The sequence below is a fragment of the Strix aluco genome, chromosome 9 (assembly GCF_031877795.1).
Source record: "Strix aluco isolate bStrAlu1 chromosome 9, bStrAlu1.hap1, whole genome shotgun sequence".
In the NCBI taxonomy this organism is placed as follows: Eukaryota; Metazoa; Chordata; class Aves; order Strigiformes; family Strigidae; genus Strix; species Strix aluco.
The window spans coordinates 18,542,276-18,680,512 of record NC_133939.1 but is presented as its reverse complement, the minus strand read 5'-3'; the positions used below and the strand labels follow the sequence as shown (position 1 = coordinate 18,680,512).

The following is a 138,237-nucleotide window of genomic DNA, read 5'->3' as shown; positions in this document are numbered from 1 at the left end:
AGGGCGCATATTTTCACATTTATATTGGCCAAGGTAGTGACAAAACGTACACAAAACAAACCTAAACTGAGGAGCTCGGCTCAGCACAGTTCCTTTCAAGTTGGCTTGCTCTTTTTACCAGTAAGCCTGACTTTTTTTGGTTGGGGAAAGGTGAAAAGCAGCTTAAATGACTTTTCATCCTACCTTGCTACAACCAAATAATCTTGTTTCAATGCAGTGGCTGTTTTCTGGGCCCTGCCATGTGCCACATATTTCATTTAAGACTGATACTGTTAGCATCCTCCTCCGTCTATTGTGCCAGGTCTATGTTGCATTCAAAGACTGCCTTTCAGTACCTGTGCAAGCCTATTTTGGATAGCTCTGAATGGTAATGCAAGATGGTTACCCTGTAAAGTGTGTGTATATAAATATTTTTTTGTATGTGTAATTTTGTTTCCTACAGCATAACATGCCAATTTTTATTTCTTCTTGGGCTACTGGGTCTGACAGAACCACAATAAAATGTTGTTTGTTTTTCTGTTTTTTTTTAATTATTATTTTTATGCAGAACGCTTACAGTATACCTTGTAACAAATGACTCGTCACTGGACAAATATATTTGTATTTTTCATACTGAGATTCCTGTGTTACTTTGCAGTTGAGGGGGGAGGGGGCAGGTACTGAAAGCCTGTTTTGTCATTTTATTTTGTAACACTTCAAAGAGCAGTGTCCTAGATTTCAAAGTATTTAACATGCTCAGTGTGAAAATTTACTATGTCTTTTTTTTTTTTTCCTATATGCTACAAAAGAAGCAAGTCATCCTGCTCTTGACTTGATGCAAGAATTAATTCAGCGGGGCAGTGTTAGTGTGGGGAAAGTGTTAGTGCAGGTACTTTGCAAATTCCTGGAGGTGAATTAGGCTGTGCCCTTCTCACCTCCAAGGTTTTGCATCTCCATTGTATAATCCTTCTGAGCTGCTTCAGTATTGTACAAATATTGATGAAAAAATACCGTCATTTTAGGAACTAGGAAGCTTCTGACTATAAAGGTTAATGCAGTTAATGTTGTGCTCAGTCTGGGTGCAAGAACTTCAGTATCTGCTTTTCAACTCAGCAGTGAGATGGAGCTTTTCTGCTGCATCACTGATTAAAATATATGCTGTGAAAACCTTTCTACTGTATACCACTATGGAGCCCACTTCTGTATAACTGGAATCTTCAAGTGAGTTTGAACTGCTGTAGCTTTTACCCTCCCCTGTAGAGCTGTGATTTTTTTTTTTTTTTTTCGTTTTGTTTTGATACATCAAAGCGTATGGGTTAATTGAGCTGAGAATCTGCCAATGCTTGTAGCAATGACAGTGTTGCCTGCACCAAGACCTGTGTGTGTTTTGGAACACCTTGTTGTTGAAGTCAATGAAAATAAAAGCCAAACTGAAAATGACACTGAACAAACAACTTTTTGTCTTGCCTGTGCGCCTTCTTGGAAACGAGCAGGAGTCTTTGCTGCTGCTTTGTCATCTGAGGAGCTGGGGCTTCATGTCGCCTTTGCCCATGTGTGCAGTTTTCTCATCCTTGCATCATCTGTGTCACAAGGGTGTGTTATAAGGTGCTATCATACACCCACCTGCCTTCTTTCTGGCAGATTGAATGGGTCAGCCTCTGTAAGCCTCCTGCTGAACTGTGTGGTCTCCTGGCTTTTGCGTCGTTTGCATGGCTCTTTTGCCCTTTCATCAGGTTTCTTTATTCTCTTCCTGAGCAGGGCACTGGGAAGTGCCACGTGTTCAACATCCTGCTCAAACATCACGAAGCTGTGACTGCTCTGTACCTTGGCCAGGGGGAGGGAATGTGCACTTTGAGCATCAGGGTCAGTGCTGCCCTTTCCTACCTCCACACTTCTGAAATAAGCTTGCACAGCCATCTCCACCATCCCACTCAGAGCTTGGCGAGGTTTGTCCTTATTTAACTTACACCAAAGGCTTCACACATCACCCCGTGCATCCTCTCTCCTACCAAAGCCATTTCCTTTGCATCTTGGTTCTTCCAGGGATTTGAAAGAGCAGCACAGAGCCAGTGGGATGGCTGTCCCAAAAGTGATGGAGTGGCCTCCATCAGCTGGGGGCCTCAGTCTGTCCATGGACCACCACATTAACTGCCCAGTGGTTTCTGTATGGGGCCCTATGTCTGTTTCTTACAGTTTTCCTGGGTTATGACTGGGGGAGGATGCTCAGGAACAGGGAGTCCAAAAAAAACCCCACAAAGATCTCAGAAGAAGAAAAGGCATGGCTTCCCTTGGGAGTTAGTTTCATGTTTACCATTAGAGTAGAGAATGGCTGCCCGGTTGCTTTGGTTCTGATCACTGTTTCTTTTCCCTTTTGCTTGAAGGATTAGAGAGACAGTTGTCTCTGGATATCAATATCCAGAGGCATCGGTCCCCTGGTTGCACTCTGGCAGTCAGGGATTGCTTGAATGTGGTGTTAAAAACTAGTATGTTGCCCTCAAAGAGAGAATTGCTTCTACAACGGCTGCGAGAACTTGCTGTTTCAGCTGATGGGCTCTTTGCCTCTAGATGAGCAAATTGGATCAGGTAAAATAGGATTTCAGTTTCCATTAACTAGGTAGGTTTGAAATATGTTTGCTGATGGTTGCAATTGCTTTTGCTGTGATCCACTGCTGGAGTAGGGAACTTCTGCAATTGCTTATGTTACAGCAAGGGTTTCAGTGATGAGGAATCCCAAGCTGGTGCTCTCCCTTTTGCCCTCCACCCATACCCACTGGAATTTTGTCTTTGGATATTGGGATGCTTCATACGCAGGCATGAAGTTTTCAGGGCAGGGATCCCTCACAAGCTTCCAGCTGTGTTTTGCAAGCCTGGGTGGACCTCTGAAGACGTGCATACCCTTCTATGCTGTTAGTTCTAAGTGTGCTGAAGCTAGCAGTCCGCTGGAATGAAACTTATCCGGACACAACAAAACTTGGCAAACATCCGAGTGGAGCCTGTGAAGGATGTCTTGCTCATCACGTTCTTTCTGTCCTGTATAGCTTAGCAGAAACCCCTTCCTTCCTGACAGCAAAACGGCTGTCTGTGCTGTGGTGGGAGGATTGCAGGACCTGGTCTCCCACTCTGCCTCTTTGCAAGTTGTTTCTCAGTGGGAAAACCATGCGGGCAGCCCTAGCACCAAGTGGGAGCTTGGGCTGTTTGGCCTTCTGATTTACTGAGTGATAAAATGTGTAGCTTACATCAACTGCTGTGTGAAGGTTAGTGAGGAGCTATGCCAGGCCCTGCAGAGCATCCCTGCGTGGTCTGCTTTGTGGGGCGGCAGGACACAGTCCCTACCCGGGCACAGGCTGTGCCTGTGCCAAGCCTTCACCAGGCAGGTTTGGCAAACAGCCGCACCTGGCTGCCAGGCTCGAGCTGGTGGTTTCTAGGTCCTGAGATGTTTTGGCTCTCTACGACCCATGACAGCAGAGAGTTGTCTTCCTGACCATATAGCAAAGGGCAGAGGCTGGAGTTTTGGAGCCTTATTGTTGATATTTGGATACACTGTCCCTGAAGGTCAAATAAACTGAGAGCAAGCTAATCTTTATGCTCTGCTGGCTGCAGTTTTCTCCCAGCTTGCTTCCCTAACATTAAGGAGGCAAAATTTTACTCAGAGGTGTGTGGCAGTTGCCCTTTGTACAGCTTTGCTCTCCTCATCTGGGCCCCATGGACTGATCCCCTTTCCTTATATGCCCAGCCTCTCCCAACTGTATATACCATCCCTACAGCACAAGGCCTGAACATCAGTGCTGTGGAACCAGGTGTTTTTAGTTTTGTGTGTATGTGTGTTTTTATTAGTAGGTGCCTTTCAATCAGTGAGGAGTTGGAGCCCATCCACAGCTCCCTCGATCTGCCTGTGGATGTTGCAGGACTGCCCATCACAGCCATGCCCTGCTGCTAGGTAAGTGCTCTTTTGGGGCAGTGTGGGGATCAGCTGGTTTTGTTAAAATACTTTCACTTCCTTGTAAACACTCCTACAGTGTTTTGTTCTTAGGAAATGTCAGCTCTGCCTTCTTGAAGAGAGCCAGATGCCTGGGATCACTGGTGAGTGAAGGAAAGGCTATGTGGGACTCAGGGGGGCAGGCGATACAGGATTTGGGGCTGGACAAGGGGGCTGCAGCTGCAGCGCCAGGGCATGGGCAAGCACTGAGGGGCATCTCTGGGGATGGCGCACAGTGACTGTGTGCCTGCAGCACTCAAGCCAAGGGCTAAAGAGTCCCAACCACACCTAAGGACGTTGTTTGTACCCAGTGTGTTTCTGCCTTGGTGGCTGCAGTCACAGCAGTGCCACACCTTGCTCCACTCCCACAGCACCATCAGACACAGGGCCACGGGCAACTGGATTTCAACTTGATAGCTCTAAGATGAAGTGTTTGGTGAGGGTCTCCATGCACCATTCAGCTGATTTTCACTCCTGTTGCAGTGCACTGCCCTTTGCATGCAGCGATAATGAGAGCACAGCAGCCAGTGGCTTTTCTGGCTGTGCCACTTCACTGGATGATGGGGATACATGCTGCAACAGGAGGTGGGTGCCTTCTGGCATGCTCAGCAATTACTCACAGGCAGCTGGGCTGATACCAACCATTACAGCATGGAAGGGAGATGCTTACATTGTCTCTCCCAACTGCCTAGGGTAGGAGGTTAGGCTCCCTGCATCATCAGTGGCAAGAAAGTCCCTGGGGAGCCATTCAGAGCATATTAGCTTCCCACTCTGAATCATGCCCTGGAAGATGTGGTCTCATTAGTGCCTGCTTCAAGGCCCAGGGAAGGCTAAGCTTGTTTGTTAATATTAAGCAGGACAGCTCTGTCCATGCAATCGGCTTTGCTGAGTTCCTAAGGCTTTTGGCTGCACTGCAAGCAACACTCTCATGGCACAGCCATCATGTGCAATCCAGGGGCAAGTAACTGGCTGTAGGCCTCTACATGTGGCAAAGAAACTGGTGCAGGGTCTGAGGAGAAAAAGGGAAAAACTGAAACAAAATCAATGGGCAGACCCTGGGGAAGAGATGGTGCTTTTCCTCTTCTGTTTTAACTGCCAGCACTCTTGAAATGAGTGTCTAGCAGCAGACCTAAAAAAAAAAATATGTATATATATATATAAAAAAAGGAAAGAAGGAAAGGAAAGGAAAGGAAAGGAAAGGAAAGGAAAGGAAAGGAAAGGAAAGGAAAGGAAAGGAAAGGAAAGGAAAGGAAAGGAAAGGAAAGGAAAGGAAAGGAAAGGAAAGGAAAGGAAAGGAAAGGAAAGGAAGAAAAGGAAAGGAAGAAGGAAGGAAAGGAAAGGAAAGGAAAGGAAAGGAAAGGAAAGGAAAGGAAAGGAAAGGAAAGGAAAGGAAAGGAAAGGAAAGGAAAGGAAAGGAAAGGAAAGGAAAGGAAAGGAAAGGAAAGGAAAGGAAGAAGGAAGGAAAAGAGAGAGAGAGAGAGAGAAAGAAAGAAAGAAAGAAAGAAAGAAAGAAAGAAAGAAAGAAAGAAAGAAAGAAAGAAAGAAAGAAAGAAAGAAAGAAAGAAAGAAAGAAAGAAAGAAAGAAAGAAAGAAAGAAAGAAAGAAAGAAAGAAGTACAAATCCAATCTGGCATTAAAAAATAATTGAAAATTGAGACAACGGGAGATCTGGCTGCACTAAGCCAAGGCGTTTCCGAGTCCATCATCTGCCACCCGCGTTGGTTCCTCTGTCAAGGGGATTTATAACGCCGTCTTCATAAAAAAGAATTAAGTACAAAAATGAGGAGGGCGGCGGTGGTGCGCGGCGCTGCCCGGGGCGCCACTGCCCTCTAGCGGGACCCGCGCCGGGCCCGGCCCGGCCTCGCCGCCGGCGGCAGCTGGGCTGCGGGGCCTTGCTGCGGCGGTGGCGGTGGCGGTGGTGGTGGCGGTGGCTGGCCTGGCAGGGCCGCGGCGGGTGACGGCTGGCGGTGGCAGCTCTCCTCCTCCGCCGATGTGGTCCCGTGTTTCCCAGCACGGGTGTGTGCAACGCCAATCACTGAGCGTGCCCCCCCCCCCCCCCGGCCACTCAAACGGCTCCTCTGCTCTGGGTGTGAGTTTTGTAAAACTGCCTTTTTCAACACCTTTCTCCTCGATTCCACATGAAAAGGCTGCGATGTTGCATGGGTGGCATAACCAAGTGACCTATTGGTGTTTCAGAGCAACTACTACTGCAGAAAGCTGCTGCGCTCCTGCCCTTTGCTGTGCACCCATGTGCCCATGCCAACCAACACCAGCACAAATGAGACATTCAGAAGATGAAGACCAAAAACCATCACCTGCCAAACCAGGAGAGACAACTCTTCACACCCCAGGCAGCTCTGGGGTGCAAAAAGCCTGAAGCTGTGCTCTCCGTTGGTGAATGTCTCCAGAGCCAAAGCCTACCCGCCCCAGGAGGCTGGCTGGAGATGCAGGGAGGCAAACAGCCCTGCATGGCGACCCTGTGCTGCAACACCCTGCAGCCACGGCCAAGGTGCAAGCAGCAGCCGGGGCTCCCAGCACCATGCGTGCCCTGCCCGAGGGCATGAGAGGTGCTCCACCTTCCCTCCACGCACACACACAGCGCCTCGGCTGCAGAAGTCCTTCCTGCCAAAGCGATACACATCTCTTCTTCCAGCTGAGCACATACCACCAGGTATTTTGCAGGGAGCACACGCCGCAGCCGGGAACTCCCACAGCAGCACCTGGCTGCAGCACCGGCGGCCGGCTCCGGGCTCCCACGCCACGGCGGCAGCCAGCCCAGCCAGTCTGGGTGGGGAGCCCGGCACCCCGCCAGGGCCGACCCGCCTGCGGCACCCAGCACCCCACTGTGCACCTGCGTGGCTCCGCAGGGTGCTGCGCGGAGGGGGGGCTCTCCCCTGGGGCTCCCCGCGGGCTCTTGGCTCGGAGGCCGTGAGCTGGCTCCAGCTCAGTTTGCTGGTGCATGCTTTGAAAGCTCGCCCCGCTCCTTCGGCTCACATGCAGTTCTGCCCTGGGGGGGACAAACGTGAGAGTGGCCCCCAGCACAGGGCAGGCGCCCGCCGCAGTTCAGGGCTGTGCCATGGAGACAGGCTGCAGCTCCCGAGGAGAAGCTGGGGAGGATGGCACCCCCTTGGCTGGCAGGTGGGGAGGGGTGTGCCATGCTGGCAGCCCGGGGCAGCACTTGTGTGGGATTTGGACTCCAGGGCCATGCTTTGCCCACGCAGGCTCTCTGCTCGGCAGCAAGGTGCCCCGCACTGCTCACCCCTGCCCTGCCCTCCAGGTCCCAGCCCAGCTTTCCTGGCTGGGGCCACCGTTGTCTGTGGGGACCCCAGAGGGAAGAGTGCCCAAACCGCTCATTTGGGCACAAAGGTGTGAGCTGGGTGCTCGGCTCGCCGGTGTGGACAAGCATCTGTCAGGCATTTCTTTACAGTTAAGTAGCATTCAGCCCAAGCATTTCCAAGCACTCTCCTACCTGGCCATCTCCGGTCTTCACCTGCACTTTCCTTTCCCCCCCCCTCAGCAGCTGCAAGATGAAGCTGTGCAGGAGCAGGTCTGAAAGCAAAGCTGTTGGGGTGGCCCCTTGCTCCCTTGGAAGGGATTTTTCAGGTCTGTCCTAAAACAGTGAACTCTGGCAAGGTGTTTCCTAGTTTTCTAGGAGAGCCTCTGATTTTCTCCAGTTTTTCCTGAGCCTCCTAAATGGCACCCCCAGGGAACCTGCTGACTTCTTCCTGTTTTCTTCCTGAGGTTGTTTTTGTTTGTTGGCTGGTTCTTTTTCAGTTTTGTTTTGTTTTTCCAAATCCCTCTGTGAGCCTCTGATAAATTCAGCTTCTGATTCCTTGGAAATCGCCTCTGGAGACAATGCTGAAGATTTCTACACGTGATCCATCTTCTTCTTGGCTGCATAGCCCTCAGAGCTGGAATTGGGTAAGAAATGTTACAACAGATCCTAGTATTCTGTAGCAGGGATGTTAGGAAACAAAATATTGCACAGTGCCGCGTGAAAAACTCTTTGATTAATTAAAGGCGTGGATGGCTACACAATTGCATCAAATTATCCACGTGCCATGGCAAACTGTGAGATAAACGCATTGATTTCTTATTCCAAGGACACAGTCAAGCAGCCCATGCTGAACCCGGAGAGAGTTGCCAACCTGAAGGTGAACGTGAGTATCTGAACGGAGATGTTTTTCACAGAAACAGGAGGTAACAGGTCACCTCCAGCACAATGTGCCTAGAAGGTGCTTCAAATGGCCATGTGCTGGAAGCCTGGCCCCAGAGCAGTGTCCAGCACCCTTCCGCCAGGGCAGTATTTGGCCCTCTGAAGGCTGTGCAAATACCCAGCTCTGAGCATCGGCGAGTGTGAGCCGGTCTCCTCCCTTCTGGCATTTAGGCTCTGGCCTGAGCCTCAAACCCACCACATCTTTTGCAAGTCATGAGCAGGGCTTCCATTTTCTAGGGCAGCAGCCTGTGGTGGTGCCTGCCTGCCACTGAGGGTGGTAGCTGGAGAACACAGACCTCACTGTTTGCTCTCCCTATAGAAAAGTTTTCTTCCAGCTTTAAGTGCTACAGGTAGCAAGACAGTTATTTCTATTATAGTTTATATTCTAGCCTTTATTGCTGCTTAATTAGTGACTTGAACAGAAGGAAGTCAGTGTGTAGGAGCTATCAGGGATCCTGCTGTGCACTGAAGGTAAGGGCTCACGGTAAAAACATATGCACCAAAACTACACACAGGCTCGATTTGCACAACTCTAACAGCAGTGACTCAGCTTGCCCCAAAGAAGAGATGGCTGAACGTGTTCCACCTGGCCCTGAACCTTATAATTTCACCCAAGGGTAAAATATTAGCAAGTAACCATTAAGGCAAGTACATTACAGTCAGGCCATGGGCAGCAGCTGTCTCAGATTATTTCAGCCTTGCCTTGGAGGTGAGGAAATTGGACATGACTGAAGCCCTGCCAGGGATGCCAGCAGCCAGATGAAGATGAGCAGGTGAGGACGTGAAGGCAAAGGCACTCTGTGTCCGATGCAGGCTGTGGCTGGCTGCTGTCTGGAGAGTCTCAGGAGCAGAGCAAGCTGACTGAAATTTGATTTTTAATTTTTTTCTGTTGTTTTTGTAGTAGTGCCCCCATGGCTGAGAAGCAGCACAGTTACTGCGGCATTCCACGGGAGATGAAGCCCAGCAAGAGTCTGGGAAGACATGGAGCACAAACTGGAGCACTTGACCCTTTTCCCATCTTCAAGAGGAAGAGCTTCAGTAGAGCTTTCCTTTTGCTTCAATTGAGATGAAGTGATGCTGGGCCCAAGGAACACGCTGGTTAACCCTTGTATGCCTGGTTAGGCCAGGGCATGTGGAGTACCATTGAGAGGCCTCTCAGCTAGTTGAGACAGCCAAATCAGATCCAGTGAGGCTGCAGAAAAGGGCGCCCAAGACCGACATCTATACTGGTAGAAGCAAATTTCCTAAGCCTGATTTTCTTCCCATTCATGCTGCTTTAGCTGGTGGTGAGCATCCCCATTGCAAGTGAGAGAAGAGCAATGCTGACCAGAGAGGCCAGGCATGACAGGGAGGGAGAAGATCTGGGTGATACTCGCAGAGCTGGCCTGTGTTTCCAGGCAGCACTCTGTGCTTTTTCCCCTGCTTGGTTAGAACAGGAGGATCCCTCCGGTGCATTTATTCCTGTTTATACTGAGTATGTCTGCAAGGCAGAGCTGCCTTCAGACTACCATGGCCTGGCAGCATGGCAACTGATGACTTGCAGAGCTGCAAGGGAGGGGAAAGCAAAGAGTCCAGTTGGGTTTTCCTGAAAAAGGAGGAGTCGGCAACAGCCATGTCATCCCTTGAGAAGAGTGGAAGTGCTGGAAGTGAGATGCAGTTTGAAGGCAGAAGGGGAGAACCCACGGCAGTGCCTGGGCTGTGCAGCACTCGGGTCTCCCCTACATTTTGGTGCTACGCAGTGTTCATAGCTGGGGCAAAGGGGTGCTGAGGGATGGCAGCTCTTCCACATAGCCTGGAACATGGGCTACTCAGCAGGAGCTTCGGACTTGGAAATCTTTTACTGCTAGGCCCATCACGGGAGCAGGAGAGATGTTTGTTATCTTTTGCCTGGTGGCGCCAGCGGTTGAGCAAGAAGAGCGTGAAGCTGGCTGCTGGCATCTGTATTTGTGCCATCCAGAGCTTCCACCTAATCCCGCTGGCTGGAGGACTTGCAGGCTTGGTAATGTTCCTGGCATGGTATATCTCACCTTTTGTTTCAGTGTAATTAGTCTGAAAGGGGAGAAAGGATGTAGCATCTTCCACCTCAAGGAGAACTGCTAAGGGTTCCTTATGCTCCCAAAGCAAACACAATTTGTACATTTGGCCTGGTTCCCCCCAAGGGATAATGCTAGCAGCTCCAACCAGCACAATCAATCCCAGCAGCCGAGGAGCGGGCAGGCATGCCAGCAGCTCTTGGCCATGCAGACCCCATGGTCAGGCTGCTTTCAGGGCACTGGCAGGGTGCGGGCCACAGCTGCCGGGTCACTGCCACAGCTCCCAGTGCATTGTTCAAGCAAACAGGGAGGAACATGCATGGTGTCAGCTGAGCGGGGCAGGGTGTGTGCTCATCAGCCAGGCTTTCTCACTCCCTGCAGGGCCTGGGTTTGGTGTGAGTATGTTTACTTTCCCCACAGCCTCTCAGGTGGCTCCAGAGGGGTGGCCAAGCCCAAGCTGCCAGGAAATCCTGGTGGCAACCCCGTGGGCTTGTGGCTGGCAGGGTGGACCTGGCAGTTTGCTGGGCACAGGAGAGCATAGCACATCAGTTGCTTATGGCTGAGCTTTTGGAAGATGCATGTAAACATCCTTCTCTTCATACCCATGAGTGAGATGGGGGAAAAAAACCTCCAGGGCTGTTTTGCTTGCAGAGGTGCTTCGAGGGCTGGGTGAGTCACCTGGGGAAGCACAGGGCACAGCCAGGCTCAGGAGAAAGTCCGTATATACTTCATCCCATCCCTAAGAGTTACTGTCAGGGCCATGTTTTGATGTGGGGATGGTTATTCTGAAAGTGTTTGCTCAGAGCACCTCAGGGCGTCAACCGCACTCAGCTCAGGGCTTTCCCTGGGGACCTTTGGTGACAAACCTCTTCCCTGCAGCTGTGTGAAATGAGGCCAGGCTACGAGGCCAGGATTTTCAGAGATCGCCCCACTGCTGATGAGGAGCTCACAGCCTGCCCCACCCTCTCCCAGCGCCACAGGCTGCCCATATTAAAGGCCTTATTTTTCCCTTGACCTGTTGGGTAGAGCAAGGGAGGATGGGCTCACACAAAAGCTTTTTCCAGTGTGCTTGGGGAGAGAGAGGGAGTAAAAAACTGCTGTGTGGGGTGGCTGAGGGCCTTCCCCACCTGGCCAGCAAGTTTGTCCCCCCCCCGACACCCAGCTCCTCTGCTTGGAGGAGCCAGGCTGTGGCCCCAATGCTGTAGGCAGGTAACTGTCACAGAGAAGACAGAGGTGAAACTACTCAGCTCCTTCTGCCTCACCCAGGGCCAGAAGGGTTTTCTGAAAACAAAAATAAAGGGGAAAATTCAGTCTCCACCCATCCACCCAATTTGGCCAGCAAATCAAACAAAACAATCTCAGAGCTGGCACCACAGGAGTGGTGAATGCCAGCTCCCAGCCTCTCACACGAGGTGTCGAAACGAAAGGAGATGAACAAACAACCCCCAGGTGCCTGGGGCCAGCAAACTGGTTTTAAGATGCTGGTGGGTTGTTTTTTTCCTGTGTGGTGGTGGGAGCAGCACCCCACAATCCTCCCAACAGCAGGCAGCTGGTCCCCCGAGCACTTGGCCACCCCTGGGCCATGGGCACATGTTGATGGGGCTCCACAAGAAGGTCTTCATGCAGAAATGCATGTCACCACAGATGGTTTTTGTGGGCATCCTGGCAAAGGGTGATGTGACCAGTGACTGACAATGTGCTGAAGGGGATGTCAGGTTCAGGCATCACCTTGGCTGTGCCCAGCTGCTGCAGAGACCCCTGCAGAGATGAGCCTGGTGCCAATGTGCCCCACAGCAGCTGGGGCCCCTGCCCTGGATGGGCACACTTGGCCTATGTGTGTCCGGTTACTGTGACTAATATCAGGCTTTTAATATACAGGGCTTTTGTTTCAGTGGTTTTCCAGCCAAAACTCCTCTACTAGAGCTATGTACATTTAGAGGTGGCTCTAGGTTTGCCATTAACAGATCTTGTCACAGGCGCGATGAAGATCTTTGCAAAATTTGCCAGAGGGTCCACATTCTCATCTCTATGAGGGAGCGTCATGAGAGAGTTTCTTCTGCACCTTTGCTACAGTCCAGTTAAAGCACCATGAGCAGTTGGGAGGTGCCTTTCAGGGCATTCACACATCTTTCTAGCTTCTGCTTCATTGCAGTCAAACCAACTGGTTTCATTTCTTGCACTGGAGCTGCCCAAAGCACACTGGCAGCAAGCAGTGGCCTCATTTTTCACCAACAAAGCAGGGACCAGCCTTTAGCCTGGTGCTTTCATCTGACATCGGGTGCAGAAGCACTGCAAGGAGGGGCTGGTGATGCTGGGATGCGCTGGGAGGGCAGCCACACTCCTGGCGCTGCCCGGAGCAGCCAGGCCAGTCCAATGCAACGTGTTTCCCCCAAACTTGGGAGCAAAGCCACTCTAAGGCCATTGCAAAAAAGCCATGTGTGATAAAAGGGTGTTTTTTCCGTTGTTTTTGCCCGTGGGCCGGAGCTGTTGCGCTCGCATGCAAGGCAGCGCAGGAGCTGCTTATCAGCTCACCCCATCGCGGCAGCAGACTGATGGTGCCGCTGCCATCTCTGCTGTTAATCTCATTACAAATAAAGGAGGGGTAGAAGCTAAACTGAGCTCATACTAATTCCCCCTGCCCTGCCCTGCTCAACCTCAGGAAATACCTACTAGAACTGCCATTCTTGTTATCCAAACCACCCCTGGAAACGATCATTAGCTGACTTGCTCCTTTGCCAAGTGTGTCCACTCGCCAGCCCGGCTCCGTTTGCCCACGGGGCCCTCGCGTTGCCTGCTCCTGCCACGGCACGCACTGCGGTTGCCTGCACCAGTGCTCTCCTGCCGCGGCCGCGCACGCTGCACGCTGCCGCCCAGCTGGACCGAGGCTGAACCCCGCTTCCCTGAGGCTCACCAGCGCTCTGCCTTGCCCCAGAACAAGGTGAGGGTGGCCAGGCAGCATTTTGAGTTGCCTGTTTTGCTTTCTCAAGTTCCTGTAGTGTGCCAGGACTTATTTTTGGCAGGGTTGGATGGTGTCCAAGGGGTTGGGACATGTTGACATTTATATTTTTTTTTTTTTTTTGCATAACAATGTTTTGTTAAATGAGAAGGAAACAAACTTGGTGCCAGCTTTCACCATGTGTTTAAAACAAGATAAAAGTAATGCTAGGCTGGCCATGGCATCCACCAGACCTGTGGAGACAGCAGTTTGCTGGTGCAGTGTGTGCTCTGAGGGCAGATGAGTGACCCACGCACACTACGCCGTGCTCTGGGAGGACATGGCGGGGCCCTGTTGTTCTCGATGGCATCTACTGCACCTGTACATGTGGACCCCCCCAGGCCCAAAGTGAAGGCAGGACAGTGCCTGGGGTGAACAACAGTGCAGGATCTGGCCTCATGCACGGCTGCACACTGTTGGTTCTGGTGCTGTCACTGGCACCAAAGCACCTTAACTCTGGGCCTGGGTGCCTGCTGTGGAAATGGGGTGGCGGGAGGAAAAGCACATGTACACATGCACCCATCCACACCTGGGGAAGAGCACAACGTTGTGGGATCCAGCCAGGGTCATATCTCAATGCACAGACAAGCAGCAACATTTCCCCCAGGAAAAGGTGGCTCTTCTGTTGGAGTGTGGGCGTAGGAGCAGTTGCGGAAACAAGACATGCATGCTTCTTTCCTTTTTTAATATAGTTCTTCCCCAAAGCAGGACTAGCCCATTTTTATCTCACTGCCAGCACTGTTAGAGCCAGCTGTCTTGTTTTGGGTTTTTTCCCCAGGCTGGGCAAGGGTGTGGACAGGAGGAAACAACTTTTTTTTTTTTTAATGACAGTTTTCCATGGGAAGATGTTTGGCTGCCTGTGAGCTCTCAGGTTGGCTCTGCTCAGGTTTAACCAGAAGGGATGAGCAGTGCCTAGTGCAAACTCCATCTCCTTCCTCTGCTTACATCTTTCCCCTGGCCAAGTCACTGCAGCTCACAGGCAGCCAGCAGTGTAATGCAACGGTGACAAACCAGTCCAGGCTCTGCTCCCACCCACGACCACAGTACCTCCAAGGTGGAGAGACCCTTGCACAGGGACTGGCCAACCTTAGGTGAAGCAGCTGGCAGGGATGGTGTCACCCAAACTGTCCATCACCAAGGCAGAGATGAAGCAGCAGGGTGGGGAGACAGCAAGAGGGATGCAGCTGCAGGATGGGATGGAGTGGCAGCAGAAGAGGGTCTTCAGCCAGACTGGCCTCTTGCAGAGTTTATTGCTTGGTCTCCAAAGTCATAAGAGCTGCTGTATCTTAGGCTGTCAGTCTAACTCCTGGAAAATAAAGGGGACACACAAAAGGTCCAAATACACCATATTTTATAAGGTTATCATCTCCCAGCTTGGAATCAATGGGGATTAGTCATCACTCAGTGGAGCTGCTGGAGACTGACTTGTTGTCCACATGTCCCTAAGCCTCCACAGCAATATTGGTGAGGTTCAGTTGCTTAAAATTAACACCTCAAAAAGTATCACAGGCTAATGCCTATAGGTGTGCCCAGGTTTTATTAGACTCTGTAGCCACTGGACATAAGGAGCTTTAGGTATTTCAGCCTTGACTGTGGATTCAGGGATTTGTAAATACCCATAAGTCTTATTTGCCAGTGAGGTTTCAGGGGTGAGTTTTGGCTGGAGGGAAACTTTCATCAGCCACCTGCAGTAAGACATTTACAGCCCAAAGGGGCTTAAATTCAGACTTTTGGCTGGCCCCCATTGGTGGTTCTTTGCTTGTACAAGGTGTTTTCCATGCTCCTACCCTCTGCACAAGGCGTCAGGTGCCTTGGGCTACTATGGCCCCTGATAGCTGCTGCTCCAAATGCCTCGGTGCCCTCGCTGCCGCAGTCTCTGCTGCCACATCCCTGACTGTGAAGTGCAATGATTCATCTTCTCCCTGACAAAAGCATCTATTTCATCTGTACTTTTTCCTTAAAAATTAATGACTCCCTGTGCCTGTGGCACAGACTGGGGTCCTCCAGCCCCCCTGCAACTCCTAGCAGCAGCCTTGTGCAAGGGGCAACCTAACTTGGCTCTCAAAACAAATGCAAAGCTCCTTGCTAGTAAAGATTCTCTGGCATTGAGTAACACCGCACAGTTTTGCTTTCAGACCAACGGCTGCACCCATGCATACACAAACACACAGAGCTGATTCAGTTGTTGGTTTAAATAGTTTTTAATTCATGAGTTTCCTTCATGAGTTGTTTTCTTTTTTTTCTAGTTGACTGCCATAAATCAACCCTGCTAATCTCACCCTGCATATATTATTAGTATTAGGAGGGGCATGGCAGAGTTAACAAGGAACTAAGACACGGTTCAACCATCTCCATCTCCAAACGGCTCCTATTACCCATGATAGAACTGGGACATGTATAACAAATGGCCATCACATTAAGTATGTTGTGGCTCCCTTCCGTGGCCAAGCCTCGGCTAGAGGAGCTCAGAGCTGGCCCAGGAGCCTTGAGGCTTGCTCTGAAATGCACATCAGCTTTATCACAGTGGTGTGATCTCAGGCACTGCCTCCTTCAGGAGCTGCTTCATGGAGGGGGTTTGGGAAGCAGCAATTACCAGACTGGCAGGGCAAAAGAGGAATAACCAACGTGAGCCATTGTAGCAGGAAGCAAAAATGTTAATGCACCAGGTTGTCCCTGGGGTGTATTTGACCAAAGAGGAGTGTATACTTTTGGTATTGTTGTTAGCTTTCTTTTTCCAGGGATGCGAGTGCCCTGTGGGCAGTCTGGATGTGACCCTGAGAGCTCTGGCAGATGCCAGGCCCCTACATCATATCTGAGTTAGAATTAATTTCTCAGAGGCCAAGCCACCCTGGTGGCAACCCATCCCACTCAGATACAAAAGAGACCCAAAAGCCTACATTGTATTTTGGTGCATGTCCCAAAGAGCTCTGTAACTTGCTCCTGTGAGGCTACAGCATGCCAATAAATTTGGCAACCACCTCTGCTGTTGCAGCAGAAATACAAATCCACTTCTCAGCTAGACTTTGCCAGAGCAGAGAGCTGGAAAAACAAACAGGAAAGTGCCTTTGACTCACTGCATTCCTGTTTCCTGGCTTCACCCTGGCATGGACCAAAGGCAGGTCTCAGCAGCAGAGCAGCGTGGTGAACGGCATGGCCCGGGATTTGGGGTTCGTGTTTGTCCCAAAAAGTTACACCCTTCTGAGGCTGCTCCTCTGTTCTCCACCAAAGCTTCACTCCGAGCCTGCTGCACACCCCAGCAGTGCACAGGGGCTGTGACACCCTCCTGCTCTCCAAATTGCCTGAAGTGTGCCAATGGTGCACAAGTTATTAGGTGACTGGATGCAGAGCAAAGGAGATGGACAGGCAGGCAAATGCGCACACACAGCTTTGCTTAATCTTGTCCACATTGGTGCTTCTGTCTTTCCTCCAGGACGGGGATGCATGTGTGTGCTCTAGGGACTGGAGCAGGAAACCCCTAAGGAAGAGGCACCATCATGAGACAAACCACATAACCCCCCCCAGTCTCCCCTTCTAATATTTGTCTAAAGAAAGACAAAGACAGGCCCAGATGTTGTGTTTAGTTTATTTCCCCTGGATTTAGGCACAGCTCTGGCTAACCACCACAGCAGCAAACAAACCATGACCTGTGATGCCCCGCTGCCTCCCCGCAGGAGGGCCAGCTGGTGGGATCCCGGCAGCCCCCGGCAGCGCAGGGGCTGCACCGAGCTGCCTGGAGGGGGCAGCTCTGCAGGATGCGCTCAGGCAGATGTGGGTGTTGGGGGATGACAGCTCGAACTCATGCTGAAAGTTCAGCATGTAGGAGTCAAGCCTTGGATGTAATAGTGTGGTGCAGATGGGGGACAACACAACCACTGTTTCAGCTCTCCAGCTGCCCTCCCCTTCTTCTCTCCAGCTTTTCTTCTGGCTAGTTTAGAAAAGGCAGGCTAAGCATTTACAGGGGAAGCACTTAAGCAGGGAAGGGTCTCTGAAAGCAGAGACCTGTGGGCAGTTCTTTTGGGAGCCAACACAATGAATCTTTTCAACAGTCTATGAGGAAGGGAGATATAACCTCCAAGAAACAAGCTACACTGGTGGCTCAAAAACATTCAGCACTTTCCTCCCTGCAGATTCCACATTGGAGGAGGTGCAGCAAATGACCCATCATTTTCTAGGCAGTAATGGTGGCCTCTTCACAGCCTGGGCATTTGTTTTTCCAGATGCGCTGAGTTCCCCTTTATCTTGCCCAGGACCAGCTTTTGAGGTCTCTACAGAAGAACCATCCTTGTCTATGGCCTTTGCAGCCAGTGACTGGATGAGAAGAGGATACTGCTGAGCCTGAAAGATTTGGATAGGCACAAGCTGCATGAACAAAGAGAAAAGACAATTCCCTATTACAGATTTTAAGTCCTGGAAATGCCAAAGCTGGCAAAGGGGATCAGAAAAGGCCTGAGGAAGTGCCAATGCAGCAGGGAGCTGAGCAAACCTGCTCAGGGATGCAAACTCCAGCCAAGATGCCTGAAGTGATTTCTTGAGAGACAGCAGCCTTGCAGTAAATTCAACAGCAAAGATTACTGCAACCTGCCTTTTAGAAACTGCTTTCTAGCAGCAGAAGCAGCTGTTGGGTCAAAATAAAATCTCTCCTTATGTCTGGGGTGTGACTTCAGTGTTCGTTCTGACTGAGGTAGGGGCTGCTCTGATCCCACACACAGGACTTAATTTAATGGTGGGAGAGGGATGGTTTACTAGCTTAGCAGCAGTTACTCACATAGTAAATTCCTTGTGATAAGCAGCATGTGCTTTCACTGCAACACCCTCAGCCTGGGTCAGAAATACTCTGAGGAAATAGATGCTACCACACCATGATCACTGCTGCTCCTGCACTGTCAGGACAGGAGGATGCAGCCAGGACATCCGGAGCACAAAGGTGCACCATGATCACCCAACACCACGGCACGGTAACGTCCCTGAGCCTTTCAGCTACTTTCCAACATGGACCTGGAAATGATGACTTCTAACCTTGGGTTTTACCAGCAGCAGGGAATCCCAGAGGCAAAATCACAGCAGAAGATGCTTGCACAGAGTTGAGGGGTCCCAGCAAGAGCTGTGCTAAACACAGGAGAGGCACTCCTGAAACTCCAAAATCATATTAACTTGTTAATTTATACGGCACTCTGTACAAAAATAGAAGGGTTCTAATAAGATTAACAATATTAAATAAATATTTAATAGAAAAAGTCTTTGGCCTAGTTCATAGCTCATCCTTTGGGTTGATGTTCATTTCACTGGGTCCTAGATGCTCCTGGTCCAACATTGCGATCACTTCATCTGCCTGGATTCTCTCCTGCAAGAGGGAAAGGAAAAAACTGTAATAGCAGAGCTTCAGTGCCTGCTCTCAGCTTATTCAGCATGGCTCAGCCTGCTGGGAGGGCCCACAGAAAGCAGTTCATCCAGGAACCACCAGTATAGTTGAGAGGACAGGGGACAGCCTGGGACTTGAGCTGGGCATTTGCTGGGCAAAATTAATCAAATCATTTTGCACCTCAATGCCTAAACCCCTCCTCCTTCCAGGGGCTGCAATGGTTGATGCAGAGCTGATGTATTGCTGTTCCCTTATCACACTTCACTAGCAGTGACTGCCACAGTGTACCTGTCCTCTCTGCTTGATATGGACTTCCAGCTCCTGGGCAGGGCCGATCTCCTACCATACATGCACCAAGCATGGAGGAATTTCAGCTAGTGCCGAAAAGCAGAGACAGTAAAGTGTGTGTTTGGAAATAAGCTTCTTCCAAAACCTTGCAGCCCACTTGCTTCACAAGGCAAAGGCACAAGGGTTTTGTTCTTTCCCTGCATTTAGTTTTGCTTGGAGGTTACCTGTTAAAAGGCATCACAGCCCAGATTTCCCAAAGCATCCGGGTGCCCAGACCCATGGACTTCAGGCTACCAAACTGCTTTGGAGGACCTGGCAGCAGCCGCACATTGCTGGCCTCTGAGCTGTGGCTGGCTGTGCAGAACTTGCCCGTTCATCAGGTTATTGCCACTAGGTGTCAGAAATGGCCTGCCCAGCCCTGCACGGAGCCCTCCTGCACCCTGCTCAACACTCCAGCCCAGCCCTGCACCCCATGTGCCCGGGGTGATGGGTGTCCAGGAGCATGGCTGGCAGGGAAAACTGCTCGGTCCTGGGGCCACCGGCCCATGTCCCTGCGGTGCAGCAGATGGGAACACGGCTGCGGGGGGGTGTGATGGGGGAAAATAGATGTGCTGGTACTGGAGGTTGAAGACGGTCCAGGTTCCTCCAGTACCCCGCTAGCTCCCCTCACATCGTGACGGAGGGACTCACCAGCTCTCTGTAAAGCGGATCCAAGGTGAACCAGAGAGCCACAGCGCACCGCTGGCCTTTGGTAACCGCCTTCACCCCGTGGGGGTTCTCACCGCCTGACGAGAAGCTGATCATTCGTCCACACTTGGGCTTGATGGAGGCCTGTGGGAAAACAGGCAACACCAGGGTGGCAATGAGCAGCACAGCTAAATGCACTGGCCGTGTCTGGGCTCATTATGGTCCAGGGCCTGGGATCTTACTGGGCATCTCTTTGCATCACCCCAGCACCCAGTGAGCTGCTCTGGAGGTCATGCAGAGCTCTGGGCATGGCTGTAAACACCATCTATGGCAAAACAGGGACACGGCACAGCTCCAAGGAAATACAAGCTAAGCCTGGCACAGGCTGTCCAATGCCTTTCTTCTCTCTGCTGAGTCCACAACAGGTATCCCGCAGGACCTCTGGGGCAGAAGTGCCAACCAAATCAACCCTCTGGCACTGGTCTTAGGTAGATGCAATCTACCCTCCAGCATCTACTGAACTTCAGAGCCCCAGCATGGTCCCCAGATGCTCTGTCCAACCACGGATGGGGGTGCCCAGACTCCCCAATGGCCCCATGCAGAGGTGAGGGCTTCTGCCTGAGCCCCATCACTCTCAGGGACTGATGTCCACCACCGTGACCTGCTCTGGGCCAGACACTGCATATGTAGAGAGGCACTGCTTCGTGTTTCGCCACAAGATGGGGTGGGAGCTCAGCAGTCCTCCAGGCAGGGATGACTCTCAGCCATCCCGCTGATCTGCAGGTTTCCTGCTCAGTGCAGCCTCTGGGCAGGGCACAGAAGGTCTGTGCACCTCTGCCAGCAGGATTTTGTACGGGTTCTTTGCAAGGTAGGAGCCACAGACTGCCTGGGGAAGCCCAGAGCCCCAGCACAGGCTGCTGAGGAACAGTGTTTGGTTCACAGCACTGACTTACCGTCACAGTTTTGGCATCCATCTCAGTGAAAATGAACTCGCCTCCTTCGAAATCTGCGTTCATGTACAGGAGGGCACTGGGGGAGGAAGCGGGAGACCCCTGTGAGGGGAGCAGCAGGGAGAGGGCTTGGGGCTGACTGACCCTCGCCTCTGGGGCAGATCCTGCATCACTCCACTAAGATGGGGGGGGCTTCCAGGCACGGGAGATCTTGCTGTGGGCCAGTCAGAGCCACCCAAACTGCCCTCATTTTGGAGCCACAGCTGAGAACTGGCAGATCTCTCCTTGGCTAGGGAACAATTCTCAGAATGTCCCCTGGGTCCCACCAGCTCTCATCCTCCCGTTTTGAATCATGAACACCTGAGAGAGACACAGTCCTGTGGGCCACAGCTGGAATCTCCCAACCCTAAAACATCAGAGAGCAATCAGAGTTAAACTCTGGCTTGAAGCTTAGCCATGATGCTTGCTGCCACCAGAAACTACCTTCTGGATCTCACTTTTGCCATGGCTGGGATGTACCAGCTTTAGGGCTTACAGCCTGTGGAGGAGGATGCCCTGCCTTGAGGAGGGTCCTCAGTGGCATCCCCCTCTTCCTTCCTACCTGTAATCCCGAAAGGTGTAGGCAGGAGGCTCCTTCCAGCACTCATTGGCCTCAGGGTCCAAGAGGCAGTTGTCAGCATGGATGGGGTGGCTCAGGTCATTCCTCCTCTCCTGCTGGCCTAAGCAGGACCATGTGGAGGAAGGGGGAAGGAGAAGGGGTGGATGAAATGGAAATGCCATGCTCTGTGGGATCCATCACAGTGGGGAGCCTGCCTCAACCCCACTTTGGATGGTGTTCACAGGTGAGAGGAAAGGAAAGGTTGGGGAGAAAAGGCAACATCTGAAGACTCAGATCTGCACAGCTCTGCTTGTTCCCTACTGCAGTGAAGCGAGATGGAGAGCTGGGGGTTGGAAAGGAGAAGGGACAGTGAAAGGAGGCAAGAGAAGAGGGAGGAGAAAAGAGGAAGAGTTGGAGACATGAAAAAAAAGAGACATGCCAGAAATGAGCTTCTTCAGGACAGCAGTGCCCACCCTTTTCTACTGTGGGGACAGTGACTTTGCTCAGCTCTCAGCCACCAGCTTAAGCATCAAGCAAAAGAGAGCTACTCTCAGGCTTGGGTCACCCACTTGTAAACACCCCATGGGGGGCTGAACCCCTCCTGTCCTCCCAGCCCTGTCCTGCCGCCAGCCCCCCAAGCTCTCACCAGAGAGGGCGGTGCGGCACACCAGGTGGGTGTAGGAGAAGTAGAGCGTGGAGTTCAGCATGAAGTAGGACTCGACGATCCTGCGAGCCTTCTCACTGATGTCGTAGAAGAGCCGGGCACTCTTCAGCGGGACGCGGCCCTCATAGCCATACTGGGCAAGGTGCAGGGGTGAGAGAGGGTCAGTGCCGCATGCTGTCTGGGACAGAGGGCATGGGACAGGAGGATGAGGGAAGAAGATGTACCTTGAGGGCCTTGAGGACGGTGGCTCCTTCAAATCTCTCATTCGGGGTGTGGGGGGAGGTTTTACCCCTGTAACCGTCTCCAGCCAACATGATCCCCTGAAAGACATGAACATGAGTGAGGGATGAACTGGCTCCCCACGAGAGGAGGAGCTGCAATGGAAGCACCTGGCACCCTCTTCCCCAAATCCCCCAGGGCTGCATTCACCGGGACAGGTGAGTTGGGTGGGAAGGCACTGCAGCTCTCCATGATCATGGTCCATTCTGAGATGCTGGAAAACAGCCACCCACCTCCCATCTGGGGATGTTCAGGCACCCTCACTCCCTTCCCAGGCTCAGCTGATGATGAACGAGAAGGCTCAACCAGGCCTGTGGATAAACATCCTTTGGGGTTGTGTATAACATGGGGCAAAGAGCTATTTCTGCATGGGCTCTGTCTTGCAGCATGTTTCTAAGAATAGCCCAAGATGGGAAAGCAGCTCCTGTGTTGCAGTTATGGGTGTGTTATGGGGATAAGCATCTGACTGCTCTCCATGGGCATCCTGACATCAGCTGCAACACTCAAGAGTGAGGCATGAAGCCAGAACCTCTGCAGGGGCTAATCACACAGCCCTCACAAGCCAGATGCTGGGGAGAGCATCAGGCAACTCAGCCCAGGTGGCTGTCGTGTCCTCTCCAGGGGCATTGCCTACTCACACTGGCCACCCTGTGAAGCTCTCGACACTGTTCCTCTGAGATGACGTTATCCAGTAGTACTCGCTGGGTGCCGTTCAGCTGCTGTGAGTTGTAGACAAACTTCACGTCGCTGTAGAGAAGCGGACCCCCTGATGGAGAGACACAAAACGACCCTGCTGAACATGCCCTGGCCTCGTTGACATCTTGTACCATGGCTGAGGGCCAGCTGAAGTCACCCGGGTGCACTGCCAGGGGAAGAGCTTCGCAGCAGAGAGCAGAGTTTGGCCTCACAACAGCAACAAAAGAAACAGAAGCAAAGGAAACACCTGGAGATTAAACCAATTTGCTGCAAGAGCATCAGCATTTTCCACCTTCTCATTAGCTGCCTTACAAACGCAGGGACCACAGCCTGAAAATGCCAAAATCCTGTGGGACACAAAGAGAGACACCGGCTAACTTGGCCCTCCTGCCCAGCAGCCAGCATCAGCAGAGGCTATAAGTTTCCACTGCATTTGCACTACGTAGATCTTGCCGGCTTGGCATGCAAAGCCACTCTCTGCAATTGTCATCAGTGGAGTTTTTTGTCTTTTACACACATAGAAAACCTAATGTAGTGCTGAGCTTGCAGCAAGCATCGCTTGTTCTCCACCAAAAAGTGGGGCTGGGAGTGAGCAAGCTGAAGGACCTTGAGGACAATCTCCCTCCACAGAGGCAAAGGAGCTGCCATGGCTGTCCCTGCCATCCCTTGCTCCCCGGCTCCAAGATGCCTCCCTCCACCTGCCAGAAGCCAATGGCTTGGCTGCATTTTGAAGGTCCCAGGTAGCGTCCCTGGGATGGGAATACAACTGTGGCTGGGCTTGGCTTGCACACTGCTGGGCTCCTGCCTGGTATGGGGCAACTGAGCCTTGCCACATGCTAAGCGAACGGGCAAGGAAAAGAGAGAGTTTAGCTCTTTACAAGAAGTTTGGATACATCCCCATCAAATTTGCCTGATCAGAAAAACATGTCGAGGCCACTAAATCACAATCTTCTGAAGCCTCTTCCCCTCATCTCTTTGAAGAGAGAGAACGAAAGAAACGGCAACAATAAAAACTTAAATCAGATGTTTCTCCAGGAGGAAGGTGAAATGCATCTAAATTGTGGGAAAAATTATATTGTCACACAGCCACAATAAAACAGAAGAAACAAAGCCACAGAGCTCCTCTCACCATGTGGCACAAGGAAACTTCTCTGTTACGCTGCTTTTATAATTACTATTTTTCCTGTCTGTTGAGGCGTACTGTGTGTTTTTGGAAGGTCTCCTTGGCCTGTGAAGGACACATAACCCTGAGGGCAGAGCCCTGCCACTAGCCCACAACTTTATTTCTGAAGAGTTAGGTTTTCTGGGAACAGAAAAGATGGGATGTTCCTCATGTTCACTTTGCTGTTCTTGTTGCTCAATAATAGCATTTATTATAAATGCAGCGGGATCAGAAACAGGACTCTGAAATCCAAACTCCTGGCACACTCCAACTCAGGGCTGAGTTTTCCAGCTCAGACATTGCTCTTCCCCAGCCGTAGGCACATGAGGGATGAACCTGGAAGGCATGACTCACCACTTCCCCAGTTGCTTCTGTTCCTCCCAGAGAACTAGCGGGGGCTGCCCTGTGCTGTGAACACTGAACCCCTGTCCCACCCCAGCAGCATGCTCCCGGCTGCCTTCCTCATCCCCACCACCTCTAAGCACCAGCAGAGAGAGAGACCTGTTTCCCACGTGTATGCTTTGTGAAAAACATCCCAAAGAAACTGGGGAATTCTTTGGACTTTTGGGAGTGAAGGAATTGGCAGAAAGGAGGAAGGGGGAAAGGAGAGAAGTACAGAAGAGGAGTACAAAATTAAAATGGACTTTTCTTTTTTTCTGTTGGATTTTTCTCTTCTTTTGCCAAGTGAAAAGAGAGAAAGAAAAAAAGACAACAAAGAAAGAAAACAGCTGGATGGACAAAAATCTCATTTTCTTTTTGAATGGTTTCAGTTTTCTTTGTAAACTTGGAAACATTCTGCAACTAAACCAGAATACAAGCATAGAGAGAAGAAAAAGCAGAGAAAGATGCACTCTGAAATTATTTGGTTATAGAAGGCAAACAAGCCAACAAATATAAATCAATCAGCTCTTGGCTTAAGCAAGCCCTTCAGGATCTTCCTGTGGTATTTGCCTATTTTATGTATGGCTAGAGAAGGGATAACAATACTCTGAACATGACACTGAGCAGCTTGGGCCATAGAAAGCTGTGAAATTCCCCAAAAAGCACAACCATCCATTGCATTACAGAGAGGTTTAATTGCCTGCTGCTGTGGAGCTGGCCCACTAGAGACACAAGACACCTCCTGGCTTGACATCCCGTTGTTTTGCAGTGAGGAGTATGCTTTGGTATTTGGCTACAATATAGTATTTCAAAATTGTTATGGGGGAAATCTTGTCTTTAGTAGAAGATGTTACAGTATTTGCTGTGGTCACTGAAAATGTGCTGCAATCAGTTGAAATGTCTGCTGACATGCCTTAAAACCAAGTGATTTGATGTAAGCCAAAACATGAAATCACAAGCCAGTCTGCAAACAGAAATGTTTGTTAATATAGTGTGATCCAGCACATTTAGCAAAGCATCAGGACCGGAGTTCCCAAACCTAATGCCTCCAGCATCCATCCTTCTGCAGCCTGGATGACAGGGAACACTTTAATCTTAAAAGCATCTGCGGGAAAGACTACTGTTTGCTGATGCCATCTTTCCCATGGTGAGGAGAACCCAGCCTCCCAGCTCCACACTTCAGGGCTCTGTACTGAGCAGCTCAGCAGGTGGGAAAAGCAAGTCCAAGACCAGAGCAGTGATGGTGGGATCTACAGACCCAGAAATGCTGTGGCAGCATATAAGACTTCTCTGTCTCTTAAACAAAACTTCAACCCCCTTAGATAGGATTTGCCTTCATTGCTCAGCAGACAGCCTTTGCAGTCTGCAGTCTCTAGCAATAGGAAAAAACCTTCTGATTTTGTTGAAGCATCTCCATCGGACTTACCCTCCTTCAACTCTCGATCTGGTTTTGGCATGGGTTTCTTTGCCAGGGACAGCCGGGGCCCATCCTCTGGTTCACTGCTAATACTTGATGGGACACTGAGGAGCAAGAGAGAAGAGGAACATCACTACTTTGGCCACAGGTCTCCAGTTCTGGGAATTGCACTGTTTTGAACCCTTTGAAAACCAATACATGAAAAAAACAGGCAAATTGGCACTTTGTACAAAAGTCACAACCATACAAGTAGAAGCCCTCACCCTGTCCTGTGGCAAACCGTGGTTTTGTGGTAATGGGAACAACAATTTCTACCAGAAAAGCGCAGACACCAACAAACCTGAACAGCATGACTTGCCTCATCGACCAAGTTCCCTCTAGACTATAGCTGGTTTTGAGGCACTCAGCTAAAATAAGGTGCTTGTGGGAATGTTTGTAATGGTAAGGTGCAAAGGGCCCTAATTCAACCATGACAGTGTTCTGGGGTGGATGGGCAGCACCCCCCAAGTGGCAGGCTGGTACCCCATCATGGGCATATCCCCTTCACCCCACTGTGAGGACTGGTGAAGCCATGGGCTCAGCTGGGGCGGGTGGTGTCTCACCTGTGCTCATCCTGGCGGGCGCCGTACCTGTTCCAGTAGTTCTGTGGGAAAAGAGAGAGGTCATGCTTCTTAATTTAATGCTCGAGCTGAAGCAAGGCAGCTACCTGCTCTGCCTCACCCCCAGGGACATCAGCCAGCCTCTCTGGTATAGATCCATCCCACACAACTCTGGGCAATTGCCTGGGGTCACCAAATTGAAAATGTAACCCCAACCCAAACTGGCATCATATGGTGAGTACAGAGGAGCCCGGCTTGCCCAGCCTCCTCTGTCCCACCCCACCACCACAACAGTGGCTGAGATGCAGCCAGACACCACGGCAGGAGAGCCGGACTAGGCTGCGTCTGCTTCTCCTTTGCCCCAGGAACAGCTGCCTTCCTTGCTCTGCCATCACCATTTTCCCATAGGGAACAAACCAGGCCAAGACCCAGCTCCTGAGTCATCTACATGGGACTCGCTTTATACAAGAGGGGAGGGCCGAAGCTGGTCCTAAAGCTGTGAACTCCTAAGGGGCCTCTCCATAGCAGACCCGGGCATTACCGGCTCCGTGTAGGTGTATCCAAGGCCGGCCGCAGCCACCTGCAAGAGGTGAGACTCCAGCTTATGGCGCCGCAGCAGCATTTTTGCTTCCTGAAAAAAAGAGGAAAAGGGGAGTAGTTGCTCATGTAGCTTTCACAAGACACCTGCAGTGCACCTCTGCTTCAAGGGGGGGTTTGCTTTTCACGCAACACCACAGGCTCCTATGGGGTAAGGGATGCTTGGGTCATGCCTTAGAGCAAGCCAGGACATGGGGCTAAGCCACTCACTATGTTACAGAAAGGGAGATGCTCAGCAACTCATTCGGGAAGCCTGAATCCCCAAAATACATGGCCATAGCTGGCAGGGAGTGCTGACCACCTTGGAAAGCCTCTAAATATCTGGGCAAGAGGCTGGTCAAAGAAGCCAGGTTCAGGCTGGCGGAGCAGGGACGCTGGCTGGGCTATGCCTTGGTTCCCCATCTGCAACGTGGAGCCCATAGCCTGGCAGTGGGTGGGCTGGAGCATGGCAGCCTGGGACGCACTCAGGGCGCTTGGATGGGGACCACAAGGCACAGCCAGCTGGAAGTCAGCCATCACAGCGCTTTTTTTTTGAATGAAAAATTTGTAAACAAAACACTGAGTTGTCTTGTAGAAAATTACTATGCAAAGCAAAAAAATCAAAATTTTTTTTACAGAAAACTTCAAAACACTGGAAACAATGAAATGTTTTTGTCAACTTCAGGTTTTTTCCTAGATTCACTTTGAGAGAAGAAATGATAATTGTTCTTGTTTTCTTTTTTATAATTTCTCTTTTCTTTTTTAGCATTTTACCAAATTTACCTGGAAATCAAGGAATTCCCAAGGGAATGGAAAATCCAATTCCTGCCTACCCTCTGCTTATGGCTCAAGGGGAATGAGCCTCTCAGCAGGGCTGTGATGGGATGGGAGGAACTTCTCTTCTGCATCATGAGAAAGGCAGCCCCAGGGCTGCAGATAAAGGCTGCCTGGACCAGAGAGGAAGCCTGTCCCACTGGGTGACTGAACTCATACTGTTTCGTTGTTTGACCCCAGCCTAACCCTGTGATAGCAAAGCTACTCCCCGCAGAACTGGCTGGCTTAGCACTGAACTCCAAGCTCAGTGACTTGAGAGTAACATCGACATCCCAGCCTCCCCTTGGGAAAATATTTCTCAGCCCTCTCTTAACAGAGGTTGCCCTCTGCTCAGTGCTCTACTGCATTCCTCCTCCACATCTCCTCTGGAGCACTGAACAAGAGGAGGGTTTACGTTGTTGAGGTACTCAGTCACCGCCTTCCCTGACCCTGCTCGGGCTTTGCTAAGCTAAGTGCCCATTTAAAGAAAATCCAGCCCCCCAGCTTCTCCCCCACACCAGTGACTCTGGACTTGCCCCCTGACAATTAGCATCGCCAGCTAGTCCAGCATCTCCACATCTGTTTTCAAAGTGGTTCCACTGTGGGAAAGCTGCCAAGCTGCTTTTATTTCCCGCTGATGTTTTTGTTAAAGCCTCCCGCCAAGGGCTCTTAGGTGACACTCAGTCTCACCTTTCTGGGTTTGATGGTGTCTGGGTCCACTGTACCTTCCAAGAGGCCCTCGTAATAACCTGCGTTCTCCAAGACATCTTCATCGTCCGGGTGGAAGAGGAGGTAGGACTTGGCACACTCCAGGGCTTTTATGTAGTCACCAACTGGGAAGCAACACAAGAGTTGTCAGGGGGGGCAGAGGTGGTCACAGCCCCTCTGGCAGTGCCAGGGGCTCACAGAGAGCACAGCGGGGCAGAGGGGAGCCTGCAGAGAGGGAGGGCACAGCCTGAGCTCTCCATCAGCTGAAGGGTGAGCCCAGCACTTTACAAGGCTCTTTTGATGCAACTTTGTGTTAACTTCTCCATTTCACTGGCAGGGAAACTGAGGCACAGAGACACAACTTCTCTGCAGTCATGCACAGGTCAGAAGGTATCCAAATTGGATCCAACTGGATGGGCAGGATGTAGATGCTGCCTGACAGCAAATGCCTCTCTTCTGTGCAGCATCTCTCATGGCTCTGGGGAGTTTTACCCACCACATTAAGCCTCTAATTGAGCAGAGGAATAAAAAAGCCTGTACACCACACACGAAATGCTGATGACTCCTCCAGCTTTCTTCCCATTTCATTGATGAATGAAGAAGCTTTAGGTTTGAGTAGCAATTTTGACCCTCACACATTCTGCCCTTTTCAGGAAAGAGCTCTTAGCACAAGCCTGAGATAGCAGAATTCTGCCTAGATTTTCTTTTATGAAACAGAACATAGAAAAATACCATACAGAACTACACAACTGGCAGTATTTTACAGCACTGTGAACTCCTGATATTTTGCAACATTTTGCCAACTTCTGCAACTTTACTGTGAATCCTGAAATATTTGGTCATTAGCAAAAATTGGCATCATTGGGCTAACTTGTGTATCTGATATATAATAACTTAGAAAATGTATCAACTGGTTTCAGAAAATGTGAAACATATGAATCACCAGAACTTTAATATCAAAAGGCAAATGAAAGGACCCTAAAAAAGCATGATTTATTTGAATAATAATGTTTAAGCTAAAGGTTGGGCTTTTTAAACCCAACTGATGATTTAAAACACTTTGACAAAAATACTTAATTGCATTTCGGTCAACCTGACTTTTGAAGAGACAATTTCCAATGATGTCCTTTGCTTCCTGACTCAGACCATGACACTGCATCACTGTAGCACAGACATCATAAGGCAATATCCCGATTTCCACATGGAACAATTCAAACTTTTACAAAATGTAACAAAACTCAGCAAGCACTATGAGGAACAGAATGACAGCCTTTACCTCTGTAATAGGCAAACTGCAAGTAGTCGTAATGGAGGGGAAGGAAATTTTCGATGGGCGAGATTCGGCCCGAACGCGTGGCGAGTTCCCGGACACAGTCATGTTTGCAGGCCAGGACTTGCATGTAGTGATCTGCCAAGAAAAGAGGGTGAAGACAGTCTGAACTGAGAAGGATGGTAATGGTGCTGAGATGAGGACAGACAGAGGTTAAATCTCCCCAACTGAAGGACACGCAACTCGCACTACTCTGGTCCAGCAGGTGAGACCTGCGCACCTGAAGAAAGAGCTCAAGCTCCTTCCCAAAGCCAATGGAGAGTTGCAGTCACATTTCTGCCCCCCTTGAGAAATGTCATTCTCCTTCTGTTAACTGTAGAGGGAGCTTGAGCCTTTTGTGGGCAGGGAGCTGCTGCTTCTTCCAGGAAAGCCAGATGGGTGCAGGGATGTGCAGGTGGCAGGTAGATCTTCAACCCCAAGAGCCAAACCAAAGGTGAGGACACCCACAAAGCAAGCGGAGATGTAAAGACAGGGTGGCCACATATGCTGCCACGCAAAAGCCATCTCCATACTCCCTTCCTTCAGCTCATCTTTAATCCTCTCTGCTGCAAGAAAGCTCACGAGGGCACAGGGAAGTTTTGATAAGAGGGGTCGGTGCAGCTTCTCAAGCACGGCTGAGCGAGGCACCTGCACCACAAGCCTGAAAGGTCTAAGGTGCAAATATTGGCAGCAAAATCCCCATGTTTGCTGCTTCTCAAAGATGAGATATCTCCCAGGGAAATGCAAGCACGTGGTAAACATCTGCTGTTAGCAATGTTTCTTAATTGGTGGGAGTCCACAATATAGGCGTTGTATCAGCTGTAGAATTTCGAAGCCAACGCTGACATCTGATTCCAGTTTGGAGCCTTTGCTGCAATGCACTTACAAATCTACTTTGCTTGCTCTGTCTCTGTACACTATTAAAAACCTTAAGAAACAAACACAGGCTTGAAAAAAACATGTGCTCAGCTACCATAGCATTTCTCAGAGCTGCCAAAAAAACAGCCTGAGGAATTTGCAATGAAATCAAGTGGAAACTCAAAACAGCCCCCATTTGCTCTGGGCAGGTAGTCTGAGTAGTTATCTGATTTACCATACACATCCAGGGTATTACATTAAGGAGAACAAGAAGGAAAAGGACATAAATAATTTTGTTGTAATTTAAAACTATTTAAGCATCCTAGACCTGGAATAATCCATCACTGAGAAGCACTGCTTTTTCTTGGTACTGTCAAGGTGCCCTAGAAACAGACTATATAGACTGGAACCAATTCACTGAAATGCATCTGTCCCTGGAGTGGAGAGGTGAGAGTGTTTCAACCCCATGCAGCAGCACAGCAAAACAGCTTGGGATTGAAAAGAGAAATGAGTTTTGAAGTAACTTAAACTCTCTTTTCTTGGTGTATTAGTGTTCCCACTCTGCTGAAACATCTGGGGTTGAGCACCCTGGACCCAGGGGTAAACTCTGAATTATGCTGTCCTGTAAGGAACCACTTAGTTCCCTATAGCAATGAAGTTGCATTACATAGCTTATTTCCCTCCATGTGCCCTCACTTCCCTGTTTCTTTGGGTGCCTGAATGGCCATGGGGTTTGGAGTTGTTATTTTCAGGCATATCTGGCCAAGCCAAGTCTCAGCACTTGCACAGACCATCTGACTTGTTCTCACTCCCAGGTGACGTGCTGGGTTGAAGAGCACCAAACCATGACCACGTCTGCACTCCGCATGGTCCAGCACAGAAACATCTTCTCTACTCACTGGGGCTGCACTCGTCTTTCACAGCACAGAAACAACTTAACAAAGACCAAAACCTGTTTGATGAGCAGCAGCTTTCAATGAGAAGGAAGGTGGGTTTTCTTTGTCACTGAAGGCTGCTCTCTTGGAGGGCTTGATACGGCCCTTGGTGTCCTGGTTATGGTTTTAAAAGCAGGCATGATCAGCTGACAGTTACACTGGTATTAAGTCAGCCCTTACAACACTTCTCATACTTTTTGCATGGGTAAATAAACCCAACAAAGGCGGCTTCCCATCCGGTATGTTGGTGGTTTCTCATCTTGGTCATTTCAATTAGATTTCCTGTCTCGACACAAACAGCATTATGCAAAACCAAAAAACAATCTGCATCTGAATGGTTTTCTACACAAGAAGCAAAACTCAGAGCTTGCTGCAACTCCAAAACCATGAGCAGATAAATAAGATTTCTGTTACCAAACAAACCTTAATTTATTGCTCTTCTTTCCCTTACAACTAATTAAATGTAATCTCATTTCTACTGAGAATGAACCATTTTAATCCCCTCTGGCTCAGAGCCATACATGCAAATCTGAAGATTACATAGCAATGTCCAATTCTCTCCAGAGATTTCAGTCAAGATCATAATTAGGTGGGTCTCCACTAATGACAAATCCATCCTTTTGGACAGGGAGGAAAGCTATGTTCTGAGCCTTTTTGGCAACTTTCTTGGCTATCTGGATCATGGCCAAGACGACTCTGCTGCTCTCTTCATATGCACTAAAAAACAGAAAAATATAAACAGAGGCCAGCAAAATCTAGATTCCAGGGAGGTATGTGAGACTGTGTACAGGGGGAAACCGAGACAGTTTATGTTAAAGCACCTATACTTCCAGCTGTTACAGAAAGCTGCAAATGTTCCACACATCTGGAAATGCAATTCTTCTAGCCCAGCTTCTATTCAGGACCAAAATGAGATGTTCTAGTTCCCTGTCCTCTGGATTTGCATTTTCTGGCCTTCCAAGTGCCTCCTGCAGTGTTACTCGCCAGCAGCAGCGATGGAAGGGAAGACACTTCACCAAACCCAGACAAAGGTCCAAACTCAATAATTAAAAACATTACAGGGCCAAGGGTGAGAACTCTAAAGACACAAAAAGATCTCACCTGCAATAGCTTCGTAGAGACCAGCCTTATATTCCAGGTACTCGTGCTCCTCAAATCTCTGCGGTCCCTCACACATGATCTGGCAATCTTCATCCTCAGAGTAGTATCCTTTCAATGCACGCTCCAAGAAGTCAATGGCCAGCTTGTACTCCTCCTTGTCATAGTGCCTTACTCCGGCACTGTAGTCCTCCTGCAAAGCAGGTAGGCAGAAGACAAGACCATGAGCAGGCTACATTGCTCAGACCACAGCATCCTGCCCTTGCCAACTGCAGGTGCTTCTCAAAAGAAGGTACAAGTGGGCAGGGACAGAACAATCTCCCTGGGTAACTACCAGACATAAGCAGTTGTACCAAACCATGTTTAAACCATCAATGGACTTTTGGACCAGTGGAACCTCAAAAACCGGCCTAAATGCTCTTCTGAACTTCTCAACACTTAGGGAATCCTCAGGGTCACTGCTGGATTATGCATTATGTGAAAAAACATTCCTTTTCTTGGTTTTCACTTTCCTACCCAACAACCACACTGAGTGTCAAGGGAAAAGACTGCTCTTGACCCAAGCAGATCTGTCTTAGAATGGCACCTAATGAGCACCTCCATTAATTACACCAAACAACCACTCCTGCTTCCTTTTGTCTTGTAAAATCAGAAAGATGGGGTTGGCCCTGGCATTTTAGTTGGGTATTTGCTTTAGGGAGGTGGAAAAAGCTGTCACTCTCCTGCCTGCCACCCTGCACCCTCACCAGCACAGCCACTCATGTGCGTGTACCCTGCCCAGGTGGGAGAACCCAGCTCAAAAGAAACACACATAAGCCAAGATCGGTCTGTCAGTGCCCATGGAGGCATCCATCAAAGCTGACTGCTGGTGCGTGTTCACAGCTAGGGATGACCCCAGAGTTCCCTGAAGAGAGGGACTAGTTTGGGGCCGTAGCCATCAAACAAAGAGCAGAGAGTACCTTGAAAAATCAGGAACTGGCTTGCCTTAAAGAAGAGTGCTGAACGGGAGTTTGTTTTGCTGTATTGTAATATGGATCAGCAGGAACCTCCCCATTCATAGATGATGCTCTCTTGGCCTCCTAAATCTCTTCTCTCCAGACTGCCTGACACTTAACCCAGGCACCTCTTTAGCTCAGACTCACCATGTGCTGCTTGGCCTCCCAGTCAATCAAGCTGACCTTCCCTGCCGTGGTCTTGTAGTTCTCAATGTCCTGCTGTATCTCCATGTGCTCAGGGTTTGCCATGAAGAAGGTGTGAGCTGCATTTGCTGCCTCCTCCAGCTTGTTCAGCTGTAACAAGATAAAAAAGACCAAGTGAGTTGATGATGTAGGACAATGAACACAATAGTATATGTTGCACCCTCTGATGCCTATACCTCTGACACCCTTTTGACACCACTGCACTGGGCAATGATGGGATAACCAAGGAAAACCTGGATGCAGAGGATGAAGAAAACAGCTGAGATGAGAGGAAAGCCCAGTGCAAGGGAAATCGGAAGAGATGGAGTTCCTGAGAGCCAGACAGGTCACTTTCTGCAACATGGTCTGTTGGTGATGGGGTCCAGCCTATTTTCCAGCTGCACATCCTCTCATCTCAGCTACTCCAACCCTCTGCTCAGCCCCAGGTGGAGAGATGCTCTCGTGAGATATGAGAGAGAGAGAGGAAAGGAAAGCAGCTGCTGAGACCTCTCTCTACAAGCCTTGGAGCCTGAGCTATCTGCAGGCTAAGGGCTTCTGCCTGTAAATGGCTACTTGGGATCATGTATCAAGCTCAGTTGCATATAGCTGCAAAAGGCCAGACTCTGCTGATAGTGGCAGAGATATAAAGAGTTTATCTTGGTATATCAAGTTAGTTTGGATTTAAAGATTCAGAACTAACACCAGACATTAGTTTCACACTGGAGAAAGCCTCATAAACAAACATAAATGCTAGTGTTAAACACACCCACAGCAGCTGCTGGGAGCTCAGTGAGCCGGACAGATGTTCAGGTGAAACATATGCATGGCCTAGCAGGAGAGAGGCCACTTCCATGGCTAATGCACTCGCTTCTGAAAGCAAGCCAACACCACTGAGTACCAGCAAGGTACAGTCAGGCCCCTGGGATACATTTGCAGTCAGCAGGTTCACCGCAGCTTGTTAGCCAGGACCAGGCTAATGCTAGCCCTTGCAAGGCTGTGTCCAAGTGTTCTTCTTGATAGCGAAGCCCACATTGAACCCTGCACCACTACTGCTAGGCTCCTCCTGAGGCACTGGAGCCAGTGAGCTCAGGCATGTCTATGCTGTGCTGCCGTCACGGTACGGCAGCTCACCTTCAGAAACCTGCAGATGTACCCACCAGACAACCTGACCGGCAGATGACAAGAACTGAAAAAGAGACCTGCAGAGAAGCATGAGCTTCACACCCTGTTATCCTACACCTGGAGCAGGGCAGAGAGGCCACGTGAGGTGAGGTGAGGCCATGGCTGCCCTCAAGACCCTGCTCATTCCTGGGAGACAACAGCAGCTTCCTTGGGGCTCCTTAACACTGCATGCACTTCATGAATATCAACTATAGCTTGCCTTTCAGCCAAGCCATGAGAAATGCCCAAAACCTCTTCCAGTGAGCCCCCATGAGCTGCCCAGAACCCTGCATTTCTTGGGGGCTCAGAGAGGGAATACAGACATCACCAGCCAGGCATATAATACCTAGGTTCATCTCTGACATACAATTATCTTCAGAAATGTGGCTGAATTGTCAATTGCCTGAGCAGTCACCTCATCAGCAGGTTGCTTGTTACCTCCGCAGAAGTGTTTGCAACCATCTTTAAAATTCAAACACACATCTAATAACACATGAACTCCTGTTGAGCCAACTGGGATTGACCTCTGAGTGAAATCATGGGGCCTTCTCCTTGAGGGATGCCCCTGTGCATGTATATCCTATGGCAATTTTGCACGCACAGCTTGTGAAAGCTTTGTGGTGAAATACTAAGGGAAAAAATGCAAAGGATTTGCTCAGGGCATGTGGCTGCAGCGGTAGCATGGCAAAAAGTCCTTTTTCACACTGAACACTGCTCTAAGCAGGAATAGCTGGAGTGGGGCAGAGCAACAGGTTCGATTCGGCTACACAAGGAGAGTCCCCCTGGAAGCACCAAGCCCACACCAAATCACTTGGCAAATCTGCTCCTATTTGGAAAGTGGAGCTGTCTGCCAGCATTAATAAAATACCCCAGTTGTTTAACTAGCAGAATGATGCCTCCTTTCCTACTGCACGTAAAGTTTGGCAAGACTTGGGAAAATACAGAATGAAGACACGCATTATTTTTGCAAACTAACCTTCTCTAAGGGCAGCGTGGCGGGAGTGTGTTTTGGCTGTGAAGGAAGCAGCCACTGCCCTTTGAATCTCCACTCTCAAACACAATTTCCAAGTGGCAAATATTAAAAAATTACTGTAACAGGTTTCCTGTGGCTTTTTCTCAAAACAAGGTGGAATTAGGAAGTGCAGCAAGCTGCTGAAAACAATTTTTGCATTAAAAAAAGGACAGTGATTGGGAGCCCAGATTAAAGGTCAGAGAGGTGGGGAAGATACGAAGCACAGCAGGACACACACCGAGGCTCCTGGCATGAGGTGAATCCCCCAGAGAAGCACCCAGTGCATTCATCTGGGCTGTTTAGATTAGGATGAGTGCAAATGCAGTCTACAGAGCAAACAAGGGGGCTATACCATGAGTCAAACTGGTGGCAACTGGAGCCATCACGGCTGTTGACAATCACTGGCTGAGCTTGTCAGGGATGCCTGGGTGATTCTGATAGGGAGACACTGAATGGGAGCAGACCTCCAAATCTACCGGGGGATTTGTGAAATTGGCACTTTTATATAAGACGAGCTGTTCCAGACACACTCTCACATTGCTTGCTGGAGCATGGAGACGTTTTGAAAGCAGGTGCCTGGATACTTGAAGACCTTTTGAAGGAAAAGCCCAGCCATCGCCACAGGGCCAGACCCACGCCAGGCAGGCGCTCTCCTAAACCTCCTCCACTGCTCTACAGCTCCAGCACAGCCAAAATTGCTTGTGTGGTTCCCAGAAAGGCCAGGGCAGAGCTGCCTGAAGCAGCACGCGTGAATACCTCCAAAAGGAAGATGAAAGCTCCAGTCAGATGGCATCTCAGCCCGCTCCCCAGATTTGCCTTTTGAACACCAAAGCACCGCTGTGCTGCTATGCCCACAGAAATGTAAAAAATTTCCCTTGTGTAAACTTCAGAAGTTTTTCAGGATTAGCTCTGTGCTGACAACATATGCAGGGAAGCCAGCTTTTACTGCAAAAACAACATCTATTCCAGTCCTTTGCTTGGAGTTTTCCTAAGGACACCACTCTCCAGAATAATCCCTTGGCTTCCCAAAGGCGAGCAAAATGACTGTAAGAAATTTTTATCCAGGACAGCACAAAAAAAAAAACCCCAACCCCTTCACTGTATAAATTTTTGTTTTAAAAGAGCGACATTTCTATTCAGAAACATGCATCCCATCCTGAAAAAGCTTGTCTCGACATAATCCCACCCTGCAAAAGCTCATCACAGCTGGACAGCATCTGATACAGGATAAAGGACCGACCAGAGCATCTCACGATGGGAGTTTTCAGGTTATGCTGAGTGTAGGTAGGACTGCTGCTGCATCCGGTAATTAGAGGTCGAGATGGGACAAGAGATTTGTTGGAGACTCATGAGCTGCTGTATTAAGCCACTATTTGAGCTGTTCAGAAGAACTGCATTCTTCCACACCACAGCACAGATTTCTACTCACAGACAGTATTCTGTCTATGCAGACTTAAAAAGGACCAAATGCATCTCAGCAAGGGAACTGGTGACTCGAGACGCAAGATGCAATAGTCTGTTGTAAAATGTTCTTTCTTCCTTTGGTTCTAGCTCCTTATCAGAAAGCTGTCAAAAACTGTCACAGATCCTAGGATGGGCTTAGTTCTTCCTGGATAAAATCCACCCCTGTGAGATAGGAAGAGTCTGATTTCTACACACATCAAAAAAATCCCTTTCCCACCCTTGCAATAAGCCTCATACTGTGTCTAGGCTCTTCACAGCAGAGATGACCTTTGGAGTTTGTTAAGTGGACTCAAAGCAGAACATTTCAACTCAACACTTTCCAATTTATCATGTCTCATATTTGTCTTAGAAATATTCAAGTAATACAAGGAAGCCAACAGCTGCTAAGTTTTGGGGAGTTTTTAAGTGGATGTGTGTATATAAAAGCAAATTCCTAACTGGTAAGACACGTTCAGAGTCTAGCACTGACATTAATTATGAAACACTCTGGGGAAACTTTTGCCAAAACACTCTGAATTCACAAGGAGCAGGATATTTTGGTGTTTAAAGGTCTGGGCTGGGACTCAGGACACCTGGACTCAGTTCCTGGCCCTGTCACAATCTCACTGTGCAACCATTGGAAAAAACCATTTTGTTTTCTGCCTGATTTTCCATTGTTCTAAATGAGTAACAATAAAAATAATAGCATTTCTCCTACAGGGTAATCATTTTGTTTATTTAGATGACAAGCAACTCTGGGACCATAAGCATATGCAAGCATGCAACACAAGGGGATTTTGACCTTTGTACAACCATCACTGAATGAAAATCTGCAAGGAAAAAATGACAATTGTAGAACCACAACCTTAGTATGGGCTTTAAGGTCTGTCACTCCACTGGAATGAGACTGCTGGACTATCACTGCAGCTTTGCACCGAACCCTATGTATTTCAGCCACGAAATCAAAACACCAGCATTGAGGGAGGCCCAGGAACACCCTGGGGACAACCATTTTGATCTTACCATGCCAACAGCCAGAGCCAAGAAGGGGAAAGCACAACATTTTAGTGCTTCTGGGTTTTGATGCTGAAAAAGGTATTTTTCCTTATTCAAACATTAGGAGTGTTGCACTGCACAGAAAAATGGGAAAATTATTTTGTGCTGGTTTTGGCTGGGATAGAGTTAATTTTCTTCGTAGTAGCTAGTATGGGGCTATGTTTTGGGTTTGTGCTGAAAACAGTGTTGATAACACAGGGATGTTTTAGTTATTGCTGAGCAGTGCTTACACAGAGTCAAGGCCTATTCTGCTCCTCACGCCACCCCACCAGCGAGGAGGCTGGGGGTGCACAACCAGTTGGGAGGAGACACAGCTGGGACAACTGACCCCAACTGACCCCAGGGATATCCCAGACCATATGGCATCATGCTCAGCATAGAAAGCTGGGGGAAGAAAAAATAAGGGGGAGGGGGGAGGGGGGGGACATTCAGAGTGATGGCATTTGTCTTCCCAAGTAACTGTTACACGTGATGGAATTCTGCTTTCCAGGAGATGGCTGAACACCTGCCTGCGATGGGAACTGGTGAATGAATTCCTTGTTTTGCTTTGCCTGTGTGCGTGGCTTTTGTTTTACCTATTAAACTGTCTTGATCTCAACCCACAATGCCTCTTCCACTTCATTATGATATAACCAAGACCTCAGACAATTTTTCACAATGAGTTCCCATTTCATTGAACATATTACCAGATATTGGCAACTGTCATGCATTCTGAGTGACTGTCATAATCCAACCTGTTTCTATATTAAGGTATTTTCAGCACATAAGACATAGTTTGAATCAAAACTTCTTTTTTGGGAGGGAAAGAGAAGTCAGGCTTATACAGTGGAAAATGTGTCAGATCCCTCAAAACCTCAGCGTTTCTTGCCATGCCAAGACTGGACCTACCTGCACATAACCTCAATTAATTGCTGAGTGCATGAGTTTGACATGAAGCTTGTGAGAAAAATTTTCAAACCATTTGGATGACCTAGAAAATAAAGTCTCAAATCTCCCAAACAACTCCTGGTTTGCTGAATAGATACTGGTTTTTTAAACTTTTCCATAGCTCCACTGCTGCTGTGTTGTATCAAAGGCTTAGTGCACTGGGCTCTGCAGAGGAGGGAGGCTCTGGAGTCGGTAAGCACAGATAAAAAGTGAAATAAAAGGTTCAGTGTCATGAAGGATTAATCTCGTTGTGTCTACGCAGAGCTTACTGCCTGGGCGAGCAGAAGCAAGTAGCAGTGAGATGGCTATAAATAGCACGTGACCTTGTCTCCACTGTTTTATTATCCAGAGAGGTTAATCAGGAAATTTTCCCTCTGCTGATGGGATAGCACATTTGCAGAAAGATGCCTGAGCCGTCTGCAACCCACAACGGCACCCATTGTCCCTGCAGAAACACTAAAATTAGAGAGCAAGGCAAGCATATGGGCAGAAAAGGGCCTTAGTCAAGTGTAGGGAATAGGTACCAAGTGACAAAGATGTGAAGCAGCCTTTGTGTTCATCAACACACCATCTCCTGCTCTCCAAAGAGTTCACCAGTTTCATCTCTTCCAACTCAAGATAAATAGGGCTGGTCCCCATCCTTGCTGCTACTGTGATGGGGGCCAGTAGTGATGCCTTCCTGGAGGCTTCACATGCATCTTTTCAGAGGTCTTCTCCATTTTCAAAATGCAGACAATCTGCAATGTGCTTTGGACGGTTCCTTTCAAACCACCCGACCGTGGCTCGCTGTGTACTGCTGCTCACCAGTCATTCTGGTAGACCCAAATCCAAAACAGAACAAATGTGGAGAATTGGCATGGGCAAAACTTCTCATAAGAAAGGACACTTAGGAATGGTTTGGGGGTTTTTGTTATTCCAATAGTAATTTTTTAGTACAGAGACATATGCAGATTGGTAGGTACATGGTCAAAAAAGCTGACTAGACATTGAATTAGTCTCCAGAAAGTGGCAGATACTTGGAAATTTAAAACCAAACTGAACAAACCACTTCAATATTCTTCATGGAACAAATTCTTTCAATTAACCGAGACAGAAATCAGATTTCCTAATGAATCTCTCACTTGAGCCATGCTGGCAGTATTTTACCTAAGTGTACACGTGTATGTGCCAAGTGCACTGACTGCATTCCCCTGACTGAAAAGGCCATTTTGCATTGAGAAAGCAAATTAGACTGAGACACTTCCTTCCATCCCTCTCTGACATGCTCCTCTTAAACTGTTCCCAGGCAGGTAATAGTGAAGATTTTCACACATTTCTGGCTGTGCATTATATGCTTCAGTGCACACGCGGTGTAACAAATACTGCACAAGGAGCAGGGCACTACTCACAGCAAGGGACTTGCAAAACCACTTCCCAGCAGGGAGGACCCTTCCCACATAAATCTCAAACATACTGAGGCATCACAGGATTTATCTGCAGAGCAAGCAGTGGGAAATGTGTTTGTGTTTATTGAACCTTCAATCTGACTGATTGTGAAAAACACTGAGCCAGATTTTGTCCTGTGTAAACACTCAGTTCTGTCTAACATGCACTGATGACAGCTAAGTTGTGTGTGAAACAGTATTTCCAACAAGGAAAAATTCCTAGAATATGCAGTGTGGGCTCTCCTGGCAAAAGCAAAACCCCTAGAACTGGGTTTTTAAAGCTTGGGCAAGAAACCCCTTGTAGGTGACAGCCGAGATCATAGACAGGAGCTGGCGGTCCATGGATTTCAGCACACTACTCTACAAAAGAAGTCACTTCTATCAGCTGATAATGCCAGTTGTCCCTTTCCCTCCAGCCACAGGCATAAAACCTCGCTGCCAACACAGGATGGCCGTGCCACAGTCAGTGGTGCGAAACACTCTGCACCCTGGACCATGGGCTCTGAGCTGCTCCTCCAGAAGCTGTGTCTGGCTAGAAATGGCCTCTTTCTCTATTTTTAAGGATGCCAGCATAATCTGAAAGCTAAGTAAGAGCTTCCCTTTTAATTTTCACTGGAAAAGGTGGGATGTATTCAGCCCTCAGGAATCTGTGCTTGAGGCTCCTACACCCCAGAGTTTTCCTCGGTCAGGTAATTAGAGACGAGCCAGTGGCCCTCAGAGATGAGTAGTATAAGAGAAGTAATACACCTACAGACTAATGGCAACAAGCAGTGTTAGATAGTAAAATGTGGGGGGCATAAAGCCAGCCAGGCTTTCTAGAGTGGAGGTTTTCTCAAGCATGTCTTTCCTCCTGTTGTTACAGCATCCCTGTGGCAGTCCCAGTCGTTGCACACCTGGGAAAGTATCAGTCAAAGATTAGCCCATGCATTTTAAGCTAATGAAATCGAGCAGTTGGGAACAGGCAGTACTGACTATCCCCTCCTCACAGACCACCAGCAAGAGTCCTGTGGGCCACAGCCTGTTAGACAAATAATGAGCTTTCATCTGATATACTGACTGATAATAGACCGAGAGGCAGGTGGTCCCCTGCAGAGTGTCTTGGAAATACCTGGGAGGAGAGAGAGGAATCTTGTTAAACCCATCCGCAAGGAGTGAGGGAGCCCTTTGCCCCTGAAGGGAGGAAGGTCAAGGCTGGAATGCTTCAATCTGATTAATGCTAAAACTGATCTCACGCTTTTAGGGGAAAAACAGAACAAAACAAACTTGGCAGGCAGTTAAAAGAGCTGGGGGGTGCATCATATAAGTGTTGAGTCACAGAAGGAAGCAGACAGGGCACTCTCTCCAGCAGCAGAGATGCCACGGGAACGTAACAATATTCTACATTTCCACAAAGTATTCCAGCCTTAGGAATCTGAAGGCATTTGATTTGGGCCAGAAACAAAGCAAACTCATCCATGATGAAAAGAACTGAAGCAAAGTGATGACACAGAGACAGAACGGGGAATGCGTGGGAGAGGATCACTGCACAGTGCTTTTGCAGACAGTCTTACGGTGTCTAAGATCCCAACACAAATATAATCCACAACGCAGTCATCGGCACAGAAACAACAGTGTCTATTCAAAGGAGGATGAAGGCCAAAGCATGCTGCAGCACATCTCTATCAGAAGACTTCCCATCAGTAAAGGATTTAATTAAAACAATGGCAACACGTGACCTCCTCTCCCAATGAGGGGATGACAGTTATACTCTTGTGACTGAATTGATTAACAAATACTACAGAAGCTATATAGTGAATAACCTGGGGGCTGTGTGTGACAGGCGGATGTCATCCATGAGCCTACAAGAATAAGGCAAAGCAGCTTATTCTGGCAAACTTTTGGATATCAGTACTTCTGGCTGGAAAGGATTGATGGCATTTCTCCAGTATGCTTGCAAGAATGCAACAATGCAAGCTGGAGACTGGATCCAAAATTAGCAGAACTGTCACATATTCTCTGTTTTCCAGATTCTGCATTTTTCCTGCTTTTATGTATCTTCCCTCTCTGAGACCCATAAAGCAGCAGCATTACTGTTTAGATGTGAATTTTCTCTAGCATCCCGCCTCCATGGTCATTGCAACTAGTCAAGTCACACTGGTTGGTAACATCAGGCTCTGGGGCAGACTCCTAACCAAGCTGTCTCCATGTTGGTATCTCTATAGAAATAATTACTAAAACACTTAGGAAAAACACAATAGAAAAATCTGAGACAAACAGAAAAATTCTTAGAGCAGACTCTTTCCTCCCTTTCCAGGGTTTAGCAGTGGCTCAGCACCTTTTAAAAGAGTCAGACATGATGAGCTGTTGAATGCCCTTCAGGAGCCAGTTTCCTGTGAAAATACATATGCTTGTCTGCTGTTACTCAACATGATCCAAACAGCTACGCGTGCCCCTAGAAAACGCCTTTCTGAGAGGATGCATGGATTACTCATGACCATTCTGGAGCCAGAAAGCCACACTGATCTGGTGATAAAATGATACTCCTTTTTTGCTGCCCTTTTCTGACATAAAAAGAGTTTTGTCAAATGGCATATCTAAGCCCTGTCCCAAGCCTGAAGACTGTACTGACTGACTGACAGTGATTATGGTCAGTTTATTTTATTAACACCAGAGCTTTTGTTTGAAAAGCAGAGTGCACTGCCCTGAGGGTGGGCTGCAAACAGACCCATGCTCTCTGAGAAAGAGGTTGTTATCTCCCTCTGCCCTGAGTCACAATGGGACAGCAGAGGAAAAAGCAAACAAACCATAAATCCCAAGGGGAAAACAGACTCATAACATATGCATCATCCCCTCACCCAAAACCCTTTACAGTCTTCAAGGAAATGGTTTTAATTACCATGTTTTTTCCAGACACAATGTTTCTGGAATACCTTTTCCAGAGCTCAAGTCATAAACCAGTGGATCACAACTAGCACCTGCTGAATGCTTGGAAACCATTGTGATGGTGATGGACATTAGGGCACTGCAGACCTGCTTAAATAAATCATCAGCTCACCATTCCAATTCAACAAGCATTTTGCAAAGACTAAAGAAGTTCTGTAAATCAGGGGTGGGCTCTGCTCACCATGAGAGGACCTGACTGATACCAAGGGGAAGCAAACTGAGCTTATGCCTTAGGTGACTTTGGAGAAAACTGCCATCTTTGAAAAGAAACTTCTGTGCTGATCTGAGAGATTCACCACTCCTGGGCCAGCATCGAGGCACTGCATTGGAAGCAAAGCTTGCAGAGAAAGGGAGAAACAACAAGGAGAGAAGTGAAAATATATCCATAGTTCTGCAATATAATTTCAGTTGGTCTGGAAAGCAAAGGAAAGGTCTTGCAAGGGGCACTGCCTGTACAGACTCCCAAGATACTTCAGGCCAAAGGGTCATGTATCCCAGGAACCTTCCCCCAGTAGTGGTCAGGGATGGACAGTTGTGGGCAGAGTGTACTCACATGGCAGGTACACAGTGACCCTCACACACAGGGTATTGTCAGCAAAAGCAGCAGCTTATGGGCTTCCTGAATCAGGATTTGCCTCTGAACCGCTGTGCTTAAAAGCCACTGATGGACCTCTCCTCTGGGGAGCTGTGTAATCCTTTCTGGAACACATTTATACAAGCTGCAATAAATAAGGGATTTGGGAGATTTTAAGACATCAGTATATTATTTTCACCAGAGTAGATGTGTGGCTGAGAAAGACCTACTGCTAGGCTATGTTAGAGTTTTCAGAAGACATGGAGGTTGCTGCAAAATATACCTGCACACACGTTTACACACCTGGATGGCAAGAGACATTGCAGCAGCACTTCCTCAGGTTCCTCCAACATTCGTTACACTAAAACTCAGACCCATCTGCGCAAACCAGGGATGGGTTCTCCTACAAAAAGGCATCTTCTGAAATGAAGGTAGATGAAACAGGGCAGGGGAGGGGGCCTGTAACCCACCCTCTCATTCAGAACACTAAGAGCACATCTGGTCTCAAGGGTACTCTCTTGATGGACATCCTGAGCATGCTGACATAAGATGGAGTGTGTTGATTTCACAGTGTAGCAACTGACAGACAGGTTCTCAGCAAAATCTGAACCTCCAAGTTCTGGAGGAGAGGTCCTCTTTCTTAAGAGCTTCTGACTGCTGCAGCTGAGGTTGACACATGGAATGAAAGCACACTGAAGAACCCACCTTCATCCACTTCCACCTTCAGGTTATCCAGCACTACTGAAGAAACAAGTATTTCATTTGGAGAGGATGTAATTCTACCCTTGCAAATGGACTCTTACCCTACTCCAGCTCCCCAAGCTTTCATGAGCACTGTTACTAATTTGAGAGAGGAATCGCTGGCTTTCAGAGAAGAGTAACACCAGTCTCCATAATGACACCTCCAACAGCCCAGGGGCATGTTATGGAGAAGTGTACGCTGCTGCTCAGGCTCTTGGTGTAGCTCCAGCATCTCCTGTGAAGTTACACCAGGGTGAATTTGGCTTGTGCTTCAGCAAGTGAGGCCACATACCACTTGGACAATTGCCTCCATGCATGACACACACCACAAGTCTCAGCTGGATTTGCTGCTTCTGAAATGAAAACACTTTGCTCGCTTTCCCCAGCCATAGCTTGGTAATCATTACTAGACACTTATCAACTAGGCGGCCTTCATTTCCTGAGAGCCTGGACCTAATTACACCAGGAAATGCTCCACTTTTTCTTGAGACACTGAGAAATGTTGGTTTCTCAGCCCTCCTCCTATAAAGTCAAACTTTGCCCTGATTAGTAGAGGGTAGGGGAGGAAAAAAATGCAGCCAAATCTCAAAAGGCAAACTGCAGTGATTATTCACAGAGATGCCCTGGCTTCACTCTACATCATTAATAATAACAATAAAATGTCACAGCTATTTCACCTCCCCTCCCTCCCTTATTAATCTTAGCTGAGCCCTGTGAGGCCCCTGCAAAGAGGTATCATTTTCCCCGGCTTGCAGGTAAGGAGTCTGATGTCTCGCGGCAAATCAGAACCAGATCTCAGGGTCACTGGCTCCTAAGGGCATTCCTCGACGGAGTGAAACAAACCCTCTCAGCTCCGTTTCTTTATCAGGACATTCAGTACAATGGTGGGATGAAGGAGCCTTTGCCAAATGTTCTGCACACAAAGCAGCACTTTCAAATCCCGCCTTTGTGCCACGGGGCTGGCTGGGATGTTGAGTTACAATCGCCCGCTTGTAATAGAGCCTAGAATATCACCATCAAATCAAACTGTTGGTTAATTAGTGTATAAAAAAAACCCCTACAAATGCACAGTAATGGAGTTATAATGCTGGTAGCACCAAATCACAAGATCTGCTGCCGCTGCAGCAGCATTGGTTTCACCCTGTGAGCTGCCCAGGAGCTGCCGCCTGTCCCGGCGGGCGGCCAAGCAGCAGCTGTGGGTGCCACATCCAATGGGACAGACCTACAGCAAACCTGCTTGGGGAAGAAAGGCAAGGAAGATTTGTGCTAAGGGGCTGTGCTTCCTCTGACTGAGGTTTCTAGGCAGTCTCACTAATCCTATTATCCTGGCTTGGGAAAGAGCCTACAGTGAGGCAGAGCAGAGCTGTGGGTCCTCCCAGTGCTGCAGTTTTACTTTTGCAAGAGTTGGTGGAACGGCATGGGTGGAATGTGTCAGCTCCCAGTTTGGCCCGTGCATGTGTGTCCAAAGGGGTGACTCAGGAGGAAGTGGGCACATGTCTCTCCTTGAGAGCAACCAAGAGATGTGCCCTCTGCAAAGGGCTGATCAGCAGCACATCCCACATTTCTGACTCGGGGTTGCTCTCCTACGGGTATGTACCTTCATCTTTCTTCTTCCTCCCAGCCCAAAGCTGGAAATAAGACACGGATCTATCACCCTAGGCAACAGCAGTCCATGGACTGGACTCCTGGGGACTGGTATAATCCAGAAGGGAGGCCAGAGCATCAGAGCCAGCACTTCCCATTGATCTCTCCAGCACTGGTGACCAAGCACCAAACTGGAAGCACCAAACAGCCTGAACGAAACAGAGCTGAATTTTTTTGTACCACCATCCTCCCTGGCCTCTCTCAAGAACATGTTGCCAGTGATGCAGTTTATTTATAACCTACAGTAATGCACACGGCCTGGAGATTGCAAACCTGTGCCTGTATTCCCTTGGCATGCCTGCCTGGACTTTCCCTGCAGATCCAGCACACCAGGGAAGTGCTGCAGGCTCAGGGTGCTTTGGCAAAGCACCTCTTTCCCCTGACACGTATTAAGTCCTGACCCTGCAGCTCTGCCACGCTTGTAGCATCTTCTGTGGCCCTTCAGCAGTGCAGGTCTTCCCATTTCAGCCCGGCAGACGGCACTTTTGGGAGCACAGTGTTTTGTGGTGGGGGAAGAGCTCAGTCCTTGGACAGGGAGGCTGCTGAGCCCTGACACCATGTTCCACATGGGCTGCTGCTCAGGCACAGGGACATCTGCAACAGCTGCTTGGAGAACAGGACTTTAGAGAGCAGACGTGTTCACTGCTGGAACAAACACAAATACACTAATATCAACCTCTGAGCAGGTAACGCTTGGTCTGCACAGATTCCTGTACTGGGGTCAGATATGGATAGAGCCAGGCTGGATGCCAGTCGCAACCTGGACAAGCTTAAACACAATGTTCAGCTCCAACTTCTGACACCCTTGTGGCCCTACTTGATGGAAACCCTGTAGAGACACACTCCTCCACAACCTTCTTCATGTCAGGGGCTTAAAAGCATCTACCAGTGGTGGATGATCTTCACTGGTCTCCTATCCACATGCTGGCTCCTCGGTTTCTCAGCTCTCTCCGGCACCAGGAAGCAACATCCTAAAGGGTGCATATGTCACTTGCAGGCACAATGCAGGTGCTTATTCTATTACTGCTTGCTTTGCTCTGCCTGCCTGAGACGGGGAAAGCAGCTGTTTGGTGTGGCTCCAGCAAAGGATGGCAGCCCTCCGGAGAGGGAGCCCCACCAGCAACTGCAGGATGAACAGCAGCCCAGAGCCTGCGGTGAGCCGGACACGAATACCGCGCAGCAGCGTACATGGGCGGTGGTGTCTCTCACAGGGATGCTGGCAGAGATCCCCCCCCCGAGCACAGGCTGTTATTACTCACAGCACTGACACGTTCTGCAATCTGGCTGCCGGCTGCAGCCCCACCACTGATGTCACCCTGGCAGGCTGAGAGACATTACCCGCTGTCTGGGGCAAAACTGTTTTCTAGTATGCAAAAAACGAGAAGCTGTCTGCCCTCGCTGAGGACGCGGCTGAAGTCATGCTCCTGCCAGAAGCAAGTGCTTTCCAAACACTTCCGAGGGGAGTCAGGGTTTCTGCTTTCAATTCGTGGCTCTGGTTCTGACTTACTGGGAATTCTTCTGCCAGTCACTAAGCACCTCCATGACTCAGTTTCCTTGTTAAACAGGAGCATGAACCTTTTGGCTCTGGCTGCTGGGAGGTTGAATGACAGCATTTAAATACCTCGGATGACATTTCAGGGCTTAAGACATTGCAAGATTTTTCTGTTGATCTTAAACCTTATGCACCGGTCTCCTGTAAGAGCTCACTCAATGCTTATAAGTGGCTCTTTGTCACTGTTCCCATCCACACCCTGGTTCCTCTTTGAAAGGCAAATACCATAAAAGGCTGTTTATAGAGACTGAGATCTAGAAAGGAGAAGTCAAATAGGGTCAGGCTCACTATGACTTTGCTGCCCTGTACTGCGGCCAGGGAGGGGTGGTTTCCCACTCCCCCCCACGATCCGCGGGGAACAGCAGTCTGTCTGTCCAAGGAGCCTCCGACGTGGGTGGGTGTCTCCTGCCCCTTCGCAAAGAAACGTTTCATCTCCAGTGGAAACAGCTAAGACGGAAAAGGCGGATGATGCCAAGATTAAGAGAATTAGGAAAATAGCAAGCGTCCCTAATCAATCACACTTGGACAGTGAGGGTTTTATGCACACAAAGACTTCACTTAAATTTTTTTTTTTGCATTTATCCACAAGAAAGACAAAAATAATCTGGTGGCTGAAAAAATTGCCAGATGTTGATTCACCCTTGCTTTCTGCAAATGTTTCCATTTTGTTGAAAACTCAATTTGCAAACTCAGGAACTACCAAAAGATTTTTTTTTTTTTTTTTTTTTAGAAAATAAAACCTTCAAGCAGCTCCAATGACAGCACATGACATGGATGAAGGCAGAGGAACTCTGTCATCTAGCAGACTTCATGCTGCTAACATTTCCCTGGCCTGGAGCAGCAGAACCAAACCAGTCATTCTCTCACAGCCTGGTATCAAGTCTTGGTTTTCCCTGGCATGGAGAAGAGAAAGCTTAAAGAAAAAGATATGTCAATGCAGGGATTTTTAAAACTAACTATATTAATAAACCTTAGTGGAAAGCATTCTAGTCATCACCTCATTCACAAAGGTCCTTTAACTTGGTTAAAGATGATCCAGGGCCACAACTGAGAGAGTCAGAGACTGAAATAGAAGCCACAGAAGGAAGCAAGGTAGCCAGGATGTAATGACATCCTATGGGAATCACCCCAAACACCTGAATGGAAACCACAAGCCCTGAGAAATCCCATCACAACCAGTGAGAAGGATCTGCATTTTGCATGTCAGTCCAAAGGCAGCATCTCTAGTACAGCAGCCCTGTAGAAACAGCTCAGGGGTTATTTCAATATTTAAAAAGACATCACTTAAGAAATCATCTATAACTTCATATCTCATCTCTCAGAAGATCCAAAGCACACTAACTCAGCCTGAGTAATCCATAAAACCTAGAGCCTAACCAGTAGGTATGGCTTCCCAGAAAATCTAAACCTATGTTCTGGTTGCAGCAGGTAACGGTACTCCACAGACCATGTGGCCAACACTGGGTTTCCCAGGCCCCGCACACCATTGTGCACCACTAACAACATCTCAGAGCATTCTATGCTGCAGAGTGCAGGAGCTGCACCACTTTCCAACATTTCTGTTCTAAACATGAATTTACAGCCAGCTATCGATGGATTAAATATGAGGGGGGAGACCAAGTCACAAGTGTATTGTCTCATTTACTCACTTAGCCTCCTGCCATGGGCACCTAACCATAATATTGCATTTAATTTTGTTTACATTTTTAAAAAGAATCACTTTGGACTTACTTTCCACAAAGTCCTTCTGTTTGATTTAGTGCACAACAGCTGTTCATGTCAAAAAGCTGTTGGAAAAACATTCATCTGCTCCCAGACCAGACTACTGTTAAAAAAGCAGAGCATACTTCTAAAATTTAAAAAAAAAAAAAAAAAGATGCTTTAAAAAGTACAAGTATGAAGAACTTTTGACAAATGTGTTTTAGTTGTTGCTGAGGCTAATTCAAAACATAAATCCCCGCAGGTGTAACTTCACTGGAAACATGAGGCTTTCCATCCAAAATAAATCTGGGCCACAGAATAAAATCTGCATGACCTAAATGGTGACTTGGTTGGCAACCAGAGGCATGGGCAGACTTGCATAGCTAGCACCACTATTGCATTCAGCCCTCTGGGTTATTATTTACAGATGCTTCCTATGATGACAGCATCCCTCTCCTCCCACTCTTCGGGAGTGCTTCCCCAGCACAGGAAGCTCCTGAGCCTCTCCCCGCACAGGGAAGCACGGCTCACCAAGCTGAAGTGTCGTGGTGCCAAAACCAGCACATGAAGCCACTCTGCAAGACCACGAAGCAGTGAACAGGGCACAGGTATCTCAGTTGCACTGCAAAACCCAGTGAAGGTTGGCACGGCAGGGCTCATCTGGAGACTGTTTCAGGGCCCTGGGCTGTACCCACAAGCCCTCGAGGTCTGGCAGAGCACACTCAGCTCACGCTGCCAGGCTGCGGCACAGGCACATGCAGCAGAAACATCCCAGGAATGATGCAAATATAAAAAAACCCTGGTTTCCAGTGACAGCAGCAGAACGCTCTCTTGGCTGCCAGACCACAAACAAGCTGGAGATGTTTCCCTCCCTCATCCTACTTGACATGAGACCTGAGTCAAGCTCCTTCTTCAGCAGGTCTCCAAAGGGTTTACGATGAGACCATCCATATGTCTGATTCCCAGCTGCACACAGACCTGTCCTTGCACTGGCAAGGTGAAAAGGCTCTGATTTATGGGGTACTGGTGGCAGCAAAAGCACTGTCTTGTGATGGGTCAGGAGGGACACCACCAACCTTCAATTTTCCAGCAACGCTGCACTGGATTTTACACCAGACAAGCAACAGCAGTAGCAGCTTTCAACTCCTCTGGAAAAAACAGAGTTGCTTTGAGAGAAGCACCAGGAAGGACCAGAGCTCCAGCCAAACTTTTCAATGGCTGCCCACCTTGGTTTGCCTGGGTGTGCAGGCAGGACAGGGTGGGCTTCTCACTGCAGCTCAAGACTCAAATTCTTTTTCAGGCATGGGCTGACGGCTGCCCACTATGCCTGGATCCCTCAAACCAGGGCTGCAAGGCAACTGCCATACCTTGCTCCTGTGCCATATCACACGCTTTTCTCTTGTGCCCAGCAGGTCAGCTGGCTTGCAAGCACTTCTGGTCCCAAGGAAAGGAGAAGTGCAGGGAAAGGGGTCAGACTTACATGCCCATTAACTGCACAGAATAGTGCTCTTTATCAGCCCTACCATGGAAAAGTTATTACCTACGTATTTGGTGACAGTGGTACGAAGAGCCAGATCAGAGCAGGACCCACTGTGCCAGCTGGCCAGTGCAGCCCCAAACACGTGCAAGAAGGTGGGTAACTCCTTCTCCCGTGCCCAAGTCAAATGAGGGCTTTAAGATGCCCTCACCCTGGAGAGCTCATGAATGAGGTTAAGGGAAGGCACCAGAGACAAAGTCTGGAAGAGGATGACAGCAAGAACAAGAGGGATACACAATAGAGCTTAGCTTTTGTAAAGCAGAGGGGCCCAAATCATGCAAAAAGGCTTTACGATCCCTCAAGCAGGAAATAAGTGATGACATACTGTCATGTTGCTGTGTCAACAGCTGACACATCGCAGCAGGACAATTTCACGGACTCCCATGTTATTTTAAAAGCTTTCTTTGAAACTGCAGAGTTAGGGCAGAGGAGCTTCAAGCTTTGCAGAGCAATGGCTCTGAAGAAGACCTCAGCCTGCGTAGAGGAGCCACAGTCAGCCCTGACATCCACAGAAGGCATCTGGGGCTCACCACAGATTGCTGCTGATACAAACCCAAAGCACCAGACTCCCTTCCCTTTCCCCCTCCAAGAAAACAGTACTCTGACACAAAATGTGTTCAAAGGGTTCACTGTTGTCTGGCCCGCACATGCAATGCTTGAAGCTAGCCTGGAAGTCCTCAAGGTTGTGGGCAAAGTTCTGCATGTCTCAAGCAGGCTACAGCACTTCTGAGAGTCTCCTTTATCCTTAAGAGGGGCTTTTTGTTTGCTTTCAACATTATGTACGAGAAACAAAACATTCCTCCCTCCTGCTGCTCTCCCTCTCTTTCTTATCAGAAGCAGCCACTGGCATTTTCACCAACAAAATTGCCAGGCTGTTTTTCTAAGGGTCTGCATAATTACTTTTTCTGCTTTTTTTTCAGCAGTGGGATGCAGGAGCCAAATCCTTGAGGACCGGCCCACAGGGTCCTGCCGTGCTGGAAACCAGGAGGGATATCCCCAGGAAACCTTGGATTTCATAGCGCTGCCAACTAGAACTGCATTTCTGCTTCCAGCAGCGGGTTTGGCATAAGGCACATACTCGGATACCAGCAGAAGGAACAAAACCCATGTTCCCTATGAGCCTCATGGAAAGGCTACCCCTATTCAGCACAAATTCTGCAAAACCCATTCAATCCCTAAGGAACATTTTACAATCTGATTCCATTTTCCAGCCCATGATGTTAGCCTCTGTGTAGATGCATCTCCCACATGGTTTTGCTTTTCAGAGTGATGCTGCTTTTGGGAGAAGTTTGCTAGAGTTACCAAGTGAGTGCACACAACCCTTTCCCTGGAAGGCAACATGTTAGAAAACAGCTTGGGCTCATACATCAGAGTAAGCGGTTTTGCTCATTAACTTAATCATTTACTTAGACCAGCAAAGCCTCCTCTCTGCTCCAGGTTAGTGCCTCCGTCCCCTGCAGCAAGCAGGCAGACACTAGCACCACCAGCAGATCTGCTCTAACCAGCTGCAGCGCTGCCGGCCAAAGCAGGAGGCAGGATCCTGGGCCACGGCCGTGACTCACTCTCCCAGCCCTGCCAAAGAAGTAGTTTTGGAGTGAGGAGGCGAAAGGGAGACTTAAATTAGAAAGCTGGTGAAACAAAATGAAAGAAAATCCTCCTCAGCTCTCCTTGCTTGGATCCAGCAAGGATAAAGGGGAAAAGGTGTGGAAAGTGCGAGAGGTGTCAGAGCACAGCGTGGTGCTGCACCAACACAGAGACAGGCTCTGGTCAAGGAACCTTTTCTTCTACCCGAGGGAATCGCCCTTTTCAGTATTTCACCACCTGCTCTAGTGGAGCGATGACCGTGTCTACAGTGCCGTTTGCCACACAGCACGCGAGCTGATGCACTGTATGGGCATGTCACATGCTCTGTAGGGTGCTGCCAACCACACTGGTGCTGGGTGGGTTTCCCTCACTACCATCTGCTGTAGAACATTAGAAGAAGTAAAACATGCCCTGAATATTTCCCCTACCACTACATATAAGGCTGAATGATTTTGAGTCCACATACAGGTTCAGGAAAGCATCAAGATTAGAACCACTACGGTTAATGGCAAATCTCCTAATGTTAAGCATAGCTCAAAATAGCTCAACCACAGGTAAAGTAGACCAAAAAACAGATGCTCCAGGTTTGCTTATCCCTTCAAAGCCACTCCCCAAGCTCTCTCTCAATTTGGCAGGTTAAATGCAGCTGTTTCTTACATACTGGCTACATAGCTAGCTGCTGTGCTAGCTATAGGCTGGCACTTCTCCTGCAGCACAGACAGGCACACAGAAGCAGACCGGGAGCTGCTCAGCCGACGGCTCTGCTCCCCTCCAGCTCACACTTCTCCCTTCTTCACCACAAGGACCCTCCCAAGAAAGACACAGCCGCCTCTGAGCATCACCACAGACAGGCTGGGTCGCAGGGGTCACTATGCACCTTCTGCCCTCTGTGGGCTTACTTAGCAGGTTATATCAAATATGCAGGTAGGGAGATGGGAACTTTTTAGGTTTCCCAGGAAGAAATCCTTAGTTCTCTTACTGTACTTTGACCACAGCAATGAATGACCTTAACAAGACTCAACCATATATCTAGCTGACAAGAAGGGGTTGGAGGTACAGCAGATCAGCGTGAAGCACAGCCCATAAATACCGACAGAAGAAATCTGAAACTAGGATGAGTGCCCGGCCCACAGATCACATTGCTGTGAAGAAAGCTGGAGACATAGGTTCAGGCTGGCATTAGACTTGTAAAATAATTTCCTGCTCTGTGTTGGTTTAAGGCAGACCCCATTTTTCTGGTCCCTCAAGTCAATGTCTGCTTAGGCAGATTAAGTATATAACGTGCTACTAAAAAAGATTCGAAAAAAATATGAGTGCCAGCGACTTGGACTTAGAACCATCACACTGACCCAAGAGACCCCTGTGCTAGGACCCATCCAGCCATGTCCACAGGCTCAGTGAGGCCAGAGCTGAGAGCGGTGCCCATGGCTGCAGTCAGCACCAAGCATGATGCCAGCCCACAGCAGCATAGCTGTGGTACGCATGATGCCAGGATATGTGCTGGTAAGGTCTAGAAGCTTTTCCAGCAGGACTTGGTCACATCAGCTCAACACCAGCGAGGACAGCCTGCAGAGCAAGCTCAGCCCTGGTCGGAGAAGTGCCACATCTTCTCACCTGTCCTAACTCCCAACATAAACCCAGATGTTACAACTCCAGCATTTGCCACTATAACTTCTGGTTTAATGTGCAAAACAAACTACAACAATTAATTGCACCTCTAAGCATCAGCAGCCAGAGTTTCCAGCACAGAACCTCTCCTATTAATTCTCCCAGCCAACTTTTAAGGTAAAAAGCCATTATTGCATCTGCTGGGAAATGGAGACGAGTCACTTGGGTTGAGTCCACAAGCTGAGGAGAAAGTGGGCTTGGCCATGGGAATGGGCCTGGACCAGCTCTGAGCAGATGGAGTAAGCAGACCCTTGCTTTTGGGGTTCACAGTCATTGCAGGATACACATCCCAGAGAAGTTACAACCAAGTCAAACCTGACCCCTCTTCCTGTGCTTACGTCCCTGATCCAGGATGCTTCCTACAGGAAAACCCATTACATCCTGTCCCACACACACACTTTGCCCAAAAACCTTCCTCGTCAAGTTTCAGCCCACAGCTGAGATTTGATAGCCAAGTTAATAACTCGGGGAGGTGTCAGTTCAGAGCAAGGAGGATGACAGTCAGGCTCACTTTTTCCCACAGCCCTCCGTGCCTGATAAGTGGGACAAGCATCAGGAAAGGGAGGAGGATGCCGTGCCATGGCTCTTGGGAAATCCCGCTGCATGACTGGCTTGGCAGGCTGGATCAGTTCCCAGGCAGGCAGGGCAGATATTGTCAATGAAAGAAAAGGTCTGATTAGGCCTTTCTACCACTAATAATATCAAAATAGCATATTGCTTTCATTTGCAGTCAAGCAGAAAATGAAACAGCGCAAAAAGGAGAAGCTGCAGGTGAAGTGGACTGGAATAATGTGGTGTCTGCAGGAACGACAGCCTTCAAAGTGCTCTTAATACTCAATTTTTCTCTTGAGCATTGGGAGGTCTGTGAGGTACAAGCTATCAACTCCTACTCACCACCCCATGGGAATCCTCCCACGCTTCTGCCTTTGCATTGCTGGTAAATTGGCAAGTGTCTCCTCCAAGCTACAGCAAGCCCCTGGGAAACACAAGCCGGATGGTCCTCTCGCCCACTCTGATGCACTGAAGGAAGGACATCCTCACTTTCTACCTCCGAGAGCCATTAAAGTGCACGTTCTTCAGTGCAAAGGGGAGCAAAAATGCTTTTGGCTGGCATTTAAACCCAATAATGAATTATGGCTCAAGACTCTGGCCCATAGGCAATCAGCTCCAAAATCAAAACCTGCAGAGGACATCTCCTACATTCTGCTACACAGAATGACAGCTCACACTTTGACAGACTTTGATGCCTTGGGTCTCCCACATCGGGTCCATCACACCCCACTTGCCCCACAGCCTGGACAGAGCCTGGGCTCTCTGGGGCAGGAAGGGTTTGGGAACATGCCTGTACAGTGATTAACAAACTAAAGCACTGACCTTTTGTGAGTCCCTACTGCTATGGCAGCAAAAATAAATAAAAGCAGGAATACCAAAGAATTAATTGAAGGAACCTACTGCAACTCTGTATAGCTTTTTTCCCCTCTTTTTCCTGCATATACTGTGCAAAACCCAGAGTACACAATAGGAGGGAAGCAGCATGCATATGAGAGCACAAACCTAGCAGGTACCCTGCAGTGGGGGATAAAGGCACTGTGAATCTTCAGGCTGTTCCCAGGCCACAGCTTCCTGAAAGCATTAGAGCTCTTATCTAAGCACACAAGTGTGCTCTTACACAGCAGCAGGCATGTTGCAACAGCATGCAAACTGTGTACGTTGTACAGACCTACATGCACTTATATATAATGTATATACCATAACAAGGTCAAACTGTATGCCTGGAGTCAAAGCTAGGCGGAAAGGATCAGTTTAGAGGTGGTGCGATGCACCTCAGCTCCAGAATTCAAAGAGCTGGGTTAGAGCCCAAATGTATTTTTTCACTTTCCTCTCTGTGTTGAGTGTCTCCTCCCCCATCACTCTTATCCTCGGGAAAGGCTGAATGTAAATTGTCTGCTAATTCACAAGAATAACTGAACAAACTGGGCTGCTCCAGGACTTAGCGTACTCCCAAGCTCAACCCAAAACTAGCACCAACAGAGGTCAAGAAAGTGACTGGAAACACCCAGGTTATGAGGCTCAAACCTCAGCCTGCTCAGAGCTCTACTGAACCTGCAGCCCAGCGATTGACACAGGGCCTGGGATGGTGGGAGAAGGCTCCGTGCATGAGCCATGCAAATCTGCCAGCCTTTGCAGGAAGGGGGTACAAAGGGTTAAAGGTAAGGACACTGGTGGCTGTGGGTGAGCAGGATGATGGAGTTGATAAACCCCTGAGTCCTCCCCTTCTCTGGGATGCTAAGATCGGATGGCTTTTGCTGCTTTCAGTAGTCCATGCTGAGACCAGATGCCTTTTCCATACACAAAACTAATTATTTCCTTGCTCTCAAGGAGGAGACACTTCCCTCCCACACATCCATCTAGTTAATGTACATTTACAGCTCCTCAAGGGGAGGGAAAGACCAGGGACCCCCCATTGCACCTCAGCCGCTTGGCGCTTTGCTCCCTATGAGCAAGCAGCCCCTTTGCTGCTGGAGGGCAGCCCAGCAGAGCAGGGTCCCCTGGGACGTGAAGGACAGCAATCGGGGCCAGGATTTGGGTTGAGCTGGCTGCTGGCAGCACTTCAGCTGGCTGTGCCAGAGAGAAAAAAAAAAATAAATAAATAAAATAGGGGGCTGGGGAGTTAATGTCATTAAGTATCTGACAGCTGGAAAATGTGAGCAGCCATTGTTTGCAGCCCCCCTACAGCTCCTCCTGCCAAACAAGTCTGCTGAAAGCACCAGTAATAAAGTGTAAAAGCCAAGACTGGAAATATTGACTCCCCTCTCTGCCCTGCTGCTCCCACCAAGGGAACAGGACGGCTCTGAGCTCACCCCGCCCCAGCTCGTGGGCCCATGGCTTCCCCACACCCCTGTCCTCTGCCCTTGTTCCCCCTTGCTGCTTTGAGGCAGCGGCTCTGGGATTCCTGCCGAGAGGCCAGGGGAGGCCGTGGCAGGAGCTTTCTCATCTTTCACCCGCTCAGAGCAGCTGTGCTCCGTCTCCGCACGCAGCACTGATGTTGCTGCTGTCACCATGGGGGTGAGCAAACTGCTTCAAGCGCAGCTTCTGTCCCCACTGAGCTGCCGTGGGGAGGGAAGGACCAAGCCAGCTACGCCCCACACCACCAAAAACATTGCTTATGCTCCTTCTCCCAGCTCTACTGACAGGAGATGCTAGAGACCCCTAGGAGCTGCCGGCTGCCAGCTGAAACAAAACTGGTCCTCTCCAGCCAGATAAATGACCCTTACACTGCTTCTTCAGTGTGCATGGATATTTTAGCATTGGCTGCATGAAAAGAGAAAGAAATCCAGAGCTTAAGACACACGGATCATCTTCCACCAGCCAGCAATGGTCAACAACTCTAGGGGTATCAACAGCTTATTTGTCCCTTAACCTTCAGGCCACCTTCCCTTCTAGTAGCTGAACCTGAGCCCACACCACGCTCCCCATGAGCAGGCTGACCACTGACCTACTCCAGCAGCACACTGAGCCTTCCCTAGTGTCAAATTGATCTGGTGCCAACCTGAGTGGGAGCACCTAGTTTTGGGGAGAAGATGGCAAATTTTGGCTTTTTTCCTTTAAAGCTTCCAGAGGATTTTCATCAAAAAGTCTTCACAGTCTTATTCTGAAAGTACTAAACTCAGGCACTGAAACTGCATCCCACTTCACCTCCCAAAATGATAGGCAAGTAAACCAAAGATTCAGTTCCAGGAGGTATTTTCAAGCAACTCCAGCTGCATGGACAGATGTGGGACTCCTTTTCTTAGGTCCATGTAGCAGGCTTCAGGTTTGTATCTGATCACAGGCAGGCACTAGGCTCCACTGCCACATCAGTCAAAGGACTCGAGGGAATTGCCACTGGTCCAGTTCAATCTACCCCACACTCCAACAAGAAATGAAGAACTGCCTTCATAACCGTGTGAGAATTAAAATTGACCTGTGTTCATACCTAGATGATCCCTTTCACATCTTGAATGGATCCTCCTGCATCCCACATCAATAACAAACTCACAACCTACACACAATTTTTTCAATCCCCCCCATGCCATGAAGGCGAGCAGCAGCTGGGAAGCAGCACTTCCAACACGTCTCCCTTTCTTGGAGGAAACAAGCAGATTTGACTATTTTGTTATAACTAGCAGCTAAGAATAGACCCAACCATGTTGCCTTGGAAAGAATAAGCACAGCTCCTTCCCTCTCACACCCCTTGAAAACTCCTGTGGAAATGTAGAGGAGGACCTTGCATGGTGTGCAACTTCTGCATTACCAAAAGACATATTCCCCAGCACATCCTAGAGGAGATGGCAGGTAAAGGGATGTTCAGCTTAGGCTGAACCCACTGGTAGGATACAGAAAGTACCCTCATATTTCAAAAAGTATCCTTAAAACATCTGACAGCGTATCCACCTTCCAGGTTTCAAGTCAAACAGCGGTGTAAGCAAGGATGCGATGGCCAACCAGACACCCACTGCTGGTTGGTCACAAAGGAGGAATTATTTTTGGCCATGGCAGGTTTTCCTCTGTCCTGCAAATCTGCTAACTGCTGGGTTCTTGGAAAAGAAAGAGGGTGGGATTACATCTCTTCCTTGTGCTCAGACACAGGTGCAGACCCATTCTTGCATGCACCAAGTAACACGACTCTACTATAACCCTCTAATTTGAAAGCTCAGGTGTTGTTTAACTGGAATTGCAAAAAAATGGGGTGAGGAAGTAATTGAGAAGAAACCTAGACTTCTGACTACGTCTTTTTCACCTCATTGTGTCTCTGTGACCTGGCAGTGTCCCTTTAGGAGTTTGGTGACCATGTTTCATAACCAATCGGTGTCCTGGAGTGATAACACACATACACACTGAGTTATCTCATTAGCTCACTCACATGGGTCAAATCCTGCAAAACACTGAATGACATCAATACCCCTTGACCTTAAGAGCTCTTTGCTCAGGACCTCATCGGATGATACAATTGCAACAGATCTACAAAAATAGCATGACATGTACACACCCCCACATACATGCAATAGCAATAACTGAGATCCCAAAGGCATTCATTTTCTCACCGCTTCCCCTGCTGAGTCCCACACACTTCCGCAATGAACAGGAGGATTCTGATCAGGCAATTCACATGGGTATAAGCCGCATTTTCCCTGGCATCTTCCTCACTGGATCCACACTAACTCCAAAAAGAGCATCAGAGCACCTCACAGCAGCTTGTTTCAAAGCCTTTGTGCCTCCTTCCAGGCCAGCTGCCTTCGTCTACCTTGCCTTTGTCCAACTGGGAAACACACATTTAATTACATTCATTTATGTTCAAACAGAACTACTGAAAAATAAGTGGATTAAAAGCTGGTCTGGAAGAAGAATTAAATGCTATTGTGGTGTAGCACAGCCTGCGTACTTGGGCTGCAATGTAATGCAGGCAATGAGAATTCTCCGGTGCAAGAGGCATTGGGAATTTAATGTTGCAGCACAGCCAACTCTGCTACCTGTGATGCATTTAGCAGATGGCAGAGACCCACAGCCTCATCCATCTACCTTTGATCTTATGTTCCAGTCCTTCCTTCCAAGTCTCAACAGCCATTTAACCACTGTAGAGGCTCAGTGTATTTCTGCAGATGGATCTAAACTGCTCTCTGAACTCACAAGTGTGGGGGCTGCACATATTCATCTCCAGGCAGCAAAAGAGTACACCCACTCATTCATACCCCCACTCCCTTCACTGTCATCCAAGACCCACATATGGATATTCTGCCTGAACACGGGCTTTCCACTGCAGCAGACGGTTAATGCTATAAACGAGCTGGCTGCGAGCTGGCTACTGAGTTTGAACATCAACACCTTCCTGTTCGCACTTCCCACTGGAGACCGTAGTCAGGCCAGCACTGCTCAGCCATCAGCTTCCCAGGAGAGGACCCCTCTGCAGGTGGTGAAGAAGCCAAGACTATGCAATCCTTTCCTACCTCTACCTCAAAGTCCAACTGCACAAGCTAGTAAAATGCTACCAAAAAAACCCCACAATCCTACAAAATCAGAGCCAAAGAGTCAGAGCAGTGAAGCACCAGGCGTGTCTACCCCACGGGTGCAGAGACACCTGACTGTACATAACACACACTAACCACAGACCTGGAAGCAGTGGGTCTGCTCAGCCCAGACATCAGGGCAACGCAGATGGGACAAAATAAGCACATTTCCAGGATGCTGTGCTGAAACAAGTTAAGTTTGGCCTGGAGCATCTCTCAGCCAAGGGCATGGTGCTGTACTGCTCCATGGCGATTTGCTGGCCCCGATGCTGGCTACCACAGGACACCCAGTTTCCACATGCTCAAAGCAACCCGGGGGATAGCTAGAAACAAACCTCCAGGACTTGTTAAACCCAACACTTTCCCTTCCAATTTATACCATACCAAGCTGCTGGCCCTCAGAGTTGGCTCTCTGTGGGGAAGAAAAGGAGGGATAGGAAAAAGAAAAATTTGTAACAGCTTTTGCAACCCAGTGAAAAAGTTCAGCAGCATTTGGCAGACCATTAAGACCTGCACAAAACTACTTTGCTCCAGGCTTCCTCTGAGCTTTCTCCCTCCCAGCTTTGCTTGCCTCCGTTCCCTAGCACAGCCAGAATGCAGAAATGGCATGCTCTTTCGTTTAATTAAGCAGCAGCAATTAGGCAACACATTTTTAAGCGGTTCTCTCGCAGCCAAGCTTGCTGTTCCTTGGGAAAAGGCTGGCTTCAGCATTAAACCAGCAGCTGTGTTCAAAGTGCCAAACCACTGGGTCAGAAAGAGGGAGCTTGATATGTCACTAATTACCCCATACCTTTGAGTGAACTGCCGTGGCTTCACTCCATTAGAGGCTCGACTTCCTCAGGGTCAGGGTGAGCAGGCAGGGATGCTGCAAGAAGCAGGGGTTTGTCTAATGGTTAAACCAGAGCCCGGGAGACGTACAGGAACAGCCTCAATGAATATTTAGTGTTGTACAAATGCAGCCAGTTACACGGAGTGGTCCCTCTCAGCATGAGCTTGGAGGATTTACCAGCCTGTCCCACAGGCTCTGGGCTAACATTTACTACAGCAGATTGCATAGCAGAGAGGCTTTTTCCCTAGTCCTTTGGAGCTGAATTCAGAGATTGCTGCCCCCTCCTCAGAAACTCCTTGAGAGGGACCTGGCAGATGAGGGGGAAGGGGACAACTCCCTCACACCGGCAGGGAATTGCACCCAGCTTTCCTCCTCACTCCAGTGGGAACCGGGGACTTCATGTGATCCACGTGGTGCTGAAAACACGTTCCAAAATCCCTGAGAAAAATGCTGAGCGACTCTCCCACAGACAGCATTCAGCAGCTGCAAAGTAAGCAATGCCTGGAGGACGGCGTCCAAGGCACCACGGTTCCGGCTCTGATCCACAGGGAAGCAGCCACATGCAACAGCCACACCAGCACGGGCAGCACCGCCATGCTTGCGCCTCCTTTGTCGCCTCTCCATGCCTTCAGCTTTCATTGGTATATAAGAGCAAGGCCATCTAATCTATGTGTTCAGGGAAGGCACAAGCAAAATTTTAAAAGATTTCCTGGGGTTTTTTTAAAAAAAAGTAATGGTTGTTCCTCCTCTGCTTCTATGAGAGCGAAGGTTGCCAAGGACACCCTGTATATCACACACACATGCTCCACTTCTCTCTCAGCTGAGTGTTTACAAATTTCCAAAGTGCTGAACGTCTTCAAGCCATTCAGCTTCCGCTTTCATCTGTAATATCTATAGTGCTTCTGAGATTTTTCTGCAGCTATCCTAAATTAATGAGGATTGCAAACTCGGCTTCATCTGTAACCATAAAGGTCAATCACATCATTTTGCTTCAACATGCCAAACAGGCCAGAGAAAAACAAACATATGGAGTTTCCCAAAGGAAGATAAATGAAGAGTCCTGTCCAAAAGGAAAGCAAAAGCCCTAAACTAAGAAGGATGATTTAAAATAGTTAATTCTATCTGTCTAGATAGTGGTAACACATGCAATGCCTGGGTGCTAGCAAGATACCCCAAGCTATGTGGGTTTTCCCTGTATTTCCAAGGAGTGATAAAACATTCCTTGCTATTTTAGGAGAATGTCACCATAAAAATTCTGCATTCAAAATTAAATGCAGTTTTGCAGACCTGAGGGGAGCTTGGCAGCTGCAGGACAGCCCCAAGCAGCTTCTCCACAGTCCAGCCCTCAACACTCACGTTACGCTGAGAGCACAGCTGCCAGGGCAGGAATCCCACCCTTGGGAATGGGGAGGGCTTTACAGCCTGAAATCACTGGAAACACCAAATAGCAAGTTCCAGATTAAAAGTCACCTCACTGGATAGCCCTGGTTCCACCAACATGGGCAACCACATGCACTGCATGTCCTGCTCTCCACAGGCTGTCCCATCTGTCCCACCTGGTACCCATCTGGTACCACTCTCTGGGTTCAGTTCCCAAGGAGGTGATGGGCACTGGGAGCATGGAGGACCTGCCTGAGCTCTGAGGTGATGGCATGCAGACTCCCAGCTATCCAGGGATGGGTGGGACATGCCCCATCATGTGCATTTCAGGATCCAAGGATCAGTGGGGTCAAGGCACAGCCACATCTCCAGCTATGAGACCGGCTAGTTCTGCTCTTGCCACTTGTGCTGCCCAACAGGCTGTCACACTCCAAGGAAGATGCGAAAAGATCAAGTGAAGCAAAAAATATGGTCACGAACAGTTCTGAGTTAAAGGGCTGAAGGACAAACACATCAAATGAGTGATAGTGATCTGAGGGGACTGCACACAGCTGGAAAGTTGAGCTTTCTTGCTCCTGCCAAGGCAGAAGAAAATCCAGCATCCCTTGGTAGCTTCCAAAAGAGTCTCTTTTTCTAGCCATCCCCACTTCCATCTACATGTGACCAGTGGGGAGAAGTGGCTATGTGTCACAACTCACAGCCCATAACCAGAACCCACTGCCATGCTACACACCCTGTGCAGAGACTCAGATCACAATCCCCACAAGCATTGCTCAGGCTCTCAGTGCAAGATACAAAATCATGCTCCAGGTGAAAGCAGACTATGGAATTAAATTACATGTTTGCAAGCTGTGTTTTCTCAACAATCAAAAAAAATCAAATATAAAGAAGCATCATGAAAGCTTCTCCAGGGACCTCACTTTCTAGCCAGTCTTCAGATCTCAAGGTAATATCCCTCATTTCTAATTCCTGTACTGCTTCATTGCCTTTAACAGCACTTTTCCCAAAATCTGCACTCTCTCTTCTGCCTAAAGCACTAATTTCCATTACCTCAAGAGGTATCAAATTCCAAACCTTTGCTGCAGCTTCAGGTTTTCACACTCTGGTTACAGACACCTCATTAGCCTCCCCACATCTGGTCCAGGCTACAAGGTGTTTGTTCTGCGACACGCCAGAATCAGTCAACACGACTGTCTGATTACATACAGGCTCCAAAATGTCTCATGTATAAAAAAAAAGAAGAAATTAAGCAGATGGCCTATGGAGCAGAGATTTGCAATTTTCTTCCTGGAAAACTTCTGGTAACCCCAGTTCCAAAAATAATACTAAGAATAGCCCTCCATGTGAGAAGGAAGCATTTTCTAAAAACCTTTGATGTCTGTGTTCCAGAGGAGAGAACTGACACATTAATTAGAACATATTGCTGAATGGGGTCGCTATCTCACACCATAGGGCAAAACCAAAGCGGGTATTTAAATACTGGTGTCCAGCTCCTGATATAAATTTACTGCGCTTTTTTTCCCCAGAATCTTTTTTCAATTAACAAAGTAGGAACATATCAGTTCAACTCTTCCATAATCCCCACCATCATCTCTCCCCCAACTCACTGCTCATCTCCTACTAAAATTTCTTTCCAACAGTTCTCACACAGAATTTTATGCGGGTTTGTATCTGCCCTTTTTTAATATGTATGCATTATGAGACTTTCCAAATATAATTAATTTATCTATGGCTACAAGCTTCATTTTGTAAGTGAGGCACTGAGACACTGTGGAGCACAGGCTTGCACTTGGTGAGAAGGGATAAATCCAGGTAGTCAACACTCCAGAATGACCTTGGAGTGCCCCAAAACTCCACAGGCTAAATGTCACACATACACGTGCCCTCCTCCCACCTAGGTTTCATTGCAATCCAGAATTTACAGGAAAACACTTTCCAGATTGGACCTTCTGCATGCACCCTCCTCTACATGATTTGTCACCACTCTCAGAGGTCATCTATGGAAGACACCCATTTCTGTCCATCTCCTCCCCACATCTTTACCTAATCAGTGTGAAGGGCCCTTGTCATCTAATCCCTCTTCATGAGGAGGCTTCCTCATTTTGGAAAGAGCATCTTCAAGTTATCACTGGCCCCTTCTCCCCATATCCCAGCAGCAGCAGAGCCAAGTCTCAGACACAGGAGTACATTGCAGAGCTCACGTCCTCTTACGAAATTGCCTTTCTGTAGAGGCCACAAGCTGACAGCACTTGTTTGGATTCCTTTCTTGGATGAACCCTTGCTTGAAGCACTGGATTTTCTTCACTTCTTCCACTTTCCTTCTGTAACATGAAGCAATACTTTTTCCCCTATAAATGCTGAAATTGGGAGCATACAACCTTAATTCCAAGGTACTTATAATTTTTGGCCCACACAGTCTCAGTATCACCCCGCCAAGCACTACTTGCTGCTTGGAAGGCTGACAAAATGTCATCAGCCATAAACAAATGAACTTTAAGGACAGGACAGGGCAGGACAGGCAAGGCAAGAGGAAAGGCAAGGCAAGAGGAAAGGCAAGGCAAGAGGAAAGGCAAGGCAAGAGGAAAGGCAAGGCAAGAGGAAAGGCAAGGCAAGAGGAAAGGCAAGGCAAGAGGAAAGGCAAGGCAAGAGGAAAGGCAAGGCAAGAGGAAAGGCAAGGCAAGAGGAAAGGCAAGGCAAGAGGAAAGGCAAGGCAAGAGGAAAGGCAAGGCAAGAGGAAAGGCAAGGCAAGAGGAAAGGCAAGGCAAGAGGAAAGGCAAGGCAAGAGGAAAGGCAAGGCAAGAGGAAAGGCAAGGCAAGAGGAAAGGGCAATTAAAATTCTACAGTTTTTAACTAGAACTCTAACTCTGGTAAAACCAAATGCAAACAGAATAAAAAGGGTATAAGTAAAGCTGTTCAAAATCAATACTACAGGGTGGTATATGTATTAAGAGCAAATGGTATCAGACACCTATCACTTTTGCTCTTTTGCAATGGTGAAGGATGATGACCTGCAGAGTGACAGCACACTTAGGGACTGGTCTGCTACTGCCTATCAGCAGTTTATGGTAAGTATGAAGCCAGTATGAGGGGAAGACAGGTTATCAGCTCTCTTTGGAGTCAGAGGTAACAGAGTGAGGGGGGGAAGGTGGAAAACACATCTCCAGTTTTCTAAAAAGAGCTCATCTAAGAGCTTTGGCCTGAAGGAGCACATATTCTGTATGGCCTTATCCACAGACATGACTGTAATAGAGACGAATGGATTGAGCTGCTTATTGATGTTTACATCTGACATGGGATACAGGAAAGCAGAAAGTCAGCTACCCAATTTGGGTAGTTGGAATTTGGCATAGCAATCGGACCTATATCCAGTTTCCATCCACTTCAGTACTACTTGGAGGAGATTCTTAACCACTGTTGATGTATCCTGTGCTTCCAGTTTGTGTAAAAGTTAATTTACAAAGAATCTGAGTTACCTCAGAAGAGAATGATGAGAGACTTCCTCTGTCTGGATCTAATAATTCATTATCCAGTGGAGGGGAATTTGCTTATAAGGGTGACCACAGGCGACTCAGTAGAACACTAAGGAACTAACTGTCTTCAACACTAGCTGTAGCTTCATGGTGCTGTGTAGCTGGCTCAGACCGTGTGCTATGACCTTATCCTGTCAACCAGCTCCCAGCAAGGCAGGAGGCTCCCTGAAAGCCATCTGCTTCCAGAACAATACCCTGCAGCCCTGCCCCTGCTCTCAGTCTAGAGTGTTTTCCAACCTGATTGACAGAGGCAGAGGCATCGAGCATCTCCCACAACTGCTGGCACGGCAGAGCACGTGCGGCCATTGCACTGCACGCCACTAAGCAAGGGCTCAGCACCATGAACTCTCTTGCCCTGGGAACTGAAGAATCCCACTACAACACTGAACAACAGGAAGTATTAAATCAGCATCTTCTCTGGAAAAATACCACAAGAAACCACCCACAGGAGTCTTCTGCTCTTGCTCTTTTGGCCCTGAATCCAACTTCCTCAGCAAATTAACCATCTCTAACAGGAAATGCTGCCTTTGTCGGTCCTATCACCTCTGAAACATCTGCTCATCTGCACATGCTGTCAGCATTCTCAAGTAGGCGTCATCTCCCCCTTGGTCTGCATCTGTGACAGGTCCCTCAGTAGGAAGAGCCCTTTCCACAAGCACTCTCCTCCAGGAAAAAATACCTCTTTCATTTTAACCCAGCCTTGGACTTACAAACACAAAGGGTACACCTGCACAGCAAATAATCTGATTTCTGCAGAAATGTAAGTTCTAGAATAACTTGAAGAATGTGGGCTGCTCTTGCAAACAGCATATCTCACAATAACACCAGTCTTATCAGTCCCACTGCAGGACATGAGCAGCAAGAAATGCAAAGTCTACGCTCTGGGAAAAGTAAACACAAGCTAAACAGAGTCCAGCAGAGTTGGGGTGGGAGCAGGACGGAAGAGAGAGATAAAATGGCTCTGGAAGGTCTGGTCCAGGAGGGAGGGCTGCAAGTAGTGGGTTTTCTCAAGCTAGAATTAAAAAATCTGAGAGGGGAGCTGAAAACAGCCTTCAAATATATAAAAGGCTGATATATAAAAAGAAAGGTGATAAGGAGACAGGGTCTATCCATTGGCTTAGTTTGTAGCATGCAAAAATGTTTATCTAGGTATCAGGGAAAAAAAAATCCCAACTTCAAGGTCATTTTCCTTTGGGAATTTGGGATTCTCCTTCTCAGGAAGATTTTAAAAACACATCTGATAAATTATCTGGCATGTACCTATTTCATAGCAGATGGCTGGACTAGGTAGGTTTTTTAAGTGCCTCCCAACCCGACATTCACACAGATCTATGATTTTTGAGAATTAATTTCAATTTCTGAAAGATCAACTGCCCTTAATATGAAAATAAACACCCTATTTGTGCTCTGAACTTGCCCAGTTCCAGCCCCCAGCAGACCCTGTTGCGGGTGTGTCAGGTGGACTGCAGAGCCTTCTCCTGGCATTTTGATTTTCTTATACTGTCCTGTGACCCCTCCACCCCACCAACATCCCCATCCTGCCTCCTTCTCACACACAAGTACACATTATTAATATGGCACAGAAATCTATATGACAATCATCTGCATGAAAGGGTAATTTAAATAGCATCACCTACACAGTGTCACTGGCTCCTTTTTTTAAATTGTTTTTTCAAGAACTTTCAGACTTCTGAAGGAGTTGACTGAATCACCAATAAATAAATACATTACAATGAGGGACAGCCAGAGAAAGGAGATGACAATGTCAGACCAAAGGCAAGGTGGCAAGTCTTCCTGCAGAGCATCATTACACTTTGAAGGGGCAGTGGATGCAAAACCTGTATGAAAGGTCAAAAGCAACCAGAAAAATTCATAAAGTCCAGTGGAGGCTATCACAGGCACAGACACCAACCTCAGATCTAGGCTGTCCCACAGCCACCAGTTCTGGAGGCTGGGTGAGCACTTGAGGCAAGTATCACAACATTTTCGCTGTTCTTCTGTCATTCTGTGAGAGCCCAGTGCCGGCCACTCTTAGGGACCTTTATTCTAACTGGATACAGCAGCTCTTGTGTCAGTTGCCTAAAAACAAAAAACAAAAACAAACCTCCCCCTCCCATCATACCATTAATCATCTGTTTTCTAGTGCACACAATGTTACTAAGAGTAACAACAGCAATAACAAAAAGGCTGGGATAAATAGGTTTTCTCACTAGAAAATCCAAATGTAGTTTTTGCACCACATGTCCATAGCCTGTTACTGCATGGAGCTTCAAAGGAGCAGAATTGCAGGGAAGAGTTTATGACACATCTGGTATAGGGCTTGAGTTTATCAGGAAGGGATCTTAATTGAAACAGAAAATTCCTAATTAAGATCGGAATCCCTAACAACCTTCCCAGCACCCAAACAGGAAATTCCAGATGGGAAACTGCTTCTCTTCCAACTCTGCCTTCTCCTGAAACCAGAAGTCAAAGAAGCCCTGTGTTGGCCAGGAAGGGTGTCACCTCTGATTCTGTGCCGCTTCTTGGCACCCTACGGTATAGACCTGGGAAAGAGGAAGATGAAAAAAAGTTGCTTGACTGATGTCATGGCTATCTTTGAAAACACAGGAGCAGAAAATCAATCTGTATTGCAAGATCAGTGCATCAGACACAGGCTGGCAGCCACTCGTGCACTACTGCCTTCATCAGCCTTCTCCTCGGCTGGTACCTCAAGCTTCAGCCTAATTTACGGCTCTCCCCAGGAGCACCCATAGAGGCTCTGATTGTTTCCTCATGTTGAGACATTTCAGTGGAAGCATCCATTGCGTGAGAAGCATCAACAAGTCACTTGATGGAATTCAGATTAGCACTTCACACCTTTTAGGATAAAAATAACCAAAGGAAACTGGGATTCATCCCAAAACACACTAGACAATTCACATTAATCAGGGGATGATAGACCTGTCTCATTTCCAATCCTTCACCTCCTCTTCTCCAGCAAGATAAATGGCAAAAACAAACTAGCACCCTCTACGTTTTTCTTCTGCAAGCATCCAGTTTCCATGAGACTAGTCTGCCTTGGCTGTGAGCTGGAAAATAAACTAGAGCTCTGCTCTTTCTCAAGGGCCAAGATGAAGAAGCTGTGCACAACCAAGAACTAAAAAGCCCATGACTTGCTACATTTTCCAGGCTCCACTCCAGGCTGGTTGCTTATAACAAGTTGTGAAAGAAGCATAGCAACTCTCTTCCCGGAATCAATCTCTTTCGGGCAAATGTCATGATATAGGCATCTTCTAGCATCTTCTCCATCTACCTTTCTGAATCAGCATCACAGTAACTTCCCAGCCCAGCAATGTTTCCCAGCTCCAGGTGCCACAGCAGTCAGCATCACAGCCAGAAAGTGTCCTGAATCCCCAAGGCTGAAGCAGGAAGGCGATCAGCTCTGCAAGAGGGCAATGCCAACATCTGCCTCTGAAACTTCAGTGTGAGGTTCGTGGCAGCTGTCAGTACTCAGAGCTTCTGAAAACTTACTTAGTTGCTCTCCTACAGGACAAGACACCAAACTGCAGGCTCCTAGTGTCAAAATGTTGTAACCAAATGGCTCTCAGTGAGAGTTTGGTCCATTCTGTGACTTTCCAGGCAAAGCCATGTTAGTTATTTCTACTCTGACCTATTCAGTGTCGCTTCTGTTGTCACAGAACCAGTACAGCAATCCCCGTATCTCAGTGAGGGGCTAATTGCTGAGAGCAGTTCCCAGATTCCATATGCTGCAGGGCTTCAGGTGATGAGCTCCTGAAGTCATAGGATCAACCATGCTCCTGAATGGAAAAGACATGAAAATCCAGGTCCTTCCTCTGCTCTTTCCCTGAAGGATGAATCAAATCCCTTAATTCTATTTTTAGCTGAAACCATAATGACTAACTGGGAGGTCTGCAAGGGTGGAAAAACCTGGGAAGTCTGAGATGCAACCTGTATCATCTCTGGGCTGCATCTGCTTGACTCAGCAAGCTGTAAGGGGGTAAGACCAGCATCTGTGGTAACCGAGAGCCTCCTCCTCCCCTTGCAAAAATGTGCAGTTGTGGTAGAGCCAGATTCTTAGCAAGCAGCGTATTCGGAGGTGAAAGGGAGGTGAAATAAAAATACTTCCCTTATCTAGCAGATTACAGCAAGACTTTCTCAGTAGGGAGTGTGAAACGTCAGCTGTCTCAGGGAAGCAGCTTCAGCACCATAGATTTTATGGTAAAATGGTTTTCATTGCCCTGTCTACTGCATGTCACGCTTGAGACAGCCAGAGAGGGACCCAGTGGCAACATCAGCATCCACTGAAAGACGTGGCAAACCTCTGTCTTGGGAATATTAAGGAAAGCCCAAGAGTTGTTTCCCCCTTACACCCTACTTGTGCATTCGGCTAGGTCTAAGCAGAAGCACAGGGTGGAAACAAGTGGCTGTGCTGATGAACCAGATAGCATCTGGTGTGGGAAGGAGATACAGAAGAAACCCAACATGAATTGCAGGCAGCAATTCACACCTGTTGCGCCACAACAAGTTTAGATCAAACATGCACAGCTTCCTAACAAACAGATAATTCTTGTCTGCCTGCCAGCACACAGAGTTCAGCCTGATCCCCACAGTGCAGTGAAGCCTTCTTCCTTCTGCAGTTATCTGCAATGAAAATGTGTAGAGAAAAACCTCCCACCTGTACATGAGTTTGAACAGTTGTACCTCCATGACTGAAATTAATTTTAAAATTAAGCAAGAGGGATGGACTTCAGTCATTGGAGAGACCCACGCTGTCCAGAGCAGGGCACAGAGCAGCCCTGTCAGTCCATTTGCCATTGCTACCCTTCTGTCATACACTGCTTTTTGTTTCTTGATTTTTCATTTTCTGTTGAAGGCAATTTACTGAGGCCTTTTAGTCTTCCAAATTGAAAAATTCTAACAAGTCATGGTGTGCTCTGTGGCAAAGCACCTGATCAAACTTCTAGTCTCTTCATATCTCTTCATTTTATTGGGGTGGTGGGTGTCTGATGCCCAGCAGATTCTGCCCACAGGCACAAACCCAGAGCAGGGAACTCTTGTTCCTCCTTTCACCTTGCTGAACTTGTACACTCTCAATAATTTATCTCCCACAACAGTGCAAGCACTGCAGACTCTTTGAGATGGAAGTCCATCATCTCCAGAAGTTTGTATGCCTGTTGCTGGCTCTGAGCATCCCATCTGCTAGCACAGAGCAGAACCGCACATTGGCTCAGTTGCAGATTACACACGAAAAAATTAGCTGGAGAAAAAAAAAGTCATCACCACTGTGAAAGAGCAAAGCTGTTAGATGAGCTTTGTGTGCTTATTTGCTCAGCTAAGGTAAGCTTCTTGCCTTGGACGCCCCACAGCACAGACAGAAGTAACAGCTTTTCTTTCTCAGGACTGAGAAGTCTTCTCATCTTTTTTCCGTTCTCCAACAACTTTGTATCAGATATGAGCAAATAACATCAGTAATTTCTGTCTGATTGCTACCTTGCTGCTTAAGCAACAAATAATGTGATTAATGAACCTCCGAGGGAGAAAACGGAGGTTTTACTAAACATAAAACACCAGCTAAGCACTATGAACTTTTCTTAAATTCCCTAAAAATGAAGAGCAGCTGCCTGGCACCGATTCCCCCCAGCAGCAGTAACTGCTCTGGATGCTTCTGAAAATAGGCATGATCTTGTGCCAATGAAAATAATCCCTTAATTTTATAGGTGTCTGAATAAAAAAAGCTGAAAATGAGAGCGTCTGTGGAGACACATATAATGCATTGCCTAGTATCTAAAAAGATCTTTTCCTTTGCCTCTCTCCAAATGTCGGCAAGTGGAAGTTGACCAGATTGAACTTGAGAGTTCAGGGGGTTCAAATAAAAAACCTTTTCACTCGACAGTTTATCATTGACTTCAATTGTTTGGGATCAGGCCACTCCAAAAAAAAAGGGGGGAAAAAAGGCAAAAATTATAATCTTTCCCAAGTCCTAGCAGTATCCCATAGCAAGAAAAAGTCCTCAGCAGCTCCATATATTGGCTGCTGGCAGAGGTTTGCCTAAAATTTTTAAGAGAAGATTTTAGGCTCTCTACATAGCAGTGGCATACACTGTCACTGTCTCCTGGTATGAAACCAGCTGAGAAAAAAAGCTGGGAAAAAAAAAATACATTTCTTTGTTCCTCGGTAACTCTTCTGGTCTACGTTACCAGTAGCAGGAGTCAGGTTGGAAGGAACCTTGATGGGGCTTGGTGGTGAACACAGGAAGGGGATGCTCACACCGAGGAGAACATGTGTCATTCGTGGGGTGGCTGAAGTCCCTCTACCAGGAAACCTGCACCCAGAAGAGAGAGCGACAGAGAAATCTTGTGACTGCCCACAGCACGATGTCCTGCTAACTCAGTGGCAAACCACTGAGGCAACACATGAGCCTCTGGAACACCTTCTAGAGAGAAAGTGAGGAAAGCTCCCACCAAAGCACAAGACGAAGCTCTTGAGTTATTTAAAGCAAGGAAAATACCAAGAACGGCCCATGAAACAGCAGCTGTTTGGGGTTGGTCTTTTATAAGCTACTCTAAAGAAAGCACTGAATATCCTACTTATGTTGAAAATTATACGGGTCATCTTCCATATTTAGTGCAGAGTTGCACAGAGGTAGCCAGGGGACAAGACACATTCATCCTCCATCTTTAGCACAACTGCCACCCAGATCCATATGTGATCTTGGCCTTCTACCCTGTATTTAAACTACAATAAGCTGTGCTCTGCATTCAAGGAAAAAGGAAAAAAAAAAATGAATCCAGACCTTTGTGGAGAGGTTTCAGTGAAAAGGCTGGCTGCTTTTCTGTGGTTACTGAGGTAATGAAACTTCAACAAGGGCTTACACAATGTCAGAGTGGAAGAAATTCTAAGCATCTACTAGAAAGGTTTTAAGTTACTCAAAAGCCTTACTGATAGGATTTCAGAGCCAGCTACTCTATTCGGACACTAATGTGCAAGCGAACACGTCTTTCAAAACCACATGCGGCCAGGCTATTCATACTCCCAGTCTTTTTCCCTACCATTCATAAGTAGGAGTGTGAAGCAGCAGGGCAAATCAAATAAATGACTTCATTTCTCTGGGGATATGAGCAAATGCGAATAAAGAAGAAAACATTTACAAATTCAGGATGCCGTATTTTTGCCAAGTTTTCTTCCAGTGGGGAACTCTGAAGGATTCAAAGAATATAACTGCTATCTTCTTTCCTGAAGCTCTGCACCCATGAGTGCACATGAGCGTGTATGCACAAGCAAGCTCTGAGATCTCCCAAATCAACAAGACTCCCTGCACAAGACATCACAGAGCAGTTTAATATACTAACACTTGTGTAACTGGATACAAAGACGTATGTCTCAGGTAAAGCAGAGTCTGGGGTACTGCAATCACATGCCACGTAAGTGTATCCACACTTAAGCAAAGGCTGAAAGCTCCTGGAAATCCTCACTTTGCAGTAGAAAGGGTGTTTATGAACAGGTTAAGATGCTTGCAATTGCTAACCTGGGAGCCATCAAAAGGCCAATCAGCTCCATTGCAAATTTTCTTCTGTAACAATACATGTAACGGTAGTTCAGAAAAGAAATGTGTCTATGCTTGCTGCTGAAGACTAATACGCTACAAAAGAAAGGTTATATTATAAATATGAAAACTTCTAGTGGGATCTAGACCAAAAACAACAAAAAAATAGCATGGACATGCTTCAGTGATGAGAAATCCTGACATTCACTACCTGACAGCAACCCTGGTTAAACCTCCCTGGATACCTGGCCTGGAGGACCTGGGGAGAAAGACTAATCCCTCATGCCACAGTGTTGGCTTTGCCAGACACCTGGCACACAGGCTTTACCGGAGTGGAAGCAAAGCAAGACAGCCTTCAAAACCGTGACACAGACAAGATACTTGATGACTTAAAAGATGTGAATGACAGCTGTTTGCTTTGCACAGGGTCGAGACCCTGTGAGATATGACCATGAGCTCCCTCTTTCCCAGATGCAGTAGATCCTGCCTGGCTGCTTTGGTGACAGCACAAACTCTTGCTACAGTTTTCTGCACAAAAAAGTTCAAATCCAACCTTTTTGAAAGTTCTTCCTTTCAAAACAAAATGAACCCATCACTACTCATCCTCCTCAAAACTTGCAACAGGTGAGTGCCTGGCAACACAACAGCATTTCCATGACCTCCTCCTCCAAGCACATTTGACACTGACTTGTTTCCCCTGATAACTCTGCCATTTCTGTTCCCTGCCCCACTTTTCTCACATTTCTCTTTTGACTCTCCCACGGGAGGAAGACAAACTGAAACATGCTCCAGAGCTGAAATTACAGTTCACTCCATGGATTTGAAATTAAGCAGAATAGCAGCTTTCAAAAAAACTCTCAATGGATGTTGAAATAATTATTTTTCCAGCAGTGATTTTTTTTTTTCTTTTAAAGCAAAGCAATATGAAAAATAGATAAAGTCTTGCTGCAAAGTGAGAGTCACTCTCAGCAACTCTCCTCAAGCAGCACAGCCACAGACAGGACAAGACGGCTGGTTGGGCTATGCAGGTGAGTCTGACTCTACTTTCACTAGCTCATGCTGTTTGTAGGGGTTTTCCTGATGAGGTTCAGCAGAAAAAAATACAGAGGTGTGCAGAGCAGATTCCCAGGGGAATTTGTGGGGTGATGATGGGATGGTGTGGTGATGGGATTGGGTTCAGGACATTGAGGACCCCCACTTCACCTTTCATCCTCGGCCAGATGCATCCTGCTCTGTGAAATGAAAGCTGTTGCCCCTGGACAAGGAAGCTGGCTTTCCAGATTCAGTCTGGGTCCCAACCAGAAAGTGTTTGTAACTCAGGAACCACTCCAAAAAAAACTATTGGGTCACATTTCCTACAGTGATCCTATCAGGCTTTAAAGGCCCAAAACAAGGAGAACCATTATTCTGCAGCCTGTTAATAATTTAGAGCTCCCACTCATCTGAGATGCTCAATTTCCCCCAGATCCCAGGGATGTCATCGGGTTTTGAGGGCCCTTTAAACAGCAGCAGCAGCAGCTCAGGGAAAAACATCTGGAAAAAAATATACTGAATGTCCCAAAGTCAAAAAGATCTCTGCAAAGTTAATAAGGAATATCTAACCACAAACGTTTGCTCTATGGAGTCCTGTGCTGCTGAAACACAGACACTGTACTGCTCCCTGCAAAGGAGCTTTAGTGAAGGGTCATGTCTGAAGGTGACCTGTCCTGGACCTGCACAGCTGTCATGTAAGTCTCCTCTTTCATATGTAGGACAGTTGTGACTATTCATACTGCTGTGCAACTGGTTTCCACTGAGAGGACAGTTGGCTCACGCTCTGCTAATAAGCCAGGCAGCACTATTGACTGAGAAAACCACTTCCATAATTGGGCTTTTCTCTTACAGTACAGGACATCTTTAATTAATCTGCTACTGTTTATGCATGCTATTCCCATCGGAGCTCACTCACAGTGCACAGACATCACGCAGTGCACCTGACACTCTCCAAACAATGCCAAGTGCCTGGTGTGTAATTACTGCACATCAAACTCATTCCACAGATGGGCAAATCAGGACACAGAGGGCTGGGCTGGACTGAACCCAGCCATTTCTGTCCTACCTCACAAACTGTTGCTGGTGGCCACAGCAGCACTTGTCTGGGTCACACACTCCCAAATAAAACACAGTTGGGACCATGTATAAGCATGAGGTCTGCCAGATCACACCTGAGTGCTGTGCAGAATGAAAACCCAACACACGGGATTCAAAACACAAGGTTCAATGCACAGTGCAGTTGCTGTGCTGTAGTAAGTCATCAGGCATCACCCTGAGCCATTAGAACTGATATAAGTAAGTCCACAGCAAGTATAGGTACCAACTCAGCTAACTCTTTTCCTTTCTGCATAAGCGAAGTCACACTCCCTTCCATTTATGCTAACAAACTCCAGCTCAGTGCTTTCAGATTAATGGGCAGATACATCCATGCCATTACACAGTATAAAACTGCAAGTTTTATTGCTAATATCACCAGATTTCAAATCCAGACACCTGTGAGGACACTCTGGTAAATCCATCACCAACTTACAGTGCAGTCTGGCAGTCAGAGCAGTCATCCTCAGGATGGACCAAGAACAAAGTGTGCAACTCAGGAGGCTCCAAACCCTGCTATTTCAGCAGCATTTGGTACATACCTCTGCCTGAAATTCCCTAGCACTGACATCCTTCTGTTGTTACTGGTCACTGGCAGGACAAAGTCTCTGCTTGCACTGAGCAGCATCCTGGCTCTGAAGCAAGAGATAGCTGAGCACTGCTTTATGACTCTTAATGCAAGTAAAAGCAGATCTAGTTCTCCATGCTCAGGACTGCTAAAGCATTAAGTGTATATAAGAGCAGAGGCAAAACTTGCTGACACATTAAAGGGAGAGTATAGCACCGCCTAAATCTGCTGCAGGTTTGCAACAGGAGAATCTACAAACATAACCTCCAAAAGGCCTGATGGTCCTCCTGGCACATAGGAAACAATGTGAAAAGAGAAGCAGCTTCTCCCTTCCTTGTCTTTCTCCAAACTCTACCTTTCCTACCCCAAGCCCCAAGAGCAAACAGAGCAAAATTAAGTATGGTTGAGAGCTCAGCTCTCTGGGCTTAGCTCTCCTCCCTCAGTAGTAGAGGCTAACTGCAAACTTGGCATCAAGTAGCTTAAATAAGATGGACAGTGAAGTGGTTCAGATAATGCACTATTGACCCAGCTATACCATGGCACCTAGAAGCACTGATAGCTACACTAGTGTACTGCTTCACTTGGCACAGTAATCCTGATCACTTCCCAAAGATGCTTCTTTCTAGGCTTGAGTACATTCTTACCCCAGTGAAGTAATCCCTTACTCACAGGGCCAAGCATTGCTGGCTCTCACATCTGAGCAGTCCCTCCTGTCTCCAGCATGCAGAACAGGCAAACACCAGTACGGTTTTCCTGTTCAGCACCCCAGCTCCATGCATATCTGTGCATGTGAGAAGAGCCTATGATGCACACCCAGAGCATGCAAGAGCACAACTGTCAATCCTACTTAGCAGGACTTCGCTCTTCAGCAGAGGCTGGCTGCAATATCAAAGCAACCCCAAAGAGCAGAACAGAAGATCCCTAAGGACCTGGAGCCATTTCTGAGCACAGCTCCATTGCCTGACTTCACTGACAATTCCACTCAGGAGCTGAACTGTAACATCCACCATGTAAAATAACAGCAAAGGAGAAGGAATGTAAACAATAAGCCTGAAACATGCAAACCTTTCCTATCTAATACTTCTCAAAAGCATCATGAAGGACAGTATGGTTTCTACACTGTGTTTTCCAAGATAACTGAAGGCACTGATTACTGGCAGGTCAGTGACAGCTTTAAGTGCTGTAACTTTCAAAAAAAAGTCCAGGCAAATGATTATTCAGGTCTCTCAACCTGGTTTGGTTTGATTCAAAAAACATTAGAGGCTAAAAATGGTTTACTAAGGAGTCTATAATCTAGCTAGATTTCACAGCAAGGATCCAAAAACAGATTTGGAAAACAGAAGTACACTGATTAAAATAACAATGATTTGGAGTTAAAAACACCACTGCAGGAAGCCTTGTGTTACAGTGCAAAAGTCATTTTCCAGGGACTGTTTTGTTGAACATCTAAAACCCAAACAGTAATCAGGCTGGAATGAGTCCCCCAAGATGGGGAAATATCTTTTGTTAAGGTCAGACCTGAGCTTGGGAACATTCAAAGAATCATAGAATAGTTCAACTCCCAGAGCTTCAGCTATCACACTGGAGAGTCCAGCTGCCAAAACTGAAACCCTCCTCTGCACATCCCAGGCAGCTGGGGAGGTACAAGCCTTGTCCTCTTCAAACCACTGCCTTGCAGAGGTGCCTCTCCTAGGCAATTCCTCTCATGCTGCCTTCCCATCATCCAGGCCTGAACCAGGCACTGGGGAACAGCCAGGCACTGAGGAACAACGAGGCACTTGGTTTCACATGTTGTGCCTTAGTTACACCCAAATCATTGAGGCTACTGGAAGGAGACCCTAATCCAGCATTAAAGCACTGAGTATGTATAGGATCTGCCCCTTTATACGGTGGTGAGTCAGGTCTAGAGACGCTCAGGTCACAGCAAGAAAGATTCAGCCAGTTTGGGTGGCAGAGAGCAAACCCGAGCAGCAGGAAGGATGGCCAGGAAAGCACAACACACAGAAAGAGAAGCGGCAGGAGAGCACGAGGATTGTGCTGATGGGAGCCAGGGGTGCAATGCCTTCAGCTCCCCCGCGCAGGCAGAAGTGCTGCATGGAGCCTGCCTGAGTCAGGCTTCAGCTGTAACCCAACTGAAGGTTACAGACCAGGCATGAAGATTACCTGGGGAAGGAGCTCTGTGGCAAACAGGGTTAGCTGCCTAGAGCTGAATAACTGCCCAGTGGATGCACACGCGGATAAAAAAGGGCACTGTTGGTCTGCCACAGCAGCCGGGCAGAGGGGACTGCAGGATGCCCGGGCAGCTCAGGCGCAGGCAAAGCTGTATGGGCACTGCTGGAGCTGACCTCCTTATGTAAAGAGGGGTGGGAGCCTGAGGAAAATGTCCTTTGCATCCTTACAACACGCAGAACACGCTCGCAGAGAGCTACCAGAAGCTTGCAGCACAGCCTGGGCTGTACAGAAGGGACAGGCAGTTGACAGCTGCTGAGTGGACAACCTGATTCCTAAAGCGGCACACTGCTGTTTTATTTGCTATTTGCCTGCCTTATAAAAGGATCCAGTCTGAAATCGAGTTTTATTAGCAGTACCCTACTGAGCCAAGGTGGCTGGCTGGAGGAAGAGACAAACTCGAATGGGTGGTCACAGCCAGGGAGTCTGTGAGTGACCCCGGAGCACCAACTCCAGAGAAGCAGCAGAGCCACCAGCATCTGGAAACCAGGATGCCACACTTAGATTAAAGAAAATGGAGTGAGACTGCCAACCAAGGCAAGAGGGGAACTACCAGCTGCCAAAAGACATTAGTATTTAAAGCAAAGGGAACAGAAGTGACCAAACACAAGAGCAATTCAACTCTTGCCATGCTGTCTGCTTGAGGAGTTGGCTGTTAGGTGCCCCAGTCCGCACCAACGACAGCGATTTTGGGACAGCATTTCAGCCCACTCATCCTCCAGCTGAGCCCATTTGGAGACAACCTCAGGGAGCTTAACACCTTCCGCACCATGTTGACCAGCCTCACGGCTGCATAAAGATATGTGAAATGGGTACCCTCTGCCTGCCCTGGGGGTGGGAGCTCTGGAGCAGTCTCTGTGAGGTGCGGACCAGCTTCCCCAGCAGCCCACAACAGGGATTTGCAGTCACTGCACCACCCTGAAGTGCCTATGCACAGTGAGCTGACTCTGCACCACAGTAATTCATAGCACAAAATGCACCAGCACCACTTGCTCAGGCATCAGCAAACCCTGCCCTAACCTCCCACTCTCACCAGGAGAGATCAGCAGGACTTGGGAACACCACCAAGCAATAAAACCTTTCCCAAAAGTCACGTGAGTCCCCTCTAAACAAACGGCCTTCCCTCACTCACCTCTGGAGATCCGTGCATCTCACATCTCTTGTTTAACAGCCTGCAGACACTTCCCTGGGATCAGTGCTGCCCACATGTGAGACAACTCCTGTCCATTCTTAGTCCCTGTAACAGAGCAGAGACCAGCAGTCCTGGCAAGTATGATGCTTCGCAACACACCTGAAAGGGACATGGTTGAGGTGAACTCTTTGAAAATAATGGCTTTTAACTAATTCTAGCTTCCTTGAAATAGAATGAGGTGTAATAGAGTCCTTAAAAAAAAAAACACCTTATCACCTACCTATGCATCTCCAAGATTGTTCCTAGAAAGACTCACAAGAACAAAATTAAATGTTTTGTTCAATGAAGCACCTCAGGAATACCAGTGCATTAAAAAAATCCACTTATTACACAGCTCTGTAAGTAAGAAAAAAGGAGATAAGACACAACACATTTTCCTCCCCATCACTAAAATACCTTGGTCAATCACAGATCCTTTGGATGAGGCTAGCAGCCCCGGACGGGGAAGTGTTTTCCAGCAGCAGTGCAATGCAACGTACCACAAGTCAGTGCTCTTCCTTTCAGACTATTTCAGTGAAACTCTGCAGATTCTCATCTGCTTCCAAAGAGACAGAGTAACTCAGGACACGGATGCCCCAGAATAAGCCTTAGAACAGGCAGTGCCTTGGCAAAAACCACTTTAAAAACAGAGCTTTCTAAGCAAGGGAACCAAGAGACTCTGCTTCAGTCCCTGGGCAGTCACAGCAACACCTTCAGCAAATATTTTGAAGGATATTTTCCAAGCTCTTTCTCTCTGTACCACACTGATCTTTTCTGGGAAGGGATATGGCTGGCTCCATCTTCAAAAGAAGTTGCACCCACAGCCCTGGGCTATGAACTTCAGCACATCTCCCCATCACACACCCTTGGGAGTCCAGCCCCGACCTCAAAGAGCTGCGGGTTTAGGCAGCGCCCTACCTGCAACACTTTCACGCAGGATTTGCCCACCCTTTGTTTTTGCAGCAAAGCTGCAGGCAGAAGGCTCTCCGAATTCAAGTGCGCCTCTAACTTGGACAGGACACAGACGGTCTCAGGCTCATCTTTCTGCAGGGACACGATGTGAGGTCAAGGCCACCACTGCAGCTGGCTTGGAAAAAACATGGTGAAAAGCAGCATGTTGGTGTCTAACAACCATTTTTGTGATTTTTTTCTAGGTTTTTTTGTTTAAATTCCATTGCAAAATCCTTGTGTGCCGGGAGGGAGAGGAACACGTGCAAGACCCAGGGTGGCTTTGCACCAAACAGGAGCAGAGTGTCTCCATGCAAAGGAAGAAGTGATGCCACTTGGCAAGGTGGCAAGTAAAGGTTTGGCTCTGCCAGGGCGGAAACCCACCGGCCTCATGCAGGTCAGCAAGCAGCCACATTAGCATCAATTGCCATTTATTGCAGCCACAGCTATTCCCGATGGCCGTGTTGTATCCAACACCACTTACACCGGCTATACGCTGCGGTACCCACACTCACAACACCACAGATGGCTCGGACATGCATGTGCCAGTGGGCGACTGCATACAGTGTGGTATTGCCCTGAACAAACCTGGTGATAGGAAAGAGGCAGCAGAGCACCTCGCACTGCTCTCTGGAGCCAACAGCATCCCCAAACATGCTTCTGATCTGTTACCAAATTATAACTCCATACCCTAAGGATGCAATTTGCTATAGTGGAAACGAGATTTTTTTAAAGGTGCAAATGTGAGTTTGGCTTTGGACCTAAATCCCAGTTTTCAAGCACTGAACGCATCTCCTGTAGGAGCCCCTGCCCTGTCATTCAGCACATTCAAGGAAACAATTCACTGCACAAATCTGATCCTAGTGCCTTGGTGTGAAATGCCTGGGACAAAGGTACATTTTGGTGGTGCAGACAGTCCATTTCTGACAACCTCCCTTCCTTTTCTTCTCCTTTGAGGGTTTTCTGCCCCCTCCCAGATGGTCCTCCCACCCTTAATAAAACCTTTAGTTCTATGAAGACAGAAATTTCTCCTGCCTGTGGCTACCCCACGTTTAAAATCTCCCGGCTACCCTGTGCCCCTGGTGCTAATGACATTCTCCAGAGCAGCCCATCTGCAAACTCCGCCTGACCTGAGAACCAGCATGAGGGCAAGGAGCAGAGGGTGGTGGCAGCTGCCACTGGAACACCTCCAAATGGCGAGCACGTCACCTCCATGCTGCGAGGGGACACGTTCCTCGGCACGACAGCATGGTCAGCGTGCTGTCCCGCACCCTATCTGCTTCCCATCTCAGCATGAGCACAGACTCAGCCTTTCATCCAATCCTGAAAGAACGTGTTTTTCTCCTTTTTTTTTTTTTTAAGCGAACAAGAAGCTACAAGCGAGTATTTGGCCTTCACAACTGATGGGTTGCAGCCAAACTCTGCCATATGTTCCAGCTAATACATGCGGGCTTTGCTTCCCATCCAAGAAAGGAAAAAAAGGACATTTATGAGCCGGGATTCATCAGGAGCATGTGGGAAGGAAGGGGTGGGGAGGGGATGCTATTTTTGCTGCTATAATTATTTGGTGGCCAAATCCCTGACCCTTGACGTCAGCTCTAGAGGGTCTGTTTAACTGACCAGTTGTCATGGAAAGGAGGAGGACTGGTTGGGAGGTACAGGCTGACGAGGAACAGCTCTTTGCTGCCTGAACCCACCCACAGGCAGACCCCCTGCCTTCATTAGTCATCACCAGCTCATGGCCAAGAAATAAAAATGTCAATACGTTACTGTCGATACATTGGCTGGAAACAAAAGCATCCAGGGAACTTCGCACCCTCCTTCCTGCCATGGGTTACTGCTAAAAAGCACAGGCCAAATCCTGATCTCAGTTTCCCCAGTGTAAAGGCAGAGAAACTCCATGGCCCTCAGCTGGGTCACTCCGGGTTCACATCGATTTCTCCAAACTCAGCCTGGCCTTGGTCCAGACTACACACATGGAAATATGCCATGTGCAGAGTACAGGGGTCCCTACTCCTCAGGAACAAACCCAATCACAATGACTAATTCATACCACCTCCAAAGGAAAAAACTAAGATAAATAACCCCCGAGTCCCTTGCTCCAGATGTCAAGCAGTGCCTCGAGCCCAGAGCCCTGCTAGCAAAGCTCCTGCAACGCTCAGGAGGTTGGCAGCAAACAGCTCTGTTACTGACACGATGGTTTCTCTACGCCATTCACGATGAAATCGCCAGTTGTACGAGGAAATGGGAATAATCCTTGTTGAAACCTCAGGCACAGCTAGCAAGTACTGGGCATAAGTTTGTTTAGCAGTGCTAAACTGCATTGCTCATTCACATGCAGTTCATTATCAGCTGCCATTAGTTATTCCTGTGGCCAAGGACAACAAAAGGACTCAGCAGAAGCCAGAGCAGGGCTCGCTAGGACGTATGGATGAGATTTAATAGGCGGCACAAAAAAACATTTAACAAATCCCAGCGCAACACAGCACACGGACAGGGCAGTTCAGCAGCAAGGCTCTGCCAAGGAGCAGCCAGCAGAGGAAGCCATTGCGAGACAAGTGAAAAGCAAGGTGCAAAAATCCATGTGAAACTAAGGAGATAAAAGAACAGGGAAGAGGCAGGTTCCTGGGTTACAGCACAGCAGCAGGAGTCTGTTCTCCAAAGCCAATGGGCTCTCCTGCACTATTGGTACCCAGTTTTGTCCGAGTTGGGATGTTAATCTTGATCATGTGCTGGGATGCCTTTAGATCAAGACCTCAAAAGATCCAGCGAAACCATGTGAGTAACACCACTGCTTTCTCCATCACCCAAGCCATGGCACTAGGGATTGCAAAGAAATAAGGAGGAATCCAGGCTTACCTTTTTTTCTACAAAAGATTGAGAAATTCTGCAGGCTGGGACCTGCCGCCAGTATATTTCGGAGCCCTGGCATGACTGCATAGCTATGAGGTGAGAAAGAGGAACCTGGCAAGACAAAAAAGTAGCCCTGGCCATCAAATGGCTGATTACTAGCCTGTGTAAAAGGAGCTTAGTGGGTCTAAGACCAGTTTGTGCTAACTGATTGTGTCGTGATTTGCAGCAGTGCTGAGCAGGTATGTGCTAATTTACTATCAGTCGAAATGATGTGGAAATCTGCAAACACCATAGTGTTGCTTTTGGATTTGCTTTATTTAAAAAAAAAAAAAAAAAAAACAAAAAAAAACCAAACAAACAAACAAACAAACAAAAAACCACCAACAAACCAGCAGAAAGTCACTACAATCATCTAGTCTAACTTTTAGTACAGCACCAGCTCAGAGTCAAGTCCAAAAAGTCAAGACTGACTCTCCTGTGAAGACAGGGACAGAGTCCAGTGTATGTCTTGGTACATTGGTTTCAACTGCTAGTTCACTTTCACCACAAAAACGTGTGCCTCGTTTGCATTTGCTAGTGGCAGTATTGAACCACTGGATCACCTTTTTCCCTCTCTGATAACATTTTCAACCCAAAATGAAACATTTCACAGAAACATTTCATTTGAAGAGGTCAGCAAGAACAGGGGCAGTTGGGTCAGTGTCCCGGGTTTAGGGCAGGACTAAACATCCTGCTCTAATACCCTTAGTCCTGCCCCTAGTTGGGACACTGACCCAACCATCAAGATACAGAGTTTTCCATCCCATAAACTGAGTTTATTTTTGTCTACATAATTTTAACTTTCTGAGCACTAACATTTACCCTCTGGTGAGGACTAGGAATGCTCTCTCAGAAAACCTAAATAAAAAGACATTCCAAGAGATACTTTCTGGGATCTATTTATTTATCCAGTATCTGAGTAATACCAATTCTCAAGATTAAAGATAAATAAACACTGCTAATCGTAATAACCCAAATAACAATGATTATCTGACAGTTCTACTATAGGTCTTTCTCTGGGATGTGTGACATAAATCCTATGAAAACATGACCAACTGACCGGGTAGACCTCGCAGCGCAGGTGGTGGCTGTAGTGAGAAATAGCCTCAGTAGGCGGCTCCTGCAAAGACTTTTAAGTAACAGGGTTTTGCACATTATTCTGTGTCACTACCCATGAGATGCCGTAAGTGAAACTGCCACCTTTCCCCCAAAGGCTGTGGTTCACCCCAGGACAGGACCCTATTATCTGCTTAAGTCCATGCAGCATTGCAGCCTGAAGAAAACGGAACAAAATGTTCATGGAAAATATCAGCCCTTGTGGGAAACAAACCAAATTCCCAAAGCAACTATACTGGTGTGAATCCAGAGCTATTCCGTGATCCCTAGGTAGGTAATCCTGTCTGTCAAGGAGACAAAAGACTCTGGCCCAGTGCAACAGCACAGAGACAGGCAGCAGTGAGTAGTTACTCAAGGTGAAAAGAATTTGGTAGAGGTATCTTAACAACCATCCAGAGGCTTGGTGCAGGACTCAGAGACAGACACCCAAGCGTGGCAGGTGGTAAGGCTCACATAAGCAGTGGCAGAAGACAGAATGATCAGTCTGGAGTGGTTAGAGGCCTGGTTTTGCACAGAGAAGTCTCCTCCCTTGAGTTTGAATTCTCATAAATAGGGAGTTTTCAAATGCAGAACTGGAGTAGGGCAATAATCTGTGTCACCAAGGTTTCTGAAGTTTGGGATCCCATTCTGTTTCTTTCGGTTTTTTCTCCTATGGTCTTTTATCAAGTCATTATTGTGTCTGTGTTGCATTTCAGAAATCTTGGTGGCGTAGGTGGGCAGGAGAGCACAGCACGATCCAAGGACACACTCCCAGTGGTGCCTCCAGCACTGCTCCACCAGCTGCAGCGTGAAAGACCCAGCAGAGAAGATAACAGTGCAAAGTCAAAGTTCCCCCCAAACAAGACCACTAGAAAGATTAAGCTGCTTGTGTAAAGTTTGTATGACCAGAAAAAAAAATTTTTAACAAAGAAGCAGCTTTAAAGAACAAATAAACAGCCTGTCCTACAACACAGAAAACCTAAGCATTATTGGCTTATGTTTGTAACACATTAAATCATGATGATAACAGAACTGACATGGCAAGGGAGAACTCAATACAAAGAGAGAATAAGGTATAGTTAGACTCTTGCACATTTTGCTCCACCTACAACCTGACATTTCTAAAAGAAAAGCAACGCCCTACGTGATGGAGACTTGTTTTATGTATTGTTTTAAACCCAAGCACAGACTAAAAGGCTTTTCCTCATCTAGATCCAAAGCTGGTGGTTACAGACTATATCTGTATGATTCCTGCCATGCTTCACTGATATGCAACAGGGCATGCAGGCAAGGGGGAAGATGAGACCATTGTAAGTCAGCATGTACAAAACAGGAGCAAGCGCTCTGTAACAGCACATCAATATACAGAGAAAATGAAAATGGGCTACAGAGATCAACCCAGCAAACAGGCCAGGGGATGCCGTGGCTGGGAACAAGATGAGATGAGGGAAAGAGACCTCAAGGGAAGGGTTAGCAGGGTAGAAGAGAAGCAAGACCTGGTTTTGTAATTGATACAGCAATCAACTTTTCCAGGTTACTTGTTATTTTTGGACCAAGCTGACTTGCAGGAGTCAGCACAGGGACTGGAAGTGATGCTCTGTGACAGGGTTCATGGCAGACCATCCGCAGCAAGCTCCAACATGGCTACTGAGTCAGCAGCTCACAGCCAACAAATGCTCTCACGGTGTACATTGTTTCCTCCTTCTCCCCTCACTCTCAGAGCTAGAAAACCCCCTAAAAGGTAGGGTTAGAAACATCATGGCCTGCAGGCTAGGTTTTAACAGACACATGATGACTAAGGCAGCAAAGCGTGGAGGATGTGATTAATAAAATACTTAAGAGGGCAGAGATTCCACCCCACAGCCACCTGCCAAGCCTAGAGGGTATTTCACTGACAAAGACCAAGCAACCACCACACAGCAGAGAACCACCAGCATGAGTCAAACTGACCTTCTGCCCATGGCACATGACACCAGAAACCCACCAAAGGACCTTTTCTCTGTGGGTTGGAGAGCCCACTACGTGCACTATAAGAGTTAAATCCCATGTTCTCATCACCTTCTCTGCCTCCACATCTTCTCAAAACCTACCCCACTCTAACTGCCTCAGCTAGCTGTACCCAGTATATTTCTAAATTACCTGAAAACATCAGCTGTCCTAAGAAAAGGAGTCGTCTTCCTACTCACAATACATATTTCAAAGCTGCAAAGACGACTTGGGAGCACATTTGGACTTGGGCTGCCTGTTGAATGCAGTTTGTTTACAGTCTCTGTAGTGACTGCAGTCAACCTCAGAGGTCTCATCCAGAGCTCAAAGTCCATAGAAACCTTCAGCTGAATCCACAAGCTGTCCCAGTCCTGCAGTGTACCACAGTCTCCCCTCACATCATGCCAGAGGCACCAAAAACACTCAGGTCACATCTGTGAAATGGAAGAGTGGTTTTCAGAAGACCAGTTTCTATTTCACAGAATCACAGAATCGTCTAGGTTGGAAAAGACCTTGAAGATCATCTAGTCCAACCATCAACCTAGCACTGACAGTTCCCAACTACACCATATCTCTCAGCGCTATGTCAATCCGAGTCAAACACCTCCAGGGATGGGGACTCCACCACCTCCCTGGGCAGCCCATTCCAACACCTAACAACCCGTTCTGTAAAGAAATGCTTCCTAATATCCAGTCTAAACCTTCCCTGGCACAACTTGAGGCCATTGCCTCTTATTTCATCTTATTGCATCTTATTTCAGAAAAGCACAGAGAAAAAAAATAAAATGAGGAAATAATTTAGGGAACTGATGACATGGATTTAGAAGCTGATGGGACCTTCTTATAGAGGGATACATCGGTATTTCACCTAACCACATCATCACTTCCCTGCTCTTTTACAGTGCTCCATGCAGGAGCACCTTGAGCATCTGCTCAGAAGCAGGAGCAACACAGCCCAGGGCAGCCGCTCCTACAGTCCAGCAGGCAGGAAAGAAAGTCCCAAACCTCCAATTCTAATATCAGTTTTCCACCGATTCACTGCAGAGACCAATTCACATCACGATGACTGGGCCAGGCTGCGCTGGTGCTTGCTCTGCAGTGAGAGACTGGAGGCAGCAGGAGACCCCAGCCCACTCCCTGAGTGCACGGGGATGGCTCTGCTCCCCCAAAAGCATCAGAGGCACAACAGTGCTGGCCAACATTTGGCCTGTGCATCTGTCCAGCAGGACTAAAAGCCTTTGCTTTTCATACCCCACAGAAGTGTTGCAAGGATTAGCTCATGTTTATTCAGCACCATTTTTCAAAGCACTGCACAAGAGCCAAAGCCTTCGATTTTTTTTATCTGTTCCTTGCTCCGTCACTCCCTCCCGAAGGGATGTGTTTCTCCCCTCCTGAGAAACAAACAAGCACGAGATCAGCGGGAGTGGGAGGTGGGAAGCACATTCCAGGCTGTTCCTCCTCTCTCAAACCACAAATGCCACCAACCCCTGCTGTCCGGCCAGCCCAGCCAGCATCTCACACAAGCGCCCAGCATCCAGGCCTCCCCACGCAGCCTGGGGAGGGACCAGACAGGATACGCAGCAGGATGTTTAACCTCATCTCATTTCCTTTGCAGTTTCAAGGAGCAAACCAGGGGGGTCGAACAGCCACCCCTGGAGCCATGCAGCCTGCCCATGCACCCACGGCAAGGTAGTGGGGCTCTGCACAAGCCCCACTTTGGAGCTCTCCTTCTCAAGACAAAAGGCCGAGCAGATGCTGCAGCCGAGGTGTCCACGGAGGGTGCGTGTGCCAATGCATCCCAACCCTCAGGGAATGTGCCAAAGCCCTGGCACTCAGCCTTGGCATGAGGGAATGGTTCACATCTGACTGTATGTAAGTGTTAGACATTAGACCTCATGTTCTGTGCAAGTGCAGGCAAATCTGATGTGGGGCATTTTCTTCTGCGCACAGACTTGTTGAGCCAGATCAAAAGAACAATCCTGGGAACAGAGCTCATGTGCAGGCAGCAGAAAGGTGGGGATGTGGACAAACCACTACCGGTTGCTCTGTGGGACAAAGCTGATCAAAGTGCTGCTTCTAAATCCCAAGAGCATCAGAAAGGGTTAAAGAAAGAGGTATTGAAAACATAAACAGCTCTATTCAAAGAGTGCCTTCCCTTGGCTACAGTGCCCATAATCCAGGCATCCATGCAGATAGCAAGAACATCTCCTACTCCATCAGAGAGCAGCAAATTAGCATGAATATAAAATCTCCAGACGTTGCAAAAGCAAATTGTGATGAGTCACACACAAGAAAAAAGACTGTTTTCAACACATTGCTTTGGTAAGTTTACAACGCATTTTTAAATGAGGAAAATAAAAACCTCAGACCCAGTAGAGGCAGAAATGGAAGAACAGAGCATACTCCAAAGTCATCTGGATTTTTGTACATTGATTTTACTGAAATGGGAGACAAAAATCCCATTCCCTAATTCGAGGAAAGTTTTTTGATGAGCTTGACATGAGCAAACCTTTGTGACTCTGGGAATGGCTTTGGATTCGGGAGAAGAAACCACTTAATTTTTTATCATGACAAATGACAGATGGTGGCATTACATAGAACATCTTTCAAGGTAAGGACTGCAGGAAAATTCTGCCAGCTTCACTGGGATCACACACAAGCCAAATTATGGTCCCAGTTCACTCCCAGGATTTCTGTCAGGAACTCTACACAGCACATGGACACTAGAGTTTAAGCCAATGCAGTTCTTGTCCCTGACTTGCAAAAAAGACATTAAGGCAATGGCAGAAAAGGAAGTACAGAAAAAGCAACATAGCTACAATTTCCCAGAAGGTTTTAAAATGCAGCAGCTGACGATTTGCCTCCTTGATCTGCTGCCGCGTCGGCACTGCACCACAGGCACTGGCCCTGCCTAAGACAGATGTTTGCTTCTCTGACTAGAAATGGGTTTCAGCAGAATCACCCTCCCCGTGCTCTGCTCTGCAGGTCTTCACCTATTAAGTTGCCTATAGCAACTAAAAGGTTATGAATGTGCTCAAATAAAGCAGAAGTCCACAGGGAAATGTTCCAGAAATGTTTTAAACATTCAGCTTGGCATGAAATAAAATTCCCAGAGTTTCTGTCCTTACTAGTCATGAACAGGAAGACTTACTACAGGTACCTGGCTTGACAGAGCACAAGTCACAGAATCATCAAGGTTGGAAAAGACCTTGAAGATCATTTAGAAGTCTTGAATTAAAAGAAAAATACCATTAACTATCCTGAAATGGATTGGGTTTTTGTTGCTGTTGTGGTTTTTTCCTCTTTTTGGCAAGGAAGTTCAAAGAATAACACCATTTTCCTCAGATACGGTAATATCTACAAGGCAGAAGTGACTGGGGTAAGAGGGTGATACTCAAGATATCCATGGCTGCTCAATACTGACTGCACGGTGTTATGCAAAGTAACTCATATCACACAAGAGGATAAAGACCATCAGATCCCAGTAGCAGAGGCTATACACCTCCCAGCTCCGCGCTCGCTCCCAGCTCCTGGAACACAGAATCAGTTCAGTTTGTCTGAAAGGGAAATGCCTCTGGCAGAGGGCACCGGGGTGTTACTGGGGGGTTGTCTGGGGGCTTTTCTCTGCAAACGGAAGGCAGATCATTTTCAGAGTTACACTGTGTTTATGCTAAAAGACAAATAAAAACACATCACCACCACCCCCAAAACAAACCAAAAAACGAACCAGGAAAAGCACGGGCAAGCCAAGGCTGGACAGAGTCCGAGCTGTGGTCCGGGATGCTCCGTGTCGGGAGCAGGCCGCCACCACTGCCCGCACGCGTCAGTGAGATCGGAGGGGGCCCGCACCCGGGATGCTCTGGGAGGACGGAGAAGGATAACCCTTAGGAGCGGGGAGGCTCGGAGGGCCGGGCGGGGGCCGGGCGGTGCCTACCTGGATGTAGGCGCGCTGCAGGTAGCTGTAAGGCACCCTGCGCTGGAAGTCGGCGCGCACCTCCTCGGCGGCGCGGTGGCGGGAGGCGGCTCCCAGGAGCGGCTCCTCGCAGCGCCGCACGCAGCCGGCGCGCCGCAGCACCGACCCGAAGAAGGGCAGGTCACCGCCGGCGCCCGGTCCCGCCGCCGCCAACCGCACCTGCCCGCGGCAGCGCCGCCGGCACCGCAACCGCGCGGCGCGCAGCTCCCGCCGGCTGCGCAGCGCCCGCTCCAGGCACCGCGCCGCGCCCGCGAAGTCCCCGCCGTAATACGCCTCCACGCCGCTGGCGTACAGCGCGTCGAAGGGCTCCAGCGGGCCGCCCTCCCCCGCGCACCCGCCGCCCGCCCGGCACGCCGCCGGCAGCAGCAGCGGCAGCAGCAGCAGGGCCCCCCAGGGCCGGCGTCCCGGTGCCATCCCCGCCGGCACCGGCGGCCCGGGGCGATGGGGAGGGGGCCGGTCCGGCGCGATGGGGGTCCGGGCACCGTGTCACGGGGCTGGGTGCGATAGGCTCCGGAGGCGGGCTGCGACCGGGGGAGGCGCGGTAGGGTGCGGGGGTCCGCGCAGTGGAGTCCGCCGCGGTGGGGTCCGGGGGTCCGTGCGGCGGGAGCCGGGCAGCGTGCACGGGATGGCGGTGTGGAGGGGTCCGAGCAGTGGTGGGGCGCGGTGCGGCAGAGCCTGGGGGCGGGGAGGGGCTCCGTGCAACGGGTCTCGGTGCAGCGGGGTCCGCGGGCCGTGCGAGGGGCTCCGCGGCTCCCTGCACGCCCGGCCTTGTGCCGCCCTCCCGCCCCGCCGGCACCTCTTAAAGGGCCCGGCGCCGCCGGCCCGCCCCGCCCGCCCCGCCGGGCCGGCCCCGGCCCCCCCGCAGCGAGGTGGTGGCGGCGCGGAGGGGGCGCAGCCACCGGCCGGGCGCAGTTGGGAGCATCCCCGCTCCGCGGCTCGCCCCGGGGTTGCAGGGATTTATAAATGACGTCGTGAAATTTCAGTCGCCCCGGGGTGATTTCAATGGCAGCAGCCGCAGCCGCCTTTCCTCCCTCCGTCCCCTTCCGTGCCCCACACCTCCTCCTGCTTCCCCACATCCCCGCGGCCGGCGTCGTTATTCGCAGGATGCTTTTTTTTTGTCCCCCCGCGAGGCTGTTGCTTGGAGCCATTTGTCGCGGATTTCTCCACCCCTAGCCCCTCTTACCCCGACAGCCTCCCGCCGCTGGGAATTCTGCAAATCAATCATCTGGGATGGGCACAGTGAGTGGCTGGTGAAGCCTTTTCAGCTCCCAGCTGTGTGTTTGTCTCGCTTCCTCCAAGGTTTCTCTCTTCCAATGCTGCAAAGCCCTGCCCTGCCAAAAATGTTACTCATTTTTTTTACATGAATTTTAAGGCATTCTTGTGACGAGACGTTTGGCAATGCAGCCGAGTGACACATGAAAAAAAAAAAACTTAGTTGGCATTTTAAATAATCTCAGAGCTGAACACCTGTCAGCAAGAAGGTTTTCATATTAATAGTTAATTTGGCTGAAATCAGCTGTTCCTGAGTGAGAGGGAATGGGCAAATCCTGGCTCCCATTAGATGCTTTACTGTAAGTTGTTCTGGGCTTGAGTACTCCAAAGCCTGCGCGTACACCGCTGTGCTCAGTTGGGTCTCTCACAAGGGATCGTGGCCTTAGTTATCTCAGACGTCTCAGGAATATCTCTATAGATGTCAGCTATCTTTTCATAGACTAAAATAGCTGCAAACGGGAGATGCTTGAAACCCATTTGGTCCAGATTTTGTTACTGCATCAAGCCAGATGTTCCTCACAGTCATGCTGGCCTTTCCCCTCTGCTGCTTTGGTGGCTTTGATCAAATTGTGCCTTGTTTATACTGCTGTGTCCAGGATCAGAAACAGGGCTCAACACCCTCTCTTCGGGCAAGTGATCAGATTATGAAGTCTGGTTTACAGCAGTTTCACATAAGGGAAGTTTTTTTTCCACATGGCTAGAGATTTACTAGAGTTCTTGGTGAAGAGCTTTCCCATCTGGCACAGATTTCATAACAATCTTCCTTGTTGCTTTCTTGCAAATTGGCACAAAATGTTTTAAAGGTGTGGGTGTCCCTCCATCCTTCTGCCCTGTCAGACTGGTGTGCTGGGGAGGGTACTCACAGCAGGGGAACCCTGAAGGGAGATCTCCAGTGGGAGATTGAAGTGCTGTAACCACTTGCCCATGTGATATGAGTTCTCAGGTCCAGATAAAGCCTTTTGCAAGGGAAGAGCTATCAGCACTCCTGGGGAGCAGAGGTGACGTTATGAGAGGGCTACTTCAACCTTCTCAAGTGTCACAGAGGTGCCACTGGTGACTGCACAAGTTTAGAGCGGGAGTCAGCTCTACCCCAAATCAGAGAGATAAAGCACCCAGCTCCTTGGGTGCAGGTTCTGAAGGATGCACCTCAGATGATCTACTTGCAGAAATGCTGTATGTAATTCCGTATTGTTTCTGACTCAGCAACATCTCTGTGCGTGCAGTGATAACATTGAGACCCTGCGTAGGAAGGAATGCAGAAAGTACATGAATGACTGGAGAGAAAATGAAGTCAAAGTGTTTTATTTCAGACTGATGTGTTTTCTGATCCAGATGTTTCTTTCATTAAAAGTCCTTTTTGAAACAGTAAAGAAAAGGTTCTTAGTTCCGACACCCTGCAGCCCAATTCTGCTGCGCTTCCTCCAGGATTTTCTCTGTAGGCACCCACTCACTGTAGGACCAGACTGCCACTACCCCTGCTTTGCAGTCCTCCTGCCTAGGGTCATGCTTTCTTTATTCACAAAAGTTTGTGCTTTCCCTCACCTTGATGCTTCATTGCTACCTAATTGCAGCAAAGAGCTCAGAAATAGTTGGCACATACAAGGCACTCAATGCAGGGTATCTCTAGGGCATTCAGTGCAGTTGCTTGAGCAACCACCCTTTTTTTTTTGTACCCCCACTCACTGCCTAAATGAAAAGGCAACAACCAGATGGAAAGAAGTTTGCTGGCCCCCTGATTGGGCATCTTGTTCTTGCAGAAGATCTGAACCATAACAATTCAGCAATGCTACTACCAGCAGCATGGTAGGCAAGGTGGGCTTGCCTTCTTAGAATTGGGAAGGAGCTGGGTTTAGAAGCCTTGCACACATAAAGGCAGGATTTCACCCAGCAGAGCAATTACTAGTTTAGGATGATACAACTCCGAATCAGGCCCCAAGATGCCTGACATATCCCTCATGCCTCTAATGAAAGGAATAATTCTAAAAATGTAACAACTCAGCCCGTGTTCAGATGTTGATCCTGGCCCCTGTGCAGTTGTTTTGAAAGACCTTTTCCTACGTAAATAGATTCATCTGAAGCTTTTTTTTTTCTTGAGGAAAACTCTGATATGTGGGTCAAACCACTGATGATTTGGCAACAAGATAAGAGCAAATTTTAGAATGCCTTTCAAAATGGCTTTTCAACATGCACTTTACAAGCAGACCTAAGTTTCAAGCTCTCTCTGTTTCATTTGTAGACTTGCCTTCGTATTTAATTCATGGACAAACTTTATAATTCCCAAATCAAACACAGATGACCTCTTCAGTCATGTAGCTTAGTGAGAGAGAGGGAGCTTTGAATCTGATGGAAAAGTACAACACACCTTCACTGAAGGGCTTTGGTCCTTGCCTCATGTACGAAAGTACAGGTTTATTGAATATATGAAAACCATTACTGAAGTACTTCATGACTGAGACCTGAATCCAGACCTGAATTCTGTAGAATGCCTCTATCTACCCAATATCTTTTTTATTCAAGAAGGTCTGGGAGTGATTGTGAATGTCAGTAGATGTCAGGAAATGAATACCAAATAAGATGTGCTGCAATAATAATCATGCGCCACATTTTGGGACCCTGCTTCTAGAAAAATCCATCATCAGAGTCACATAAACTAGCTGAGGTTTGGGAGGAATGAAAGGATGTGTGACCATGGAGGAATTTTCTCTGTAAATTATTATTCTTGTTATAGCAAAATGTAGCACATTGCAACAGAGCAGGATATGGATGGGGAGAATACAAGGTGCATACTGAGGATGCCACGGCATCCGTTCCAGGTTGTACCTGTTGTTTCTTTGCTGCTGACTTACAAATCTACTTCCCCACAGCTGTTCCACTGTACATTTGAGCTTGTCTCTGATGCATTGCTCCAGGTGGGTTGCTGATGACTTGAGGTCAGCACAGGTGAGCAGGAAGTCTTTAATTTTTCTTCCTAAACCTTTTCACTTTTACTTCCTTCTTAACAGTATTTCTGTAGGCTCAGGACCTGGGAGCAGCTGACTTTATCATTTTCTCCCAAACAGACATCTGACCTGTGATCAAACGCCGTATGTTCTTCTTCCATAAACTACAATCATAGGAACCTGGGATGTCCTCCATCCTAGCAGGCCTCTATCCTGACATTTCTCCAAAGCATGTCCATCTCATATCTTGCTGATGACAGCCTCTATTTTTATGACTTCCTCTTGACATCTGCACAGACATTACCTCTGCAGATGGACAAAATGATTGCCAGCAAAGCTTTGCTTACAATCTTGCTCTAAGTACATAACCCACTTGCGTATCGTTCCTCACACACACTGTCAGGGTCATCTCATATTCTCCTTTGCAGCATCCAGTAAAGTTGCCTTGGCCCAGGCTTGTCCACATCTCTCTCTGCTACATCTCATTATTAATACCAGCCTCTACAGCTCATTCTTTTCTTTGTCCTGGTCTGGCCTGTCTCTCTGCTTTGTTTCATGGGACTTACTGTATCTCTGCCTGTTTTGGACAAGGTTTTGTGCTCTAGAATTTGCCATCACTTCTCCACTGCAGCACAAACCAAACCTAAGTTCCCAAAGCCATCTCTGCAATGATCCCTCCATTGTGCCTCTCAAGGCTTTGGACATGTGCTTTAGTTTGCAAGTGCATAGTGATACACAGAAACCCCTGTGCTGGATCTGTTATAAAAAGCTTAGTACAAGAGCACAGACAAGTACAACACAAGGCTTGCTGTTGGCACTCAGCAGAGAAATACAGTCATATAAATCACATAAGCAGAAGATCCTTGTGTCTTCCCATGTGTAGGCAACAGTATAACCTTATTAAATTTCAAGTGCCTGTACACTTTGCTTACTCAGAAACTTGGACTCTACTGCCGTTATAAATTTAAAACCAATAAAAATAAAGTTCAAAAAGTACAAAATACACAACCACAGGCGCACTGATGTCTTGGAGGGATTGGCCACATGCCTGTATCTTTGAGCTTGGATTTAAAATACCTCCATGGCCTATATTATTTAGGATGACAACAATTAATAACTCTAAGGAATTATTATATTGCGCTCTACATAGCACTTTTCCTACACTGACAGCACAAAAAGTTTTATGTATTTAGAGAGAGTTGCTGTTATGAACAGGAAGGTACCTATAAATGATATAAACTGAGAAAATTTAATCATAGACTCATATGACACAGTTATTTTCAATGCATAGTCCAGAGTTAATGAGACGTGTGAATGGTTTCATTGTGTAACAGTCTGAACTTTAGCTGTAAACTGTGGCAGTTTCAGTTTCAGAGGGTGAACAGGGTCCAATTCATGACTGCTGTAATTGGGCCGAAGTCAGTGACGTTGCCAAAATGATGGGTCAAGTGTAGAGCGTATGCATACACAGCCGGAGTCTGGCTATAGCTCTAGGAGGTCCCCATGGTGAATGGATGGGGGTGGGACAGACTAGTTGAAGTGGCCTGTTTGAGTAACATTTGAAGAACATGAAATTCATCTAGGAGGGGTAGAGCCACAGGTGACGCTTCTCTCTGACATGACTACAGTACCCTGTGGTGGTATGTGAAGGCAGAAGAAAGACAGGGGATGGCAGAGGCATGCAACACGTAGCAAACCTCCTCTTCAGCCCAAAGTGAGGTTGTTGGTGGAGATGAGAGTGTGTGGATGGAGTGGCCCAGGCTCCTATGCAGCTGGTGTGGTTGTTTATGGACTCACCACCTCTCCAGGGAAGAGCTCCCCATAAAAACCATGACCATGAAAACCTTTGGGGTAAAGATCTGGTGAATTTGAGCCCCAGGTTTACCTTGTGCTGGCAGCTCTATGCATGCTGAATGTGTGAGGACTGAGCTGCTGATGAGCGACATGGGAGAATCACAGTTTGTGAAAGCGAGGTGTGGGCATCAAAGTGGGACAATAGGGAAAATACTCAAGAGCTGTCTGAAGCAGTTTGTACCTTTTAGGAAATGTCAGCTGAACCCCCATTAAAGTCAATATAACTACCCTCAAATCCAGTGTGGCCATAATTTCCTCTGTATGACCTCGTGCTTATTTTTCCTATGCATTAACTCATAATCTGGGCACCTTGATAAATTTATTGTTTTTGTTATTCTCTTCATCAGTTCTTCTCTAGCCTCAAAATATCATTCAGCACTTGGAAAACATTTAAAAATAAGATTATGTGAAAGCCACATGGCTGCTGAGCCAGCTCAGGTAGATGCTGCATCCACTCTGAAATGTAACCTGCAAACAGCAAGGTTTTATCCACAGACCTTTCTCCTCGAGTTGCCCAGCAGTGAGAGACTGGATCTCCCACAGTAAATATTCCTTTTCCCCACAGAGCTCTCCATGTGAGCCAGACCCCGACTCATTGTGGGAAGAAAGAAGGAAACGTGAGGCAGAGGGAAGAGGCCCACTAGGAGGGCAACCAGATGGAAGAGAACAGAGAGTTATCGCAGGGGGAAACCCAACATCCTGCCCGTGAAATCAGAGGAGGGGAAGCCCAACAGGCAGAGAAAGTCCACCAAGGAAATGAAAAACAAATTTGGCAATGGTAGGACACACGCCACAGAGACGAGCTCCATGGCAGAGGCACAGCTGAGCGCCAGCGCTGACAACCGGGAGCGCTGCCATCCCCCAGCTCGACCACGGCAAACACCAGCGGCTCTCACCACCAGCGGCACGGCAGAGGGAGATGTTCTCATATTGCCAGTCTTTCCCAATTTTTTTATGATTCAGTGAAAAAGCGGGGGCTGAGAGACTGTAAAAGACATTGAGCTCATTTCTTTCACAAGTATCGGGTTCCCTGTGGCTCCCCTTTCACAGTCCATCTTTCTTGTACATTAATGCAGTTCTGACTAATCTGACCAAGAAGTGTAAATCAACATCTACAGCCCAATCAGCTGCAACACGAGGGAAACTGGAAGAAATGGTGTGCGGTTAAGTATAAATTGGTGTAGCTCCCTGATCTCCTCAAAGACCAGCCCTGGTTAAAAGTGAAAAATCTTCATGAGGGTGAAGAGATGTTGGGGCAGATCAGGGATATACTCTGCATGCAAAGACAGAGGCCCAGAGGTGCTTAAAACTATACTCCAAAGTGCATTTGGCTGAATCATTTTTATTGCAAGGTGCTAGGTTTATATGGCAATAGTTTTCATCCTAGAGAATCCTAAAATGCTCTGCTAATGCTATACACATAAAACTCACTTCACTACAGCTGCTAGGCAGACAGGTTGCTGGCACACTGCTTCCCACCCAGATGTGGGAAAGGAATAACCAACCCAGGACATCTCAGCAAAATCCTGTCTTAAGGGAAATTACCCCTGGGAAAGGAAGCAGAACTTGAATTCTTAACGTTTTGTGTAATATGCAGACTCTGAGGGTCTTGGTCTCTCCTCACAGGTGTAATTCTGGAGGCAGAGTGCTGAAGCCAATTGTGTAGCCCTGGTGAAAATGAGAGGAAACACCAAGATTTCAGAGTTGGGCTGTGAGCATGCAACAGACCAAGCCCAGATTCACTTGGTCCATAGCAGCTACTCTGCTTTGGTTGGTACCAGCTTGGTAACACACTGCAACAGGGGCACCTCCTGGCCCCCAACCCATGAGAAACTTCCTAACACTTGATCATCCCCAACCAAGAAGCCCGACCAAAAGGAATCAGGAGACTGAGAGTCTGTGGCCAGAAGAGGCAGGCAGGAGATTGCACCATCATTCCTCCTCTCACCCCATCTTTTGTACCTGTATCAATAACTGGGAAAAGCTGGATGCTGCACAGGTACTATGCATGGCCCTTCCTGCTGGAGGAAGGTCCAGGAGGGCTGGAAGGGGTAAGTGGAGGAAGAAGACGGTAATAGGTGGCTGAATAACACCATTATTTGCAGACCTGCTGCAGGCCAGTGGGAAACATTCAGTTTGGGAACAATTCTGCCACTCCAAGCAATGACATGTTCCCTCATTCCCTTTTCTCTTTCCTTCTCTTCCCCATGGCTAATCTTTAGGCTTTGTTAAAGCTGAAGTAAAGCTAGATGAACTCCTCTGCAGCAGCATATTTACTCTGTTTTCACAGTGGTATAAATTACAGAAAAATTGGGGATCAAACCCATGGGATATGGTGGAGCAGTGGTGTAAGGATACAGAGTGACTCCAGTTTGCTCAAGTTCAACACTGAAACCTGTGAGATCAGTATCTGCCTTGAGCTCCCCTGTGTCACCCTCCCTTCCAAGGGCTGCCAAGCGCCAGGGATGCCAGCTGCACGCCAGCCGGCAGCGGCACTGCAGAGGGTGACTGTAACATCGGCTGGGGAACATATGGCAAGAGCAGCAAATCCAGATGGTGATAATGAAGTGGAGAGGAGCAAATATCCTGTCTCATTGAAGTGTTCTCTATAATTAGAGAAATTGCAGAAGCACTGCTGAAGAATGGGAAGGGAAATTGCCTCTATGTTCCCTGTGGTGTAGTGCTCTGTGAAAGCTGATGTTGCTGTGATTAGTGGCTGTTTCTCCAAGGGGAGCAGAAGGTGGCCTTGGAGGGAGCAGATCCCCAGCACACAAGCTGCTGCACACCCAGGCAGGGAAATGAATGGCCTGAAATCACTCAGGATGGGACCAGCTCTCCTGACTCTCCTCCCTGAGACCTCACATGGGGACACCCTTTGCTAGGTCAGGCACCGAGGGCGAGTACCCCAGCAGAGAGGGTGGCACTGGCATAGGCTCTTCACTACAGCTTCAGCGGTTTCTCCAGGGCCTTTTTTGGCTGAGGATGGATTGGGAGGGGGGGGAGCAGATCTCAGCCTTACTGTAATCACTAAAAATAGACCCTAGTGTGCATTCGCTCCCTCTCTCCTAGATTGCATTACCTTTGGGACTTGTCCAAAAAAAGATTTAGGAGGGTAGCCAAGAGGAGATCTCTGAATACGGTAGCAAGGACTCTGTTTTCCTTAATTTTCTAGTTTCTGTAATATAGCTTCTAGTGAAAAATAAGTAAGCCACAGACAGTGCTGCTTTTGTATCTGCTCCTTGCATTGAAGATCTCAGCTGTTAGAAATTAGAGTGCGGTTACTTCTTTGACCCCTGTAATTTCTGCAGAGAACAGTGATCTGGTCTCACAAGCATGCCCCTGGCCAAGTCTTCAGGACTAGGAGTGAAATTTGCTCAGTATGCCAGGCCAAGGGTGCTTTTTGAAGTATAAGCGCAGAGAAGGAGAGCTAAAAGCTTCAGCAACCTTTTGCTGCATTAATCCATCATACTCTGACAAGCGGGTGGCTCAAACAGGCTGTATCCTTTACGGGAGGAGGAGGGAGGTTTCTCACGAGAAGTGGGATTTTAATGGCAAAAGAGATATGTGAAAGCTTTAATCTTTGTGCCAGGGTGTGTTTCTGTTTAAGAGATTCTGACCTTATTTGCCATGAAAGATTGCTGTGAACCTGGCTTTGGAACTGGCCGGACTGTGTATTTATTTCTTTAAACAGCCTCCGTTGTTATAAACCAGGAGGGTCACTCTGAGCAGCAGCTGCTGAAGAGGCTGGCGGGCGCCCCAAGCAAAGGTCAGCAGAGCATTTCCAAGGGATTAACAGCTGGTTGGGTGGAGATACAGTCCTAAAAAGCATCTCAGAAGGTCCTTGGCCACAGCTGGATGCTGATCTGGGGGTGCCTCGTGCCAATAGGACTAATGCTGTTATGAATGACTACAAGCTTTTGAAACAATGCATGCTTGGAAATGCTGGGTTTGATGATTTTTCAAAGGGGCTGCACGAACAGCCCTGGAGAGTGTGTGTGTCCCCCTGGCTCACAGCTGTAATCAAGGGCAGCGTTGCTATGATTTTCTACCATGCTGTTTGCCATCTTGTGCTTCAGGACCTCAGTTCAGTTGACATCTGCAATGGCAAAACTGAGCCTTTATTCATCGGTGGTGCCCCTGCTACACTACCAACAGCAACACTTCTGGTGTAAATCTGGTGCAAAATATAAAGCTCAGGCTTCGTTGTGGCATTTCCCACAGGAAGCCAGCAGAAACCCTTTTATGTGAAGAGTAAGCGGGATGTGAGAACAAGAGGGGGTTTGTACCCCATGTGGGACTCAGACCTCTTCTTGCCACTTCAGGCAAGACAGAACTTGGAATCTCTTCTCTATGGAAGTCCCTGAAGGGGCAGGGCAGATCATCCTTATGGCCAGGAGGTCTTTCAGATGGAGCTCACGACTCAACTTGAGGCAAGACATATGACAACATGCTTCTGAGGGAACAGGGTTCTTACTTCCCTGCTAACATCAGTCTCCATGGGATACGAGTGCTCACTGTGACACAGGTAGACTTCAAAATCCTCCTCTGCCACTATGGAAGAATCAGGAAAGGCAACAAGAGGCCACTCTGAGGGCTCAGGGATGATCTCCACCCTTGGATAGAGGTGGCAGAAGAGCCATTCAGAGGGCAGAAGGACAGCACATCCTTCAAAATTTTCTGAATGCCAGTGTAGAAAATGCCATCAAAAGCCTGAGCTCCACAGCAGAGCGGGTGAAGAGGCAAATCATTACATTGAATGGGGTCCTTCAGCGTTTCATGCAACCGGGCAAGGCTCTAAAAGCGACAGAGCCCAAAGAGAAAATAAATCAGGGATAATGGAGTATGTGATCAAACCTATGCCTCTTTGGAAATCTTAAGTAGTCAGTCTGCTGTTTTGCAGACAGCAACATACCTTGGGACAAATTATACTGATACATTACAGGATTTTCAAGAGCATCTCGTGCTAATTTTCCCAGCTTCTGGGAAAAGGAGAGCGTATGGGGGATTTTGTACCTAGTTAATTTTATGGAGTGCAATGAGTAAGGGTGGATTTATTTTCTGAGCTAGACATCATTTCAAACCTTGCTTTGTGTTTCTTCATTGGGGACGCAGGGTACCGTTTTATTGCCTTGTGTAAATTGCTTGTTGTTTTATTGAAGCATAAAAACACTTGGCAAGGCTACAGCGTCCCATTATCTTTCAATTGGGTGGGCAATAATTCCTTAAACAAACACAAAACCTTATTAAACTCTCAAATACCTAGAAATCAAAACAACTTAAGAACAGGGACGTCCAATATGCTGCAGGTAACAAAGAAATGAATGTGCTTTTTAGCTATTGAACACAATTAAATCTGGAAAACCATCTTGAAAGCTAAAATAAAAGCAAGTCTGATGTTAGCACTGCCTGCAGTGTTTCCTTGTTTTTCTTTCTGCTTCTGTCTCTGCCTATAGGCATGCTACGTTGCTGGTTATTAGTGCTGACCAAATCCCAAGGAATTGCTGATATTCTGCTTCCAGAGAAGTCTGCAGATATTAATTCAGTAGGGAGAAATGGCAAAGGAGAGGCTGGCAGAGTTTCTTGTGTTTGCTCAGCCCTTGGAGAGAGATGTGTGCCAGTGCTGGACTCTAGGCTGTTGCTGGTGCCTCTTTGTACACGCATGGGATGGAGACCAAGTCAACAGCTAACCCCCTTCTTGCAGCATTCATGCTTTGTGAAAGCTGACCTCATCTCAGACAAACCTCAGCACATTCATCACCAGGAATTTATGAGTCATCCCTGGAAAACTTTTCTCCCCCTACACTAACTGTCTGAGCAGAACAGCTCATGCTGCATTGGCCAGAGCGTGACTGCCAGGTAGGGCTTCAGGGGATTTTCTCTGACTCGCCATGAAAGCGGCTTGCTGATCAGAGTCCTGCATATCAGTGGCACACAGAAAGGCTGTGCCCACAGCTTTTTCTTCAGCCCTTCTCTCCCTAAAGAGTGGCATCCTGGTAGAGATGCAAGGGTCAACCCCTAGGCCAGGTGGGATGGCTCGTGGACAGCACAACAAGTAGAGACAGAACCTGAGGAGAGAAGACAGCAAAACCCAGTTGCAATGACAGTGCTGAGGGTTGCCATTGACATCAGGGTCAGTGCCAGCTAGCAGTGAGCAAGGGCATCTCCCCAGGCCTGTGGCCTCAGTGAGCCACCGTCAACTCCCCACCTGCTTAAAAACTGCCATCACCTTTGGCTCCTGTCCTCAGCATGGCACATCTCTAGACAGGGGTTACATGGGAGTGAAGAAGTCTGTTTCGAGCGTCACTCCCCAGGAATGAGAAGTCAGTAAGATCTAGCAGGAGTCCAGTGCCCCACCTGAAATAAAAGGCTGCACTGATTTTTCAAGCTCATGATGGTCAGGTTGACAAGAACACCAAAGGTCTGTGACCCTCTCTCATAAATTGTGGCAGGTCTCTGCAGGGCATTAACCATGGCTTTGCAGAGGCCCCCAAGGCCCCCTGCCCTAAGAACAGAAGATGTCGATGGAGACGGAAGAAGGACTTATGTAAAAGCATACTTCAGCTCCACAACAAACTGAGCATCAGATTGCCAGGAAGAGATGAACAAACAAGTAGAGAACCCACCGCAAAACACTGCCCACATTACAGTGAGGGAGATATCAAATCACACAGCCCATCTGCTGGTGCTAGATTTTCCCTAATTGGTGCTGTATCCATTACACACAGACTTTGTGCTTCCATGAGGGGAAACACTGCCTGCTAAAGGAGCCCAAGGGAGGTGTTTGGTTTTCCAGGGGGCTTGAGCTAGCATGTTTATTTTAAGAGAAAACCTTCGATATTTGAACCCATCCCCATGGGCATCTACAGAGAGTGCCTTCTCAGTCACATGTCTTCCCCAAATTTAGCATTTAGGAAAAAGGAGGCTAATTCCTGTTCTCAGATGGGAGGATGGTGTGAAAGGAGTTTGGGCAGCTGGAGGAAATGGCAGTAAAGGCATTAGGAATTCTCATAAATCATCTGTGAGCATTTGGATGCTTCACTTTATGCTTATGTCAACAAGCTTACATTCTGGGCCAAACATCACTGATTTTGTTGGAGTTTCCCCAGTGAGGCTTGGCCAGGAGAAAATGGCACCTTTTCTCTTTAACTGCATGTCTGCTTTTTCATCACAAAACATCACAGCAACTCATTCTTCCCTATGCTGCACCCCCAGCTTTGCACACACACAAACATTTCTATGTGAATAGAATGAGCTTCTGTGCTCAAGAAAGCACTATTTGAGGTTTGCGTGTGTCCAGCCTAAAAGCTGTGTCAAGGCTGAGTTCCTTCTGCCCTGAACACAGAGCAGGGTCAATGCAGAAGTGGGCAGAGTTAGCCCCAAATACAAGGGAAATCAGCTACTGGTGCAAGGAAATCTTCATCTCTCTGCAGTGGTTTGGCCATGGAGATTTCTGCTGCATTTAACACAGGAAAGCTAGAGACTGAGACATTTCAGTGGCATTCAGCAATCTGACACTGAGACAATAAATCCATGCATTTGGGAACTAAGTTGCCGCCTCTCCTCATATCAAAAGGGAAGTGCCTGGGCAGGTACCCATGAATACACTCTTCTACCCCCATGCCTCCAACCATCCTGTCCATCTTATATGTATCCTCACTATTTTTTTTCTCCTCCTTTACCCAAACAGCTAGGAGAGAAAAGATCAAGGTATCCCTCCCCTAAACATATTTTGAGCCAGGTTTTTATCATATATCAGTGCTACCTATTTATTTCAGAAGAGGTTTCTACTGATTTCCAGCACAGTCTGTAAGGTCAGTGAAACACAGAGCTGAGATCGGGTCCCCAGGGCAGCCACTTCTTCCTGAAGGGCTGAGAGTTGGTAAGAGATAACCAGCACTACCCAGTACCAAATGATCTCTCACAGTGACAGGTGCATGTGAGAAAATTGAGAGAGAAATCTCTAGCCACATGTAATATTTCAGTGACTGTCAGGTTAAATATAGTAATCCCTCTACCACAGGACAAGAACCAGGCAAATATGTTGGTTTACACCAGCTATGGAGCTGGTCCAAGCATTAGATGTATAGGTTAATCATGCACCTCATCATGAGACCAAGAAGCAACATAACATATTATATACACAGGAATTTTTAGAACATATGTGTTATGGCAGTACTCAGGACTTGTGCAAAGTGCTGTACAAATGCAGAATAAAAAAAAAAACACAACAGTCCCCTTTCTCAGGATCTCCCAACATAAGAACAGAAAGCAGCTAGACAGAGAAAAGTAGATTAAAAAGAAACTTATGATGCTTAAAAAAACCCACCAGCATTCATCCTATTTAGTCACCGTGTTGACTGGCACCCATTTCCTTGTGTCCCCAGTCAGGTCTAGTTTCACAGGATGACTGCTAGCTGATGAAAGCAGGTATTATGGTTGAGAACACTGTGTAGGGACTGGCCTCTGGGCATTATTTAAATGCACAGACTAGGGACACTGAAAGGTAGAGAGCAAAATGTTTTTAGAAATACTTTTAGGATGAGACATAACTTATTAGTATAGTCCTCAGATGTCAAGTCTGAAACAAGCAATTTTCTATAGGGTTCTGCCACAAAAGGAAACAAAGATCTTCCAGACTCTCTAAGGACAAATAAAGCTGCTGCAATGGGGCTGACTAGATTAGTGGCTGCTACCTGAAGGCTGCTGCTCTCTGTGCCACACCTGCTGTGATTAGGCAATCTAGCAAGAGCTGGGAAGAGGAAGAACATGGTTATATGGAAAAGTCTGCTGTGTGTATCTGAGCTGGCAGATGGAGAGCACAGACACAGGGCCAGGTCTCTGCATGAGCCTCTTACCTCTCTGGAGTCACATTCCCAGGACTCTGGTAATGTTTAGGCAGCACTTTGAAGGCTACAGGTGCTACATATGTGCTAAATGCTGTTTCTAATTGGAAGCCAATAGGTATAATATTGCTTGCATTTGTGCCAAAAAGCATAGGGGTTTGCATGACTTCCACACTAACCTATAAATCAGCCCAGGCTCTTCAGGAGCTTAATATGAATTTACTCAAAAGTTGGCCTGCCTTTGGAGAAGGGGGGTGAAAGGTTCACAATCCAGAGTCGTGGGTTCATGATGAAAAACAAACCAAGGAAAACCTTCCCCCTTCCCATCACCCCACCCAGTCCTGAGTTATGGAGAAGCCTGTGGCTGTCTTCCCTCCCCTGCCACTTCAGGGTGGAGGAGAGAGAAACAAACCCAACAGTGAGTTTCAGATTAGGTGTTTTTGACATCCATCTAGTATACCAGAAAGCTGAAGAGACATCAAGGTTGAACCTGGCCAGGTTTCTGAAAGAGGCATAGAACCTCAGAGATCCATAGGATTAATGTAAGCCCGAGGGAGGTTGAATTGCTGGGGATACTGTGGCAAACCACAAATAAATGGCTTTATCACGTCATGCAAGGAAGCTCTCTGTTCCTAAATTGGCTCAGCAAAACGAAGGATAATTTTTCTCCATCCCACAGTAATCCAAAAGCCTGGGAGTAATTTATTATGAAAAGAAGCTTAATGTTGTGCAAAGGTGGCTTCTTTGTGGGAGAGACCTAGTCAGGGATCCTACAAGGAGAGGAGAAACAGAATGTAGACTTTGCAGACACACACCTACAGTGGATTTTTAGGGTGAATATAGTAATGGAATAGTAACAGGTTATATACATCTCTAGACAAGCAAACAAATATTTTTGGGAGGTATAAGAAAAAGTTTTGACTCTGTATATTCACTGAATAAAAAAAGGGAAGTATTATGAGAATGTGACAGTTGAACTGCCAAACACTCTGAAATTAGGGGGTATCAGAGCTAAGGCTGCTTTATTTTTCTTCCTGTGGTACCCATGAGATGAATGCACTACAGGAGGCCTTCAGGGCGTATTGTTTATTATTTATGTTCCCTGCCTTCTTCCCCCTCAGCATTGTGGTTTGCACAGACCACAGATTAGACGTTCATGTCTTACGAAATAGTTTTTGCGTTTTGTATTCTCTTCATTCTTGAGCAGGCGGCTTCAGGTCTTATTCAGTGCAAGCGTTTAAATATTCCTCTGAGGACACAACTTCACTTCAAGTTTTTCGCTGATTGTTTTCTGCTGTCCCTAAATGCTGCTCTGACATTCATTAATTTCTTTGCACAAGAAAGAAATATTATTAACTCCATGCTAGCTGTATAAAATTAATCCATGCAAAATGAAGGTGAAATAGAGCAACAAATTTTGGTGTGTCTTCTGAGGCATCAACATGCTGATTTTTCAGGGTACAGCATATCTGTATATCTAGGATACAATTTCTATTAACATCAGCCACATCAGTGAGCATCCACAAGCACCATCATCCTGAATAAGTGATACCAGAAGGTTTCCAAGCACCTGTAACTTGGCCAATTTGGGGAAAGCAGCAAACCTCCAACTCAAGATGGGCACCTCCTGCCAAACTTCCAGGCTTGGGCAGTACTTTGTTTTTTCAACAAACCAGAGGCAAGAAGGCTCAAAACTACATATGTGTCCCAAATCTTAGCCACAGAGAATAGGACAATTATAGCTGAAGCTTTCCAAAAACACGGAAACGCCTGAAGCGGACAGATCACATGGAAACCTTTAGGTCAGAGTGTTTGACAGAGTCACAGAGGAAGGTCTTCTGCTGAGAGGTGCTGCCCATAAATGCAGGTGGGCACCCAACCTGTGCTCAGTGCCTCTGGTGCCTATAGGGGCAACACCACAGCAGTCACTGGGGCTCACCCCGCTAAGGGACAGGGTCCTGCATCATGGCTAAGCTCTGTATCCCTCCCAAGCCAGGTGTTCCCACACTGCTGCCCCTTGCTGAGACCGAGCCTTGACCAGGGCAACTAAACCTCATTAAAAGCAGCATGAGTAGGAGGTGGCAGTGGAGGTCCTGTACAGCGTCTGTAATCTCCTCCTCTGATGCTGAACAGGAGCCCGAATGGATTATCTTCAATATCAACAACTATTTACTGGTCTGGGAAGGACTCTGCAGGGTTGTGGCACAAACTTTGTTGTCACAGCATCCAGTTCCTGCTCCAGTGAATAATGAAATAGCAACAGCCAGAAAGAGGGAGAAAAAATGCAGTGTAGCAGAGGCTGGTGTGCAGCACGCTGAGCCAGGACCACCGCTCCTGGCAGGGGCTGTGACAGGGTGGCCTCGTGCCCAGCTACTGTATGATGGGAGATGCACAAAAGATTGTGTTGGACCAAGGCCTTGGCACGGATTTAGAGGGGCTGTAGGACTGGATATGACATTTTCCCCAAAAATGTAAAACAACTTCTGGCCATTTTTAACTCATTTGAAATAGCAAGTGTTTGAGTTCTGGGCAAATTTCAGGTCAGATAGCATCATTATGCCTAGTTAAATGGTCATGGTGGTTTTTAATTAAACACATAATTCTTTTTGATTTCCCGCTCCAGGCTTTTGTGCAACATCACCAGACACTAATAGACAAGTGTGAGATGGGATGTCAAGAGCTCTGAGATCCCCATGGCCATGCTGTAATTGTCATTGCTATGGTACCTTTTACAGCCAGGTTAACTGTCACTAAATCATTTGCACAGCAGGTGTTGGCTATTCTGAACGCAAGCAGGTGCATCTGCCAAAGACGGTTAATCTTCTCCAATGAAATCTGAAGGATGATGGCTCCAGAGCAAGGGTAATAAGCTGTTAGGAGTCCTGCTTGGACTGTCCTTGCTCTGGCTTGCCTAGAAGTATAGAGAAAAGGCAGCAAAAAGTAAACTAGTGGGTAGGTACGTGTATAAATCTCAGATCCATTGATGGCACTTGAGTCCAGAAAGACAGAGGTTCAGCACAGTTTCCTGCACAGTATGCATCTTCATTTCCCAGGGTCAACAATGGGTTGATTGGGCCACTGGTTTTACTGTGGGGACTGTCCTCAAGTAGCCAGGTTGGTTATTATTCCCTGGGTAAGGGGAGCTGCTGTGTGACACAAGATTGAAGCCATCAGGCTCATTTTACAGAGCAAGCACTTGACTCGTTCCTGATGGTCTTGCACAATAGTCCCCACAGAGGTCCCCAAGGACATCTCAGGACCCCATAAGCACAGAGGATTTAGCCCTTCCCCTTCCCCATCCTGGATGGATTACAAGTAATCTAGCCAATGTCCAGGCATCGTGGGGTTCACGGCACCACTTTCTAAAAGAAGTCTGTTTGATGCATGGTACATTTGGGGTTGTGGAAAAATTTATGAAGTGTGCTGTGCTTGACAGCTTTTTCCAGGAGGGCTTTGAGTCGATTTTCTTCCAAGAGTCTGCATTCAGTTATAGTTCGGAATATGTGATCTCATGGTGTTTGTATTTATACCTCTCTCAAAACCATTTTTACAGCATCAATATCTATAGGTTACTGTGAGGCACCAAGTGAAGTCACCGTAAGGTCACCCACAGGATACTGCCTCCTACGTGGAGCACATCAGTTTGGCTGCAGGATAGCTACAGCTGAAGCTACTTTCTGTAGCTATGAACTGAAGAAATAAAGGCAAGGGATATTAAAGTGATGAAATAACACAATATAAAGGGAAAATATGCTACAGGGAAAACACCTCCCTGGCTGGGGGCAGTTATAGGGTAGGGGGCTTTTCCATCACCTATTCCCACATTAGGAAAATGTGCAGTTCTCTGAGCAGCTAGCTCAAAGGGCTGTTTCTTTCATGACTTCTTTAAAGAGCCCCTGATGGCTCATGAATGAACAAAATTTCCATACTGAGATACTTCTGTATCTAGTCCAAGATTCTTAAGCTCTCCTGGGAACATCCCCCCACCACACAAGTGACACCCTTGTTACCTATCAGTGTAATAGGAGGCGGCAAATTGGCCTCACACCATGCAAGAGGTTTAGCTTTTGCATGAAGGCCTCTTCTTCCCTCTTCTCAACCCATATTCAGAGGGAAAAAAAAGTAACTCCTTATTGGAGGAAGGGAAAGCATAGTGTAACAGACCAGAAGAAGAAAAGGTGCAGCAAAGTTTTGAATCTCAGCCTTTGACTTTGAGGTTCCAGCCTTCCCTAGGTAGTTGAAGAGGAGATAGAGCCTCTGTGAGTCTAACATGTGAACTGAGGCCATGGAAACATCCATGATGTGGGAAAAAAGCACCCCATGGGCAGTGTGGAGCTCCTGGAAATCTGCCTCTCAAAGGTCCTCCCGAAACGAGCTCTGCTGCATACACAGCTGCGTGTCTGTGGAGTGGGGCTTGAACCTTGTTGTGCCATAGGATTGGGATAAACACGGGCCTTTTGGGTAGTTGGGCTCATTTGCCAGATGAGCTCTTTGCTCAGACCAGAAATACCACCTTGTCTGACCCAGGCTGCATGTTCCCATAACAAACTGGGGTTAAGAAACACCTTGATTTCCAAACCAGTCAGTGCTCTAAGGTGATTCACAGTGCTCTGAATGCCCAGGGCTTTTAAGAAAAAAATTTCCTTTTTTCTCTTTTTCCTGCATTAAGGATGACTTTTTTTTTTTTTTTAACAAAGACACCTAAGTGATAACACAACCATTTCCAGAGCTCACTGCTGCTGATTATTTTATCTGGTGGAAAACCTAAGCCCCCCTTTACTCATTAAGACAGTCAAATTTATTCTGCCAAACAGCTCAGAGGCATTCCAGCACCCACTGGAAGTGGTGGTAGCTTTCCCACTGACTTCAGTGGGCACAAAATATTCCCAAGACTGGAAACCCCAAATTACCTGCATCTGTTCTGCACATTTCTGAAGCCTTCCAAGTATTAACAAGACCATCATGTTGCAAGAATAAGTACAGCTATGTGAAACATTAGCAAGATTATGTGTCTTGGTCTAAGTCCTGGTCTACTCCAGTTGATTGGAAAACTGCCATAAATAAATCAGGATTTGGCCTCAAGTGTGTTGAAAACTAAGGCCAGGTTCTTCAGCATGCTGCATGCGCAAGGAGCAGCCCTTGGCTTGGGGTGCACGGGAGGGTATTATTCAATGTTACAATTTCTATAGCTGCCCAGAGAGTTTGAATGCTTCCCACCCACCCTGTCCTCAGCCGCTTGGCTACAATGGGTGCAGGGGGGAGGAGGATACAGTACCCTGCAAACCGGAGCAGTGAGGGTAGCTTCCCTTCTCTCCGTGTAATGAGAGGTAGGGCAAGGAGAGTATAGGAGTGTTATAGGGAGAGTATAGGAGAATATACGGAGTGTTTAGGGAGTTGCTGGAGGATGTGGAGGGTAGCAAGCAAGCAAGGGGTATGAATTGCAGAAGAAATTTAGGATGCAGTGAGATGAGACACAGTGATTGTGGTAGGCATGGCAGGAGAATGAGCCACTGGAGAGAAGTTATGGTCTCCCTGGTCTTTCTGTTCCCTAACTCCTGCCCCAGCTCCTTGTCTCCTCACCCTGCTGCCCTCCTCCCAGCTCTTCCTCTGGGGCTGGAGTGCAAGAGAGGATTGCTCAAAACTGATGGCAGAGCAGAGCAGGGACAAGGATTGCCAAGAGGAAGGTGTGAGGGTTGTGCTGGGTGCAGGAAAACCCAAGGCGACACAGAAAACCTAGGGTGTCACAGGCAGGAGATGACCAGGAGGGAGACCTCCCCACTCCTAGGTCTGGGGGTGCTTGCCCAGGCTCCCATCCTGGGAGCATTTAAGGCTCTAAAATACAAGATCAAAAAATACTAGCCCATGGTAGGAAGTCCCTCCTTCTCTCTTCCCATGCACTTGTCCCACCCAGCACTGCCTGGTCCTGCCAGAGTGGTAACATGTCCAGGAGACATGCTGCTGCCCCTCGCATCCCCCTGTTCTCTGGTATCTCATCCACTCCCACAGAAACGCAGTGGTGCCTCAGCACTGAATCCATCCCCTCTTGGAGGAGTAAGATGACTCCTTGCTGCCTGGGAAGTGTCTCACTTTAATAGGGAAATATAAAAAGGAAAATTAATTTGGTGGAAGGATAAGGATTAAGTTTGCATAATTCTTGCGTAACAGAGCTAGATGCTGTAGAAGGCAAACAAAATCCAAGGAGAAGAGGAGCAATAGCACAGGCGAGGCAGAGAGGGGTTGAGCCGTCCTATTTTGATGTCTGAAGTTATAGCTGGCAGCCTCTCGAAAGGCCAGTCAGCATTCTGGGGACAAAGCTGCCTGGCTGTACTGAGGAGGCAGAAAACACGCTTTGAGAACAAAGTCACGCCTTTTATTGACAAGTGTCGGCTCAAGGGGATTTGCAGGGTACAATGCCTCCCTTCTGATTCACTCGCCGGCCTTTCATTCCCTGCGAGGCGGGTAAGCAGCCGCCCCTGCATTCAAGGGGGGCAGAAAGGGGCAAGGGGAGGAAGGTCAGAACCAGCTGGCTCGTAGGCGAATCCCTCCCTCCTTTCGCCGCAGGGTCACTCGGCTAGAGGCTGGGAAACAACGGCCGGGGACCCAGCGGAACAAAGCCCGGCTGTAAGCGGCACGCCCAGGATTCTCTAGGACACGGTGGGCTTTTGGGACTCTAGGCTTCTGGTAGCCACGGGGCACAGGGCTCTGCATGGCAGGATTTGGGGCTGAGAGCCCGGTGAGCCGGGCAACAGCTTCTGCTCCCCTCGCAACGACCGACCCTCGCTGCATCAGCGCCGTCAGGACGAGGCACCGAGGCGATACCCCCATCTACCGGCATCTCCCCGCCGCGCAGCCGCTGCCGCCCGGCGAGCCGCCTCCCCCGCCCAGGCACCCTCCCGGCTCCCTGGAAACGCCAAGGAAACCGCCCTACCAACTGCACGAAGCTGTCCCAGGGTTGGCAAGCAGCTCCCCATCCCTGGGGTTTCTCCGAGACAGGGATCCTCTTTACTCTCCTGGCCTTCCCAGAGGTGTGCAACAGCCATTTCCCCATCACACGGTATCTTCCTAATTGCCCTCTTCTAGTTTTGAAGTGGTCAAGACACGCTCTGCTGCAGACCGTACTGCTTGGATTTACCACGTGTGAAAGTGTAAGTGGATTGATGCTATTTATGTGCTTCTTGCCAGCAGTATGGAGAGCTTGCGAACCTGCAGGTGAAGCCAGGCCAACAGGAGCCCCGCTGTGCCAGGAAAGGCACTGGGCTTGCTCCAGGGGCCTGAGATCCCACGCATTGGTCTCTGCATCAGAAAAATGAGCTGACAAAAGAACCATGCTTGACTGCTAAAAAAAATGAACAGAATCATGGCCGTTTATTTCGCACAGACTGGTCACATCAGCCCTGACAAGGTCACATACACAAAATGTTGCAAAAACTCTTCTGGGAGTCTTAGTAAGAGTAGTCTGCTTTAAGTTCTCAAATTAAGTGAACGTTGTTTGCCTGCATGGAAGGCAGTAATACTAACATTGCATTTCAGATATCTACAGCACTTTGCAGGGATTAACTAGTTAATCCCCATAACAGCTCTAAGGAACTTTTGCTGAGGCATTGTTCTCCCCCATTTTATATATCACAGGTGGTGGAATTTCTCCAAGTCTAAACTTCCAGCCAGCGGTTCCCAGGCTCCGGGCTGGTGGTCAGTCTAACTGTCCGTCCTGCTGTCTTCTCCAGATGGATGGATGAGCAAGGGCTGTGAACAGAGGCACAAGAGACAGGGTGCAAAGTGCTCATCTGGCTCACAGGAGGGACCATGCTCCTGTTTTCTCAGGTTAATGGCATCAACACACATCCCATGAGCAGCCCAGCCTGAATGCTTTGCTTCAGAAGCCTGGTGACCATCTCTGGGTCATTTTGTCAGCTTTGTTTTCACGTACCAAGGAAAATTGTCAAGTTAAAGGCCTTGTAGGCCAGCAGCCACTGTGAAATGTTATTTGACAGCGAGTCAGCCCCGGGCTGAGAAGCCTCTTTCTTCCTGGGCAGTTTTTCCAGAGTCTGCTCCAGTATCTTGACATTCTCACCTGTGGAGAGTTTGCTGAGCTCTGCTCACAGACATCTCAGAGCAGGTGCCTTTCACAAAGTACAGCAAACAGGACACAAAGTGCATATGTAAGCCCCACACTAGGTTTGGTAGGATTGCTGTTAATGAGCTTTGCATTGCTGTTATTAGTAATGCAAGACCAGAAGGCCCCTCCTCAGTCATGGCTGCTCCTGGGATATCAGCTTTAGCTGCAGATGAGGGTGTTTAAGGTCTTCCTTATAGAGTGTTAATCTGAATGTCCACCATCTGGGTCAATGCAGTAACCCTATGGCTGTGGTTTCAAAGGTATATAAGAGCCACCATCACAACTGTTGCAGCCACCAAAGGAGCTGTGAGAGCTGCTCCGGTCTGTGGGTGCTGTGAGCTCTCCAGGAGAAACTGCCAGTATGCAGAAGGACCAGCCACAGCCCTGCATGAAGCTAGGAGCAGGCTGCCACAGTCCCCTGCATGTCCTCGGGAGCACTGAGTGAAGAGGGACACCAGGGTGATGAAATGTTGTTATAGGCTCTGGCTTAACTGTTGCTGGACTTTGCACTGAGGCCAAATACACCTTCCTGCCTTCTCCAGGGACAGTCACATGCAGCAGAGGGTAATGTGGGCAGATGGGGACAGACCACTCTGCATGCTCCTTACACCTCCTTCCCAGGACTTGCTGCCTGTGGCTTTGTGGTCCTGTTCTCCAGAAAAATCCAGCAGTGAGCAGAACAACTGCTGGAGAGTTTAAAAACATGGATGTCAGCAAATGGTTCATATCACAACAGGACCCCCTGTCCCAGCAGGGACGGGAACTAAAGATACCACCACACACTCTTCCTCTCCTCATAGCTAGATGATGAACTTCTCAGTGTCCTAGTGAAATGCTGTCTCAAGGGAAGATCTGAGGGAGGATAAAGAGGATCTTACAGACTGGTTCAAAGAGTTCGGAGGGTGAAGTGTGAGAACGCGTGGTGGGGCAGACAGCGGGACAGCCGGGTGGAGCGGCACCCCGGTGCCACAACCGAGGGCAAGAACACAACAAAAAGGGTCAGACAGCAACGGGCTGTGCAAGCCCAGCATGACCAACGTAGCCTGGTTGGAAATCCATGCTGCGGAGAGCTGAGCGGTGTGCAGGCACAGCCTGGCTGAGCACCTGCAGGTGGAGCTGCGGGAGCGGCTCCCGCGCAGCAGCAGCCAGCAGGCTGCGGGCAGCACCCCCCTGCCTGCAAAGTTCGGCTGGGGGGTGCGTGAGGCAGGCGGCAAGGCAGGGGTGGAGGGGAGCCCACTGACCCTCACCTGGCCACAGACTTTGGCACAGGAAGGTCGGGGCTCACCAGGCTGGGGAACAGTTTTTGTGTTTGGAGAAGTCTGGTGATGCTCTGCAACCGGTTTCCTATCTAGGGCAAGAAATCCCAGAGACTTCTGCCAACAGCAGAAGTACCCAAACCAACAGCCACTAACCCAAAGGGCATTTGCTTAGGAAACAGGTTAAAATTCATGTTCTGTGCAGTTTAAGACTGGGAGTGGGACTTCCACCACACAGAGCTGTAGAGGCTGCCTTTGCCTTGCCAGGCTTTTCAATTAGCATAAATATTCATTATTCACTGACCCAGAAAGACTGACCCTGTCCACAGGGTCTGGCTACAGAAGACCCTGCTAGACCCTCCTCAGATTTCTGTCTTTTCCCGCAAAAACTCCTTCCCAAAGCATAGAAATTCTCTCGGGGGAAAAACCTAAATGCCACCTATTGCCATGAAACACTCTGTGAAGTTTTGTGGAAAACTGCTACCATGAGCCCTCCTCCCACACATCTTCCCCTGCAGCAGTGGCTGGGGCACGAGGATGCGGGGTTCCCCACACATCTCCCCTTCCAGCCCCACGCCCCTTCCCTATGCAAGGCCGGCTGCTCCAGGCACTTTGGGGTGCTCCAGCAGCCCCTGCCAAGCGCTTCTCTGGCAGAGTGCAGTTCTCCGGCGGCTCAGCTGGCTGCACTCTCAGCTCCACTTTGGAAGCAGGAGCGCTTGAAGCGGAAACTCATCTGAGAGCCGTCCAGGAGCAGCAGGTTCCTGCATTCTTGGCAAAGGGAAGGAAAAAAAAAAAAAAATCAGCAAGTGAGCAGAGGCGACGGTGGTATGAGCAGAGGTGGGAATGTTCAGCTTTAGCTACGTGTGTGTCAGTCCAGGGGGGGTAATATCAGGGTGCTACAGTCCCTGCAGAATGCTCTGCTGGCTGATAAAACATTTAGTCTCTCTAAGCCAGTGCACTCAGAAAATAGCCCATCCCTATGCACCCTTCTCGGGTCAGGCATCAGCCCCATTTCACCTGAAAAATGTCTTTTTCTTGCTGTTGTTTAGTGTGAGAGCAGCCAGGAAGGGTGGGGGTGTACAGATAGCTGGCGAGAGAGAACTGCTCAGCAATACAGAACATATTCACAGCCTGGCTCATTTCTCTGCCGAGCTCCCTGCAGCCCCCCAAGCCCATCTCCTCGCCAGCAGCAGCATGATCCTGCTCCCCATGAAATGCGAGCCTTACCCGTGGGTTCATTTCCCAGGCTCAGCTGCTCTGAAGTGACCCCACTCCCTGGGAGGGGGTTGCAGGATCCAACTATCCGGGAGGCCAAACAAGGAAAGCCTTTCTTGGCAAGGGAGAAAAAGGACCTGGGAGGCCCCCTCAGCTCAGGTGACCCACCCGACCCCCATTGCAAACAGCTATAAATCCTCCCACTTCCCCACTGCAGCATTCCCTGGCTCTCCCCCTCTCACTGGAGCTGGGCCTGGTTCTGCAAAGCATGTCAGTGCTGGCCAGCATTGGAAGGTAAATACGCAGCTGGCTCACTTATTTATCAGAGGGTTTTTCTGGCTGAGAACAGAGCTGAGTTTAACCAGTGCATAGCAGAGCTGGGCACAAGATGGCTGTTTGGCTTTGCTGGATTCCCTGCAGGACCGGTTCACCCAGAGCCTGTTATCGAGCTTCATCAAGGCTCAGTGTGGTCCCTGCCAGGAGCCCCGGGGGGGTGAGCCTGACACCAGGCACTTAGCCCACTGCCATCAGCCTGGATTCACTCAGTCTCTTCACATGTGCTGAGTTTGCAGTGAATTTCCACCAGGTCCAGAAGGATGGGGTGTCAGGGCTGGCTCCTGCGTACCCCCTGGATGGGATACCTGCTCAGTAAGTCTTTAGAGAAGGGTTAACTTGATAGAGATTAGCTGAATTTCCTTATCTGTTCTCAAAGCCTCTCCCACCTCTGTTCATTTGTGGCAGAAAGCTGGGAAACAATCTACCACATTTCCCTTCCTCCACTGGCTCTTTCCCAGCTCTGTCCCATCACCCAGCAAGGCTTCTCACAGTGTCCCCACATTATGTGGTCACCTTCTCACCCTACACCTTCACCAGCCTCTCCTCTCCAGCCAAGCCTCCAAGCACTCCTCCCTCTCCAAATCCCTGCTTCAGTGCAGCCTGCCCTGCCTCTTCCCCTCCAGGATCACATACGCCCCCCCCCCCATCTCCTCCCTATCCCAAGTCCTTTCTTACTGGCTTGGTTCTCTCTCAAGATAAGCCTGCCAGGGAGGTACAAGTATCCATCCACGCCCCACACAGGGAAAGCCCTCTGGCAGGGCTGTTGCCTCGGCTTCCTGCCACACAACATCACAGTTTTGGTTAGCCCAGAGCAGGGGGAAGCCCATGGGTACCTCTGCCAGAGACCAGGGGTATCCAGAAGCTCCTAAGCACTCTGCCTGCAATTTATGATAGTTCACAGGTGCCCAAAACCCTGGAAACCTGGTGTTTTATATAAGTGATTGCTAATTGTCACTACAGGGTTTACCCATAGTAATGGCACATGAATCACACCTGGTGTAGATCTCAGCTCCTCCTCTGGCAGATGGAGAAATGAAATGCACAGCCAAGATCATGCAGATAAGGGTGACACAAACTTGTTCCCGCTTCAAGGTGCCAAGGGATCACCCATGCAAGAGGCAGGGTGATGGTTTGGGGGTGCTGTGCTGCATCGTGGCTTCTGCCCCATCCTGGCACTCACAGCACAAGCTGCTAGCAGGAAGGCTGCAGCATCCTGCCCAGGGTCGGGGTTTCAGGGACCATCAGCAGAAGACACATGTGGCGGTGCGGGGTGCGGGTGACATGCCATGCAGGCAGGGGAGTGGCGGCAGAATCTGGCAGGGCAGTTTCCGGGCAGAAGGGCTTGTGACCCATGCATCACTCGGGCGGAGTGTCAGGCAGGTCTGGTGAATCATGCCTTCCTCCCAGTTTCTCCCCATCGATTATGAAAGGAGCCGAGATGGCTGCTGCAGATACTGGTGTGTGTGTGTGTCCCCTCTGCTGGCTGCTGTGGGCTCCACTCTGCTGCAGCAGCCACCCAAAGGGTGACCCATCACCCTACAGTGATGCACCATAGAGGCCTGGGCCACTGAGCATTTGCAGCCCTTGGGGTAGAGACCCAAGATCTCAAAGATGTTTTTAAGAGGTTTCTGGCACTTCGGTTAAGCAATGTTGCTACCTGCACAGCATACTTTGCAGTGCAAACAGCGCAGAGGTACCGCTTCCTCTGGAGCTCCTGCTCCACAGACCCAGAACCCTCTAAAACTCACCAAACTTCCACCATCACCTCTTTTTTTCCAGCTCAGTCCTTAAGGCTTGACTGCCCATGCCTAGCTACGTCCCACCCAACTTTCTGAGATTCAACAATATTATCCTTGGGAGTGTTAAACACGTAAGAGTCTACATGTAGTTAACCTAAATAACAAGCTGAGGGCTTCCAAGAGCCCAACCCAGCTACCCAAGATGTGTGTGCCTCTGAGTGATCACACCAGGTAACATCAGGATATTTGCCATCATCTCCAAACCTTTCTATTAAACCATCTTCTGGGGCTGCAGTGGTTCACCATGGTCCTGCATTTTAAATGGATGGAAACAGTCTTGGCTTCTGGAGAGGGGAATATTGCAGCCAGCACATATCCATCACCTCTTTACACCTGTGCAGTGCCTGCATTCGAGCTGGAGCACCCCAGTGCTCAGATACCACCCCATCTGATTTTTTTTCTGCTTCAAAAGCCCTCAGTTTCCACTGGCAGAATATCCCCCTGGTTCTAGGCAAGACCTGTGCTAAGAATTATTGATTAGAGGGTGCCAGCTCTCTCAGTTGCTCCACAGTTCAGTCAGGAATGCCCTGCTTTTTTTCTCTCTCTTTTTTTTTTTTTTTATTTCAGGAATGTTGTAAGTAAATGCACAGCTGAATAACAGTGGGAATGGAAACCCTCAGAGCTGAGGGCTGCCGATGTTACAGGTACGGTAATTCCAAACTGATCCTCCTTTGTGCTGATAACAGGGCTGGCTATTGTTTTCCTGAAGTCCACATGTCCGAAAACACCGCAGGCGTAGATAATTGCAGTGAGCATGTGCTTTTGAATCTGTTTCTAAAACACGCCTGGGATTTAAGCTTTTTTAAAATCATGACCCTGATTCTGCTTTTTTCAAACTCAAAAGCAAAAATTCCCTTGGCTCGATATGAAGAAGGATCTAGCTCTTAAGAGTTTTATTTAAATACAACTTATAAAGGGACAAACATGCCCCTCTTTTTTTTCTTTCTTGTGATGAAAGAACAAAGTCTGAAAGCTTTCAGCCTTTCCCCAGCTTCTTTTTTTTTTTTTTCCCCTTTGATTTGATTTCCTTTATTAGCTGTAGAAACAGATCTTATCTGAAGTGACTGGACAATTTGAAACTGTCCTGTTTTTTCTATTTTACCTTGATGATGATGCTCATTTAGGTTAAGCTTTGTCTTTGGCTATAGTGTAGTTTTTTCTTTAGTTTTTCGTTGGGTACTTGGCTCACAATGGTCCTCTTTCATCCTTTTCACGTTGTGCCACTGGCAGCCAAGACTGCAAACTTTATACAGCTAAAGAAAATGAGTGAGGGATAGCTTAATGAGCAGGATGCTTCCATAGGCTATTTTTTGGTGAAAACCAAGGTACGTTTTGGCCTCTTTGCTATCTAACATGGCAGTAGAGGTTTGGGGACCATTCATTTGGGCTCTGAACCTTCATTTAACTTTTGCTGGATGTGCGCTGTTGCTCTGCAGTCCCTTCATCATCGATACACCAGCAAAGCACATGACACACGATGGAAAACAGGGGAAAAATCCTGAATAAATTGCTCTCCAGTTAAACATTTTTAGGATAGGACACAAGAAAGGAAAGTAAAATAAAAATTGCCTTGTGTCCCTCTTCCCCATCTTTTCTTACACCCTAAAAGATTTTGGCCTGGCCAAGGTACGATGCGCTCACAGTTACGTCATCATGGGGTTGGCTCGGCTGGGACAAACGTGAAGTTGTAAACATGTTGTTACTTGAGGCCTAATTCCCCTTGGTGTAACAGGGCTGCATGGCTGCTGTTTGTGTCGTGGATCCTCAGCTTAGAGGGATTATAATTACATCTCACCTTACCGATCTTTTTGGCTTGCCTGCCTTGAATTGCTTCCACAGACCTGCTCGACTTGTTTGGCTGCTGCTTATTATTCAGCACAAGCCCCCACCCACTGCCCTTTCATGTACATTCATGTTTGTGTCTAAAAGCCACAAAGGGACATTTTTTGAGGGGGGTGGTGATGAGCATTGACTGCTGACCGGACCCCCAGCTCCGTGGACTCCTGGGGCCAGTCGTGGGGCAGGGGTGAGTCGTGTGCTCGGTTCAGTACACACAGCAAGGACAAAACAGTGGCTGGCTCGGTAGGAGTGAGTCACTCTGTTTCAAAATACGGAAAATTTAATGAGATGCTTCCTGAAACCTGAGTTTTGCTCCCACAAAGCACAGAAGCAAATGCAAACCAGAATGAAGCAAATGCAAACCAGAATAAAGCAAGAAGCTAAGGTAAGGGTGTAGATACAGAATCGATCAGAGACAGAGCCCAGTCCTTTCCTGCTTCCCCTCCTTGTCACTTCAAAGTGGGTATCGCACAGGCAGGTGCAGGCAGCATTGATGGAAACCAGCTCTCTGGGTGAAACTTTGCTCTCACTAATAATGCCAGCTCCTGTATCATGTGAAACTTGGCCTCACACTGGCCCTTTGAGCAACAGAGCTCTGACACTAGCAGTGAGAATTCCCTTGCTGACCACAGGGCTGCTTTTTGACTCTAGGCTTGATCCTACCTGTTGCAAAAGGACTTTCTATGTGTAGAGTAACATGCTAAAGGTTAAGAATGATGCAGGAAATTTCAGACTGCTCTGATTCTACATGAAAAAATGGCTGCACGGCTCAAGTAGCAATGAAATGAAGGAGGGTTCTTGCAGCAGGCATCTTGCTGTCTTAGACTTTGCATTTTGGTGTTGCCCTTTAGACAATGACCCCAGCCCAAGGCAGCAGTTAAGCTTGCACTCAAATCCATAAATCCTAGAGTGACTCCTTCATAGAGTGTCTGATTCACCTGAGTCTGAAGTCACACACTGATTTAAGAGGTGTTCCTCAATAAAGTTGAATGGGAGACTTGGGCTGAGTCAGCCACCGAGACTGCGGATCGACTGGTCTCAGCTGGTGGGAATGGGCTGGGCTCCTAGGCCGTAGTTCCTTGCCTAAGGGTGTCTGTGTACCCAGCAGGATCCCAAGCTTTCACCAAGCTATGCCAAGGTGCCCAAGAGCTGAGTTCCTGCAAAGGAGCAGCTCAAGCTGGACACCCTAAAGGAGAACTCACAGGCATTTCCCCAGCTTCTGTCCCAGCAGTGCTCAAAGCTGAAAATAGGGTGAGCTTGAACAAAGGCAGCCTGTGCAGGTCCTGGCGGTTGGGGTGTCCACGTGAGAGGTGGAAGATTTCATTCATGTTCTTGCTCTGGTCAGTTTTGAGGCTGCAAACATCCTCCCAAGGGAGTGCCCTAACCTTGAGCTGGTGGCTTTTCTGGGTGGCTCCCCGGTCAAAGTGTACCTGGGTGTGAAAACACTTGTCCGGAAAGACAGGACTCAGACAAGACTCCCGTGCTCCTGGTGAGCCTACAACTACTCCGGACATCTGAGTCACTCAATACTTGTACCCAAAGGCCCAGCTCCAGCAGGTGTTATCCCTCCATCCCCGCTCCGTGCAGTGCTGCTGGGCCAATGTTGCAGGAAAAGGCTCCACAGCTCCTTTTTGGGTGGCTGGGTACAGGCTTACGAGGGGAGCGGGGATCATTAAGGTTTCATCAGACGTCTGAGACACTGGTGTTGAAGCAAGCCTGAGCATGACTGGGAGAGGCAGTTGGGACAGCAAATTCCAGGGGAGGAGAAACTGCACCAGAACAAAGGAAGTTTGTCTGAGGACAGAAACACAAAGAAAAGTTCTCATTGTTGCAGCTCTAAGAGAGAGATGAAACTGTTTCTAAAGTTAGGCAAAGCTCCCTGCCTCCCAGCCATCCCTCATTTGTCACCCAAATTATGTTGAGTCCTGGGGCAGCACCTACCTTTATTAAACTGAGTTATTTGCATCCAAAAAGAGTAGTTGAAAAAGAAGGTTCAGGCAATGCTACTGATCTTGTTCACCTGACCTCCTTTAAGATTACGGTCAATTCTGGATTTTATTTATGCTCCTCTGGTATGTGATTCCAGTGGAGTTATTCTTGCCTTGCCACAGTGTAACTGAGCTGATAATCATTTAGCAATGCAAAGAATATACTTCCCCCAGCAGTGCCAGCAAGGAGCTGTGGCAGAGGCAGGTGTGCGAAGTCTTCCTCCACCTGGGCTCCACCACCGGTGCTGCCAGCTCAGCCTAGCGCTGTGACCAGGCAGCGTGCCCTGCCTGCTCCCTGCTGAAACTGCTTCTGACCTTAACGGAAAAGGGGAGAGTCTTTCTGGATGACTCACAGCATTGAATATTATGTTGGGAAATGAGCAGTTTAGATCAGTAAATTAGCTTGCTTTCATTTTCGGGAGTGACTGTTCTGCTGGATGGGGATCAGGGAGGCAAAGGGTGGTTTGTTTATCCGAAAGGAGAAAGGGCTTAGCCGAAGTTTTGGTGGCTAATGAGAGTACAGAGTCAGTAGCAGAGGATTGCCTCGAGGCACTTCCAGATCTGAAAATCTGATGGCATTTTCAAATGGTAACAGTCTGGAGAGATTGGGATCATTTCTAGATTTGAACTGATGTGAGCACCCAAATGCAGCAGGGGCTCACCACTAGTGTTGTCAGAAGCTCATCAATCACAGTTAGGACATTTTAGCTCAGAACTCGAGAGCTTTCTATTCAATCAGCTGCAGCCATGAGTTTCTATCATCAGAACCTTTTCCTAATGGGGTCCAATATACCCCTTCCTGCACTGGTGTAAGGAAAAGTAAATGTGTTACATCTTTGATCTGCTGCTTGTTTAATTCAATCTAGATAAAAGCTGTCTGTAACTTGTTACTGTTTGCTGAATGGTAGCTATGGACAAGATCTTTACTAGTTTGAATACAGACCTCAACCAGATGAGAAAAGGGATATGATGACAAAGGTAGCTGTAATAGCAGGATAAAAGGAAAACCTCTTCCCTTCCTGTGTTGTTACAGCAAACAAATGGACTTAGCCTTTTTCCCAGTAGGAATCCCATATAAAAATAACAGAAATTTCCCCCTGAATGGCAGCAGTCCCAAGCTTTCATTACTCTTATGATGCCACTAGAAGCTTTTTTCAAGCAGATGCTGGGATCTTTAACATTCTGGCATTCCCCCTTGCAAAGTTAGTCCAGCATACATATGTCACCTATACGTGTGTGTACATCACCTACACGTGTGCACACCTGCACAAACATACTTTTACTCCTGCAGGTCCTAGAATGGATACCCATTCTCCGCTGTACTGAATAGTTAAACTTCACCCTGCTGGAAGGCTGCCTGTGTTGGGCTGTGCTCTGTTACACTGACACACACGCGCCGCATTTCCAAAAGGCAGAATTATCCTGAGAGTCTAACTTCACCAGTCAGCTTAAAATTTGACTGATCATCTGTAACAGAATCTCACTAACTGGTTTTCACAGATGAGTAAGAACAGATACTGCTGCTTTTTTTAATTGCTACCATCAAGCTTAATTGGATGTTCAAGCTGAATGAGTGTAAGTATACAGAGGCGGGTGTGGGAATGTGTCCCAGATTGCACCCACCACATTCCTCTGGTCTTCTCTGGAAGTAGATATCATCATTATAGTAACCATCCTTAGCCATCCCATAGGTTTTAGGCTGGATGGAGTCCAGAGCCTCCCTTCCCCACCTGCCCTGGTCAACCAGAGATAATATGTGGGAAGCTGACACTACCCCCACCCCGTTCCTCTGGTCTGAGCATACAGCAGCCTCCACAAGCTTGAGTTTGCTGCTTTTTGCTATAATTAAATCCACATGAGAAACATCCACCAGGAGAAGAGAGATCTGTGACATGGAATAGACTGCACTGCCGAGGGGTCTCCAAGGAGCATGGGAAGGAAGGGAGCCGGTGCTGAGTTAGTGGTGTTAGGAGCAGACCCGTGTGCCATGCCTGTGGCGAGGGACACCTTGTCCCAGCCCAGGCTGGGCGTTATGGAACATCCATCAGCAAGTGGTGGTCTCCACAAATATGTATGGCTACCTATCCTGAGAAGAAAAACACCACTACAGACACTGACAGAAACAGCCTTTCATAGGAAATCACCTGAATTGCTCTTAAGAGGAAAAGGCATAACTCTGAGAGGAACCTTTCTGGTCTCAATTAGCTGCATTGTGAGTTGTTTTGCAGATGAATTCCAGGAGGAGAAGGAAGAGTGTTTAGCTTTTACCGCCATTTCTTCTGAATTTCTTTCAGTTATGCAGAAAGTGAAAGCACAGATGTCCTGCAAGAATCTCCCGTGGGATGTCAGGGATGTTGTAATCACTGCTTTTAGCTCCCATTTGACCAGGAGAAGTGAATCAAAATTGCCCATGTCACAGGGGAGCCCCAAACAAGCCCTTCTCTCAATCTCTTAGTGGAAATACTGGTACTGGTTTACTTGCACATCTCCTCTCCCGCAGGAAGGGAGCAGGGTGTGCCCCGCACTTCACCTGTCATCTGCAGCTATTCTGTAAGAAATGCTTAACTGACCAAAACAGGGGTGGGACTATGGTCAGCCTTGGGAGCCTATGTGCTTTATTTGTCCTATCATTTCCATAGGTATCCCTTCTTTAAAATAAGTAGGAACAGCCAAGTTGCATCCCAAAGGGGAGTCCAGGTGCTGCAATTCCCAGTGCAGGCTCAGAGACACTGACTGCAATACTGCCTGCTTCACCAGAGCTTTTACTGCACTTTGGTCATGCATGAACATTTATTTAAGTGTATATATTTGGTTCTGTCCCATTCTTAATACATTGTTTGTTTTTTCAAGCTCTAAACAGTTTGTACAGCACCTGGCACAGCTAAACTGAAGCCACTGCTCAGAGGAGCTGGGGAAGGATAACATTTATATAATACTGAAAGAATTGGGGTTAGCAGAGCACTGATGAAAACCTCTGCCAGTTCATGTGCAGTGCATCACCACCCCTTTCACACAGCACAGATTTCATTATCCAGGTGAATAATAGGAGGAAAGGGAGGGCTTCTGAAAGCCAGGACATAGATAAGCAAGTTTGCCAATGTTAGGAGGGGGTAGGCTTAGAGCAGGTACTTTACAAATCAGCTTGAATCCCCTCCAAAGCCCTTGTGGTTTTGGGTCCAAGCAGACAAAGCAATGCAATCCTTCAAGTGTTCTCAGTGTTGACACACACTGCTGAGCTCCGTGTATGCCAAGATAAGAAGAGGCAGTCTCCACTAGTCCATTATTCAGTGCTAGACAGCTTGATTATGATGGAAACAAAATACACTTTTTTGATATTGATATTGTGATCTACCGTAACAAACAAGTTATAAAAGGCCAGGTCACATTCTGAACTACTGCTGTTGCTGTAATTCATATTTTTAACTCAATCTGAAACACCTGATCTATCTTCTTTGGAAAAACGTTTGTGCAAAGTGCGATTCTACAAGAGCAGTTTTCATCTGCTCCTAGCTTGGGTCATGATGTCATCATTTTTCAAAGCTGGCCTGAGCCTAGTTCTGGGGAAAAATTGTAAGGAAATTCCTATTAAAGTATGGTCTTGTGGTGATAAGACCTGCTCTGTGTCAGGACTAGTTCATGCCTTCAGCAGAATTAGGTGTGTGCAAGGAAAGCTTCGTCATTTCTCTGCAGCACAGAACACCAGAGTCTTACTTATTTTACGTTCCTGTTTCTGAGAAATTCTGCAAAAAGCCTGAGAGCTTTGCTGGCCTGCCATGCCCCGGGGCTAGCTGGTGCCAAAAGCATGGTCCTGCCCCACTGCTCTGCTTTTCTGCCCTGCCTCTGAGCTAAGGGTCTCAGCCCCACTCCCTACCTTCTGCTGATCTGACCACCCACATGACAAACCTGGCAGAGACCTATTTGCTCAGCTCAGTGTGCTCCGGAGATGGCAAAAAGGAGGAGGCAAGAGCATATGGCCAGTGAGGACGGAGCGAGGGAGACCTCCCCTTTTCCAGGGCAACTTGAAGACAAAGGGGTCCATCTTTATCCTGTGCTTGCACCCAGAGCCAAATAACTCATCACAGCTGGTCAGTCCCAAACCAACACACAGCGAGCTCCCCCAGTGCGTAGTGGATTAGTCCTGCAGACTTACCAAACCAGGCAGCCTGGAGCAGTCCCGTGAGCTGAAATGCTGCATAGGTGTAAGCAATTATTGATAACAAATCTACAGGCAAACGGGGAGGCACGTTGGAGCCGTGACAACGTTGTATCTCAAAGCAGAACCAGATCACAGAGCAGTAATTACTTGCTCTCAGTGAAAGTCTGTCTGTCCAGTGTCCATGGAGTGCCAGGTTATCACCCTAGCACCCCAGTCTGTGTCTTGAGATCATTCACGTTATTTCTGCTATCATTGTTGGTACTAACAACGATATTCTCACCGTCATTGTCTGGACTCAAAAGGCAGCAATTAGGGGAAAGGTTGTAGATGGGGGATGGAGCTTTGTTTTTTGACACTGTCATCTGTGATTTGGGCCAGTTCAAAAGCTTTAGGGAAATACTGCTTGATCCAGCACTGACACTTTGAGTCTAATTAACCTGAGCAGTAGTTCTTAACAAAGAACAAGCATTACTGCAGCAGATACCAGGCTGTCATATCCTACCTGGCTCTGGAGGGTTCAGGGGGCTGCTCCCACTTCACAGAAGCCCTGACATATCAGCCCCAGCTGAGCTACTGCCCCGTTATTTTCACAAGGATGGTCCAGCCACATCCCAGCGTGGTGTTGTTTTTCATGTCGACGGAACATACCACAGCTCCAATGTGAGAGAACACGTTAACATCAACAGAGCCTTTTCCCCAAGCTAAACATATTACAGCATCAGCAAATTACAGGGCACTGTAAATTAGACTCCCTCTTGTGCAGACTCTGCTTGCTGGGCCAAGTCCACAGCCTTCCCTTAAGGAAGGCAGTGGCAGAGGATTTTGTTACCTCTTGGACTCCTCTGCTCCTTGCACAGGGCTGTGTGCTTGGGCATGGTCACATTTCTGCTCATGCTCTCAGAGCATCCATCTCATGCATACACTATGCCAGTCACCAGTAAACCTCCACAAAAGAGACAACCCATAGGTCTGGGTCAGCGGTAGGGTACTTTTACCCATTTGAAAAAAAAAAAAAAAGCACATAAGATGGGACTGGCTTCCCTTTTCTGTCCTCAGTTTCTGAGCACCTGAAGTCAGGAAAGGTTCAAATGACTCCCCAGAGCACCTGCTTTGAAATCCTGGAGTCAGGTAAACAAGCAGACCAGGCTCGCTGACAGATGTGTTTTGGCCAGTGTGTTTTTACCAGACCTTTTCTAGAGAACTGCAAAGTGTGGAGAAATGCTATTGCAGGTCTGGGAAAAACAATAATTAAAATGAACCATTGAGCTCTTTTCACTGGAAAAACAACAAATGCAGCCCACACTCTCCCATCCCCCTTACTGCAGCTGGCAGCTTTGCTTGCAGGAGTAACCCAGGGCCACCAGCTCCAGCTCCAGTTGCATGTGGCAGAGCTCTGCCAGCTCTGGCACCCAGGCTGTGCCATGCACACCTCAGTGTAGCCACCCCTCCAGGAGCTGCATTTAAGAAGAAAGGCCCTAAAAAAAAGCAGCAAAACAGGAGCACACGGAGGTAAATGATTATTTACAGCTGCTGTGTGGGGAGCGTTACACAAGGGGAGGGTGGAGTGCGTTCCACCGCCCTTCCACGGCTTGTGGGCAGAAAAGCCTATCACTGCCATGGTGTTTCTACTCCCCCAAGATGAAGTTAATGCTGTTTACCTTGTAATAAGAATGCTATTTCTTGGTTTTTTCCCCTTGGCTGAGATTGTTTTCATGGCTCCCCTGCTCCTGTCCTGCTGTGGGAGCTGGCTCTGAAGGCAGCCAGGAGTGCTGGGCTGGGAGTTACCAGCATCCCACCCCTCCCACCTGCTGAATGTTGCTGTGTAGCTCCAAACTAAAAATCAAAGCCCTTGCCTGCAGCAGGAGGTGAATCTGTGGCAGGAGAGAGCACTAGTACTAGCACTGGGCAGCTCTCACATAGCTGGGTCTTTCCTAGGAGACAGAGAAGTAGGAAAGTTTGGCACTAACTAGTCCATGTTGTTCTTCCTTCCCTGCCTCCTGCATGAGTCTTCTCGCCCCCTTTTTTTTTAATTAAAAGCCACATGCAAACTATAGGGCATTGCCAAAGGCTGTACTCCTCAGTCCTGGGGATCCTTGCTAGGAATGCAGAAGGAGGCCCTTAACAGTGATGAGATGGTTTGTTCTCAGCCCTGATGTGAAAACGTTCTTTTCTTATGTCAGTCACATCCTTCACCTTCCTGGACGAGTCAGTGATGTACCTTTCACAGGTATGGTATTTTGTGAGACTTGTGCAATGTCCCAGACAGAATGCCACCAGCTCATCTAACCCAGCCAGGCTATGCCAGACTGGAACAGTCTGGTATGGTCAGATGGACCTGGTGATGCAAGAACTTTGGAAAAGTCCTTCCTCAAGGAGGAGAGCCTAGACAACTGTAGAGAAGAGGGGCAGGAGGGGAGCAGAACCCAGTTTCAGAGTAAGGCAAAAACTGAACACAAAAAAATACCTGAATATGTGAAACTTAATATCAAAATTCAGGTTCCTCACATGAAACCTGCTCCTGGGCCTAGCTGATGAACCAGACAGGAGTGGAGGGCAGATTATATGCCTTGGAGGCAAACCCGGTGGATGCGTTGCCCAGATGGGTTGCTTGGTGCTCAGCCCCCAGCCCAGGCAGGACCCACTGGCTGGCGGCTGTTTGCAGCCCTGTGGCAGCAAAGCAGAAGCACCCACAGGTTCCCATGGCTGGGGGCTCCTGGTGCCTCTGGCAGGTCTCTGCAGGACATGTAGACCCTAGGAACACCAAGTCCCTGATGCAGTATGCTAGGAATCCAGGCAGGGCTTTTCTGGAAAAGCTGTAGGAGTTGGGATGTTTTCCAGCTGAGCACATGAAGTTCAACAAAGGAGTGTTTTTCCCTTTCTGCTCAGAGATGCAGATGCCATAGCATGCAGGACTCCTGCAGGCCAACTGCAGACAGGATCAGAAGCGATGTGCCATAGGAGAGCAAGCTCCTTGTCACAGGCTGGGCTTCTAGAAGAAGGCAAATTAAGGAGTCAGTGGGATTGGAGGAATGAAGTCTAATAAATGGGGATAATGAGGAAATCCTTGCAATGCTGTTTGTGTTGCAATCAAAGGGCCAGTTTGGAAAGTCCAGGCCAGTTGCCCAGTTGAATGCAAAGCCTCAGCTGAAACACGTGGTTGTTGCAAGTCTGTGGTTGTTGGGCTAAACCACAGCACTCTCTGAAAAATGAGCGCACCTGGACCAGGTCTGTAATGAGCACTCTCATCTCTGCTCTGTGGATCAACCATCTCCTCTGCCAGTTGGTGGGCAAACAATGTCACAGGAGAAATCCTAGTAGCATACACATACACATGCATATGGTGCTACTTGCTGGCAGGACTGCTTGGCCACATGAAAGGTCTTACATTGCAAGATTTGACTACAGCCCTGCCACTGTGCCAGAAGCTGACTCTGCAGGATGCCTCTTCAGGTAGACACAGATGTAAGACTGGAAGAAAATGCTGCTACTGTTGGTATCTTTTAGATGTCCTTTGTGAAAACACTGAGACAATTTTACATCATTGTCAATTCACTGACTGCCTCAGAGTTACTCCATATGTCTCCATGCTCAGGACAAAGGCTCAAGCTCTTTCAGTCTGGTTACTCATCTACATTTATAAATCTGCTACATTTGAGCATCTTCAGGAAGCTACTGACATTTCTGGGGTTTGCTTTTAAGCAGAAATACTGCATTAACGTCTTTCCCTCAGTAATGCAATTATTTCTGATTCTTTTATTAAAAAGATTCTGAGCTTGTATGAATATTTCACAAACATTTATCACCAGCTGTCACCAGCCTTATTGGTTATTTCTAGGATCTCCATTGTCAGAGAGTTTTCGCTATATATATGTGCTCAGAGCAGTACAGAAAACAAAGGCAGTTTTATTATAAGAAGCTCATGTATAAATCAGAAGCTGAATCTGATAAAGGCATTAGCACAGACAGTTTCTTAAAATTATCGAGTTGGAGAAGCCAAGAAATCCAACAGGCTGATGCTATTCCAAAAACATCTTGAGCTCTCTTACTTCTTTGAAATATCTAAGCAATATAAACGAGCATGTAATTCCCACTGACAGTGAAGTTCCCTGCATAGTATATACAGCTCTGGCACCATGTGAATAATAAATGTGATATGGAAGAAGATGCCAAGAAGCAGTCAAAGTTCCCATTGTCTGTACAGACAAATGCCATCATTTCATTGCAAGATGGCTTTAACAGCAGGAATGTCAGTCACATGCAAGGATTGAAATCCAGTGGGAAACTCTCCCCCAACTTTCAACCCATGTTACTCCTTTTCTATGAAACCTACAGCAGAGATGGCCAAAGGGCTGTAGAAAACATAGCCAAGAGGAATTGCATGATTGTGCATGAAAGGCAGGAGAAAAGGCTTAGAAAGCTCCCTCCCAAACACAGTGAAGGGAGAGTTGTCCTAACTGGGCCAGGATTATCTCTTGGGACATCAGCCCTCCAAATTCCCATCCCTGAATAGTAGGAGAGAAGGAGATGCCCCTTGTCACCACTGGACTGGAATCGGAATCATAAACCATATGATATTTTACCCCAGATTTTTCCAGTCAGCCTGCTGGCAAGGCCTATCCAAATGAAATTCTGGCTGTGAATTTTGCCAGCATAAAAGTATAGAAAACAAACAAGCTAGCCTCTGGCTGTTTTCTCTGTGCCAGTCACACACAGATCTGTGTCTCCTGCAGTAGACAGCAGGTGAGAAGTCCTACTATTTCATAGGTAGGATTGCTTTCCTTCCCTGCTCTTCTGCCTAGGAAACTCCAGAGGGGAAATTGTAAAAGTCCTTGGAGAAGGAGTGAGCATAAAAACATGGGAAAAAATTAATCTCAATGGAAATCCTTGACTAATTGACAGGTTGGAATAAGAATGACCATAGAACCCAAACTATGCCAGGCAACCAGTCTGCTCCAGGCACTGCAGGCTCACTCAGCCAGCCACATGCCTGGCTGTTTTGCTCTGCCAGCTTTACAAGGCCTAATTAGCTCTATTCCTTTTGTTTGTAATTACAAAAGCAAACAGCCCTTGAAAAGAGAGGGACTAGAGGAGGCAGCTTCTTGACTGAGCTTAAGAAAAATGTTTTGCAAAGATTGCCTTTCATCAGATGTACTTGAAAATATGAAAAGGATGAACACAGAAGCCCTGGTGAATGAAAAAAGGTTTCCAGGCCAAACAGAAACAAGGGGGAACAGAGCCTTGCTACCCCAGGGAGACGTCAATGCAGGTTAGAAAAGACCATCCCCAGCTGGAACCATTCTCTACCTGGCCTGCAAAATATACATGTAGCTGGTTGTGCTCATTGTCACAGCTGGGGGAAGCACAATACCCTCTCAAAGGGGCTTTAGTGAAATGGATCCTCCCAGGGCCCATCTCTTTATAATCCTGTTAACCCAGAAGCATCAAGAAAACACACATAAGAGTTTAAGAGACACATATAGGTCAGCAGGTCTCTTCCTGCTCTGGAGGCAGAGCATCTCATGCAGATAGCCACAGCCTGCACATATGCTACACCCTGCACAAAGCTACAGAGAACAAAGCACAGCTGAAACAGAGCATCTCTTCCAGGACCACCTTGGCTCCACACCCCATCCCTTCCCCATTCCTGCAGCTCCCACTCCCCTGTCAGGGAGCCATCTGCCTTCCCCCTGCCCCATCCTGCCCCACCCAGGGTGCAGCCTGCCTTGCTAAGGAGCAGACCTTCTGGTTCCAGGGCTGCAATCGTAGCAGATTACTGGGTGAGTTTCTGCCAGAGGCCACAACTGCCTGACTCACTGCAGAAGATTTGTCCCCACCTATGTCAGCTAGAGATACACACAACTAAACAAGCTCCATACTGGCAGGCAAGCATCCAAAAGCCCAAGCCCCCCTCTTTTCTTCCATGCACACTGTCCAAGTTCTGCTTAAAACCAAGAAATGAGATAATGCAGTCTGATTTTCCTTAAAAAAGTCCATTTATTGAAATTGTTTAAACACTTTATACAAGTTCCCAATACAAGCATCTGCTCCCTGGCTCAGGGTTAATGCAAATACAAAAGCACAGACTTCAGCAGCTCTTTAATGTGACCTGAGCTGCCACCTCCTAAGAGGAGGTCTCATGAGGCAGCTGCTATGCACAGGCAATTCCCCATGGAGAAGTGGAAGCCACATGACCCAGCTCCAAGCACAGGCCAACATCAACTCAAGCCTGAAGCAAATGCTCTGGTTTGTTTCTTTTAGTAACTTTGATTTATGTTGCAGAGTCAGGTCAAACAGAGGTACTAGGCTTATACAGATCGCCAACCATTGTTGTACATAAACTCAGCCCCAGAGGCTCTCCCTGTCTACAGAAGGAAATGAACAAATCTGATGCCTCTGAACACATACACAATTATAAAGCTTCGTCAGAAGCAAGCAGATTCCTTCTGTAGAAAAAGCAAGGTTGAGCTTTGGAGAACCGGTACCATACTTCTAGGAATTATGAGACTTAACTCCAGCCAACCTCAGCCAGTGTTAGTCAAACACCAAGTGACTGACTGGGTGTTTCAGAGGAAGGGGTGGGAACCTTTGATGAGCTGCATTTTATTCTTTTTAGATATGACTTAATATGCAAGGATGGCTTTATCTTTAAAATGCTAGTTTCTTCCTCTTTGGCAAGCTTGGATTGAAAGAAAATGCCATACATAACCTTTGGATCAGTTTCCTTGGAATTTGCCTTCATATCATCACTGAAAGTGTTTACAAGAGAAAAGACAGGATCAAATGGCAGCATGTGAGGTATTCTTGGGGAAACATCAGGGAGCAGCAGTGCATCCAGTTTGGTTTAACACATTTAGCTGCATAAGGCAAAGTGAGATCAGTAACTAAGCCCAAATGAGAAAGACTCAAGGAAAGAGGAGAGTGGGTTTTTTTTAAAAAGGTGGCCTGTAACACACGCAAGGGGATAAAACTTCAAGCTTCTCCTTTCTCTCCCAACCTGTGGAGGAAGGCTAACCTAGGTTCATAGGTATTGCCACTGGAAAGATGAAACCTCCAAGCTTGGGTTAAGCTTAGTATTTGTGAGTAAAAGGGAAAAATAATACTTTTTTTTAGATGGATGTTGGTGCTTTTTTTAGTTGTTTTTTAAAGAAAAATAGATGGTAACAATTCAGTCCTATATTCCATTAAGTTAGAGCCCAGTGTGGTGTGTGTAGAAATTAAAGGAACATATATATGTAGGAGTCTGGCCCGCGCTGGGGGAAAGTTAGTGCAGGCAGAAGAATGCAAGGACGAAGACAAGGCCAGCAAAATAAGGCTGGCAAAAACACACAAGATAGCAGATAAGTGAGAAACACCTGTGGTCAGCAAAAGCACACAAGTCTGAGCAAAACAGGGTATGAGACAAGGGAGTTTTTGGCAAGTTTTGGGCTTTACATGCTAATTGCAATTAACCAATGCAAATGCTTGTAGAGGCGCATGAACAGCGCGTGTAGATAACCTGTAGCCTATTAGAAGATAGATGAGCGCGTGTACGGAACTTAGTAGAATATAAATGTAACCAGGATTGGAAAAATAAAGAGGGACGATCTGATCATCACATTGGTGTTGTGTCGTTCCTGTTCCCGTATAGAGAAATAAGGACCCCGGCTAATGGTGACCCCGACATATATACAAAGTGATGAAACTAATAGCTTAAGGGGAAACATAATTTTAGGGAAAAGACTTTACATGCAGGAATGTTTGAGGAGATCTAAAATGCTCTTGTACTGTCTTACTGGCGTCATCTTCAGCACCCTTGTTTCTGTGCAGATTGGCATAACAAAGGGTCAGTCACAATTCAATTGCTGTGACTTAAATTGAAAACTCTAACTGTCCATGCACATGCTGTTGGCCAACAGAAGGTGCAGTGTAAGGTGGCTTGGCTTAACTGTATGTCATCACTCTTTTGACAAGATCTTTTAAGTTGATTGTGTCCGAGCAAAAGGCTGCAAAATCGTGACTACAGGTTAGCAGATTCCCAAAGCAGCTCCAGGTTTCCCTGGTGCTGGGGAAGAGCTAAAGAGAAATGGTTGCCTTCTGTTTTCACTGGGTGTCTCTGGTGGGGCTGCTGCTGTTCCTTAGACCCTGAGTGCTGCCAGTGATTGTCTGTGTTCCCACCCTAATGTCCAGTAACAAAGAGGATTACAAAATTATACACATTTTTGGGAGAAGAGGAAGGCAGAACCTAGAGTCTGAACTCTGCTCAGGACAGTGGCATTGTAGTGTCCTCTCCAAAATGCTTTCACTACCAGTGCTGGTGGCTCCTCTCCTTTGTTTCATTATACATAATCCTTCCCTGTGGAGGGGGCATTTTTTGGATAGCCTCGGGTGGGTGGATATGAAGTTTCTCTCCGTGGACAGGAGCAGCAGAGGAAGGATCCCCCCAGTATGGCCAGAGAAGCAGCTGCCCAGCCTATGAAGAGAGCTGATCCAAACTCAAACCTGGAGGAGAAAAAGAAGAAAGTGAATACTACAAGTAATGCCTCTGGATTAGTGTTAGCATGTTCACACAAAGCAGAAGGGAACTGAAATTGGGATGGAAGTGGCTTCCTACAAGGCAGCAGTTTGGAGCAGCCTGAGACTCAAAGCCCAGAGCTTTGTACACTGGGTTTAGTCCAGTCTGCCAGCTCATCTCAAACAAGGGCAGCAGGGCCAAGCATGTGCAAACCAGGCCTTAAGCAGTTAGTGAAGAACACTAGAGACACAGCAGTTAGGTCTCTGGCAATGATGCTGCCTTAAAACAAAGCCAGGACTTACAAGCCACATGGATGATGAGATCTGGTCCTAATGCTCTTTCTGCAGTCTGACACTAACCCAGCTAGGTCAGGAAATTTCCTTCTTTGTTTTGAGCCACTGCTACTCAAAACTAAGCCCTGGGAGCATTTGTCATGCTATACTATAGTGTTGTATCAAATGGGTCAGTACCTGGTGTTGACAGGGGTGAAAGGGTCATAAAAGGCCCGAGCCACTCTGTTGCCGTACCACGATGTGGCCACCAGTGCTGCCAAACCTGCATGTTAAGGGAACACAATGACTTATTAAGAAAAAGCAATCAACAAAATCACTGCAAAAACAAGTGTGTAGCAGAACCAGCATCTAAAGTGATGCTGAGCTGCTGCTACCCTGTAAGTTCTGAGCTGTTAGCCTAGTGCTGGCTAGGAGAAAAATTAAGAAAGGATTTGAGGTCACACACAGTCACATTGCACCAAAAGCAGGACTGCTGACAGCCTTTCACTGAAAGAGGGTGTACAAGTCAAACTCAACTCTGCTAATAGAGGTGGAAGGCATGCAGTCCCTACAGAAAGTATAATGATAGTGCCAAGAGACCCAAGTGCCTCAGATAGCCAGCAGCTACTGTGCCAAAGTCCACTGGGGAATTCCCAGCTTGAAATGCTCTTGAAGCAATGACAGCAAGCCCTCCCCATCCTCTCATATCCTATGCAGGATAAATGCCGTTTAGGAAATGGCACATTTAGCATTAAATGTATCTGTGTGTTACCAACCTGCAATGATGAAGATCACCCCACCAAAGACAGCCATCCGCATCTTCTTCACCTGGTCATCTTCCATGCACTTCATGCATTTCATGCCAGTCACAGCAACAAACAGACCGACAAGGCCCAGGAGTATTGCAGCCACCATCAAAGCACGAGTGGCCTGCAGACTGCCTAGAAGACATTAGGATTTGAGTTACCACAAAGAAAACTCAAGATACAAACAGAAATTCAAATTACTGGGCTCAGTAATCGTGTCAAGACACTCTGCTCCCTGTTCCACAGGATACAACCAAGCAAGACATTTCTTTTTAGCTTTAAGCTCCCAGAGACTGTCATGCATCAGGATCAGAGGACGCTCAGCCTCTTCTAAAATGCATAGCAAACAAGGGCATGCAGCCTTTCACAGGAAATGACCTGGGAATTGCCCTCAGACATCTTTTGTTCCTTGTTCATTTGAATCCCAATTGGAAGGACATATCTGTTTATCAAAAGAAGTATTCAGATTTAGGCTCTACCTTGACAAAGCATTTAGGCACATGTTTTAATATGAATAGTGCCATACATATGAGTAATCCCACAGCAGACAGCAAGGCCCCTTTATTGCTCAACACATCCAAAACCTGTCTTTTATACAAATACCTCAGTGTAAATTTAGGCATTTTTTTGTGCTAAATTCTCAGCTTGAGTCCCAGAGGGTACAAAACACAACTGCACCAGAAACAGGATTTTCCCAGCCAAGTGAAAAATAGGATTTTTTTTTCCCCCAACCTAAAATATTTAGCTTATTAGACTCAAAAATATTCAAATGTTTTAAGAGCCTCTTGTGCTTTTGAAGAATTAGAGCATGGGGTAATGCCTCCCATAGGCAAGGGTTGTATTTGCCTGTATTTGCCTTCAGAACAGACAGACTCAATGTACTTTATCCAAAATTTGGTTTTATTTTGATTCATCTGAAGGTATAAGCACACTAACCTTATGTACATGAACTACTGAACTCAGATTTTCTTGATACCAAAGGAGAAAGAAAATTATATAAATTAAGTCATTACTGAAAAAATCTCAGGTGACAAAACACCTGAATAGCAGTGAAATAAGAGCCTAAGCGCTTTATTGCCTAGCAAATCAGGTTTGTTTGAACAGCATTGATTTTAATATACAGTCCTGTTAATGTGTGGGAACAAACAGGGCTGGTTAATCAAAGGAACAAGCTCCCAGGAGTCGTAACCAAAGCAAAAGTGTCCCTTGATACAGAAGGTGTAGCAGTGACACATGCAGAGTTTTAGCAAAGTACCACCAGAATCTGTTCCCAAGTCTGGAGAGCTCACCCCTCAAAGCACACTGACCACATTCTGCTAGAGCTCTGCAAAGCACTTCAAGCTTGGACAACTGCAGCTGCAAGATTTAAACCTACAACACAGCACCTGCAAACCCATCAGAGCCTGTGCTACAACAACAGGCTCTTTGGCCCAACCTGAAACACAGACAGGAGTTCAAATCTGATACTGGCCAGGAGGGTAGCACAGCTGCACACCTACCCTCTGCAGCTTCTTTACTACACTTTGCCCCATGGCACTGCTTGTGCAGGAAAATTCTTGTGACCCACACCAACAGTCTACCAGGTTCTAGTTCTGCTTTAAAGATAGATCTGGATCTGCCTCTACACATACAACCTTATTATTCTGTAAATAGATTATGAAACCAGTTAAAAACAATAGAATAAAAAGGCAATAATCAGAGCAATAGGAAGGGACACACCTTGTAAGAATAGTTTTGGCTTTCTTGGGAAAAATCCCACAATCAGCTTGGTGAATGTCACCTCTCACCTCCTTCAAAGGGGAAAAGTGACTCACCTCAGCACCCACCAGGTGTAAACCAAAACCCATCTGCTGCATTGATTGCAGAAACCCATTTACAAAGCCATTTATCACTTTAGCATAAATCACAATAGCAATAATCAAACACATTTTTAATAGATTTATCCCCACTGTCAGAGATTAGACTCTAAAAATAATTTCTAGTTTACAGAAATTATGCCAGTTTTCAGAAAGACTTCAACTGACAGGTTACCACCCAGGCA

General features: G+C 47.9%; 2 protein-coding genes across 6 annotated transcripts in view; both read right to left on the bottom strand.

The window, feature by feature from the left end:
* Positions 1–16,764: 16,764 nt before the first annotated feature.
* P3H2 (prolyl 3-hydroxylase 2) lies at positions 16,765–91,677 on the bottom strand. Of its 5 annotated transcripts, XM_074833979.1 has the most exons (16): positions 90,976–90,997; positions 80,082–80,240; positions 33,718–33,864; positions 32,579–32,768; positions 29,652–29,783; positions 28,358–28,500; positions 26,820–26,909; positions 26,282–26,322; positions 25,689–25,783; positions 22,662–22,789; positions 21,969–22,064; positions 21,727–21,877; positions 21,084–21,201; positions 20,486–20,561; positions 19,536–19,676; positions 16,765–18,539 (listed from the first exon to the last, which is right to left on the bottom strand). In XM_074833979.1, the coding sequence occupies exons 2-16, from the start codon at positions 80,097–80,099 to the stop codon at positions 18,447–18,449; spliced, it is 1,659 nt and encodes a 552-aa protein (XP_074690080.1). In that variant the 5' UTR covers positions 80,100–80,240; positions 90,976–90,997; the 3' UTR covers positions 16,765–18,446. The 5 variants fall into 5 exon arrangements, with proteins under 5 accessions (XP_074690080.1, XP_074690077.1, XP_074690079.1 ...); XM_074833976.1 differs by lacking the exon at positions 80,082–80,240 and having other exon boundaries at positions 90,976–91,677; XM_074833978.1 differs by lacking the exon at positions 90,976–90,997 and having other exon boundaries at positions 80,082–80,820.
* A 40,921-nt stretch (positions 91,678–132,598) lies between these two features.
* CLDN1 (claudin 1) overlaps positions 132,599–138,237 on the bottom strand; it is a 12,293-nt gene continuing 6,654 nt past the window's right edge. Inside the window, exons 2-4 of the mRNA XM_074833975.1 lie at positions 136,167–136,331; positions 135,589–135,673; positions 132,599–135,105 (exon numbers count right to left, since the gene is read on the bottom strand). Of these exons, the coding sequence (XP_074690076.1) occupies positions 134,943–135,105; positions 135,589–135,673; positions 136,167–136,331 (413 nt within the window). The 3' untranslated portion in view covers positions 132,599–134,942. The remainder of the gene's footprint in view (positions 135,106–135,588; positions 135,674–136,166; positions 136,332–138,237) is intronic.

Coding starts and splice junctions, on each gene's coding strand:
- P3H2 (XM_074833976.1), bottom strand. CDS start 91,428: ATGGCACCGGGACGCCGGCCCTGGGGGGCCCTGCTGCTGCTGCCGCTG. Junction 22,065..22,661: donor AGCTTCACAGGGTGGCCAGT/GTGAGTAGGCAA, acceptor CATGTCTTTCAG/GGGATCATGTTGGCTGGAGA. Junction 21,202..21,726: donor GTGCCGCACCGCCCTCTCTG/GTGAGAGCTTGG, acceptor GGTCCTGCTTAG/GCCAGCAGGAGAGGAGGAAT.